We start from the raw sequence: 141404 nt of genomic DNA on the forward strand, positions 1-141404 counted from the left end.
TGGGACCATGGTTTGCAGCACATGCCTGACACACTGTGCAGCCTGGGCACCCCACAGCACATCTAACAGGCAAAACAAATAAGAAAAACATCAAACTGCATCTTCAATTTCAAGCAGTCTAACACTGCCAAATTCACCGCCTTTTTCTCTAGAGGTGAGCGTTGGCTTCATCATTCCTTTCTCCCCTCTATTTTGCAGCCAATTCTGCTTTTCTCCCCTCCTCTGCCCCATTCCTTTTTTACTTCCAGTGCTTCATGTGCTGGGAAATGCTGTGCACTCCTAAGCCCAGCTCCCCTTCCTGCAAAACAGAGAAATTAGAATAAACGAGTGTAAATTAGCAGACTTTGCTAGCACCTAAGTGTGTCTGAAGCTTGAAAACGGTACTACATACATACATGTTCAGTAAACCAGCTCCACAAAGTCGTTCATTACAGAAAGGCAGAGAGCTTGCAAGTTATGTCTTGAAACCAAAGCCCCAACACTCCTAGCATCCCAGTAAAAACAACTCACAGCCTGCCCTAAAATCAGTGGCCAGGAGGTTTGTGTTTCTCCAAGATGAATGAACAAACGACTGGAGAGCTGAGAAATAAAAATCAGTGCAAGGACTGAGGCATAACTCATGACACAGCACATCTGTCCACTTGCTACGGAAACTATGTTTGGCAAGTATCAGGTGTCTGAATTTCTGCTTATGTACATCTCCCAGGACAGCAGTATATTAATAACACAGGCAGCCTAAAAACAGAAACTATCACCAAGAAAAGCTACCCTTCTGCTCAGAGTTCCTTGCTGTAGCCTGGGTATTGTTGTTGCGCTTTACTCAAACAGCACAGGATTTTGTTTCCTTGCTTTTCAGATTTGCCATCTAAGCTGATCTCAATTGAAGGAAGACCAATAAACAAAAGGAAGGGAAAGGAAAATTACAGCAGGAAGCAAACCTTATTGTAAGCACAGCTTTCTTGAACATCTTCCCATCAAGGCTCGCACTGCCATGCAAATATGGAGAGCGAGCAGCAACCGGGGTGCTAGCTTAAAGGCACAAACCTTTTCAAGAGATCTGCAGAAGCCTAAGTCCCTGGAAGCTCATGCAGCTAGACAGGACAGCCCAGGCATGGCAAGCAGCATGAAAAGAAGCCACAGAGTCAAACACGGAAGAAAGCAGCAAGCAGACACAGGCTTCCAGGCAGGGGCAGAACACCAGGCACAGAGGAGCACGGTAACAGAAGCAAAGTAGGAAGAAAGCAATTCCACGTTCAAAATGCAGGCCAAGGGGTTGGAATGGGAAGCACAGGAAGGGAGCTGCTCAAGCTTCGGTGAAGACGGAACTGCACTGGATAAGTTACTCTAGATAAACTAGGTTTTCTTATGAGCAGCTTTAACTCAACAGCCTTGGAAGGAGTATTTGTAGCAGCACCAAGGAAATGGGCGTATTTGATTAAGATCCATACAGGGTTTCTCCTGTATTCTTAAATCACGTTAGAGATGCGTTAGTCACACCAATGCAGCCAGTTACTCCAAACTGCCTGGACTAGACAGGTTTCTTTACAAATCCGGGAGGTCATTTCCCAGGAAACCTCGTGCTGAGTTTGTCAGAGGGTGGCGTGTGTCCACAGAACTGAAGCCCACTGCCCCCCGGTGTCAGACAGCACCCAAGAGACCCAGCTCCAGAGAGGAGAAAGTGCAGCCACATTTCTAGTTCATCTTGACCCAGCCGCCATCTTTATTTGCACAACACACAGTTAGGAATACGGATTTTAAAAGAAAACCGACCATTCCGGGCAGATGCATTTTACTTCTCTTCTGCTGCTCTCTGCTGTACGAAGTAGAGGTAGAAAAGTTTTTTCAGAGCTGCATGTCAGGTACTAACAGATAAGCAATTTCTGCCAACCACTCTGATCACTTTTATCTCAAACCTTAGCTGAGGATGTATTTTCCATGGGTTTGAGGTGTAAACATTGCCTGTTTCACATTAAACAATGCATAGAGAAGAAAGCCTGCAGATGTACGCAGCAACTACTGCTTGCAACTAAAAGGCAAGGACTGTCAGTGGCCATCGGGCTGGTCAACAGACTTCCCTAGCATGCCTAAGATGACAAGCATTTGATATAGAGACGCACTCATCCAAGCGGCTTCCCCGACAGTTTAGAGCGACAAAGGAGAATGGTCTAATTTGAGCCACCGAGAGAATGTCATTACGATCACATGATTATTCAAGTGATCAGGCCAGATAGGACAGAACTAGCCAGGCCAATGGTTCAGATTTCTTCTCCTTCGCCAGGAGTCTGAGTCTTGAAATAGCCAAGGAATTAGTGTCAGCCACCTACCTGAGCAGCCGGTTATTATCACCTGGGCTTTCCTCGAAATCTTCTGCCAAGCCTGATGTACAGCCAACAGCAGTAGAGAGTGTTTCATCTCAGATAATAAAAGATCAAGGCTAAGTACGTGCCACAAAACCCAAACTGGAATTTCTGCAGGTCTCAGATTTGCAGTAAAATCCAAATTCTAATTGCACAGTCAAACTGCACCTTCAAACAGGACTGGATATCTGCAGTCAGCTATGACAGGTTATGTTGGAACAAGAATAAATCTTGATGCACAACAAAAAGCTACACTCAATTCTCTGAACTCGTACTACTGGTGACAAAACCCTGCCTTCCCATTCCCGGTTCACCCACCCAGAGACTTATTACAATATTGCGATGTGTTTATCATCCCCTGAAGCAGAAGATACCCTTTTTTCACGCAGGCAGTGAAACTAAAATACAGTGACAAGATGCTGCAGGGCCCAAAGGACAACAGAACTCCTAATACAACCCAGACTGCTCCTGATTACTGATGCATCTTCTCAAAGAGCCTTGCTCACTCTGAGAACAGCTGTATGTAAGCTAGTTGTCACCATTTGCTTCTCTCCACAGTTCAGCAAGAAGTCCCTCTAAAAGCAGCCACTTTGCAGGTCTTTGGAACATTTTCCCAACCAGGCAACAGCACATTTATAGCACACAAAACCCCAGAGAATTAGCAAGTCACCTCAGCCCAGAGGTAAAGCAGTACACCAGTATGTGCACGCCTGGGACCTCTGCAGCGTGAAATACCTTTTACACAACTGTGTGAGGAATGAAAGTGTAGCTGTGACTCTGGCTAAGCCACCAGCCAACAGAACAGTCACCCTACGTCCTCCACAGCAGGGTACACTCTCAAACACAAATCTTTTGCCTGCACAAGGAAAGGAATGGGAGTCTTGAATGCGAGTGACTTCAGCCATCTTCCTCTGTCTCTTACCACCTTCGTAATCCCAGTCCTTTCCAAGTCCTCCGCAACCACTCCACATCCTGGCAAAGGCTGAGTTTCCCAGGCACTGCTGAAAGCAGGGTTGAAAGGCACTGGCTTGCTCAGGCAGCGTGGTATTCTGCCTCTGCCCCGGACAGTACAGGCAGATCTTGACTGATCACAAACAGGAGATGAAATTCAAGATATTGAATTGAGGGAAAAAATCCCTCACCCTCTATTTGTGTAACTATGTGAGAACTCGCATGAAACACAGACATTCAGTTAAACGGAAGAACCATTACCAAGAGCCAACACAGTTGAAAAATTTTTTTTTTTTTTAATAACCCGTCATTAATTATAAATGTAAGATACAGCCCAGGTCAGCAAGTTCTGAATGGACAGTCTCACGTTTTCTTTCAAAACAGTGAGCGCTAGAGACAAGTTACAGAATTAACTGAAGGTTCTGGCACGACTGTAGGCGTGTCACAGCACGGGCACTTGTGAGCACAAAGTCAAGAATATCTGCAAAGGCAGAGAAGACTGTAGGTCCCCTGATGGCTAAAACAGGAGGGGGAGGATTTGTGGATAGATTCCTTGCCTAGGAAAGACTGAAACAGACTAGTCAAGACGAACCGAGCCAGGGCAGCAGAACCACTAGAAGCTCCACCTCGCCAGTTTCTGAGTTGAGGAAAAACATGGCTACAGCCATCAAAATTTTAAGTCTATTTCTGTTTCTTCAGGTTTGGTCTTTTTCTTGGCTGCTTCTTCGGTCTCTGCACAGCATTCTTAACACTGGCAGGGGGCAGTCTGAGAGTTATTTCATTGTCCTCTGTGTCATCATCCACCTGAGAAGCTTTCCGGCGCTCAAGCACTGCTGGAGTACAGACTGGAGTAGGATCCTGAAAAGATCAGAAAAACACGATTCATTGCAAAGCATCTGCCAGAGAAAGTTTGTCACTGCCTCTGTGGTACCACAAGGCACCTCAGTCCAGCTCTCCTTCAGCACTTCTATGTTAGGCAAAATTGTTTTCTTTTTATAACTAGCTATTTTTGTAGACAGTATTTCTTCAGACAAAAGTGTCATCTTCAGTATATGTGAAAGGCAAATGTAAATTAATTCACATTTTCTAACATGTCATCACACACATTTGCCTTCTAAACTTCGTATTTCCTGACTCAAAGCACTAAGAAAACCAAGAGGAAAAGAACTGGGGGGGAGGGAGGGGGGAAGTGTATTTGAGACTGGCATACAAAAATGCCACTTTCAAGCCCACAGCAGAGCTGAAACATCCCAGCTTCATTACCTCAGTAAGTTCTCAGAACTCAGTTGACTGAATGTATGAGCTATCCTGTCTTCCTCACAACCAGCCCTGTCCCAAGTATCACAAGTAAATCGAGCAACATTAAAAAAATAAACAAAATCCAACTCACAACAGTGATGAAACAGAACAGAAATGTTAATACCCGACAGACTTTTCAGACTGCCAGAGCCCCAAATCTCGGTCCCGATGGCCTGAGCTTTCCTTTCACCCTACTGCTGGTTTTAGCTGCCATTAGTTTTCAAAATACTGGAATACCATGCCTGGAGAGCACGAGGGAGGAGGGACCGCATAGTGTGTAAATGGGGACGCAGGCAGCACTAGACCGTATCAATGGTTCAACTTCCTATTTGTTAAAACAGGCCGGTATTACAGTGTAACGCAGACCAAGAGCAGGATGCCAGCAAGGAGATCCCTTTGTACCAGTGTAAAGGACAGACGTAGCTGGTGTATAGCTGACTGTCCCCAGCACCCTGCGTTTCTCCTGCCTCAAGTTAGCGCTGAATAGCAGAGGCTGACAGCAGACACGCCGCTGCCTGGATGCAGCTCGGGACAAGCACTGCTAGTTACAACATGCTGAGCAGAAGCCTTTGCTGCTCAATACTCCCACAGGAGAAAGAACGGAGAGGATCCAACCACCCTCCCCGGTTCAAGAGTGTTAATCCATCTCAAAGGAGCTACTTCCGGCACAAAAATCTCTCAAGCAAATACTATCCAGGTTTCCAGGTGTTGAAATTAATACGAAGAAACCAGTTGCAGACCTGAAACATCTGCCCCAGTGTGAATGGCGGAGCCTGGTGCTGGGTACCACCAGGACTGTTCGGTCTTACCTGGCTGCTCAAAGAAATGTTCAGTTTTGACTTCTTGGATGTTTTAACTTTTTTTCTCTTTATGGAAAGCTCCTGTGCAGCCTAGGAAGCAAGACAGGTCAGGTGGATCACTACAAACTTCCTTGTGTGAAGATGCAAACAGTCACTTAACAGTCTATAGGTTTCTTTGCTTCATAACTACAAAATCTTTGCTACAGCAATTAGGTTTGAATTAATAAAATGACTTACAGTGCCGCAGAGGCGATCTGGTTTAACAAAAACACCCAAAGCAACGTAAGAAAAGCTGCTACTGTGCATTTTAAAAAAATACCACGTTAAACAGTATTGCTTAAAATTCAAGTACTTCACCCAAGCACTCTGCAAATGAGCAACACGCTCGGTTAGCTTAGGGAAGGTCTAGGGATGGAAGCTCTAGTCTTGGGACCTTACCTACCCTGCCAAAGCGCCCCACAGGGCTTGGGACAAGCCCTGGCGCTCTTCTGTGATCTACGGACAAACACGAAAACCACAGGATATACAACTGTTTATAGTAACAGAAGAAAAGGAACGTCTTCACTTTGCTGTTACTTATTTTCTTCTCTAAAGGTAGAGAGGTATACTTATATATGAGGAGCGGCTGAGGGAACTGGGGTTGTTTAGCCTGGAGAAGAGGAGGCTGAGGGGAGACCTCATCGCTCTCTACAGCTACCTGAAAGGAGGTTGTAGCGAGGTGGGTGTCGGTCTCTTCTCCCAAGTAACAAGCGATAGGACGAGAGGAAATGGCCTCAAGTTGCGCCAGGGGAGGTTTAGATTGGACGTGAGGAAAAATTTCTTTACTGAAAGAGTGGTTAAACACTGGAACAGGCTGCCCAGGGAAGTGGTGGAGTCCCCATCCCTGGAGGTATTTAAAAGACGTGTAGATGAGGCACTTAGGGACATGGTTTAGTGGGCCTGGTGGTGTTGGGTTGACGGTTGGACTCGATGATCTTAGAGGTCTTTTCCAACCTCAATGATTCTATGATATATATATATAAGATGTATGTACACACACCCACCGGTATATATAGTACAACCCAGCAACTAACTAACAACACTAATTTTCAGGAGCTTCTATACAGTTCTTAATGCAAGTTAAGTCTCCCTGGTGCTCCAGCTCTTTTACCAGTTCCACACAAAACACATGATTTTCTTGTATTTAGCACAATTTTAGAAACATGTTTTGCATAAAACACTCGTCGAAATGATGCCAAACTTACAAATCCTGGGAAGTCATAATCGAGCCCCTTTTCAGCCAGCCTCTTCCGTAAAAGTTTCTCCTTTCGTAGCAGTCGCTTTGTCATCTTTGCCTTCTGAACGAGCGAACGTATCTTATTGTACCGCCTGACCGCTGGCTGAGAAGGCTTCAGAAATATTTTGTCACTGTTTTTGAAGAGGTTTTCATGGACCCTTTCAGGAGATATGAACTGACCTGTATCATAAACATATGACACCAAGTTATAGCAGAGCTACCCTTCTCACCAAATGTACTCACATAACGCTATTCAGTTCCCGTTATAACAACATTATCCACTGCTACGGCAGCGCAGTAGTACAGCATTTTATGAACAGAGAAAATGGAAAGTAACGAAATACTCATTAGTAAGAGAACTGATAATGGATGGATGGAAGAAAAGACCGCTTTTCCAGTTTCACCCAGAAAACAGTCAGAGAAACTTGTTTTTCACAAGTTGATGCATATATAGCTCATAATCCTTTACAAAGCAAGTGTTGCTATCACCATGTCTGAGAAACTTGCTAATTTCATTAATCTTTTCATCAAAAAAGCCCCTTACGTCTAACTACACAGATAGCAGCTGCAGCAGCTGCAACAGTTACAAATGACAAAGAATTTCCACATTAAAGAAACCGTCTCCACAGCAAACCCCACCGCTCCCTGAGATTTCATCTTACGCGATTACACGACGAGCATCATCAGCCTAGAGGTAAAAACAGCACTAGTGACCAAGAGGCTGCTGAGGATGTTCTTTACACATGAAGAAAAGGAAGAGAAGCTCAGCCCCACAGAAAAGCCTTTTGGGACATAACTTCATAAAAACCCCTAAGATTCTCCAAACAGTCAAAAAAAAAAAAAAGAATTTCCTTTGCACGATAGAGGACTTACCCTTCAGCTTATACTTACACTTTAGCAGTCTTTCAGAAAACAGGTAGTTGTTCATTGTGTCGGCAACAATCTTAGCCACGTCATCGGACTCAAACTCTATAAATCCGTAGCCTTTGCTGGCTCCAGTCTGCAAGCAACGACAGAAAGAAATCTGAAAGAACGCTTCGATACCTGAACAACTACGGTAAAACTATTTTATGCTTCCGAAGTCGTAGCCCATTCTCAGCTAAACACAAGTAATTTCATAAAGTTCAGTGAAATCGTGAAAAGCACCAGATTTAGTCCTCAATTGGTATGACGTTATTCGTAAATAATAATTTGCATATGAAATAATAATTTCATATTTGCATATGAAACAAACTGCTCACCAATACCTATTTGTTAAAAAAAAAGCTGCCCTGAATTGCTACTGTTCTGTTGTTGTTACCAAGCTTATATAGCAATATTACAATGCGATGATAAATCCAGAAATGAGAAGTTGTTAAATTTATTGAGCATGAAGCAACAAGAAAGCTAAAACGGAGTCTCTTCCACGACATTTCACGTTCCACCTTGAATTGGTGTATTCTGGCAACACTTCTCATGTAAGTGTATCTACTTATGGAAAAAAAGGGGCTACGTTAACTGTCGGTGAAACTGCCTACTTGCAGCCCAGAGACAACGCCTCATCTGCTGCCTGTCAGCCCGATACTCGTCTTGGAAGTATTAAGACAAGCAATTACGCACGGTGCCCCCCTCTGCCCACTCATGAGACTGCAACGAAGTTTTCCACGCGGTGCGCGCCGAAGGCAGCGCACCGGGCAGACGGGCAAGGCCGCACGGAGCTGCCAAACACGCCTCGGAAAGGAGTTAACCCCGTTCGTTCACCGGATCGGCAGCCTGTGCACGGAGGACGCCTCGGGGGCTCGAGGAGACCGTACGGCCCAGCCTGAGGCGGTCGGCCGCGAACGCACCGCCGTGCCTCGGGCGCTTCGCGAGCAGTAACAGCGGGAACCACGCTGGCAAGCTCAGCAGCCTCCAGGCCTCCCGGCGAGGGGCGAGGACCCGGCGGCCGGGGCCGGGCCGGCGCGGTGCTTTACCTTCTTACTCCTCGACAGCCGGAGCCGCCTCACCGTCCCGAACTGCTCGAAGTACTCGTGGATCTGCGGCTCGCAGAGCCCCCGCGGGAGGTGCCCCACGTACACCACGCCCGGCGTCAGCTCCTCCTGCGGGGCACAGAGCAGCCGCGTCAGGCCGGGCCGGGCCGGGCCGGGCCGCGCCGCCCCCGCCCCGCGACAGGGCCCCGCTCACCTTGGCCGCCCGGTTGCTGCGGACCCGCTGCACCTTCTGCTGGAACTCGCGCTGCAGCCGCGGCTCCAAGGCCAGGAACGACGACGCCGGTGCCAGTGCCGGTGCGGGCGCGACCGCGGCCACCCCCGCCGCCGCCGCGGCCTCCGCCGCCGCCATGCTGCGCTCCCCGCCGCCGCCGGAAGCGCGTCACTCTCCTCGCACGCGGTGTCGCGCGGCGGCAAGGGCGCGCAGGCGCAGAGCAGCGGGCCGCTGTCTCCTAGCAACAGGGCACGGCGCTGCCGACCGACACCCCTCTTCCCCGCCCCCGCCCGATGTCGCGCAGCAACGCGGCGCCGTCACCGGGCAGCGGGGCCCTCGCGCGGCCGGGCGGGGCGGCGGCCTCCCTGGGCCCAGCCCCGCCGCACCGGGAGGGGGGCCCCGAAACACGGACACGCACCCGCCCCCGGCGCGAGCAGCGCCCCACGGACACCCGCCCGCGCCGCCCCCGGGCTCCTCCGGCCGCTCAGGCACTGCGCGGGGCAGCCCGGCGCGGCGCGGTCAGGCACTGCGCGGGGCAGCCACCGCGCCGGCGGCACAGAAGGCCCTCGGTGGGCGCAGGAGGCCCCAGAGGCGGGAGGCGGCGGCGGGCACCATGTCGGTGAGCGACATGTTCACCGCGCTGCAGGGCGTCCTCACCGCCGACCAGGACATCCGCGAGGTGGGCGCGGGGCCGGGGCCGGGGCCGGGGCTGGGGGCGGGCCGGGCCGGGCCGGGCCGGGCCGGGGCCGGGCGCGGGGCCTGGCTTGACGGCGCCCTGTGTCCGCAGGAGATCCGGAAGGTGGTGCAGGCGCTGGAGCAGACGGCCCGGGAGATCCTCACGCTGCTGCAGGGCGTGCACCAGGGAGCCGGCTTCCAGGACAGTGAGTCCCGCACGGCCGCCCGCAGCCGGCGGTAGCGCCGCCCTCCGCCTTCCCCGGGGGAGCGGGGAAAAGCCGCCTGGGGGGGAAGGGGAAGGGGAAGTACCCCCGGGGTACGCGGGTCCCTCTGTCACGGGCGGCGCTTTTCCAGGTTTCAGTCGCACGTGGGCGCTCCTGGGGTGTCCTGCGTGGGCTTCTCAGAGGCTGCTGGGGGGGGTGGTGGGGTGCGGCTGGGAGGTGCCGAGCCAGGTGAGTAGAAAAGCTGCCGTTCGTCCTCAGGAAACGCCGTCCTTTCCCGTTCTCCCCTCCCCTCCCCAGCTGGGTGTTTCGCCGTCTCAGCGCAGAAAAGCGTCTTCTTTTTACAGCTGCTCGTTTTCTGGGTTGTCGAAGTGGCTCATAGGTTTCCCACTAAGTGACATGCAGGTAGATTTTTAGACTCTGTTAATTCTAACGTGACCTGTTGGGCCTTTGTATCTGTATCTCCTTCCTCGCCTCTTCACCCCACCCCCCAAAAAGCTGTGATGCTCTGGGGGGGGTTCAGGATGGTGTGGGAAAGGGGGGACTTTAGTCTGGTTCGTCTGAGAGCAACTACATGTGTGTGTGTGTATAAAATCTGCTTAGTGTTCCAAAATACAAAGGGCATTTGCAAAGGCTGATAGAGCAGGAGCTGTTCCCGATGTATATTTGAGTGACAGCTGGAACTGTTCTGCTGTTTCTGAGGTTTGGGTTGTAGCTAGCCTGGTTCCTTGCTTTCAGTCCGAATTTGTTTAACACGTTTGACACAATGTTTCTGGGCCAACCCGTTTCCTCCAGGGCATGAGGACAGTACTGCAGATCTAGATGCCAAATGTCCTCTTTCTGCTCCCCCATCTCCATTTTTAGACTTACTGGTGAAACTACTGGAATAAACAGTTTCTCCCATTAACTATTTGACTTAAAAGCTATTTTTTCAAGTCAATTAATATCTCCTGAGAGGAAGCAACCATTCTGACTTTCCTGGAAACCCTTGAGAGGAATTTGGGAAGGGGAGGAATCTGGCAGGCCACCCCCTGAAGGCGAATAGAAGAAGAAACCTCACAGGTGCTGTTTTATTCATGTGCAGAGCTGGCTGGCTGTTATTAGCCTGATGACGTTCACCAGCACACGCGTGCTGGAGCTGGAGGCCTGGGATTTCTCCGGCCTCTGAGAGGGTACGTGTTTAGCAACGCACGACGCCTGCGGTTTGACCTCTGCTGGCAAGTGCAACTTCCACCTATTTAGAAATCTGGCAGTGCTAAAAATTAGAACTGCTAATTGGTTAATTTACACAAGCATAGACTCATTTTTCTAAGCTGAGTAAACCCGTGGCTGTTGTGACAGTTGTTTTGTGTGGGTATCAACTTCAGGGGTTGCTTTCCAGCATTTATAGTAGAGACCTGCGCCTGGCTCAGTGTATTTTCCCTTGATTTTTAATTCCAGGAGAGAGCTGGTTCTGGAACTTGCAGAGTCTGAGCTTTGGAATAGTTAAAGTAAAAAAAAAAAAAAAAAAAAAAGAGAGAGAAAAAAGCTCAGCTTATAATTCTTGTAATACCAAAAATAATGAATACATGCTTAATAGGTTAGGAGTTAACTCATGATAATAGACCTGTCAGTTTGTCATCAATTACAAGCATAATAAAGAAAGTCAATAAAGGTTTAGATTAATAAAGGTTTACAGCAGAATAATATAATGCCAATTAACAGAAGGATTGTTAGGGGGATAAATAGCACTTGTCAGATGTCACACAGTTAGACTACAGTTTTATTTGATAATGGTTGTAGTTCTGCAGTGTGAGTGTGCTTAAATGGCTGTTTGGCTTACTACAGCATCTCGTCGTGTTTGAGTCGGTACCACATTTTTACGAAGAAACTAGAATGATTCTTCCCCAGCAGACTAAAAAGGGATAAACGATGACTCTTGCAACTATGGAAGAGAGGATTATTCATTGCGACAGAGTTCTGGCTAGACTTTGTAGCATCAAGATTTTTTAGCCTTATATTTATTTATTTATTCCAAGACGTAAGAAAAACTGTTAACACTATTAACAAACTATATTGAACTATAAAAATATTAAATGATAAATAAACTATATAAACTAATAACTAATAAAAAAGCAAAAATACTATTAATTACTACAAGTTCACAGGTGACAGAGTAACTAATGAGGCTTGGTGAGTGCAGCTGTATTGCCGTGGGTGGTTTAAGCTGGTGCTGCTGCCAACAGAAGCTGTATTGCTTGTTGTGCCTCCTCCCTCGTGCCAGCGGAAGTGAGAGACGACTTTTTCTCCCGCAGCCTGCTGGCTGATCCTTTGTAATTACTCTTGCATCGTCAGTTGAGGTAGAGTGATGAAAACAGAGAGCCAGTGAAAACAGGGAAAGGATTTGCACCAGGCTGAGCAATCCGTCCTACCAAAGAGAAGGGTAAGGGGTGGCCTGAGCTCCGTTAATGAAACTACGGGATAGCTGGAAGTTCGATGGAGGGCAGTTTCCTGTACCAGTCAGTGGTATTTAAAACTTATCTTGCACAGTGCCTTTCCTCTGTTTTCCGGTGACTTACAATACCTCTTGGCTAAACCTGTTTTCATGGAGGTTTTCATCTAACCTGTTTTACTGTGGGGCAGCCACCTGCCCACAGACAACAGCTGTTTCACGGTGCCGGCTTCTCTGTGGTCTCTCCCTGCGCTGAGCATGAGACTGTGTTTAGCTGCGGGATCAGCACTTTCAGTCGTAGCCTTTATTCAGCTGTGGGGAAGGGAAGGAAAACCAGCAGAGGCTCAGGCCGGCAGCCTCCAGAACAGGGTTAGAGGATCTCTCTCTTTTGGCTTCCTCTGCTCGCTGTCCAAAATGGAGTTTGAAAACTGCTCAGAAAGCTGTTCAGGGCAGCGTGTGCTGCAGCCTGCTGTTAGCTGACACGAGTCTGAGAGACAGGTAGGGTCTCCGGAGGCTGAAAGTCAACTTGGTGTGTCTTTGCTCGTGAAACACGTTGTGTCAAGTTTGGCAAAGCATCAGTGGTGATATCCAAGGATGCACGAGGACAGTTTGAAGTTGGGAGATTGTGTGTGTCGTTGGGCACTGTTGTCTGAAACTTTACAGTAAAGATTTTTTTTTTTTGTCACAGGTTCCTTTGGCAGAAGCCGAAATGCAAATTTATTCCTTACTCTGTCCCCAGCTGCCAGGTGACGGCTTACACGACTGAGGCAGAGACCGTAGTTTGAGGATGGTGTTCAAAGGGCAGCTGTCAGTGAGCTTTACACATTTCTTTCATTCTGGCTGCCACATGGAGCACTTTCACCTTCTGCTTCCTGAAGCTTTTATTTTTAAGTGCCCCCCCTTTTTTTTTTTTTTAACAGAAATGATGTTTTGTTAATTGAAAGAAGTTTTTTAAACACACTTAAGTGACTCCTGGTAGGGCTTGTTTGATAAAAATCATTCATCACAGCTTTCAGATTTAGCTTCTGTGGATCTTGTTTAAATAAGCTTCTGTACATCAAGATGCAGGAGAGCCTGTCAGGCTGATCTTCTGCCTTCCTTGGGTCATGACCAGAATTTCTGGGAAGGCTGCAGTTCAGAAGTACTGGTTTGATTAGTTCTGTCAGGCCCTGGTACTGCAGGTGCAGTGTGGCTGTAGCTCGTATCAATAAATGGGAGGTGGCAGTGGGTGGTACGTAGACAAGAGACCATTTCTCTGCAGAGGTATAACATATATTGGACAGGCTGAAACCCAGTTTCTTCAGATACATCACTTGAAAGCAGGAAATGCAGTTTCCTGAAGGGATGTTGCACTTCATCTAACCTAACTCTGATCGACAAGAAAAAAATATTGTAAGATTTTAAAATGGAGAAAGGAAAGCTGCTTTTCCTTTGAGTGTACGAGTCGTTTGGCAGCACTGCTTGGTGTGTGTGTGCTTTCTTTGGGGCCAGCTGCTGTGTGCAGTGCTGTTCTGTTCCTTGTGATCCGGTTGTTGCTTTTTCTTCTAATCCACCGCATTAGAGCACTCTCCAGAACATCTTGTTTCTCTCTTTATAACACCTGTACAGCCCAACTGGCTGCCCCTTTCTCTTACTCCGTCCACACAGCTGAAACTAAAAATGTCCTGTTATCAGCTCGTGCCTGCTCTCTGGTGCGTCCTTCCTCCTGCAGTGCCACCCCTAGCCCTGCCACTCCAGACTGCTGCTGCGTGGGTGGGCTTGTAGCATGGGGCTTTAACCGTGTTGCTGCTCCTGCTGGCTCTCTCCCCCAGGATCGGTTGCCGTAGCCTCAGCCCTTCTACATTTACAGACCCTCGAACGAAATTGCCCCTCAGCTACCTCAGATGACGTCTGTTTGCTCTTACGCTACGCCGTTTTCAGCCTTTCCCCATCTCCACTTGTCATCTCTCCTTCAGCACTGCTTGTTTGTCGCCCTGCTCGGCGCGTTGCCGGGCTCCTTTGCTCATAGGTTCATTCCATAGACAAACACCACGTTGACCCTTTTGTTCCTCCGTTCTTGCCTCCATCCGCTTGTATCCCCCGTTGCCTCTTGGTCTGTAGGTTGCGTGACCTTTCCAGTGTTCTCTTCTGTCAGTGCCCATTACAGAATGGGTTCTTCATCCATGACGTAAGTTTTATAGCAGCAGTTATTAGTCATGATTAGCAGTGATTCTTAAATAACGCTGGGGTGTCTTGTCCCAGGCTCAAACCTAAGGACTAGAGCAGATTAGACAGCCCAGAACTCGGGAGTATTTCTCATCTAGCGGTGTGACTCATGGTGTGACAATGAGTATTTCTTAGATTGATTCCGAATGTCAGTAGAGTATCGTGGACAACAAAGGAGCATAAATAGCGCTGTCTACACTAGAAAACTCTCTGTTTACAAAACCCTGTTCTCTGTCAAGTACTGAATGTTGCGCTGTTTCTTTTTCAGTACCAAAGAAATGTCAGAAGGCTCGTGAGCACTTTGGTACAGTGAGAACACAGCTGGAATCTCTGAAGACCAAGTTTCCTGCTGATCAGTATTACAGGTGTGCAGGATCACATGCAGCCAGACACGGATATGGGAATTCTCTGGGTGTATTTGGCATCATTACTTTGGAAGAATGATTTAAATGTTTACGGGCCCAATGCTTCTTTCTGTTTGAAAAGTAAATCATGGTAGAGAAGCGTGAGGTTTTTATCAGCATAGATAAAAAATGCTGTTGCTCAAACACTATTTCTAACTTTTCACTAAAAATATGCAGTATTTAATTCTTTTTCTAGAAACTTTTTTAAAAAAGAAGAAGGAAAGGTTAAGAAGTTGATGTTCTATTGGAGCTGCCCCGGTTTCTGGGAGCAGAGCATTTGTTGCTCCATTAATTTCAGTTAAGTTAGGTTTGGGGCATTTCTGAAAACAGAGCTCTAAATCTGTCGTGAAATGGCTGTTTGATACTGCAGGTACTAAATGAAGTTGTCACCTCTGTGTTTTGTTTGCTGCCAGAAGGGGACAGTGTCTAGCAAGAACATGTCAAAGAACAAGAATCTTGTCAGCTCAGGTCTGCTGAGGGAAGATGGGAGGGAAAGCCCTGGTTGTCTCGCGGGCACGACAACCTGAAAAACTCCGTGAACTGAGTAGGTGTGTGAGAGGTGCGAGCAAATGCCAGCGTCCAGCGTAGTATCCTGGGGGTGAAGTTCTGGAGTACCAAGGAGGTGACTTTGGCTTATTAAAACGACACCAGCTTAAAAATATTGCCAAGTGCTGTGTGTAAAGGTGGAAGACATAATGTATATGTAATGTATGCTTGTTGCCTAACTCTCCAGTAATAGATGTTACTTATTTATACCTTGACTTGGTGTTTTCTTCAACAGATTTCATGAGCACTGGAGGTTTGTGCTTCAGCGGTTGGTGTTTCTGGCAGCGTTTGTAGTCTACTTGGAGTCAGAAACGTTAGTGACCCGAGAAGCGGTTGCAGAAATACTTGGGAGTAAGTTAATGTTGTAACTGAAGAGAAAAAGCTTGTGACGTTTTTATATGTTGCAGCTTTCAGAGGTACAGGGAAACAGCAGAACTTCATTTCTTGCCAAGAAATAGGTTCCAAAATTTATCTGGTATTTGATTTTATTATATGAACAACAAATTCTTTTAGAAGGTGAAAATCGGCAAACCTGATGTGAACAAAAGTATTTATTCATTAATAAGTTCTTCATCAATGAAGATTATTCATTCAAATTGCGTAAATCTACCAAAAGAATAATACAAAGATGAGAGCTTATTTTTCTCACTTTTTGCTTTTGGTGTTTAAAAAGTGTGGAAAACAGATTAAATTCTTATGCTGTAAGAGAATTGTGTCCTCCCAGAGCAAAGGATTTGAAGGAAAAAAAAAAAAATCAGGGAAATATTTTTCTAAAAAAGGACTACAGACCCCTCTCCTGTATATTGATGTAAATTCAGTTATTCTGTTGGATCAGTTATAACCTGTTGCACGTCCAGCTGAGGATGTAGGAGATGCTAAATCAAAACGCTGAGAAGAGGCAGTAATTACATCATGTACAGGAAAAGGCTGACTTCTATTTTGTAATAATATTTCATAAATGTGATATTTCAAATTAGCTCCAGGGAACAAATGCAATTTCAACTCGCTGGTTTTGCTCATGTTCAGTACCGCCTGATTACCGCTCTGTTTTTCATCTTAGTTGAAGCTGATCGAGAGCGGGGCTTTCACCTCGACATTGAAGACTATCTTTCTGGTGTATTAATTCTCGCCAGTGAGCTGGTAAGGAAGATATTCATGCATATCTTGGATTGAAACTGACCTTAAAAAAAAAAAAAAGTCAATGTGTTTTCTAACTTTCCTAAGTTGTTCCTGGAAGTTATGATGCACAACACCTTGATCTGAAATTCTAGCAAACTGCCCCTCTGTATGCCAGAGTTGTTCCTCACAGATATTTTAAGATTTAAACTGGTGACTTGATTGAAAGTCCAGGATCATGGTCAACAAAAAGGTAGAACTAAGTACAAAGAATCTAACTGCCTGGAACAAAACTGCTTCATTTGGTAAAGTAACCGATGGAAACAGTGACATGATTTGGGTGGGTTCCTCTGCTGATGTTCTCCTGTGTGTCTTCCTCTCGTAGGCCAGACTGGCAGTGAACAGTGTCACGGCTGGTGACTATTCTCGCCCTCTCCGCATCTCAACTTTTATCAACGAGCTGGATTCCGGCTTCCGTCTCCTCAACCTGAAGAATGACTCCCTGAGGAAACGTTACGATGGCCTGAAATATGATGTCAAGAAAATTGAGGAAGTGGTTTATGACTTGTCGATCAGAGGACTCAATAAGGAGGCAGCAGTTGGTGCGGGTGGAGAGAAATGAAAGATGCTCATTTTAACAGCATCATTGATTACCTCAGATGGTTGCCAATTTAGGAAGCATGCTAGCGAAGCCTTCCTACAGTAGTTTAGAAGAACTGCAGCTGAAAGCTGCTCTCTATTTTCTTACAAAAGGCGTAGTACGGGTGTTAGATCTCAAAATGTTTTGTAGAATCATGTCTAGATTAGGGCAGGAGGCTCTCTGTTTCCAGCGGAATTCCTCTGTCAAAACACACGGTGCCGTTCTGTGCACAGCAGCGGTCGTAGTCAGTAACTCCCATGAGCTGAAATTCCCATTAGTTCTGTAGTGTTGCTTCGCTGCTCCGGCAGTGATGTGCTTCAGCTGCCTCTGCTCACACACCTCGCGAGACGTGTGCACAGCGCGCAGCTCAGTGCAGGTACATGTGACGTTTTAAAAACCACAGTGTGTAAATATCTATACATTTTTTTTAAGACACTGATTTTTTTTTTTGCCTTTTTGTTTCTTAAATTTTCACCTATGTCAGTAAGTTGAACAGACTTGCATAACTGTTTATTAACCAGACCTTTTAAAATGGCTTCTGTTAATGTATCCCCCTTAATTGAGAAATTAGTGAAAATATTCCTGAGAATTTCTCCATTGGAACTGGTGTATTGCACCCGGGCACATCTCTCTCTCTCTCTCTCTTTTGTTTTTTCCTTTCCTCCAAGATTTCTCTTACCAGGGAGAGCAAGGTTTTCTCAAACATCTGCTTTCACTGGCTGGTGTTTGTTTTACTGACATGAGTAAATGTTGAGTTTTAATACGATCATTTGCCTTGAGAACTCAGTGCAACCAATTTTTTTTTTTAACTACCAAGGTTTCCGAATAGAGAAGTGTTAACTGATAAACTGGAGGTAGCGTCTGAGTTCTAACAACCTCTATAGGCCACAACTGTACCTGCGTCCTGGGATTAAAAAAAAACCCACACCAAAACTATAGTTCATGCAGTAAAATGTTTGCATCTTCAGAAAAGGGGAAATTGCTAGTTTCAGATACTTTGCATGCAAGATGTTTGCAAACACCAACAGCCCCTCTCATTTGTGTAAATGGACAGACTCGTACCTCCCAGGGCGTGCGTTCTCCTGTCCTAAATGACTTTGAGTTTTGCCATTCTTCTCCTACTTCTGGTGGTGCAGTCAGGTTAAGGAGAAAAACAGACTTAGGAGGAGGAGTATTTCCAGAGGATGAACACGAGCAGTCAAGTTTATGTGGGGTTTGTTAGTGTTTCATTTTGTTAGCAAAGATTTGCCACTGTTTCAGTTAGGTTTTTGTTTATTGGAAGAAAATGGTTTCTGGGTTATTCTGGCCAATAAAAGCTGTTCTTTGATTTTGGCCATTTGGTAACTCTGCCTGTTGTCTGATTATCTGTTGTTAATTGCTTCCCTTCCTGGGAGCCTACTCTGAAATACCATCATTTAAGTTCAGCCTTCAGCTGTACTTGGACAATAATAGGGTTCCTCACTTTGGCTGTACGCTGTTCTCTTGGCGCACTCTTACGTGCTGGCGAGTGGAGCCCGAGTCAAGCTGCAAACAGATTTCACAGGCTTTTTTTTTTTTACTTTTAATTTTGACCTATTTCACCAAGTAAAACAGGAGAGGTATGGAGGAGTTTGTCATTACCAAATCCAAGATGTGGCAAGATTCATCTTCAGAGCATCTCATAATCTTTAATGTTTGTCCTCATCCTTTGTATCTTATGTCACATAATGTAGGGAGATGGTAATAGCCCTCTTTCACAGCTGAAGAAAGTGAGGGTGTCATGTCCTGAGCCCTGTGGCAATGAGACCAGCTTTCAAAGTAGTTCTTTGTTCTTGCCGTATGCCGCTGTTTGCTTCTTTCTCACTTTAACCTTGTGGAGGTGGGAGGAAGGAAGAAGCTTAAGCCAGTTCTACCGCCAAAACCAGAGACTCGTGAAACAACACCCTAAGGCTCCGAGACAGCCGTGCAGACCAAGGTCGCACAGAAAACGTGGGAGCAGAGAAATTAGAGAAAGGTTTCCTGAGCGTCAGTCTGATGTCTCTCGGGGTGGAGGAGCCCTGGCATGTGGGACTGGGCTGTGAGGCCACGTGGCAGGGCAGGTTTCTGGTTTGTTAAGGCTTTGTGCTGGCTTGTGTCCCAGGTGCTCCGGTTGCATTTGGTCACGCAAAAGGTCTGCTTCCTGACGTGGGATCCCATGTGCCTAACACAGCTTTTCACTAGATCCGAGATCTGCCAGCTCTTGCATCTTACATGGTTTCCGAGAGCTGGTGGAGATACAACAGCACCACGCCACAGGTGCAGATACTGTGGGAGGGACAACTGGAAGAGCAAGTCTCTTACTTAGGGTTTACAAAGTCTGCAAGGTGTGGGATACTTCGAAGTGCCTGAGAAAGAGACACTCCGGTGTTGTGTTCCTGGAGGGTGTTTAGCAAACACCTCGCTCTTTCCTGTTCCTAGGTTTTGGGAGAGCCTAGCATCTTCCTCTGGAAAAGCATCATTTGCAAGAGCCAGGCTGCATAGTGCATTCCCAAGCCAGGTCTGGGGAAGGGAAAAGAAAATGGCAGACTTTCTCCCTAGGCTGCAGCAGGGCAAGTTGGGGACGTGCTTTTTGTGGCTTCCTCTGCGCAGAGGTAGCCTGTAGGACCTTGTGGCCTTGATTGTGAATCTGCACATTACTGTGGTCCTACATGGTAAGTTGTGTTTCTGTCCCAGAGCTGGGAGCAGAGGGAAGAAGGGAAGACCCAGAAGGACTTGAGTAGGGGGGTCTCTCTTCTCTGAGCCTTTCCTTTCCCAGGTGTAACGGGAGCGGGTTAGCCAGCGGGGAATGGCAGTGAGAGACAGAGCTCTGAGGACTGCAGAAGCTTGATGGCTCATGATGAATCAGACGCACTTGAACACTGAACAAATAACTCCTGTTGGTACTGAATGGACTGCGGCAGCGTGTGCTGGCAGCTGGGAGGGGAGTGAGTCAGCGCAGGAGCGCTGGAGAGTCTGACTCAACAGCCAGCACTGCTGTTCTCTGAGCCTCTTCAGCCTGAAGTGTGTTCCAGGGAGCGCTCCCTTGGATCATCTTTGTATTCACTCACTGGTTTGGGTTTTTTCCCCCATCTTGATGTCATTTCTGCGGGTTTTCTTTATTGCAGTAAAAAGGGCACTTAAATGGTTGATTACCTGCTCTTTATTTATAGCACTGCCTGTTCCACCCCTGCAGATCAGTGAAAGTGCTGACCTGAAACCGTTTGGGAAATAGGGGTGAAGAGAGCTCCGTGGCACAGGATGCAGAGTAGACCTTGGGGCTGGCTGTTGGACTGAGCTCTGCTGGAATTGATTAACTGCAGCCTGGGACCAGCAACCTCTTTAAAGTGGCACTTGTTAAAGGACATGTTATCACCTCCAGACTGCCCTTTTCTAGTGCCAGCACACGTTTTTGTGCAGTGAACTGGATCAAGGAACTGATCTAGCTGAAACAATCCTTACTCTTCAGTGGTGTTTGCTCCCAGTCCAGTTCACTGCACAGTCCCACGCACACTGTACCAGTGCGTGGAGGGAGGCTTCTTCCTCTCCCCGTGGTGCCAGATTTAAGTGTTCACTGAGCTGTAACACTACGTGGTAAATTGTCTGATTTTCTTGCAGTAATTTAACTGCTTCCAGTTCCATTAGGATTGCCAAGGATTTTCTCTTTGGGAAAATAATTCGCCTTCGTTTCACTGCAAAGTGATGACTTCTGTGCTATAGAGCCTTACTCGCATTTTTCAGCTGACAAGGTCATTGCACACCAAGGCAATTAACGAGAGCAGAAAGTGAATATGGATGACTCCTGGGGTCTGTGCATGGATATTGACCCGTTGCTCATCAGCAGTCCATCTTCCCTCATTAAAGTACTGTCTGTTGCTGGATACTGTGGTGCAACTGTACTAAGGTGTGTGTAGGGGCTGTTCAGAGAGCCTCCTGCCTGCTGAATTCGTGGAGTGTCATTAAGCAAGCGTTTGATTTTGAAAGGAATAGTCCTTCACGGTAGGTATCTCCGGTATGCGTGTTGTGGGTCAGGCATGAATTACTTGAAGATGGGTGTCTCCTTGCAGGTTTCTCTGCCTCTCTGTCTATTGTCACTTCAAACTGTGGCACTTCTGGCTTGCACTGGTTAGCATCACTGGAGGATTGCCCTGCCCAAGGGGAAAATGGCTGTCCTAAAACCAGTCCTTTCTTGAAAGAAGGGGGAATACACTCCTTGTCTGAATGCTTGTTCACCTGCACGTTCACACTATGGGTGTACAAACATCTAACCTGCTTCTGCTGGGGAAAATGTAAGAGCCTGAGCACTGCAAGGGCGCTGTCTGCTCCCCGGGAAGCCTGCTGGCTCCCATCCCGGTAGGGAGAGCTGTCTGGTTGCCTCTGGGTCTGCACTGGGGCCCTGTGCAGCTCTCGCAGGCTTCTCTGAAGTCTGATGACCACCACAGCCTGTTGGAGACTTCAACAGGGACTGCAGAAAGCCTAAAGGGAAGAAAAAGCCTGAGATTTCAGCCCCTGTGAAACGGTCCAGGGCTATAAAGGCCTCGTGCTCTTTGCATGTTTTGGTTACCCCAGGCATCAGTCACAGGATCTGCTCTGTGACTTTCTTGTGACCTCTGGGCTTCCCACTCTCATCCGCCAGCCCTCCCCACAACACCCAGGGAGACATTTGATGCAGGTCCTCCCGAGGATGTGACTATGGCACTGCAAGGGAGGTTCCTGTGCTAGGAGGGAAGGGTTCAAAACCACCTGGGGCTCCACTGCTGCTGAAACAAAGGGTTCCTTTGCCTGCTCCTACGCAGAGCACCTTCCCTGGGAGGGCTGTTTGCAGTCTGGGTCTTTTCACCTGCAGCTGAGATCATTTCGCAGGGATGCAAAGCCTGCGCTGGTGGAGATTGCACTGGGGCAGGATTTGAGCTGGAGAGTTGCAAATTATCATTGCATTCATCCCTGCTAATGGACCTAGAGCCTAATGCCAGCTTTTCAACTTTCTCCAGCTGTGTAACTGCTCCCAGTCAAGCCTGGGCAGAGACCACTGCTGGAGAATTCTCTGCCTGTGTTCCGATTCCTTGTTAGGGTTCTTCACTCTCTGTTGAAGAGGACCCTCTATGTTCCTATCGCTCAACTTTTCCACCCATGTTGTAGAAAGGTTTCCCTTAGGGGGATCACCTTCAGCTTCCTGAGGGAGATGTCTTTTTTCCTAATGAGTGCCCTTGGGCCTTGCCTGGAGTTTTTGGACTGTGCAGTGTTATTGTCAAAACTTTGATTTTATTTCTTTTTAATTACTTGTACCTGTCTCTAGTCAATATGGATATTCTGCAGCAGCCTCTGTGAGAAATGAGGCAGTTCCTTTGTCTGCCTGATTGGTAAGACTTTTTGCTCTGTCATGTTCCACTGTAGTGACAGAAGGTCACTCAACAGTGACAGTGAGATCTTTGAACATTTATCTGATCTCCGTCAGGAGGACAGTTTCCTCCATTGCTTTTGGTTCCAGGTTTTTCCAATTTCAAGTCAGAGAATGTCAGCCTAATTCCAGCTTAATCTCACCTGGTTCCCCAGCATACATTTAAGAGGAGACACGGCTGATATCATGAAAAGAGAGTTACTACAGCTGCCTCATCCATGAGCCCTGAAGGGGTATCTTTGACGTGGTGCTAGAAGATTTGAATTATCTTCCCTTTGAGGATGTCAGGGACAAGCAAGAGAGTGTAAGATTCACCAGAATCTCCTGCTGGAGATCTGCCTTCCCGAGACTGTAGCTCCATAATAGATTCACGTGCATTGAATGACTGAAGTTCCCCAAGGCAGGAGATTTGAGATTATCTCGGAGCTTTTTTCCAGGATTTGGGATGTGCTGAGGTCTCAGTCTCCAATGGCAGCTACAATAGCTTCTTGCTGCCAGACCAAAGCTGGTGCTCCCTTTCAGATGTGTTCCTGATCACATAGTGGAGACCCATGCTGAACGCCCCTTCCCCATCCTCGCTTCTGTTAAGGACAACCAGGAATGTACAAGAACACCGTAAAAGAGAAGATCTCTGTTCACTAAAGCAGAAGTCTCTGCCCTCTAAAGTATTTGCTCTTCATCTCCCCGTGTTTTTTTCAGGCTTTCCCACCCAGGCTGCTGACTCTTAAAGTAGCTATTCCTTCTTTCCTTGGGACCTGATGGGGCTCTTTGTCCAGTGTCGTCTTGTGTGTCTGCCTTGAGCTCAAATCTACATGGACTCTGTGATGAAGACTGCCTGTTGTTTTCCTGGTAGATGACCGGCAAGGCTCATTCCAAATTCTTGTAACGGTCATCTATGAGTTCTGATAAACCAAGGGAGTAATCTGACTTTCTCTTTTTTTCCCCCAAACATAGTACTTCCAGAGGGGCCTGCTTGTACTAGCAGGGTAAGTTCAGCGGGCAGGAGTCTTGAAAAGTAATCTTCATATTGTCAGTCATGACTTCTGAGAGGCATAAAAATATTACAGAGCCCTAGGATGGCCAGTTTGGAACAAATAATTGCTGTCTTGGCTTATAGACAACCCTGTTCCCAAGTACCCTGGGTTATAATAGCATTTTGTCAGGTTTGTTAATCAGAAATGGAAAAATACAGCACAGCTAATCTCCAGGGCTGCCAAATAAGGTGTGTACATGTGATACTGAAAGACCTGGAACTTCCCAGGAGAGGGATCATCCAGTTCAGAAAGGTGCCTGGGGATTACAGAAACCTACTGCCTTGTCAGTGTGCTGACACTCCCTGCCCTTCCTGTGCAGGCTGACCCCACAGCACGAGCGCTCGTGGGGCCACGGAGGTTGTCCTGTACTTGTGCTCCCTTTCAACACCTGTAATTTAAAGGCAGGCAAGCAGCTGAGTACACACCGCATACATAAAAGATAAATAACATTGGAAGCACAACCTCTGTCTAGTTTGACAGGTTCAACAATCGGGCTGTCGCTTCCTGTAGCAGGCTGTCCCAGATCAAAGAGCTTGTACTGTTCCCTGGCCACAGGTTTTTTAGGACAGGGCTACAGCACCAAGTACACATCCTGCTCATAACTCAACACCCGGCGATTATTTATGGACCTTCTTTTGGGGAGAGTTTGCCTGGTTCAGAGGAAATAGGCCATGATTACTAGGAGCCTGGCACGCAGGTGTTTCCTGTGATACCTAGAAAAACCATGCATCTGACAAATTGAACAATCATCCAAACGCAAGATTGATGCTAAATATCAGAGCTTTTACATATACTTATTGTTCTCTAACCTTTTTGAACAGCCAGGGTGACTGACGGTATCTTGATTTAAAGATATGACTGTACAAACAGTCCACGGCTGGTTTTGAGCGTGAATTGGTGTGGAGAAAATCACTGTGCTGGAAAGTAATTGAAAACTTTCCAGAAAGCAGCAAATTTCTGTGGCTGTGAAAGCCACTTGCTGTTTGGATAAATTAAGCTATGAGGCTTACTGTACTTACGCCTTCCCTTATCAAAACTGCCACTGGCGGTAATGAAGAGAAGGTAGCTGCGCCATTTTGATGTTGGGAGAGAAAACGAAGGTGCTACAAGCTGTTGCTTTTTGTATGTTAGGTGAATGGGGCTTGAAGGCTGTTAGATGCAGATCTGTCATGACAGCGTCAGAGAAATCTTCGTCCAGCAGCTGCTCTGCTTAGGCATCCATCTATTTGAAAAACAGGCAACAAACTTATAAAAGCAATGCCTCGTGCTCGTCACTGGCCGTTCAGTGCGTATTTTGGGGGAACAAACAATTTATTGTCTAATGACTAGAAATAGCTGGAGGGAATTCCAACTCACTTGAGGGAGTCAGGCTGCTGCCCCAACAAGCATTTTGCCAGCTATCGCTTGCTACAGCACTCAGCTGTGTGCTGCCACCCTCACATCTTGGGTACGTGTTTGTAAAGCCTCCGATGATGCAACAACTCCCATTTCAAGGACAAAAATGCTGGACAGTGCAGATGAAGAGAAAATACAGCCAGTATGCACACGTCTCACTGCTGGTGTCTGCCTCAGTGCCTGGAGCAGTGTAACAAGCCCCGGCACCTGTGGCAGAAGGACAAAGCACTGGGCATGGTTTGGAGGCCTGCTCAGGCCTTGGGTCAGTGGTGACTTGACAAGACTAGGGGTACCTATGCGAAGGTAGCCTCTGTCCGCCTTCGTTTGTGCGCTCATTGATGCTGATTGATCTCTGGAGAAATGCACACATATGCTTCTTTGTGTGAATCCTCTTGTAAAATTAATGCTTGTAACAGCAGTATTTTGTTGGGAGTGAATAATACTGATTGATTGGCTTTGTCCTTACCCTGGGGGGCTGAAAGAACATTTACAGGCTGTCCTCTGAGACCCACCGACCAAAATTCAGGCTCCTTTAATTTAGCCTCTAGGGCTGTAATCTGGCCTTTGCTGTGTAAGTCAGAACGTGACATTTTGCTGATACTGTAATCACAAGGCTGCAGTCAGTGGTAATGTCAGGCTGAAAAGGTTAAACCCTGTTTGCCTTTTTACCATTGTTCAACTTCAAGTCATTTCCCTGCTGCGGAGCTGAGAGAGACTGGACCTTATGGGGGAGCGCTTTTGTGGCCTCAGTTTCGGCTCTCACGTCTGGTGTGCTGGGGCCTGACCTGCCCAGGTAGGACTGCAGCCAGAGCGTAAGATTTTTGTGCCAGTCTGTTGTTGTCTAGTGAGAATTAGGGTAGCAGACTTGTACTGTTCTCCCAGTCTCAGTAAGAGTAGCCCCTGAATTCTGTTCAGGGGATCCAAAGAACAGACATAGGCACGTTGTTCACCTGAATGCGACCCACGCTAAATGAAATATCTACTCCAGAAAACAAGTATTTAAAAAAATACCCACCTAAAGTCATTGAAATATAATTATTAAAACCTTTTATGTTACTCTACAGTACAATGTAAATTGTTCCTTTCAATTAAATTTTGAAATACACTAAATTACATCATTTAAATAATTGCAAACTTTTAAGTTCACTATTAGTGGTAGCAGAGCTATATTTACATACACTTCTGAGATATATCAGATGCAGCGTTATGTTCCAGTCCCTAAGTCAGTTAAATAACAGACTTTCAGTGGGGGTATACTGCTCTTCCACAGGTTCTACACATATTTGGGGTGTATGTGTCAGAGAGCAAGAACTCCTTTTATTCTTCTCTGTTTTTATTTTTTCTTTGCTGTGTGCATGCAGCTGAATGAGCAAATTGATACCTACTTGATTTGGATTAAAGATGAAAGACCTTTTTAAACAAGTATTTTGACTGAATATACAGAGGTGAATAATGAAATATAGTCCTTAGGAGTAGCAGTGGAAAACATAATTTCCTCCAACTTTCCTCCCCTCTTGCATAATACTGCACCTAATTTTGACCCTGACTTTACCTAATGCTGATGAAATACAGTCAATGGTGGAAACCTCTCTCATGTTGTCAAGACTGGCTTTCAACACAATCCATGCAATGGTAAGCATCATATATCATTCTCCCGCAGTGCAATATTAACAAGTTAAACTCAGTATTTTCCTCCACAGATCTGCTCCTCGAGGGAAGCCCATCTCTGTATGTACATCAGCCACAAACAGGTTGTGAGTCCTGAGGCTGGAGACCAGAATTAGGCTGTAATGCTTGCTTCCAGTGCTGCTAAGAGTCTTCATGGGCCAGGCTCCTCCCTGGGCTGTCCATGGAGCAGAGCAAGTTCAGGCCACCGAGGCTCTTGATGGTCCTTTGCATGTGGCACTGGTCAAGCCAAACCTCCCTGCGTGCTGCCCATGCAGGACTCAGGGCCTGGTGTGAGGGGTGCTGATCATGATGTTGGGCAGCGCGTTCCGCCGCTTCTTCCAGGAGCCCAGCTCCCTCGAGTACCGCCTGATCTGCCTGAACCAGTGGTGAGTCCGTGCCCGGTCGCTGTCCCGGAACACAAACGCCTCCCGCCTGATCTCAATGAGTTCAAAAGTGTCGTCGCAGTCAGGATCAGTGGAGACGATGCAATTACTCAGCCTCAAGGGCTCCCTGAGCAAATGGAACTTCCCGTTATTTTTGTCCCTGATGAGTACCAGCACAGCGTCCTTCACAGGCCCTGGCTCGGCTGACTCCAGGCTGGACTCGGACACGCGCTTCATGTTCACCAGGAGGAGGACCTGCATGTTCTGGAACTTCAGGGTCTTGCTGCCTTTCTTCACCCACTGGCCGTCGGGGGGCTGGGCCAGCTGCAGAGACCCCTCCATCACAAATCGCGTTTCCTCCCGCAGCCAACCTACAGTTTTGAGGGCGGTTTCTCTCATCTCAATGTTGATGACTTCCCTCTTCTTCTTGCTGTCCTGGCGAAAGGAGCGGAGGGTCCACGTGTTCCCCTCCTGCTTGGTTTTCATGTTGATGTGCTCCAGGTGGGACTCGATGCGGCTTTTGGCCTCCCGCAGGCTGCCATGATCTGGGTGGTACTCGGTGGTGGCCTTGATGATTCTGCTGAGCAGCAGTGGGTACTTGGTGACTCTTTGCAAAGGGGCCATCAGGAAGGACCTCAAGTTCATCCGCCGCAGTGCTGTGTTGTCATTCTGGGAGACATTGAGGAATATTCTGCCGGGATTTAAGAAGAGGGAATGAAATGGTGGCTGTTCTGCCAGCAGATGCTGCAATCCTAAATGCAAATGAACAGTGTGGTGCTGACAGCTGCTGGGCACTGCAGCCCCCTCTCTGGTTTTAACAGCCTTGTGAATTCTGTCTTCTCAAAAACTAACAACAAAAGCTGTGCTTAGCTGCAGAACAGCAATGAGGTGCCTGGACACTAGCACGTAACATCCTGGCAGTCTTCTATTAAATCGTAAAACAACGAGGGTGTGATCTTTCTCTGGTACACACTGACGTAGGCCCAAGGCAGATACATCAGTTTGTATCAGATTACATTAATTTGTAGCTCCTTTCATCATTAGATTACAAAGTACTCTAAACAAGGATTTGGTACCGTCATCATTTTAAGCTGTTGCAGTGGAAAGAGAGAAGTGACTCGCCTGACATTGCCCAATAGGCCAGGGCTAGGAATGGGAAACAAATTCAAGTCATGCATGCTTCACACAGTGGCGTTCCCCAGTGGAAATCCAAACTGTGCTCTGGCACAGGGACTGAGAGCTGTTCTCAGCTGGGTGTTATTTGGTGAAAGTTCAGCCCAGTGGTCAGTGGGCAAACACTGGTACCACAGAATACAGTATACAGCTGGGGACCAACTGGCTGCCTCAGTGGAGATATCAAGGGGTATTTGGAGAGTAAATTACTCTCCAAATATTTGGATATTTTGGAGAGTAAATTACTCTGCTCGCCCCAAGAGAGAGCAGCTCATCACTGAAGAACATTAGCATCAAAACTTTGATCTAGTTGAGTTGACAAAGGCTTCGCCCTCAGCCTGGTGCCTTCCATCCCCAAAGCCTGGAAGAATACACTCAGCCCTTTTCTCACCTGAGCAACTCTTTCTCCTTCTCCAGCGCATTGAGCATATTCACGGAGGAGGACTGCTGAAGACAGTAGGTCTGAAAGGCTGGCAGCATGTTGACGAACTCTAGAAATATTTCGCCGATGCACACGGTCATCAGGTCGTCATCACCCTGCAAGCATGCAATACAGCCCCTGCTGGGTTAGCTCGGAAGAGGCACAAGCATGGAGCCTGCGTTCAGTCCTATCAGCATGAATCTACTGCAGGATCTGGTGAACACCAGACCAAAGGTGGAACTAGGCTCACCCTTCCTGGTGGAAAGGCAGTCCCTGCAGGTCCAGGGGGAAGCAGTGTGTGGGGAAGGGAAGGAAAGCTGGCCTAACTGCTTGCTCTTCTACACGTAAAGAGACGTCTTCTCTGCTTCTGTGAGCTCAGCCAGCTAACCAGAGCAGAGGCTCAAAGGCCAGAGGCCAGAGTGAGCCTGCTAGTCAGGAGGGCGTACTGGGGCCCTTCTTGCCAGCAGGTCTGCCATAAGGCTAATGCAGCAGTGCATAAATTAACAGAGAGCATCTAGGAGCAAATGGGCAGAGGAGGCCTCTGGTAACAGAGGTTAACTCAGGTAACAGACACGGCACTTAACAACTTCTGCAGTTGTTCTCAGCAACTGGTCTGGCTGGCTATGCTCTTACTGGCTACTTCGATGCCTAAGTGAAAAATAAATTTCATGGTAAATTGTTCTCTGATTTCTGGATGTAACAAAATAAGGGAATAGTAAGAATCTGGTGCCACATAATGCTCTTAGCTTTGTCTAGGTGTACGCTGACATGCTCTGCAATCACTACTCATTTGAGCAGCAGGAGAGGGAGCAGCTTTCTGGCTCCTCGAGGCTTCTTGATGCAGTACTGAGCTCTGACTGAAAAGGGCAACATGGAGGAGGAGATAGGGAAACCCACAGCTGTTTGTAGAAGCCATTGTCTCAATAAACTATTCTGCAGTGCACATCTGTCTTCACTGTGCCAGGTGCATGAGAGTGGTTGTCAAAGTTGCCAGTTTTTGAGGCATGTGTCGCTCAGTCTGACATGCAGGGTTTTGGAGAGGGAAAGGAGGGATGTGTTTCCTAGAGAACAAAACATCCTGGTGAGACTGATACAGCAACAAGTGGGTTTTGGTTTCTTGAAGAAAGGAGGGTGTGGAGCTGTTTATGTGTTCTTTGCAGCGATTGTCTGCTGCTCTAGAGTCTTATTTCTATTTCTCTGCCCTCTGACCACCACGCTCATGGGGTAGGAAAGTCCCTTGTGCAAGGCAGGGTTCATCAGTAGAAGCAACTGGTACACAGAACTGTAAGGGCCAATTGTCACCAGAGCAGGGAGCAGCCTGTGCTGCCTGGCCCTGCAGCCAGCCTAGAGGCAAGCTGCAATAAACTGCAACCCAAGGCAAATACACCCAAGCCAGCCTGAAGCGAGCCAGCTCAGGGTTGGGTAAGAGCGTGGCCTGTGAGCTTGGTCCCCTCCATCCCTCTGGTGGCCAGACCAAGCTGAGCTCTGTGCCCCCATGGTCACACGCTTATCAGTGTCCAAGCTAACTGGCTTAAAGCTAACTTCGGTAATGGGACAGTTAGATCCTGTTAATGGGATAAATGAGCTAGACTGCTGATGGCCTGCTAATGTCAGTAGTGTTACCAGAGCAGAGAGTGAGGCCAGCAGCTGTGACCTGGCACAGGCCTATGGAAATCACAGGTTTATAATAGCTGAGGGAACAAGGGACTGGGCAGATGACCAGAACCCGAGAGTCCTACCTCCTGATCCCCTGCTCCATCTATGCTGCCTCACTAACGCAAAACCTATTCCTGTCTGCCTCGTTCGGCCCCTGTAGAGCACGCAGCATCATACCTGGTCAAAGGCCTGATCGATCTCTTCCTGGAGTACGTCCAGGAAGTTCTCGTTGAGGTCGATGAGCTCCTGGATGTTGCTGAAAATGCCCAGGAGCTGCTCCTGGCTCAGTAGCCCAGCCGCCTGCATGGGGAGGTAGAACTCTTCTTTGATGATGCGCAGGTCCTCTCCATAGCTGGCCTCCGTGTTGACGAACTCCAGCACAGACTCCTTGCGCTCTGTCCTGCGCTTGCGGCACTTCTCACAGAGGTCAGCCCGCCTCTGATTGCAGTTCTGCACATCCGTCTCCACTGGCAGGTCCCTTTCTCCACAGTCGGTGCAGGGACGGTGGGCTTCCCAGGCCTGCAGGGAGCTCAGCGTTTCAGATGCCCTGTTCCTCCACTTTCTGGCTGGCATCTGGCCAATGCCACTATCTGCCCTCTCCACATCCGCTGACTTGGTCCTGGTGGCCTCTCTGGGATCCAGGTCGTCCCGGACATCATTCACGCCAACAATCCCGCTGTCCGTGCTCAGGCTGCTGACATTGCTCCAATGATGTCTGGAGCGGAGGGAGCCACGTGGGGTGCGGCGGGTCTCATCAAAGCTGCCACCATGGCCAAGGTTGGCTTTTGCTACCACTGGACCTGAGAACAGACACAAATCATTACAGGCACTGCCAGCTGCACAGAGGTCACCTGAGGAGCTCAAGCTGGCACAGCCATGAATGGTAGGAACCTTGGGGGTGGCAGGCTAGATCTGGTGAAAGCTGTCTCCCCACCAGTTTTGCTGCGGAGACTGGTGAGAGTCAGAAGTAAATGGCTCCCAGGTGAAGCCTGGGGCCTGTCATCCCTGTACTGCCCATACCTGTGAACTCATATGGGCTCTCTCTTCCCCTGCCATCTGCCAGGCAGGGACAGAGACACCGCATAATAGATCCTGATTTCTTGCACACCTGGGTTAGGGTTAAACCCAGAATGCTTCCCTCCCCCAGGTCATTAGAGTCACTCCATATTTACACCAGCGTAGCAGGGCTCAGCATGTGGCCCATCAACCCCCTCTGAGTGTGCAGAATGTGGGTACCGTAGTCTCGCTCCTGCCGGCGCTTCTGTGCATGCTGCCGTGCTGCAGCTGCAATCTTCAGCTCCAGCTGCTTCCTCTTCACCGAGTCTGTCGGCATAGGGTCACTGAAGTGTGGCCGCAGCCGGCAATCCCGCTGGGCCTTGGCACCATCCGTGCTCTCATGGACGATGTCAGAGCTGGATCGGCGGCAGCCGGGACTGGGGGTCTGCAAGAAAGGCAAGTGGATTGGAGCAAGGCAGTGGTCAAAGCAGCACCTGGTTTGCAGCCACTGGACTTTAGTTGCCAAAGGAGAGAAAAGGAAACTCATCAGTGGTGGGATTGTAAATGCAGCTCTGCTACATGATCATTAGGAAATCTGTCCCCCCAGGTCCCTCTGTCTTGCCTAGTCCTAACAGCAAGGACCTCTCTCCCTTTGCTGTTGTGTAGCTCTGAGTACAGCGGCTCCATGGTGGCTGGATCACGGCTGTTGAATAACCATGAAGAAGTCAACAGCATAGTCCTGGCTAAGGGCCTAAAGTGGGGGCTGAGCCTGTCCTCCAGGGATCTGAGCTAGCTTGCCCCTGTTCTGTGAACGTTTCAGCGCTGCAGGGTCAGGAGCTCCAGCCTCTACGCCTTACCTACATTAGTGGTTTGACCAAGTGGGGACCAGGAGGGAGTCTGTCTGATCTCCCGGGCAGTCCAGCAATGAGGGGCTGGTGGCACACTGAAAGCCATGAAGGGGTTACTGCTGAACTCCCTGCAAGAGATGCAGCGACAGATAGGCAGGGGCACAAAACTGACTCCTGTTTCATTAATGGTAATAAAAAAGGCACTAGAAATGCTTCTAACAGAGCTTAATAGCTCATGGGAGTTGGTGTAATTTCAGATCCCAGGCTCCCAGCCTGCCCAGTTCCTACAATGAAGGGATCCTTTAGAGCTTCTGACAAAAGATCCTGAACACATGCCCAAGATGAGAGGGGAATTCCTCTCCCTTACATTCCCTGCAGGTGGAGTGTCGCTGGATGTCTCATTGCTTGGCTTGTCCTCCCAGGTCTCTGTTGCCATGGACATCGCTGTGGGCTGCTGGCTGTCCTCTGGAGGTGGGAGATCAGCTTCCCTCAGATCACACTGTCCCTTGGAAGGGGATTTGGCAGCAGTCTCAGCATTGCAGCTGCAGGGGAAGAAGCAGACTCTGATGAACATCACGTATGCAGTTCACCTGCTGTTCCTGACACAGATGAGACTGAGCAGCAAGGCCAGGTTCGAACAACCAGCCACAACAGTTCAGGGAAAGTGCAGGCAGGAATCTAGACTGGTTGGCATGGATGGCTGTGCGTGTGCTTCAGAGGCTCCAAACACAGCTCAATTGTAGCAGTGCAAATCGGGTAACTGCACTCATGCCAGCATCAGTCTGGGATATCAAGTCTCGGGTGTTCAACAGGGTATTTTTGTGTCCATAAAACATGAGGTTCTCCCATAGGGACCAGAAAAACCTCTTTCTAAGTAGGCCATATCCACATTTGCTGCTATTTAAAGAGATGTTGTCAACACAGAAACCATATTGCTCATCTGGAAGAAAATCACCTGCTAAAAACCGTAATACTTTGAAGAGATTAGAGGATTAAACGAGCTTTCCCTCTGTTTTTCATCTCATATGATCCCAAGCCTGCTGAAACCACTGGAAAGATTCCCTCTGCTTTCAGTAACTCAGGATCAGGCCTTTTGGTGCACTTAAGAGTCCTGAAAAGATTGGCAGAGTCTGTTGTTCTCACTTGGCAATTCTGGGATGCTCTTATTCATGGCTGTCTGGTGCTAACAAGGGCCTGGCCTGGCTGATACAGGCAGCCTGTTCCAACCCCACGTTCCCCTCTCTGTAGATAACACCACCTCTCCAGACAGACACAGTCTGGTGCAAAACCACTGACTTGACAGTGTAGTTGACAGGCTGTAGTTTGTGATACTACTTGTGATACATTTTTTTTTAACAGACTCTCTAAGACACCTTATTTCCATGCATAATGAAGCCTACTTGGAAGAATATTAATTTTTTCATTTTTGGTTTACTTAATTTTTATGGGCCTCGATTCCTTTAAAAAGAAAGGTTGTCAGGACTGGATATGGATGCTTGTACATAGAGGAAGCCCATGTCTGGAACATATTTCAGGTTATGCATATATTTTATGCTGAACAAAAGTCTCCCATGACAAAAATCTGCTTCTTCTTAAAGGTTTCACTTGTGAACTTACGCTGGTAGGTCATACTGCTAACGTGCAATTCCAACACTGTCAGCTACAAGAAAACACATGAGACAGATGGGCATTTTCCTTAAGATGAATGACAGTTGGCTCCAATAACAAACCATCAGCCAACACTGAAATTGCTGAAGAGGGAACAAATCTCCCAGAACACAAACTGGGTCTGTTGTCAGGCCAGAAAAGTTGGTTTGCAACTTTCCAGCTGATGCTTTTTCATTTTCCTCCATTTATGCTTCCAGGTCCCAGCTGACACTACCAGAGGATTTACCAACTTAAAAAGAGTTTAGCCGCGGCTGCACAGCAACAGCACAATGGTAACAGCAGGCTCCTGGCTTTTACTTTTTGCTGTGCTAACTCCCTGCCATGTGGATTTGGAAGTGTCAATTCACCCCTCCAGGCCTCTTCTCCCCAGCCTGTAGAAAGGGGATACCAACATCAGCGCTGTCACAGAGCAGTCTGTAGTACACACTGCATTATCCCCCTTACAGTTTTGCAGTAAGAGCAGCGCAGGCACACAGCAAGGCTGTGTTCCCACCATGGTACTGTCCTGGCCCGGTCCAGCTTAAGAGGTTCCTGTCTCCTTCCTCCCTCCCATCCCCAGCCACATTTGGGGTACCACTCCTTCAGCTGGTCCAGTGTAACTGTCTGTGTGGCCATGATCTAAAATCAGTCTTGAAATGACCTGGGTTTAAAAAAATATCCTCCCTCATGTATTCCCAGCCAGACCATTTCATCGATGTTTCATTGAGTTGGGTAAAGTATGAACAGTTCAGCTGGGCACACCTGTGGGAGTAAAGGCAGAGGTTAAGGAGCAAGAAACCTCTTGAAGAGGATCTGCCACTGCCAGAAAACCACCATTTCCAAAAGCTGCTCCTGCTCAAACAGCTTCTGGTTGAAACATGCAGAAAGAAGGGACCATGCTGAGGCACAGAGAGACAACGGGATGTGTCCAAGGTCAGTAGCAGAGCTCAGAACTGGAATATTATCTTCTCCTCTTGATCACACCACCTCCCACCATACAGACCATACTCTCAGAGAGAAGCTGAGTTTTCATTTGCCATTTTTACAGTGCTTCAAGATCATTCACTTAAACATGGAAAGTACTCCAGAGCATTACTGCTTCTCTAAGCGAAGCTGACAGCAGGTCTCTGCTGATAAGGTCTGCGGACCAGATGCCATTGCTTATTGTGGTTTCCATAACCCAATGGTTATTTTTATTATTAACCCAAGGGATATTTTTAAAAAAATCTCCAGACATGACCTGCAGTGGGAATAAGAGCCAATACTACCCAGAGAGCTGAGCTAAGGAAGTGTGACTGGAGACTGAGAAATTCAACCCACCCCATGGCTGGTCAGCTAGAGGTAAGAAAGGCAATGATGCAGCGCCCACATTGTGTGAAAGGACATTTCTTCATCCCTGGTCTGACTGCTCTACTTCTAGTTGTGATTAGATCCCTCCTGCATGACGGTACTGGCCATGCCGTGTGAGGGTAAGTGCTGCTCCACAGAGCAGTTGCTGTGCACCGCACCACCAGTCTGATCAGAGGGATGTAGACAAAACAGGGAGGATACAAGCAGTTTTGTAGAACCAAAACTTAGGGCTGCTCCTTTAACCTTTGTCCCTGGCTTAGGAGGAAGAGGGGACATCATTGCCAAGAAAAAGGGATACTGCCCCTTCCTCCAGTCCCCTCCCCCTGGCAGAGATCCAGGCTGCCAACAGGTCTACACCAATGCCTGCTCAAGCAGTCCCCTCTGCTCTTATGCAGAGCTGCAGAAGGGGGAACTCTGGCGTGTTTCCTTCTATGGGATCAAATCACTTATTGGAATAGGAGTTTCCTGCCTGGGGTTGGTGTCAGTTTTCCCTGTTCTCTCCAAGACAGATGACGCGCTTGGGCCAGCACAGGGAGGACAGGTTCTTTCTGAATGTCCTTTTAAACCTCTGGGCCATCATTTCATGGAAGCAGAGGCACTGGATGTGTGGTGTACAACTGGAAATGCACCTGCTTTCCTTCACAGTCTCTATGGGATTCTTCATGGTTGTATCATTGTCCAGGGCAGCAGTTCTCAGCCCTTTCCACATGTTCCTGACTCCTTCTGACTAATGGAAACATTTTTGTCCACTCCTTCCCTGCTGGCACCTGCCTTTCAGACTTGGAGTCCTCTGCTATAGGAAGCTGTTATTGTACCCACCATCCCAGTGTCATCCCAAATACACCCCATCATTCTTTTCAGGAAGCCTTCTTTCTTAGTCATGTCCTTTGCTTCCTTGTGCAGGTTTTTGTTGTCACCTTGTCCCCCATTTCATAGGCAGGAACCCCAGGTCCTTGCACGTCCTTATCCTGAACAATTCGCTGCTTAAACAAGTTCAGAAAGTAGACTATATATTAAAATGCGTACAGGATTTCCACCTAGATCTCAACACCCCTTCTGTGCCAGGACTACAACCTAAGTTAAAGGTATCCAGTGACCTATGAGGTGCCTAAAGCCGCCATAATTATGAAGCTGAAAATCAAATCTTCACTGATGAAATATTAAGCCATTTCAATGAGTCTTAAGTAATTAACTATGAATTACTAGGGAGGCAGTTAACCTACCAGACAAAACTGCTTTGTAAAACTGTAACACTTACACAGAAACACGACAAAGAGAAGACAATTTCAGCTATCTTATTCTGTGATGCTCCATCACAACATCTCTATCAAAGGCTTGCTGAGCTCAGTATCTGTGGAAATGGGACCACATCCCCAGCTTTCAGCTCATTTCATTTGAGACTTAGAAAAAATGTGGGCTGGATGTCAGCAATCATAATTTAGGACCCAAAACATCCAGACAAAGAGTCTCCCACCTCTGCAGTGAGAATCAGCTTGAGTTACAAATGAATATTCAGGCACTTTACAGTCTCGGGTGAAAATGATGGAAAATTGAGAAATTTCCAGATAAAGGAAACGGGAGTTTCCCACTAACCAGTACTTTGGCACTGCCAACAGATTTGTCTTTCTCCTGCTATCCTGAAGAAATGACAACCTTCACCATTAATTGTTATTACTATGGAAAATAAACAGGCCAGGGTGAGTCCTTCACATGAAACAACTTCTCTAATACTGGAACCACTGTCATTCTCATTTTTAGATCAATTACCATTTTGGTGTTAATAAAATCACCTCATATATTTTAACAAATCCAACTAGGGAGACTGAACACATTCACAGAAACAAAAACCACTGCGGATATTAAAAGCACAGAAACCACACTGAAACCATAAAGGCCCTGGGCAGAAAGTGTTTGGAGGCTGGGAGAGTAGTAGGAAGAAAGATCATATGCACTACCCAGTTCCTGTATACTTTGCTATGCATGCACCTCAGGCTCCAGATACTAGTCAAACCTTTGATCTGCCCGGAGACAGCTGTTCTTATGCTATTCTCACGGCTTGTGCCATTCTGTGTATTTCATTTCACATCAATGATAAAAATAGCCTACTCAGTGAAAATGGCTGCATACCATAACTTTCTCATCTGTTTCTTCATTGGGTTTTCATACTCTAGAACAAAGGCACAAAGGCTGGGCTGGACAGCTGAAGGAAGCATTTAGGGCTCTGACACCACCTACTTCCCTTTGGATTATAAAGTTGCAGAAGTATTTCTGCTTGTCACTCTGGCTCTGTCTACATGGGGAGCTTCAGCTCCACAGAAGTTCTTTCAGACAACTCTCATTCCTGTGCAGAAGTCACTATCATCTCCTCTAAAACCCGAGTCCAGTCTCAGAGTTCTAACATTCCAGAAATACCAAGCCAGTGTACGAGGTTGATGCCCTGGCATTTCACACACCGCATCTGCGGATGTCAGAAGCAGCCAGGAACCAAGTCAAATGTAATTCTTTGCGAAGCCAATCCTGAACACCAAGTGTATGGAAACAAACCACTCCACCAACACTTACTCCTCATTTTCCCATCAGCCTTATTTAGTGATAAGACAGGGATAACTGCCCCAAATTCCTAGCTTCCAGAACTTTGCTGATTCCTGTTGGGCCACCTGCTTGCATAGAAAGAGATCCCCATTTCTTTGGCAGGAGGGAGGTAACAGGACTGCAGTGTCCAAAACCAGGATAGAGAAAGCAGTCCTTGTGAACATCTTACCCAGAGAAGGGGAAAACCCTGGTTGGAGAAGAGGGAGGAAGGCTTTACACAAGTATTTTCTGTCACTGCTTATGCTGTCTGAGTAGGCAGAAGGACAGTATTTGCAAGTACTTTCACTTGCTGCCTGTACTGGTCTCCAGAGGGTGGTTAAAGGCTCGTAGCAGCAATCTTGCTCTCATTTGTTTACCAGTCCAGTACGTACAGGCAGCAAGTGAAAGCACTTGTTGCTGCATGTCACACTACCTAAATTCATGTTCTGCAGTGGTGGGACAGACTCTACATTTTTTTTCAAAGGAATCATCTTAGTACTTTGTATCCCTCTGCTGTCCTCTATTTTTAACAGGTGTTAAAAAAAAAAAAAAGACCTTTCAAGAATTTATTACAGAAATAAAATGGGTGCGAAATTGGGTGTCAGGACTATTAATGGCTGCTGTCTGGACAGGATTAAGGTGTACAAAAAGGCAAAGTCTAGATGAAAATGCTTTTTGATGTTTAATCCCATGCAAAGGTGGAGTTTAAGTTCAACAGCTTAAAGACACGTCCATGTGGCTATCAATCAGAGACCCTAAGACGAAAGGCTCTGCCGACAGCGTATTTATGCTACAGGAGTTAAATGTACATATCAGAAGAGAGACCAGATTGTTAACAAGGGAACTGCTTTCAGGTGACCCCACAGAGCATGTTACCTTTTCTTAATAAGTTCCAGGGCTGAACCTATGAATTCATCCTTCATTTTTTGTAGCTTAGCTCCATAGCTGGATAAGTCTGTGGCTTCTAACAGCAGCGATGAACAGCAAGAGGACTGGGCTTCAGAAGCCAGCGACTGCCCTGCAAGGTGGAGGACATCATTTAATTGTCTTGTCTCTCCTTTCTGCTGCTCATCACTGAAGATCTCCTGCCCAGCTCTGTGTATTGCTACTGCCTGCAAAGGTGATCGTGGAATAGGGCTAGAGCAAATGGGGACCAGGGTTCTATCCGGGCTGGAGATCTGGAAGGTTCTGTCCTTCACCTCAAGGCTGCTCATTCTGAAACCATCCCATGTGGCTGAATATTGGGAAAAGCCAGCAGAGGTGTGGTTTTCATGGAACACATCGTCGTCATCCTCCGCTGTGACAGCAGCTTCATTCACAGCTTTGGTCCCCAGAGCTTCTGGACAGACGTTCTTATTTTTCTCCTCCTCCAGGGTCTGGTTTGCCAGCAGACCCTTATTCAAGCACTCTGTTGGCCCACTGCTGCTGGCAGATGAATTTGCCTCCTTACTTCTCATTCGCTTGAATTCTTCAAAGGTGGGTATGTAGAGCCTCCCTTTGCAGCGGCCTTTCTTGCTCTGTCCCAATGTGGCTTTGACATCTGTTTCCCCATTATATTGTTCCAGGATTTCTGCTGTTCTGCATTTGGCCATCTCATGGCTTTCCCCGGCATGCTGAAGGGGCAAATTGGGGGAGCTATTCTGCCTTCGGAGCTGAAGCCTCCTCTGAGCCTCCTGCTTGATGTCTTCTGGACTGATGATCCTGTGTGCAAAACACAGCCTCTGCCTCCCTGTGAGGCTGTGCCTGAGAGCAGTGTGTTCCACCAAAACCATGCAGCAGTTGACAGCACAACCATTCTTGTACTGCCGGCACATCTGGCATTCAAAAAACTCCCGGGCCATCAGGTCAGGCAGGGCCGCCTGTGGACGCACTGGCTTGCAGGGCTCTGCCACTTTACTGCTGTGCAGCCTCAGCTTCTCCTTCAGCTCTTTTTTGGCATCCCCATGTAGGGCTTTTTCCTCTGCAGAAGGGAAAAGCCACTGAGGCACTTTGGCAAAGGGAGGGAGGAGCACATTCTGTGCTGATCGAGATGTCTGTTTAGCATGGAGAGAAAGGTTTCTCAGAGAGTCCGATGTGCTCTGTACTGGGGCCACATCCACACAGCCTTCTGTCCACTGACTGGTGCCTCTATAGCGAAAGATGATCTCGTTATCCAGGCTCCGGCAGTGAGAATACAGCCCAGAGTCAGCAGGTGTTGCCCAGTGAAGGTTCTCCACGCTCCGATACATCCGTTTTTCCACAGGACTGGCCAAAGGTGCCTTGCCTGTGTGGCAGGAGCCTGGAGTGTGGAAGTCCCCAGAAAAAATACGAGTGTCTACGTTCTTTAGTGGATGCATACTGCTAACCGAAAAATCCTTTAAGCCATGTTGTGCATAGAGCTGATTATTTTGGCAGCTCAAGATCACCCGGCAGTGTTCCTGTCTCTCATCAACACTGATGTATGTCATAGCAAATGCACATGGAGGCTCTAAGACAGTGGCGTCTAGGGGGAGAGGAGGGAGCTGGGGTGTCGCTTAGATGCCAGTCAATGTCCACAGACCACAGACAGCAAAGTGTGCTGCTGGGTACTCACATAAGAGACCTCTCACATGGGTTGAGTCGCCATGCGTAGAAGACCTGTGAATGGAAGGAAAGATGAGTTACTGAAGCAGCCTGGTGATGACTCGCAGGATGCAATAGCAGGCCTGCTTCCAGGGAATGCAGAAGCCAAACACCAACAGCTTGGGTAGAAACAGAGCAGCATAACTAGGAGATGAGCCATGGGGCTTGGGGCAGGGAATCTTTTCCATCTCTAGCCAAGCCAACAGTGGCCTTACACCACCCATCTGAATTTTGGAGAAGTTTATCCTACCTATCCTCAGCAATTCCCTCACAGTAACACAGCTCAACTCTAGTGACGAATACTCAGAAGTGCTTGCTGCCGGCCCAGCTTACTCACACAGCAGCGCTAAGGAGATGGGAGGTTTACAAGAGATAGTGAGGTTCTTTCCCTCAAATGGGGTGCAGACAAGAGTGTGGTGGTTAAGGAGGAGGCTGGGGGTGGGAAAGGATGACGTGACAGTGTGGTTTCCTGGAAGGCTCAAGTAGCAAGGAGGAAGAAGAAGGCTGAGTGGTGGTGGTTTTGTCCCTGAGAGTCACACTGCAGCCCCTTAGTGCTCTGATTTACCCTTCACAGGGAAGATGCACACGCTTTAGTGACTGGTAGCCAAGCATTTCCAAGGCCTTTCCAGTGCAGAGACAGAGGCACCCACAGACTTTCAAAAATGCACCCTCCTGACCCCTTAGCAACAGACCCAAATGATCATCCCCCCATAACAGCTCAGTGGAGGCCCAGAAAGAGAAGGTGTGGTCTCCAAGGCTGTTCCTGTGATCTTTGTTCGGCATTGTAAGGCCCAGGGAACCTAAGTGACTAAATCACATGTTCAGAGCAATGCGGAGAATTAAATCCCAGAACTTCAGTTTGGGCCAGCAGGATGTAGGCTAAGTGTCTAGGTCATCCTTGGAAGTGGAAGGAACCTCCTTACATTGAATAGAAAGACTCCAAATTTCTCTTAAGGATTTAGACCTCATGGACTTGCCAGCAGTCACACAAGACATCAGTGTCTGCTAGAGCCCTGTCCACTCCCTCCCTTGGCAACCAGAGGCAAAGGGAACGAGTGAGTGCCATATGTAAAGGAGAACAAGATTGGGCAGGGGATATGGGGTTAGCCTGAGATTCGTAAGGGCAACATAGAGCTGGGATGGTGGGGCATTGGTCTCTAAAAACAAGCCAGGCAAGAACCAACCAGGTTAAACACCCAGGAAGAGGTCTTGGTAAAGCAAGACAGAACATGCAAGTTACAGCCCAGACTGTTTGCTTTGTAGTGCAGCTAGGTTCTCCACACACTGCCAACCATTCAGGCAGCACAGCCACCTTGACCAGGAGGGGAATGAAAAGGCTTGTTACTCCCTGAAGGATAAGACACCTCAGGCATCTAACCATGTAAGGCACCAACAGACATCTTCCATTTGAGGAGAAGTCTGAGGCAGTATATTGTCTGGAAGCCAATCTTGGTAACTCGCTGGTAGCTTGATTCACCCCTTGCTTAGAGTAGTTCAAATTAGCATACTTTCCCTGCCTTAATGAAACTATCTCTAATCTAATCCCAGAGAGGGAAGGCAGAGCTGCTGCTGTGGATCACCGCTGAATGGAGAACATTATTTCCGTCCTTCATAATTGCTAAAAATAAAAATTAAAACTAGCTCTTAAGGTGTGGCTGCTCCCCAAGGTGTCACAGGCACTTCTCACCCAGTCTTCTCATGGTGGGGCTGGAGTTCCCCCTTCTTCTCGGCTCTGGAGGAGCCCACAGGTGACAGCAGAGAAACGTGAGGATCAGGACTTTCTGTGATCATAGGTTATAACATGATCTGTCAAGAAAGAGAGAATGAGATGAAGTGAGAGCCAGTCACTGAGTAGGGAACAGGGCTCCTGGTAGTGCTGAAGGGCTCCTGTGAGAAAGTGCTGTTAATGAGAGATGCCATGGCCTGTCAGGTTGGTCTGTGATCAGGTCACAGCCACAGGACTAAAAGCCACTGTGTACTTTCTGCACTCTGCTTTCAGACCAAGTAGAAAGAGAAAACCACCCTTGCTGTAGTGAGAGCTGAGAATAAAGTGGTCCTTGCCCAAGGCAAGGAGTTATACACAGTAAGGCCTGAAGAGAAACCAAGGCCCATGTGGGGCATGTTCCTGGGCTACATGCTTGCTTGGCAAGCTCTGCGTGTGTGCGTGTCAGAGTGAGGGAGCCGGAGAAGAAAGTGCACAGGCAAGGGGAGAAGCAGTCACGAGAAGAGCAAGGAAGCAGAGGCACAGAAATGATGGGGTGGGATCTGTCTGTGGCTGCTCCCTTCACCAACAGATGGGGCAGCACTGAAAATACAACTGGCTTGTGTCCTCATGGTCTCTCTTCAGGTGGAAGTTCACTGCTGGGGCCTGTAGTGCTGACCCCTCTTTGGGCTGCAGGACAGCTGCAGTGACACCAGGCGTGGGCGGCCACAGGCCCTGCCTGCTCAGGTGTGTGGCACAAACCACGGGGGGGGGGCGTTGTGTCCCTCTGTTACACGGGGGAATGCCTCAAACCCACCGGCAGGAGAGGGTACCCCTTTGCCCTGCAGGAGAGCAAGGCCGATTTCCCCAGCGGGTGTGGAAGGTGCCAGTGCTCATGAGCACCTCCAGGCAGCAGGGACCTGCTGCTGCTTTGCCAGGGCAGGATATTCCAGAAGATGTGCGTGGGGCGGCAAAAGTTGCTTTCAGGGAAGGAGCAGCTGGGAGAAACCTCCTGCAGGCAGAGTCGGGCAGGCAGAGAGTGAAGGACAGAGAGGGGAAGCCAGAGGCAGGTTTGCAGAGCGGAGGACCCAGAGAAGACAGAGAACAGCCAGAGCTGGCTGTGAGAGACAGCAGGAGACAGAGACTTTCCAGAGGAGGCTGTGCAGAGTTTGCTGACATGTAGGCAGGCACCAAGAATTACTGGATTAAGTGGAGGAAGAGGGGAATTTTGTTTCCAAATAATTTATTTTAATCTTTGTCACCCATCAGAGCTGAGTTTTCTTTCTCTAAAAAGCGACTTTTAGCTCTAAGAAAACACTTCAGACACAGGAAGTCCCTTTGATACTTTCAGGAGAGCTCAAAGCAGAGGTGCACGTGGATGTGGTGGGCGTGCAAGGGGATTCGGTGCCCCGGCTGGAGTGAGAGGGAGCCTCAGAAATCAGTGAGCTCCGTTTTGCCTCACGCCTGCAAGGCAGCTGTGGGGATCTCATAACAGCCAGCTTGGACAGGAGCACCTTTCTTCCCTGTCACTCCATCCTTGAAAGGACCATCTCTTTCCTACTGAACTCTTCTAATCTTGCCCAATACCCCCATGTCACTACCTTGAGGGCTGTGCACAGCGTGTCAGGTAGCTAAGCTTAATTTCACTGATCACCCAGGCCAACTGCTGCCCGAGTCATGACCTGTGAAGGGGGACCAGCCGTGCTGAGGCACAGCCTGCTTCCCCCGCTGCCCAGGGATGCTTGGAGCAGGAAGAAAGCAGAGGTCTCTCTAGAACACCAGATAATTCTGACCTGGCCTGTAACCAGGAAACACTGAGCCCTTCTCCCTCCTTCCCCTGTTCTTGTGCTCCATCCCTCACAGCACACAGCAACAGCATCACAGTTTCAGCTCAGATGCCCGCGTTTGTCGGGTCAGTGACACTGCTATAATATAAAGCATGTGTCTACACATTCAGCTTTAAAGTAACATGGCCACAAGCATGTTCTAGGCACTCTGCTGGAGGAGAGCATGAGATGGAGACAGAAAAAAAACATCTGAGTTAATATGCTTATGGTTGATATGCTAAAGATGATCTTACAGCACATCCTTGTAGGCTCACTGTACATACAGAATATTTAGCTGCAGTCTTACACGGTCACCATTGAAGAAACACTGGGAACTACAGCAACATGGAAGAGTTTGTCCTCCCACCACCTCAGAGCTATAACTGCAGTCTACAGCAGGTGATCCCAGGTATGGAAACTAGCAAATGCCACAGAAGTGTGAGGCAGTGGAGAGAAGTAAATGCCAATCTCTCACATGGTGACCCAACTCAGGGTCCTAACTCACCCTCTCCTAAAGGTACAAAGCAGTCCTAATGCACCCTGTGTTCTCTTCTAAACCAAGCAGTGACTTGCCAGTTCTTTGTTGCTCCCTGGCGTACGTGAGCACCATGGGTTGATGCTGCACTCCTTCAGTTACCTACCTGGGTACTTCCAGGCAGTCCTGTTCACACTTCCCCAAAGCTAGGGCTTTATTCTAGTCCAGCAATCCTCCAGGCCAATGCTGACTTATTCCAGGCCAAATAGCAAAAAGGAGCTTAGTGTTGGCTGCCGCTGTGGAAATGGTACATCATTTCTCTTTGATCATGTTGTCTCTGCAACATTTGCCTGTTCCCTGGCTCAGGGACTGAAAAGCTCCTTGTGGTTATGAGCCTCACGCCTTAAGTAAGCATAAGACTAAAGGCATCGTGTGCTCAGCTTATTTTCTACCATGTGATTCTGTTTAATCAACTTCTCCACTACTCTGATAAGTGCTTGCTTGGAGACTTGCCACTAACCTTCATCTTCCTGCAAAATCCCCCCAAAGAACTTATTTCTTAAGGATTAAAGCTTGAAGGATAAATTATTCCTTCCCATACACATAAGAACCGTTCTGCCTGGCTGACCTTCCCAGCAAAGCACCAGACAAAGCGTCAGGAGGATGAAGCAGGCAGGCACAGGATAAGTTGTTCAGTGCTGGTGAAAAGCACTGTGGAGAGGACCAGTCATGTCCAGGGACTCCAGGGACATCAGGACAGGGGACCATAGAGCCTCACAAGGCCTGAGGAAAAGAGGCTACCAAATCTGGCAGGGCTGAGTAGGTTTGCCAGTGCTGCTTTGCAGAGTTCACTGTAGCAAGATTTGCTCGATAGACTTGTCAAACAGGGAAGATTGTTCCATGAGATGGTGGAGAGCAGCTTGCTATTGTCTGGCCTCTCCTGCCTTGATCAGAGAGATAAGTGAGTCTGGTACACTCTCCACTCTCCACATTCACAACATCTCAGTCACAAGCAAATTAACTTCTGAGTCATGGTCATCACACCAAACTGTTTCCAGGGGAGGGGAGTAACCAGAGCCACCTTACTCCATCTTGAATTAACAGATTAAACTAACCTTCAGGTCTTATTCTAATTTCTCTGCATTGGGTTTTGCAAATTGCACCACAGTACAGAGGTTGGTTTATTATGGAGTACAGTCTTCCTTTTATTTCAGAGATCTAACCAAGTAGAGAGATGCGAAAGGCACATTTCAAAGAGCTGTACAAAGGATTTTAGCAAGCTATGATACTGCTGTGAGTTTTTTGCTATCTGATACAGCAAACCTCATGGACACAGCATGATCTGTCTACTGCCGTGTCATGCACATCACTTCAGGTGCTTAGCAGAACACCAGCAATCTCAAGGGAAAGAATGCCAGATACATCTATTTTTTCAAGTTAACAAGAAAAAATAAAGGTGCCTTGGCTGTATTTGCTTTCTTAGCTGTTCACTTAACCAGAGCTGTGCTGCAGGAACTAGTTGACGCAGTAGGATGATTAGGTGACTGCAGTTATATTTCTTGGGGTTTTTTTGTCTGTTCTAGCAGCTGAAACAGGAACAGGGCTTATATAGTGTCTGTTAATTGCAGCAGGAGAGGTACAGCCACAGTAGTTATCTAAACCAATACAATTTCCTGGGTTTCTTTTCCTTCCTAGGGTAAACAGCTGAGCGTAACTTTCCTTGAGTTTACAGAACTGTCACTGCTTTCATTGTCTGCTCCATGGCACAAATCAGGTTCACTAACAAGAGGAACAACTGCCATCTTGGTTTCAAAACTAGGTAATATAGAGAGAACCATAACCTCTATAGTCTGCTCACTGTATTTATAGTCCTTGTGTTCTCAGCTTAATCATAAGCATGGACCATGTTGTCTCAGAGACAACTTAGCATGGGGAACAAAGTCTCTCTTGAACCTCCGAAGATCCAGTGCAGCCCAGGTTCTAGAGGGTTGCTGAGAGCACAGGCAATGGCATTAAATTTCTGCTGTGCAATGAGCTGCTTGCCTTGTCACATGATATTGTCTAACCATTTTCCTCTGTTCACATCTCTTCTCCTCATTCTTTTCAGGTTTTTTTTCCTGCTTCCTGAACTCTTCCTCCATCCCACTGCATTCAACACAAGTTTACACAGCCCATCTGTGGCTGCTGCTTAACAGGTACCACTTCTGAAGCATCACCACCATTACCATTGCCTCTAGAAAAAGAACTGGTCTTGGCCATGGTCAGGGCTGGCTGAGCAGAGCAGCCCAAAGGTAGACACGTGCCAGCCAGATGTGCCAGAGAAGAATCTGTCCACATTATCTGTTGATCATCATGGGAACATCCTGCTATGGTACACTCAGTTCCACCAGGGAGAGTGTAGGAATCACCATAACTTCATGTGAACCTCTATTTCGGTCAGATTGGCTCCTAAATAGTCTCAAGGCAGTGGAAAAGCTAATCTCAAAATTTTATGGAATCACTTGAAGGTCTTAAGCATTCTTGGCTCCTTTTCTGTGAGGTTTTTAAGCTGTTTAGGAACTTTGCTTTATTGACATGAAAAGTTTCACCTAATAAGCCCTACTGCTCCACACATCTGTGCACTTGGCAGCAGTACCTTTGATGAATTTTTCTGGCTGCTCTCTAAGTCTGCTCTCTTCTCCTTCTTGTGTCACAGCATGGTTTTCTCCTTGTGTTCCTCCTTCAGAAAGGTTGTGATGACATGATGCTTCCAGCCTACCTCTAAGGGCAGGCATTCCAGCACACTGATTTCAGGCATACTGTCAACGTAACCTGCATTCCCTCTTGATTCCTTGCTTTGGGAAAGAGTAACCCCTTTTGTTTCACCAATACACCACTCAATCTCTTGGACAATATTGCTCCAACAGTCCTGCTGACAATGCAGCAGTGGGAATGGAGCTTGAGAGGATCAGCATTCACCTTGCAACAAAGGAAGGATGAGTATGTTAGTTACTCTAACAAATGCTTCTGGAGACACCAGTGTGACACCCCCATCATGTGTCCCAGCTGGAGTTGCTTGGCAGCATTGGCTATGAAGCGCCCCAGGAGATGGCATCACCCATCATCTGCCAAGCTTCCAGTGAGTCAACACCCTGATTGGCCACAAAGCTCCTTTGGATGACTCCTTCTCAGGAGGAAGAAAGTCCTATTTGCAATAAAGTCCTCTCCTGGGACAGATCACCCACAGCAACTATGAACCTGCAGGGTGCATCTGATTGATAGATCCTGCACTTCTCTGTAACACCATGAGCCACTCTGCTCCCCTCTTACAGCTGGAGAAAAAGCCCATGGGGGTTATAACCAAGCCGAGCCAGTGCTTAGGCTTGAGTTAACGGATGTTCAGGACCCAGGTGGTTTCCCCTGTCCCATGTACACACCATAAACCAAGCATTCCCATGGCTTTGGGTCATGCAGAGCAGATCTTGCCCACCACCCACCTTGGTCCTGGCATACACACACAGCAAGCACTATCAGCCTCGTGAGGAACAGACATGAGCCTCCGACTCTGCTCCATACCTGGCTCCAAGCTCCCTGGCTCAGACACATGCAGTTCTCAGAGGCAAACCTGAGCCAGGAAAACCTATCCAGCCCGCCATGAGATCTGGGAAGTACAAAGCCATATTGTGAGCCTACTTTACAACCTGGCACCTCCACTCCTCCTCCAAATTCCTACTCTGCATAGATATAACATCAGTGCTAACTGCAAAAAATGGTCGCAATATGGCTACAAGTGAATTTATTATTCCTGGGGGGGCAGGCAGAAAAGGTCAAGGCTGTCACTTGAAGCTCAGCCCCAGCAAAGGGTCCAACATCAGTTATAACTTCCCAGTGCCAGCTCCAGACCATTCTCCCCTGGCTTCCAGCTGACAGAGGTGCACCCCCAGCACAACCCCGCCAACGCTCAGTTGATTGCTAGACATGCCTTTGTGAGCCAGCCCAGTACTGCCAGCCTAGAGGCCTGTCTCCAGCAGTCATCAGCGGCAGATAATTTTGGAAAGAGCAGACACAGATAGAGCATGTCTGCAGCCGGTAGCTGATGAGGTGGGGAGCTACATCTCAGATCATCTAAAACCATCTTGATACTCTGTATATGTTTTATGAAGGCAGAGGGGACAGTGCAAAAAAATCAGGGGGCATGTTGGGTTAGGTGAACATGAGAACTGAGAGAAAGAAGTAAATCACGCCAGTAGCAGGAAAAAGCTGGCCACTCCCTTCCCCTTGCAGCATGGGATGAGGATCAACAGAGCCTTCACCTAAGCGCTCAGCTGAATGTTTTCTTCCAGCGTACACTGAAGACTGGCTTTTCAACTCACAGTTTTCACTCACTCTCTGGCAAGATAGAGGTAAAAACCAAGTCACACTAAATGAAAAAAAAATCAGGCTCTTTTTTAACATCATCATTTAACACATGATTTAATCTCATGATGTGCAGGGCCTGAGTCATGGCGCTGGATTTTTTCAAGGTGGAAATACTCCTGGCTGGACTAGCAATAAATGACCAACAGGGAACACAGAAACACAGCTTTTCCCATGTCCTGTTACGTTACCTCCACCTGTGCCAGGAAGACAACAGAAAACCAGATCTATACAGTTGGATCCATCAGGGTTGCTGACGGGATTCCTAATTCCTTGTTCTAACATTACCCCAAGAGTCCCAGCCCAATCCTTAAAATGCATAGGGCAGAGGAAAGAAATCACACATTAATTCTAAGAATAAGGTGTACATCAAAAGTTTCTGCTCCCTTCCTTTTACCAGGAAGTTGTATTTTGCAGCACAGCCATAAATCTCAAATTTTGAGTGCACTAGTGGTCTACTGCATGGGTCTTTCCAACAAGGCAGTATGAACCCTGACTCTCATCTCACTAGTGGGGAAAAAAATCCCTCAACCTCACTCTATTGATTTCAGTTCATTAACTTTGCACTGAGACCTAGTCCAGCACCCCCCAAAGCCGATGGAAGGTGAAGGAGCAGAGTCCTTCCAGGCCAGCAACACACGCCTCATCGGTGAGCTCAGAGAGAGGCCTGGGGGAGGAAGGAGGTGTTCAGGAGGGTGAGGGAGATGGATGATCTCATCCTCCGCCTCATTTGGTCACATCCCAAAGCTGTCAGGCACTTTGGCATATTGCTGGCGGAGGCAGGTTCACCGTGAGGAAATCTGGATGGCAGTAGTGTCAGCAGTCCTGGCCAGGGCGTGGATGGCCACGGGCAGTCACACTTCTCATTCCTCTGAGTGTGGAGGTATTTAGCAATGCTCCTACAGAAAATCTGGGAGGACTGTACGTGTCAGCTGTCTCAGTTGAGGGATTTGTCCTCAGAAGGTCCAGCGCTGCATGTTGCCTGCTACCAGGCAGTCACAGTCCCGACAGGTGCAGCTGGTCAGGCTCTGCCTCTGCGTCAGCCCTGGGGAACATCACAAGCTTTTCCCTACCTACCTAGGAGAATTTATTTTCTTCTTTTTTTGCACATTTTCAACTCCTCAATCCCCAACTCCTCCCACGGGCCTCTCTAAACAACCCCCTCCCTTTCAGATGCTGATGTTTTTCAGCTGATTAGACTGTGGGCCAGACCATAAGCTGGGTGTAAATCAGTATAGCTTGTCAATGCTAATTTACACTGGCTGAGAATTTCCCTTCCTTCACCGTTTAGCAGAATTATATGACGTCTTTTATCTCTCCTCGCAGTTTAACCTGCTGTTCCCCTTTCCTGGCCCCCGAGCCTCCTGCTTTGCTCTGAGCTCCCTGTAGGTTTGCAGGGTAAGTTGCTTATTTGCAATGTAAAGTGTCTCTCAGTGCCACAGCCCCATGCAAACAAACCCAGAGAGGCACATTTATCCTTACTTGTGCAGCAAATCCAGCCCCCTCTTTTCCTGGCAGCAGTTTCCTACAGCACACACTGCACATAACTTGCTAAGGGAAGAAATGTGTCCCTTACTGGCAATGCAGGACCTCTCTGGGGAGGTGTAGGGGAGGGAGAACGAGAGGAGTGATCCCAGAGAGACCCTGAGCACTCGCCTTTCTCCTTGAAGCTGATGGTGATAGCTCACCACCCAGCTCAGCGCTGTGTAGACTCTGACTGTCAATAAGCAGGATACCATTAATGACTTTTTGTTGCTATGGTGATATTGATGGATAGTCCCTGGGGTTGGTGGGAATTCAGGGAAAGCTAGCAAACAAACAAAAAAAAAAGTGGGTCAAAAAAATCCCCCAGGAAAATGTGATTTTGCCTACAAGTGGGCAGTTGTGTGACATCCTAGACGAATTCAGTGGCACTTCACACTTCCTGACTCATCCTCCCTCTTACAAGAACAACATGGTGTTCTTCTGAGCCAGTGCAAACACTCCTGCTCGCAGCAGGGCTCTGGCGCATAGGCGCACTGCTGCAAGCAGATTTCATTACCAGGCGTTATTTTTGCAGCTTCACCCTGGCAATTCATTTCACGTACAGAATAAAAATCTTGGCTCCAGTGAAATCACTTGGACCTGTGCCAGTGGGCACAGAGCCAGGATTTTCCCCAGCTCTCAGGATGCCTTATCACAAGTGACAATTTCATTCAGCTGCCACGATAGCCACTGGGAACCCCCTGCCTCTCCAGAGCTGTTTCAAGTGTGGAAAAGCTGCTGTTGCACAGAGTTTTTTGCTCCATTTTCCTGAGGCTCAGCACTGTGCACTCTCCAAAGGTGGTGTCATGGGCTCTCTCACAGCTTCCTACTCTGCAATATGCAGTTTAGCGTAATCTTTTACCCTTCATCCTAGCTGAGTAATGACCGCTGGCAAGGACAGGCTGCGCTTCAGTCACAATTGGGCCCTCTCACCTTGCACAAGTGTTCTAGGGATTTGGGACACAGGAACCATCTTCCTAAAATACCAGTTCTCTCTTTGGTCTTGCTTTCTCCGGGAAAAAAATTCCTAATTCAAGTTGGTGACATATTAATGAAGAAGTGATAAAGTCCCAGCGGAACTCCCTCTTCCTCTGCACATGCTATTTATCTGAGCCCACCAAGGGGTGTACAAACTGCAAGATGCCTTGTTTTGGGAAGGATTTTAGTACGATTAGTAAATTTCAGAGTATGCTTTTTGTCCTAGCAAAGACTCTCATCTTTTCTGCTGTGTTTTATGGCTAGGAGTTGCCTTACACACATACAAACTCACTAGAGAACTTTTTACTCCAAACAGCGGTACCACTCCAGCCACGTACCACTCCATCACCTGATGGGCACTCTTACTCCAGAAAGTTGTTATTGGTTTGGATCTGTTATTACAGAAGAAGTATATCCACAGGGAAGCAGTATCTATAGCACTATCATTACGCAGACAGTTTTGCCAGTAAATGCCCCAGTGTAAATCAGATCCAATTGATGTGTCAGCTTTTCCGTCTACTTGTGTGTGCAGATCCTTTGCCTCCATGTGAACTCAGGAACTGGAGACAAAATTACCCTGCCCCTCTCTTCTCCATCTTTTGATAAACGTAGTTATAATGGATTATGGGGTCTGAAAGCACTTTACATCAGGAACAGATCCCAAGAGCAAAATTCAGTCAGTTTCTCCTACATTACATGTAGCTGTTCATCAAATTTATTGGGCAAGGTTCCTAAGCACATGGAGGCCGGACCAGCACTGACAGAGGCTCTCTCTTGTATGGCAACCCTTTGATCAGACTGTCAGCATCATTTATTTGCTTGCGTTTCATATTCTTGAATGCTCCAGTACGTTATTTTTCCCAGCTGACTATCAGAGGCAAAGGCTGCTCTTTCAAGTTGGATTTGCACCTCTTCCCTTCCTCTCCATTTCAATTAGCTATGGAAATGATTTTTAATTTTTTTTCCCTAGCTCCTTTTGCCTGCCTGTCTGTATTAGAAGCTTTAGGCACACCAATGACTGGAGAAGACTCCAGTTCGTGTCTTCCCTGTAGGAAAGGTTGTAGCTTGCAATTAGCAAGCTTAATTGCTCTGCTTGACCTGCTGCTGGCCAGGGCAGAGAGTGCAGAACCAGCTGCAGCATTTGGCCTTTCCCCCAGCTAGAAGCAAGGGGATGTGGGGGCTGTGAGTGCTACGGGTGGAAGAAAGGAGGTATCACCACGAACAGGTGGGGCCAGATAGGGGCAGGAACTGGTTTATTGCACTGGGAGACAGAGAAGGCTATAGGAACATAATAGCTTCTTGAAATTGGATCTCTGCCTGTGGGGAACTGTTGTTCTACTGCGTATGCAGCTATTATTTTTCTGCTAACGACTCTGTGACTGCAGAGACATGGCAGCTGGTGAACTGCCCAGAGCAGCTCAGGGCTGAGCAGAAGTGGCCAGTTTGGACTGGGCAGGAGCTCTGGGTTCCTCCACTCGGAGACACCAGGGTAAATGCCTTTAGGCACAAATCCCATCACACTGTGAAGAACACATATTCCAGAGGGCAACTTTCCAAGTGTGGTGTGCCCTAAACAGCTGGTCACCAAAGGTTTCTCAGAGTAGATCCCTTCTATCAAGATATTTAACTTAAAACGATATCAGATACATTCAAGATAGGAGAATCTCTCTGGGCTGTCTTTGACCCCAGCTGGGCATTAACTCCCAGGTGACCCCACAGGAATGGGATTTGGAGAGATCAGACTGGAGGCAATACAGATCCATGGGATTTCTCACCACACTCAAACCTGGCCTCACCTGCCCCCACACGCATCACATCATGCATGCCTTACTGGCAATGTTTTTAAAGTTGCCATTAAGAAACAAATTCTAAGACTGATTAATACCAATGCATATGCTCTTGGGATGCTCCTAACCACATCTATATATTTTAACTTAACAACATTGCCAAGGGACTCTTTCTTTTTGGTGCTCCACCAGTTCCTACTCTATAGTGAAAGGTGATGGAGGAGGAGGCAGGATATGCCCCTTTGTTTAGAGCCAGCTGTAAGAAAATGGTTTTGTTTGCTCAAATGCACTGGATACTTTGTACAAGTAAGCTGCATCTTCTTGCAGTGCCCGTCAGCCATTGCGCATGCAAGATTGTGAAGAAAAGTAAGAATAAACGCAGCAGTTCTGCAGCTCTTTCTAAGTGAGTGAGGGAGAAGAGGAGGACAATAAATGAGATCCCTTCTCCCTGTGCTGTGGATCTCGGATATTAGCTACATCACATAGTCCCCATGACATTAAGTGTGAAGAAGACCCACCCTGGATCCAGAGTCACAAGATACCCCATGCCCCTTCCTAGGCTACTAACTTGCTGCAGGGCCTGAAGCTGGCTGCTCCCAACCAGCTCTGGGCTCTATATTACCCTCGCAATCAGAGTTAGGTATCATTACTTTCATTCCATTCTGCAAAACATTCCAAATGTCTCATGAATGTTGCTACATTCTTGTTAATCTTTAATTTTTTTTGTAACTGGGAAAAAATAAGACACCTATCATAGTAGCTGATGAGAGCCCTTGCATGCACGTTTATATTACCAAGGCACTGCTAAGAGCTGAACCAAGAGCATCACGGCTGAGCTGCAGGCAAACAACCAGCTTTCTTCTAGTAACTTGGCTCCTGCACAGCACTGAAAGTCTGCAGCCTCCGTGGTTGTCTCAGAGTACCCACACCTACCCAAAGCTGAACACTCTACAGCAAGGAGAGACAAAACCACTCTATAGATACAACTTGGTAATACCAATCAAAAGAGAGGAAATATTGTCTATGCAGACACCCAATCACTCATGGGAAACAGATAGGAATCCTTTGTAAACACCTTTTTTAAGGAGTACTCTGAGAAGATACAGTGGGGATGCTGCGGCCAACGTGATGGTAAGAGTCTCATGCAACACAGTATCTCAGAAAAGGATTTAACCTCGACTTCATAAATACTGCCCATCAACAATTTCTGCGTGTAGCTGTAACACCTCAGAAAGTTTAATTACCACTTAAGAAATGGAAGACAAAATGAGCTACGTGACCTTTCCCACCCCAGATCCTGTAGGTCAGCATTATTTAAGACAACTGGGAGCCTGAAAAGCTAAACATTAGTGTTGGCAGATGAACAGATGGATGGATCACTGCCAGCATAATCCATCTTCCCACTTGCCTTCGTAGGACTGGGTGACATTCAAAACTAACTATTTCCCTATGCAAAGAGAAATGCACACAATGCAATGAGCAGGCTTTAAAATGGACTCATCAGCTGGCAGGACCAGTGGCAAAATGCTTTATGGCTGCTATTTAATGTTGCAGGCGAGGCTGTAAACAACAGACATCAGGCTGTGACAGAAGTGGGAAATGTAGTGACCACAGTGGATTTGCTGTAAGCCAACCCCTGAGCAAGTTGTAAAAATCTGTCAGGATGCTGTCGTTTTTCCTTTGTGTATAAATGTTCTAAATCTAATTAACCTTTTAATCAGAGCAGATAAAATTATGGTATTATCATCAAAGGGGATGCTCTATCTACAGTTTCATGAAAAATTTCCATCTCTACTCAACTTGGATTTTTTTTTTCTGCTTGGGGCTCTACAAGTAAATCCCCCAAACACTGAAAAATAGAGAAGAGTAAAGTCCATTTTGTAGGAGATTTCTTAACACGGCCAGTTACTGTGCAGACATCAGCTTGCTTGGAGGTTGCCAGATGGGACTCAGTCCAGAGCCTTCAGACGCAGCTCAAATACCTGTTGCCTGAGCACAGAGAACGCTCCTGCTCCCTGACCGGGGCAGGCCCAACAGGAGCTGTGACGCACTGCACCAGAATGAATCACATTACCCTCCCCAACAGAGAGGGCACTGAAGCCCGCAGACTCACATATCCCAGGACTTTCTGATGCTCAGCAATGATTCAAAGCTAAAAGAATTTCCTTCATCTACTAGCTATAGCAGACTTTTCTGTCAGCTATTAGACTACAACATGACTTTTCTAAATTGACACAAATAACTCTAACATGTACCCCAAAGGACAGAGATCTCTGTCTGACCGGTCTACAATATCACCCAGATCAGACTGTATGTTGTGCGTTTTTTTACAATGGATGAAGTCTTCAGGATTTTCTACATCTGCCGGCAAACATCAGTACTGTTGACAAAGTCAGTGTGCTGGTTTTGGCTGGGGTAGGGTTAATTTTCTTCATAGTAGCTAGTATGGGGCTATGTTTTGGATTTGTGCTGGAAACAGTGTTGATAACACAGGGATGTTTTCATTACTGCTGAGCAGTGCTTACACAGAGTCAAGGCCTTTTCTGCTTCTCACCCCACCCCACCAGCGAGGAGGCTGGGGGGGCACAAGAAGTTGGGAGGGGACACGGCCGGGACAGCTGACCCCAGCTGACCAGAGGGATAGTCCACACCATATGACGTCATGCTCAGCACATAAAGCTGAGGAAGAAGGAGGAAGGGGGGGATGTTCGGAGTGATGGCGTTTGTCTTCCCAAGTAACCATTACGCATGATGGAGCCCTGCGTTCCTGGAGATGGCTGAACACCTGCCTGCCGATGGGAAGGAGTGAAAGAATTCCTTGTTTTGCTTTGCTTGTGTGTGAGGCTTTCACTTTACCTATTAAACTGTCTTTATCTCAACCCACGAGTTTTCTCACTTTTACTCTTCCGATTCTCTCCCCGATCTTGCTGGGGGGGAGTGAGCGAGCGGCTGTGTGGTGCTTAGTTGCCGGCTGGGGTTAAACCATGACAGTCAGCCAGCGCAGCCAAGTGCAGAAATAACTCCAGTCAAGATCCGAACCTGGGACTCCAGGTGAATGAAGCTTCCTGACTAACCCACTGCAGCATCTGGCTTCACTGAACTTGCCTGTGTAATCTGAACCAAAAAAGCACTCATTTCCATTTACTACTGCCCATATGCCACCTCGAAGTATACTTACATATTAGCATTTATGCAACGTTCAGTACAAAATCCATATGGCTCCTTTCAGCAAGCAGCAATAGCAAGAAGGGAAAGTTGCAAAGAGAGTCTGGAGATGGTGCTGTAAAGATTTCTTTCTAAGCACCATATAACATTTGTGGCAGATGGATAGTAATGGAAGAGTTGTTACGGCCTGTTCCAGATGGGACATGTTTTCTTTTTTGCATGAAGCTAAAATGGATTTCTTTTATATGAAGTGTCTACTAGTGATCCCTCTGGAACAGAAGTTGGGTAGCTGAGCAGATCCATGCCTAGGCTGAGGAGTGTCAGAGCCCCTGGTACAACAGCCTGTAATTACCTGGACCAGCCTCATCTGGGACCCCCACCCTTGTTCCTGCCACCCATTGGCCTGGGAGCTGCATTTAAGTCCTTGCCTGAGCTAGGCTGTATGTATACTGATTCTGGCCTGGCCATCTTGACTTCTTGGGTGACATCAGAGCTGTGTTGGGACTATGGCTTTCTCTGGTGCTTGTTGGACTGTTGGCTGAACCAAGATACAGTCATGGGGCCCACTCTGCTCTTCCCATTTGGGTGCAGTGGGACTGTACCCCTTGTCCAAGGTTGCTGTCTCAACCTGCCCTGCTGCCTGGCTTCCACCTCACCTTCCTTTCCAGAGACGTCCACCCTTACTTGCTCCCTCACAAGGAGTTTTCCAAGCCCTTGTGTTTGGCGAGTATTACTTCCCCAGGTTAAACAGAAGAAAGAATTGTTCACATGGAACAAGAGAGTAGAAAATCAGGAGTTTTCAAATGTCCCATGCAGCAGTCACTGCCAGGAGACCTTCCAGGATGTAGGAGCAAAGCAACTCAAGACTTTCACAAGTGGCCTTCTGAAAGGCAAACCACCCAAATGAGAGTCTTTGAATGCTAACGATTTGCTTTAACAGATAAAGGGTAAAAATGTGTTTGCTGTCACTGCCTAAATCACAGAAAAAAATGTGGCAGCCAATTAACTACTTCTGGATAATGCTTATCTTAACCATCAAGACTACAAGACCATTAAATATTCACATCCACTGAAAGAGAAAAAGGCTACATGCCTGGAAGAGACTGCAGTCAGAGTGGTAATTCAGGGGCCTCATGCTGCTATTACTCCCAATCTTATAGATGATGGGTTCTTAACTCCAGAAATTGTTGTTACCCTTGTGGACACATGCTGTGTTAGGCTTAATCTTGACAGATAGCAAGGAATTGATCACAGAATTAAAAACATAACTGGTTGCTTAGTTACCAATGATCACTACACAGTTACATTTGCTGTGTGCAAACAGAGCCCAGTGCAAACCAATTATCCATCATTACGACTCTAAAAACGTCAATTTCAGAGAGCTGAAAACAACTGTGAGCCAGGTAACAAAGGAAATTTGAGTAGAAAAATACAAATGATAATTGTGAGCCTATTTTTTTTTTGCTAAATGTTCAAATAGCCATATTCCTGTGGCTGAGGAAAGTAAATATATTGGTTTGGAAACAAATAGGATTCTTGTTTATTGGGAAAGTGAAAGCAAGCATGTTATGTGTATAAACACTGGGAAAATAGAAAGTAGTAAATAAAAATGACAAGCTAAGAATTGCACAAAACTGGTAAGGGAAAAAAGACACAGGGATAATTAAAGAGCTTCAGGATTAATGATGGCGTGAAGGAGCTGAAATACTCCTGGGTATAGGTTGGGTCCTAAAAACAGCATAGTGTCATTCCAAAAATGAAGTGGAACTACAGTCAGTAGCAGTGCCATGAATGTAGAGTAAGTAGAAAGCTACCTCTGTCAGCTGCTCAGCAATAACTGTCTCAGGAGCTCTGCAGCATTAATCTGAGATGATTTTTGTGTTTTTTTAAATACCAAAACATGAGATAAGAGTGGCCTTAGATTTAGGTCAGTTTGGAAAATACATTTCATAAGAGCTGCACATTCCTGTTGGTTGGGAACAGAAGCTAGAATAAAGCAGACTACAGAAAGGTGCATGATTTCATAGTGAAGATATTTAACCTCCAGAACAATTTTCTGGGGGCTGTGATGATTAGTGGGAATGGCTCGGGCATGGGAAACAGCCCTATGTCTGTGTGAGGCAGACCAGAAGAGCCAGCAGGTGCGATGGTTGCAGGGATCTGCGAATGTCCCTCCCACTTCTTGAAACACAAATACATGGATATTGCTATTTAATACACTGTGAGAAGCCACACTCTTCTTTCTCACAATTAGGTCCTATTCTTTCATGTTCCATCCCCAAAGATCAAATCATTAAATCTCCCATAACTGTGACCTTCCTTTAGCAACGTCTGTCTTTCATCTATCAATCAAACTGAGTCTTGGTGCCAGATCTGTGGATAAGCTGCTGTACTTGAATGCCTTACCAGCAGCACATTTATGAGACTATGCACCACATAGATGCTGGCAGGTTAGATACTCATGGGCTAACCCGCGCACTGAATTTATTACCACGGCTGTAAACAATTCATGCTCAGCATTGCTGGTTCCAGCCTCTTTTCCTCAGCAGTTCATCTTCCCTGTCCTAAAATACACGATAACAAAAGCAGCTACAGAGATTTCTGCCTTCCTTGTATGTGCGGTAAAGTGTAGCTATGCTATATTGTCCTCATGACAATTTAAGCTCTCTGAAGATAGGAATAGTCAGGGCTGGATGCAGCCACAGTAGAAATGGGTTTGGGCTGAACGCTCTGCTTCTCTCCAGTAAAAACTGCGTGTTCTGTGTACGGGAAAGATAAGGGCAATAAGCACTAAACCCTCTACAAGACCTGGGCTGGAGAAATCCCCTGCCCTGAGTAACCTGCAGTTTACAGAGGAGGAGAGAAAGGAGGAAATAGGTCAATCTTCTTTATGCAATGCAGCATAATATGGTAAAAATAAATTCTATAGGGGACATACAGCATCTTTTTGCCTTTGACTCCATTATGAGATTGGATCTTCTTTGGCCAGGAGAGCAGAAGCAAAGAACAGACTGAGCAATTTTGAGGTTGATAGCGAATGAACAGACAAGTGTGTTCCTGCCTACTCAAGAGATGTACAGAAAGTGCTAATAGTGCTTCAGCGCCAGAAAGTATTTTCTGCTGTTGAGTTTGAGCAGAAGCTGAGGGAAAGATAGGTTACAAGAGTCACCAGATCAACTTTGCGTTTGCTGTGACAGTTATTGCGCTGTGAAGAAGTTTATCAGCAGCCTGGACAGGATGTATGCAGTGTACCGAGAGATGCTGCTTGCATATGTATTAACAGGTGTGCATGGCAATGCGTGCATGTGTTACTTTAAGATTGATCCACGTAGATGCTTACTAAATAGGATTGGTTCATAAACACCACAATCTGCCTGCTCTGGAGAAATATTAGAGACCTAGAAACAACTTCATGAGAGTGAGTCTGTGTGAAAGATGGGAAGTGCCTCTCTCAGCTGCTGGGGCATCCAGGCCATCTGTCTGAAGGGTTACACTCAGCCCAGGAGGTCAGCATGTAGCAGCTGAGTCCATTTCTGTACATGCCAAGACATCTTCCCTGTGTAAAGACAGGGCTTTGCCACCTCCTGAGAGATGGGGGAGTTCTGTTGCCTCTTCTGCCCACTGTAAATCTACTCCAAATTAGCACTGTCTGCTACTAATCTCCTGTTAACTATAAGGCCCTCAGGTATGTAAACCTGGACCAAATGAAAAAGGCCCCAGGAAATAATGGGCTTACCTCATCATATCCCAGCCGGCAGCACTGCCTTGAACATGGTGGAAAACTTGATTTATTAAAATTAACGAAGGAACTGGCTAGTCTTGAATAATTCATTACATATCAGCTGCTGCTGAGGTAATAGGAGCTCAGCAAGATCCTCTTTAGCACTGCACAGTGCCTAAAATCTTTAAATAAAATGAAGTCAAAGATTGGCTAGTTAAAGATTGAAGGGCTTTCTCCATGTGAAGTGGGAGGCCCTGATTCCTGTCGCTGAGGCCATCCAGCTGCCATCTGTGAAAACTGACGAGGTCTCTCAAATGGAAGCCAGCTGGCTAAATTCACGGACTTTTGCCAGGGTACGAAGCATTCTGCCTCAGCCATCAACTTCTGCAGAATATAATGGCTCCATTTTTCATGATTCTTACTGAAATCAAGTTTAGATTTCAACATTTACTGTAAGCTAGGGATGTCTGAGGGTGTTCACTTGCTTTTCTGATCATTACATATGAAAATAAATCAGCCGGACATGCAAAGAAGTAGGCACTACCATCTGAGTATGCAGATCTTAAGGTGCAGTCTCTGCTGCTGCTCAGGGCTTTCATCAGCACTAGCAGAATCAAATTACCCACAGCTTGGGCAGTGTCAGGGCTGTATTTTGGAAGCATGTCAGAAGCCCTGGAACAGAATCCCGCTAACTTGGCTTCACCAAGGGCAAGTCCTGCCTGACCAACTTAGTGGCCTTCTATGATGGAGTGATTACATCAGTGGACACGGGAAGGGCTACAGATGTCGTCTATCTGGACCTCTGTAAGGCCTTTGACATGGTCCCCCACAACATCCTTCTCTCTAAATTGGAGAGATATGGATTTGATGGGTGGACTGTCCAGTGGATGAGGAATTGGTTAGATGGTCGCATCCAGAGGGTAGTGGTCAACGGCTCAATGTCCAGATGGAGATCGGTGACGAGTGGTGTCCCTCAGGGGTCCGTATTGGGACGGGTACTGTTTAATATCTTCATCAATGACATAAGACAGTGGGATCGAGTGCACCCTCAGCAAGTTTGCAGATGACACCAAGCTGAGTGGTGCAGTCGACACACCAGAGGGACGGGATGCCATCCAGAGGGACCTGGACAAGCTGGAGAAGTGGGCCTGTGTGAACCTCATGAGGTTTAACAAGGCCAAGTGCAAGGTCCTGCACCTGGGTTGGGACAACCCCTGGTATCAATACAGGCTGGGGGATGAAGGGATTGAGAGCAGCCCTGCCAAGAAGGACTTGGGGGTACTGGTGGATGAAAAGCTAGACATGAGGCAACAATGTGCGCTCGCAGTCCAGAAAGCCAACTGTATCCTGAGCTGCATCCAAAGAAGCATGGCCAGCAGGTCGAGGGAGGTGATTCTGCCCCTCTACTCTGCTCTGGGGAGACCCCACCTGGAGTACTGCGTCCAGCTCTGGAGCCCCCAGCATAAGAAAGACACAGACCTGTTGGAGCAGGTCCAGAGGAGGGCCATGAAAATGATCAGGGGGATGGAACACCTCTCCTATGAAGAAAGGCTGAGAGAGTTGGGGTTGTTCAGCCTAGAGAAGAGAAGGCTTTGGGGAGACCTTATTGCAGCCTCTCAGTACTTAAAGGGGACTTATAAAAAAGATGGGGACAAACTTTTTAGCAGGGCCTGTTGTGACAGGACAAGGGGGAATGGCTTTAAACTAAAAGAGGGTAGATTCAGACTAGATATAAGGAAGACATTTTTTACAGTGAGGGTGGTGAAGCACTGGCACAGGTTGCGCAGAGAGGTGGTGGATGCCCCATCCTGGAAACATTCAAGGTCAGGTTGGACGGGGATCTGAGCAACCTGATCTAGTGGAAGATGTCCCTGCCCATGACAGGGGGGTTGGACTAGATGACCTTTAGAGGTCCCTTCCAACCCAAACTATTCTATGATTCTATAACTTAATCTGGTACCACTTGATGAAAAAAGGGCTCTTTTTCAACTCTGCTGAAGTCAATGGTAAAATCTTTGATAAATGTGTAAAAGTAGCAGCAAAATCAGACACTGTAATTAGATGGCTGATAGTTCTCTTCCTGTATGTCCTCCTTTTGCAGAGGTGAGAGGAATTGTAGTTAATAAAGAGGAAAAATAGATAAATGCAATGAATACCCCCCTGCTTCCCAGCTGCTGGTACGGGGTCTCCTAATACAATCACAAAAGTCTCCACTAGCCACAGCTAAAGACCCTCCCTGAAGTCCATCACTTTCTCTCTTTCCAACTGGTGATGATGGGAACTGGCCCCACAGGCCAGCGCTGTGTCCAGTGATGGTACTGTTCTCAGCTCCAGCTCTGGTTTGCATTGCATTCCTTTGTCCCCCACCGGGCACCTAGGAATTTGTGATGCCCTGATGGTACAGCAGCTCTGGATTGTATTAAGACAGTTGGACAAGACAGCCTTTGGCTCAAGATCCTGATAAACAGGGAGAGATCCTGATGCCTTGTTGATTGCCTCAAGCCAGATTTTATTTCCAGATGCCATTCCTGCTTCAGCCAGGGCAGATTATTTTGGCCAGGCCTCACTGTCTGAAGTATTTTGGTAGAAGTACTCTGATGTTGGCAATTGGCATCATGAGACATTTGACCTAGCCCTGGGACACTGCCAGTTTCCTCTCCTCTCCAAAAATACTGCTTCATCAATCACTTGTGAGAGTGTTTTAAAAATTAAAGCCAACGCCCCTTGCCTTGAAATAGAGGCAGCACTTTCTCCTCTTGCTGTCTGTTAATAGCCTCTCTGCAGGAGGTCACAGGACATTGATTTACACTCCTGAGCTTTTTGTGGACATAGGTTAAGATCATTTGGAGAAGCCACAAACTTACTTTGTGACTTCTCACCCTGAAGTGTGTGAATGAAGCAAATGTTGTAACTCTCACAGCTGCAGAGAGGGAGATACTGTGAACAGGTTGTAACCTGGTAACATGTGAGACTGACGTCTGTTCCCTGATCTCCTGGGGTCCTCCCAGATAAGACACTCCAATTCCTGTGTTTCACCTCTGATATCTGTAAAAGGAGATAATAAAACTACCTTCTAGCATCTGCGAGAACTAGACCCTTCCACTCCTTGCAGTCTTTGAGCACCAAGGAAAGTCAGGTAAGGTTTCCTAAAACTGAAGTGTAATTATTTGGAACTAACTGAACTCTGGGACCTGTGTTCAAGTGTAACAGCTCCAAGCCACTGTCTGAGCACAATCTGGCATGGCTCTAGCTACCTCGAAGGACATGGGTGCCTTCCCCTCTCAAGCTGTAAGGAAATGCAGGTATGCGGGCAAGGACAGGACTGTGGTATCAAAGGACCAGTCCATGAAGCATACATGTCTCTCTTTACACAGCATCAGGGTAACTGTGTGTGTGGTTGTGTCTTTGCAGCTGCTTTTGGCCTTTCATCATTGTTTTCTTCTCCTTTTCTTTCTTTCTTTCTTTCTCCCTCTTTTTTTTTTTTTTAAACAGTTATCTGTTATCTTCTGGAAAGGGCACCTGACTAGTGATGATGTACAATCGCTCTGGGAGCTTGTTTAGGAGGCATGGTGCCCCTCTGACTTGCCAGACAACAGCAGTTACTATGTGGCTTCCTTTGCTTTGTTCCTTCAGGAGTCCAGTTGGTATTTACAGCATTTTCTCTAAGCAAGGCATCATCCCTGAGATATGCTCACGTGAGAGTGCTTCAGGGAATTCCAGCTGGGAGGTGAGAGTGAAGGATTTTATCATTAAAAAACCCCACAAAACACCATACCACAAAAAAACCCACAAAATGCCCCAAAAATCCTGGAGGAGATGCTATATCCTTCCAAGTGATTCTGTAAGGTAGGGACTGTAACAGAAGTAGGGAAGCAAGAGTTTTACCAGTTCCAATACAATCCCGTTTTTTTCAGGAAGATATTAAAAGTCAATTTCAATGCAAACCATTTTGGGGAAGGGTGGAGGCTGAAGCCTGTTCAAACATTCACCTGATTTCCACTTTCCCAGCCTAAACAGGGAAAACAAAGTTAGAGAAGGGCACAAAGCAGCCTAATTCTTATTCCAGCAGGCAGAAAGGAAGGCAAACTTAGTGTAACTCAAGAGTAGCACAATGTTAAGTTTGTTTGTTGGGTTTTTTTTAACCTAAAAGATATAAAACGGATGTAATTGAGCTGGCTAGGACTTTGGGGACACTGGTGTGGCTGGGCTGGGATCACAAAACAGTCTGTAAGTTGCTTGAAGAGACACATTTGTTTCCCTGGGGTACAACAGTGAGGAAACAGAAGGGCACTTCTCCCGGTTCTCCCAGTTCTGCCCTCAGTGGTGTTGTGCTGAAGGCACACTCAGTGCCGCTAACAAGTGAGCCCAGCTAAGTGTTAAACTTGGCTTAGTCTAAGCAGGATGGGGGGGAAATGTTAAATGCTTTTTTATTTTCTCTAAGGATATGGTGGAACTAAGCCAAAACTGTGTATTTGTACTGCTTTGCCCAAGGCAGCATAAACACCTTCTCTGGTGAATCACTAGGTCCCCAAAGCTTTTGCTCCTCCTAATTGAATGCCAAGTATCCTGGGGAAATGCTGCCAGGTACAAGGACACTGTTACACCACTGGGCTAATGCATGATGGGTGTCCGTGGCTGAGGGTCTGCAGGATTCTGCCCCAAGCTCCCTAGGATGATGACATTTGGGATCCAATCCCCAGTATCTGACTTTTCACTGTGCCCCAATTTACCTCAGTTTTTCTGCCTAGTGCTATTTTCTAATCTTCCAAAAAGCATTTTCCCAATCCGTTGCCCAATATCTCTCAGGAAGCTGGTGACAGCAGTTCCTCACTGTTCAGGGGCCAGCATGAGGAGGATGTTGACAGGTAGATGCACAGGACAGCTTTGGAGGTGAAGAAAGACAGAGATAGAAGATTGCTGCCACCATGATGCTATGGACAAGTCACACACGGCAAGATTTGGAAACAAAACTTCTGCGAGATGGAGATAAGGGGGGCAGAGGAAAACCTACTCAGAAAAATCTGAGGCTTCCTTGCAGCTACAGCAGCCGTGTTAACATGCACTAGATGAAGACCAGGCTCAACTGTTTTGATGTTAATTGCCTGTCTGCTTTAACTGGATATAGGCTTCTAAGTCCTAAAGTCAGCTGTGTGACAAGACAAACTGAATTTACCTCTTATTTCCTTTATCTTGGCTTGTCCAGTGCTGCATCGTCAGTACATATGTTCCCATGCATTAGAATTGTCCACAGAGCTGATGGATTTTTTTGCAAGAGGAACAAGTAACATTTGACATCTGAAGCGACTGTTCGGACTCTGAGTTGAGGCAAAGCTACTCTGGGGCCTGAGTTCAGTTTCTGCTCCAGGGAATGCCTCCAAGGCGCTGATAACCATCATCAGCAACCAGATAATAATCACTGAGCTGCAGGGCTACTCATGGGCAGTGCAATGACTGCACTTGGATACCCGATGGCCTCTGACGATGTGACACTTGCATCACTCATGCAATGCAGTCAGCGTCCCTCTGGACTCACTGAGGGATACAGTGGTCTCACGCTGTAATGACACACAGAGCTAGAGTATCAGTTACCACAAAGCAGTGTTTTGAGCTGGGAGGTTATGAGCATGGCTGAGGACGAGGTAGCTTTCTGAGATAGGTCTTGGCACACCGGGCTTCCTGCTGCAGTCTGTGCCAAGGGGCTGGCAGGCAGAGGGATGCAGGGCTGCTGAGTCCAACTTCTGCCTTTCTCCTCCCTTTCTCCTTTGGTTCTTTGCTATCGAAGATGACATAGGATAGGAACACCATGGGGGACAGAAAACACCCCACTGCTTCTGAGCACTGCACTGCCCCCTGAGCTAATTTGACTAGGTGGAGCACCAGGTTTGCAGCCAGGCCCAGCAAGCCACCAGCAGCCAGGAGCAGCAGGCTGTGTGGTGCAGAGCCAGTGTGTGGTTCCAGGCTGGGGCTGGCGGTGCACCTGCACCAACATACTGACACACCCAGCCTGGCTCCACTGGGGGTGTCTCTGAGCCTGTGGAGCAAACTCCTGCTAATGTGGCTGCAGGTTATCTTGCAGTCACCCCTGTTACAACCAGCAAGACATTGTCTCAGCCTCGTTACCTCAACCTCTGGTAGGGCTTTGTATTGAGAGAACTCTGGCTCTCTCCCTACCCCCATTACAGCTTCAATGATGTAAAAGCAGAGGAAGACAGACATGAATTACTCTGCATTAAGAACTGCAGGGTCTTTCTCTAAAGAAAGTGGGGGAGGATCCCTCAGTACGGTGTAGTCTCATACCACAAGCTTTGCTGTCAGGTTCCCTCACTGGGAGGGAGGCCCTGAGGCTAAGAGTCTCCCTGCTGCCCCATGACCCCATGGACAAGTGGTGCAGTCTACCATGTGCCCATCAGCCAAGCCCGGCACATGGAGACAGGGGCAAGAGGCTGGCTACTGCCTTGCAAAGGGGCTTCCCAGACAGGTGTGTGCTTGGAGGAGTGCCGCTGGAAGACACCTCTGACTACAGCTCTCCTCCCTCCTTGCAAGATGGTTCCCCTCAGTGAGGACTACCCCTGTGTGCTGGGCCTAGAAGCAGGTTCATCTCCATCAAATGGCCACAAACCTGCTGAGTACATTGAACAGAAAGGAAGCTGGGAGACCTGGACTATTGCATATAAAGAGGCACTACCACAGGCCTGAGTTTATCCTCAGTTACATGGATGTAAATAACCTGATCAGATGCAAGCAAAGGTACCTGATTTTGGCTACTGACAGAGTGAGGAGGACACTGCATGCGGTACAGAGCTACCAAGGGAAGCTACAGTGAAATCAGCCACCTCTTCGAGCCATTTACCACATCACGAGGCAAGATGAATCAATAATATGTATCGAGCTGGGAAAGTTAATCTGCATCCAGAGCATCATAACAAATTAAAAGGAAATAAAATCATTACAATTCCACTGGCTCTCATTACTATCACAATGGAGAGTAATTAAAATCCATGGGCCAAATTCAACGCTGGAAGAACTCTCCTGAAGCTGCAGGCACTGTACAAGGGCATTGCTTTTTCCAGATGCTGTGTGTTTCAAACAGCAGCAGGAATGACAAAATGGGCGAGAGGATAGGGCCGGGTACGAGGGGAACCTATTTAGGAGCCAGGCATTCTGCTTCTTGCTCTTCCTCACTTGGAGTCATGCTGCCCGCCTGCTGCTTTGCTGTTTGATGGGGCTGAATCTCAAAAGCTCCAGGCATTTGCATGTGGGACTCCTACCCCGATTACAAGGCCTTCCCAAGCCAATACACAACTGCCATTCATCAGCCCTGGCTAACACCCCTGCCCTGCCTCTTCCCTGCTCTGCTGCCCTACCCGGCTCCCTCTGAGCTCCTCTCTCCTCAGCACAGCCACCCCTGCTACACCCTCTCTTCCTTGCTACAGAAACTCCTTTCCCTACCACAGAGCACTCTCTGCTATCCTGTTGCCTGATGAGGTTCTCAACCCATCCTTCTGTGCTTTGCTATAAACTCCTCGTCCTTTGGCCCTCCCATATCCCTGAAGAAAAAGAAGCTGAAGGAGGACTACCACCTGCCCTCAAAGCCATAGCCACTTCCACTCCCATTACAGCTTTGGTCCAGCGCGCATGAATTATGAGCTGGAGCTGTGCTATGAAACAGGGATTCAACTTGAAGCAGCATCCACTGCCCACACCTTGGTACCCTGCCCCTCTGTGAGGCCCCACTGCCCCACGTGGCTCTGTCTCAGCTCAGTCCAGCAGCTGATTCCCATTGAGTGAAAGGATAATGTGTGATACACAGAAAGCACATCCCTTGTCACCGCACACAGCACTGTGTCCAACTAATCAGCACTGCAGCACGAGGTGAGAGCACAGCTACCGCATAGGCACCCAGAGAGGCAGCTGATGGTGAGACCAGGTGCTGACAGCCAGCAAGACTGGGGATGTGAATGCCAAAGTTTGGTTCACAGGGCTCAGGGGCTGGAAACAGCCACTGAAGGAGAGAGGCATTGAACAGAAGAAATCAGTTTGGGGAAGTCCTATAGCCCGCGTCTAGCAAAAGATTACATCTCAGCGTTCTTGTCCAGCCTTCAAGTTTATGAACCTCTTATCTCCTGTTACCACACCCTGTGCATGGCTTCCACCTATGGAAGCTATGCTGACATCAGCAGGATTATGCAGCTGCTAAATACCACGTGTGGCGAACTCCAGCCTGCACACCTATGTTACTGTTGAGGACTTTTACACACGGACACATTTACTATGCAATAATTATGATAATCTACAGAGATAATCCAAAGTGAATTGTTAATGCTATTTTACAGATTGATGTAGCGTGGTCCTGCAGGTGGAACCATGGACTGAGAGTTGCATTTCCAAACATACCATGATCTTGTTCACTGTCTGGAAAGGTGGACATCTCGCTTGACCTAGCTTTGCCTCAGTATGTGTTTCAAAAGTTCAGTCATTCTGCTAACACATATCCACCTCTAACCACGTTCAGATCCACCAATGAACCAATAAAAGTGTTCAGCACCTATATTCACAGCCATATTATCACAGAATGTGCTACATCATTTCACCAAAAATAAGTGCTCGCATCTTTCAAAACAATTCAGCAGGGACTGCAGAGACCCTCTGGAAATCTGCCCCTTAAATAAGTACCTGTCTAGGGGCCAACCTCCCTCATTTCTCCAATTTCCGTCTGAAAATAGCAGACCATCTCTCCTGGTCCAGAATGCCAGGACTTCTCTGCTAGGACACCTCTTTAGCTAGCCCACTGAAAATGAGCAGCATGAGCTTCTGCTGTGTCATGCAAGCAGGTGCATTCACCTTGGTTACTGTGGGAGGGAAAGGCTGGGTCTTGTTCTGGGAGGAAAGCAAAAGGCATGACCAGGTAAGGGGAAGTGTTTCTTCCACAGGTCCTAAGAAGGGAAAGTATGTCTAAATTTTTCCCTTTATGGTGGGCTAGGAACATTGTTTTTAATGATGTATTACTTAGCATATATATATATATATCATCTGCCTTTCCTATTACAACTTTAAGTTGATTTGTATAACATTTAGACATTCTCAAAGGAATTACTCTTTATGGTAGTGTTAGCTTGAGGCATAACTGGAGTTTGACTGAATATGACTTTACTCAAAAAGGACTGGGTTTTGACACAGTCTTTATATGAGGTGAGATACAGGTAAAATCATAGCTCCTAATGCAACGAGGAAATAAAGTTGCTGACTCCCATCCCTCTGGCCTGTCCAGAGGGAGTAGGGAGCTTCTTCCCATGGAGGTCAAAAGTCATCCTGTACAAAAAAAATCCAAGCTATGCACCGATGCGTATTGCACTGTCGTAAGCATGGAGAGGATGGCTGACGTGACTGGGGGCTATGCTAGTGCCTGCAGTTGCTTCTGGACTGGGCTAGCTCTGTTTTATGGATTTATTTCATGCTACTGTTATAATGAAGAAAAGCCTGAGGAGCGTGCTGAGAGCCAGAATAAAAAGTGTTGCAGAGTTATTGCTCTACTGTTTGCATGTGACCAGAAATAACGCAGTGCTGTGTAGACGAGCAATGACTGTGTCCCTCGGGGACGTGGCTATATGGCAACCAGGTAGGACAGAACTTGGAATGAAGGGCAGAAGATCTTCCCTGAAAGATGTGACTGGCTGTGTATTAGCAGACCTGGTTCTCAGAGCCAGGAATGGGATGTCAGCTCTTCCCGTACCTGCTGGAAGGTGTCCTGAGACTCAAGTGGCAGATCAAACAAGCAAGCTATGCACCTTAATCTTAAAAAGCTGATCAGCTCAGGGGCTGCTTATCAGTAAGGAAGGCTTCCATGGCCTACTCCTTCCTCTTTCAAAAACAGATTTTCGTTTTCTTTTTTTCTCCTGTGACTTTGGCTGATGTTTGTTCTCAATAATACTGAGCTTTCAGAGAAGCTGAACTAATGACTTGTGAGGTCTCCCCACTGCAGGTATGGCTTGCGCAAGCATAAAGCACCAATTTCCAAAACCATGTCTAGCCCTTAAACTAGGAAGAGGACTGCCACATTGGGGCTCACAGACAGGTTATCCAACCTGAACCCTGACTGTCCACAGAGAACAGAGCTGTGCAACAGCTGTTGGAAAAAATGGGGCAAGTCAGTGCAAAACAGTTAAGTACCGCAAACCAGGACTCCTGAGGGAGTGCTCTCATACCTTCTCGTAATTGAGAGGTCTCAGTTCAGTTCAGGCCTGAGGTTTTTCCAGGTTAACCTACCACAGCACAGATTAGCAGTGAAACTGTATTGATCCTTTATGAGAAGCAGTTAGCCCCCTGGCTCTTGAAAGGCACTTTCTTGAAAGGGGTCTTTCAAAAGGGACCTCCTCTTGAAAGGGGTTGCTTCTGTCTACTCCTAGAAGCAGGCTGGAAGGATCAGCCACACCACCATGAGTGACAGGTGTACTTCAGCACAGAGCTGATCAATATCCCCAGGCACCAATGCCCTGTTAGTCCAGAGGGCTCAGCTTCAATCCAGTACCAGCCATGGCTGATGTTAATTCTGCTCCAGTCAAACTCTGAACCACCGCTTTGCCTCTAGACCTCTCTGCAGGGTGTGTTTATTGAGTGAGGAGTCTGAGATGCAAAGATCCTTAAGATGAGCAAGGACTTCATTAGAGGCAATAGTAGGCGAGTTGTCCTTGAGACAAGCTACGAAGTCTGCAGATAAATCTCTCACAGCAGCTCTGACTGGCTGTGACACTAGGAACGAAAGTGTATCACTTCTGTGCTAGGTCTGAATGGAGCTGTCTCTCCTCAGTGTCTGAGGGTCTTTAATTCCCAACTTCCTGGGGGAAGAACCTTGCATGAAAAGTTCAGCTGTGTGTATGCTGACTCTTGTGAATCACTCGCTTGTGGACAAAGCCACTGTCATCTTTCAGTCGCTAACTGGCTTCCTAAACATGCCTGCAGAAACAGTCAGATTGCTGTGTTGCAAACAAATGAGTTTTGACAGGACACTGCCAGCACTGCTCCCAGACGCTGGGGAACCCACAAGATGGGCTGCATAGTGTCTGACTGGAGCAGCTCTAGCACTGCATCCACAGCTAGCGCAGTGTCTGGCTGCTTCTGCAAGCACTGACAAAGAACCAAGCCTGTAAACTCCCACTACCATCTGCTGAAGCTTCATATCCCAAAGGAAAAATTGATTTTTGCTTACACGTATCTTTAAGCATTTCAGAAGCAGAGAAGGCAAGGATGTAGACATTCTCTCTAGCTAAAAACACAAAGCCATGTTTTTTCTTTATAAGAAAAAATTTACAGCTGCTCCTTGACTTCCTGTCTAGAACAGGAGATGGAGAAGGATTTCAGAAACCTTTAGTTTCTTTAGTTCCTTCCTGGAAAGAAGTCTTTAGGACAGGTACTGTTTAATTCCTGATCAGGTGATTTCTAGAAGGTGAGGGGACTGTCTCAAACCCAGGTTCCAAAAGGTCTGCAGAGGGCCCCAGTTGTTCCAGGCCCTGAGTTGTTACATGGCAAAATGAGTATCAGCAGACAGTGGAGAATTTTTTTTTTTTTCCTTTTTCCCCTTGTGCTTCACCTTGAAGCAGCTGTTAGCAAAGCCAGAAAACTCCTCTGCCCCTCAGTGTATTTAATACAGCCTTGGCAAAGGGACTGCAGTCTGTCATCTCATGAATATGGGAATTGCCTAATTCTCCAGCTATTCTTATTACCTCAGCCTGAGGGTCCCAGCTTTCCATAACTAATTCCTGAAATCACAGTCTTTCCACTGTCCTTGCTGTCCTTGAGCAGCAAATCACTGCTCCTCATATAACTGATGCTGGTGTCTGCTGTGGTGACACAGGTTTTCCCAGGGCCCTCCCTGAGCAGGGATGGCACTGTGGACAAGGCTACTGACCCCAGCACTCCTGTGCAGTTCCTGGAGCTACTCACCCTTTGTTGCTGTAACTTACAGCAAGGTGTTTTGAAAATAACAAATGCTGCATGGCACTGTGCAGTGGCTCAGGGATGGCTGAACAGCTCTGAAGCCTGGGCAGCGGGCTGGCAGCAGTAACGCAATCCATCCCTGGCAGCTGAGGAGATCCCTCACCCCATTCCTACAAGCCACAGAGCTCCCTGCCTCCTTCTGCATCCTACCTCATCTGCGACTCCCACAAAGTCTAGGGATTTGCAGTGCCTCCCACCTGTCGCTTCATTTTCCCCTCCTCGTCACGTATGTTCTCAGTCTACCTTCCCTCCCTGTGCCCATGCACTTGTTTTCTGCTCCTTCATTATTTTTCCTAATATCACTGATCCTGCCAGCCCTGTCCATCCTCCCAAGACTCAGAGCTAAAGCTGTTCCTGTGCTGGAAGGTGATAATGGCTGCCAGGAACCAGCTGTTAGAGCTGCTGCGAACTGCAAAGCAGCTGGAAGCTGAGGCTGAGCTAATTATGAAGCAGGGACTGCGAAACTTGTGGAGATTCTGGCCAGAGGTGCCTGGTTTATTCTCAGAGACAAATGGGCGCATACTTTGAATGTCGGCAGGTGACACGTGAGCAGGAAAGTCACCAAGCTGTGGACAGCTTTACAATCCTGGCTACAGAGTGATGCACGTGATGCCTCCTCATCTCGCAAACACCCATGACTGCTGCTGCCAAGCTCCTCTGGACAAGGAGAACGTGCTCACGCGCTGCAGTGGCAGCTGAGGAAATCTTAATGCTGGTTTCAAGGGCTAGATTCCTGCAGAGCATAGGCAGGTAAGAGCTTTTCTCAGAGGCCAAGAAGTAGCTACAGTAGCACAGGCCACTGAGTCAGGATCATAGCAAAGTGGAAAAAATCCGTAAGTTCTTCCTGTTTCTTTTGTGATATGGGATTTTTTTCGCCTAGAGTTTGCCAAAAGGGTAACCGCATCAATGGTAAATAAAAATTGGATTATGTCTTCTAGTAGCTCATTTCTTCTTCATGGTTCAAAACTGGCCCATACAGAAGCCACAGAAGGAATGACCTTGGAAGTCCATGGTTTTGTAACCAGAACCTCCCTTTCAATTAGTCATATTATAGGGCTGTAACTACAATAATTCCATCAATACTATAGAACAGTTGTGCTGCATTTGTATTAACATAAACGAGTGCTAATGTGCCATAGAGCTAATCGGATATGACAGTAATTGGCTGATGCCCAGCCATGGAGGCCCTGGAGCTACACTTGCTCTCTCTTCTCTAAAGGAACTGTCCTCTGAAACACTGGAAAGGAAATAAACTGTGATACCATATCTTGCCTGCCAGCGATGAACGATGCTTCTTGCAACTGCAGCACCGAGGTGTTGGGGGTGTGTGTGTTTGTTTGGGGGGGGGAGTGTATTTAAAGTAGAACTGTATTCTCCTACAAACTTAAATTTTAAGAAATCAGGATTTCCAGAACACCTTGTAAGACTAGATCAGACTCAGCAAGCACCCAATGGATATTAAACCCAGAAAAGCCATAAAAGCACTCAATCTGCTCCTTTCCCTTCCCTCTGTGACTACTGGGAGCTGTACATCATCACCTAGTCTGCAGTAGGCTTTTCTTACACAGATGAAGCTTAAGAAGCTTAAAACTTTGTAAATGCTTTGGAGCTACCGTTGTTGTCTTGTGCAGTGCTCTACAGACAGGGCAGCAAGACTTAAATCTGTGACTGCAGCTGGGGTTCTCTGGTTAAAGGCCTTAAAGGAGATCAACATAAGCAATGCCTAAGGATGGGAACAAGATCTCAAACAAAGCCCATCTCCTTGTCTGGGCCATGAAAGCAAGTGGACAGACTCAAAAACAGGCTAGCATCAGGAGTCTTCTGGGTTACAGTCACAATAAGAACCACTTATTTTGCTTTTGGAAATATGCCCTTCAGAGAGAGTCTTAGTGAGGAGAGAGCCTCTCTCTTTGTGAGGGAGGCTGTCAAAGAAGTCATAGCAGTTATCTAGGCTTTCTGTATTTGGCTCATCAGCTCTGTACATGCTTTGCTGTCTGGCTGTACAATGCCTTGCCTAATGCACCCTCATCCATGATGGAGCTCTTGAGTTCTACCCCAGTATAAACCAAAGAACAATCAGAGACTTGTTTTAATCAGAAACCATTCTTCTCAACAGTATGGCAGTAAAGGCACATAATTTTTGGCAATATGCAAGAGCAGTATCTCAAAATCCCAAAGCATACACGGCCTGTCAGTGCCCAAAACAGCTCCTGGAGCAGCCAGTGAAATTAAGAGAGAATTTTGTTAGAGGAGGTAGGGAAGAGCACCCTAAACAGAGGATTTAGGATCTGTGAGATGATGGCTTCGGTTCTGGATTTGACTTAAATCTTTCTAGGTCTCTGATCTGCTCCTCCATCTGTAAAATAGGATCAATAAAACCTCCCCGACTTGCAGCAGGGCTCCCAGTCTTAATTGACGTCTGTGAAGCATTTTGAGAGCCATGAATGAAAGAAACCATTACCAAGCCCTCAGGCCTTACTATAATACCAACAAACAATGCAGAGTTGTTTATAATGCTTTTCAGTGCCACAATGACTAGGAAATGAGGGAAGGCAAAAGTGTAGATGCACCCAGCGCTGCTTTGCTGCAGTGTAAGTAAAAATGGTAGGAGCAGATTTTATAGATTTCCCTCTTGGGAATTCTGTCGTAGCTACTATTTTCAATAATGCAGTAAAACTTCTACCTCTGTGGATTCAAACAGATGCCCTTGCTAATAGCTCAGGTATCAAAACCTATTATGAATTTGGGGAAATGCATCCTGGAGTTGAAAACGCTATGAATCACATGGAAACGAATTAAGAAATGACTTGCTTGCACCCCGCAGATTTGAAGAGCTAGGTGCTGCTCAGCCACCCCTTACAACAATTAAACTCAGGCTAATACCGTACAAGCACACAATATTCCACCTTGCACAGGACAAAAGCCCCTAGGCATCTAAAAGGCTCTAACCTGCCAATTTACAAAGTTGCCTCTGCGGCTGCTGTTTTAGGACCCGGAGAGAAAAAGCCGGGGGGCTCATCCGAAGCCCTGCGCAGCGAGGGCAGCAGCCCGGGCGAACAATTTGCCCGGAGCAGAGCGCTTCAGCCCGCTCTTCTGCGCCAACAGGAGCCATCGCTAAGCGCTGCGAGTGAGGAGCTAGCAAATGCAGGGGGTGGGGGGGCATGCGGGTCCCCCAGCAACGAGCAGGTGTCAGCTGCGGAAGGTGTGGAAGGGTTTGGGAAGCGTGTGTATCCCCCCCCGCTTCCCGCTCCCGCAGCAGTCCCCGGGCTGGGCGCGGAGCTAGCGGTTGTACCCGAAGGGCCCCGCCGGGGCAGGCAGAAGGACCTGGGGAACGAGACCTAACGAGCAAATAAATACATAAAAGGCTGCGCCCGGTTCCGCTCCGTCTGCCGCCCCGAGAGAGGGGCAGAAGCCAGGCAGAGGCAGGGAGGCCACCGCAGCCCTCCCCGGCGCGCAGCCATTTGCCTTTGTTGAAGCCCCGCGCCCGCAAGGTGCGGCGCCGGGCCGGGGCCGAGGCCGGAGCCCGCGGCCCGGGTCACCCTCCCCTGAGGAGAACGGCCCTCGCAGGGCGGCGGAGGGGAGACGTCCTGCAGGAGCGGCTGCCGAGAGGGACCTGCCCGCGCCCAGCCCGCCGCCCGCACCTACCTACCTGCGGAGCCCGCCCGGGACGCGTCGCCTCCCGCCTTTGTTGTGCATGCCCCGGCAGCGCCGAGCCGCCCGCCCGCCCCCTCTGCGCCCGCCGAGCCGCTGCCAGGCCCCAGCTTAGCCCGTCGCCACGGTAACGGCGGGCGCGCGGCGGCGCGTGCGGCGCGGGTAGGGTAACGGCCACCGCGCAACGGCCGCGGGGCCCCGCCCGCCGCGCGCCCGGGGCGGGGGTGGTGAGGGGAGGCGGGCGGCGGCTGAGGGGACAGGGCTGGGTGTCCCCGCGGGGCGTGAGGCGGGTGCCGGGAGGAGCCGGCCCCTCAGCCTCGGCTTTATGGGCGCTTGACTTTGGTGAGCGCTTGCGCCGCTGGAAGGGGAGAGGGTGGCAGCCCTGCCAGCCCCTCGCCGGAGCCGACGGCACCGCCGCGGCCAGGACGGAGAGCAGGAGGGGGCGGGCGGCGGCTCGGCTCGGCAGCCACCCGCCCGCCCCTCTCCCCAGCCCTGCTCCCCTCCTTGTCTAGCGTGCCTGGCAGCTTCCGAGACACCAGCGGGGAAGCTGGGGTTTGGGTTAGCTCTCGGCTTCCTCTTACGGTGCTTGGGATCCCTCATTTTCCATATCCATATCCTTTAGATTGACCACCTCAGAAGGTCACAGATTGCACGTTCTTTTGTCCTGAAGCAAGCATGGCTCTGGTGACTTCTGTGACTATCTTCCTGTTATCAACCTTCAGAGGCTATTAGACATGACGGGCAATCTTGCTCGAACCAGCAGAGCTGCTCAGAGAATAAAGCCAAGGCAATGGTAACACCTCTGTTTTATCCTGTTTCTGAGCATAGAACAGAGTTGTATCCTGCATTTGCAACTATTTTATTTTAATTCACCATTCATTTTAGGGGTAGCAGTGCCAGCTTGAATGCCTCTTCCCTTTCAGAGGGTAAGGACTTGGCAAACTTAATGGTTGCTTTGATTGTTTCTAGGATTAAGTTTCACAGTTCACTGGCTCTTACCATGTAATGCTAGATTGAGCTGGGTCTTACTATCCGTCTTGTATGCGTATACGTTCATTTTGTTCCAAACAGGCAGGTTGTGGATTGGTGAGATGTGTTAAATGAAGTTTCCCTGATCAGAATTGCTTGCTTTCGTGGGTTTTATTAAGTGATCAAGTATAGGTAAAGCCAGTTTCTGTTTGAGGACATAATTAAATAGAGAAGAACTGAATTCTGCAGAGAGAAGCTGAATTCAGAGAGACATAAATAGCATGGCAGCCCTGAGCTCCTTCTGGGTGTTCATCTGATTATACAAATGTTTTTTCTTTCTGGGGCCTGTCAAACTCCCATTTCACCTTAGATAGAAAGGGATTTCAGTGGCACTGGGCTCACACAGCATCCTCCACTGAAGGAGGAATTACAAATTACAAATGCAACATACAAAACCTCCTCATTAAGCCTCATCTGAGAGAGGAAAAGACAGAGGCAGAGACAGAATGTGCTCAAGGTCACAGAGGAGTTCTCCAGCACAGCTGGGAAAAATTGCTAGAGCCGCGGTGTCCTGACCTTGGTCCTCACCTGCCAGGCTTTCCCCTTCTGTCCTAAGAAGGCAGCCAGAGTGAACCCAGCCCTGCCTGCAGGGAAGGCAGGAAAAAGGGGAGGGGAGGCACACGTCCCTTAGTTCCCCTTGGTAAATCTGGGCCCATGTATCGCTCATTTAGTAAGCAATCTCTTTAATAGAGTTTTTCACTGTACGCAAGGATGCCTGGAGGATGACCCAGTGTTACTGTGCTGTAAAGAAGGATGATAAGGAGAACTTGGAGACCAATTGTGATGATCTTTACAGCTCTCCCTGCAAAGAGCTGCCTCCTTTTCTGATGCATGCTAATTTATCAATAGCCCCGATGCTGCTACTTAGAGAAAGCTTTCATTTCTCCTTGTACTTGATGTATGTGACACTCTGCAGTGGAGAGCAGATGTTTGTACCAGATTCTGCTCCCATGGAAATTGGCAGTAGAAGACTCAGAGGCAAGAGGTGAAATCGCATTGGGGTTATCTCCTGTCCTCAGCTCAGAGCTCCTGTTACAGCCAGTCTGAAAGGCCAGGAGACGCCCTTGGACTTTGCAGCGTAGTCTCAAGCGCATGCCTGTGTCTCTGCTGGAGATGAGCATCCTGTTGTGTGCCGAATCCAGTTACAGCTAAAGCTGGGGGGAAAAAAAAAAAAAAAAGTATCTGTCTGCATAAACAGAAGTTTTCGTCAATTGCAGGAGCCAGCAGAGGACACTGCTTTGTCTCTGGCTCTGAAAGGGCTGAGTGATTTTTTTGTTGTTGTTGTTCCTTTTGCTGCCTTCTTCCTGCTCCATGCCTCTGGTGGCACCTTCGGCAGAACAGTCACTGTCCCTTCTTTTTTATCCATATCCGTCAGAGGATTTTGTTTTCCAGATTGTTTGCTGCTGCTGAAGCTGTAGCACTAACGCTCCTGTATAGCTTTACTTAAGGGAGGGAAGAAACAAAACCACATGACAAATTGGTCCAATTTATCACAGCAACAGAAACCTGCAATTCAGCTAAATCGCCCCCACAGGCCAGCTTAGATGGCATCAATACTTAATGACCCGAGCACCGCTGCCTTTGCAGCTCCAGCTTCACCTCTGCCCCTCCTCACGTCACAGCGTGCCCCCCCAGGTTTGTCACTCCACCAGTGGGGGAGGGCACCCCCACGCTTCCTCCGCTGCGAGCAGGGTCTGTCTTCAGGCTGCCGGAGCAGGCCTGCTTGCTATCCAAAGTGGCAGGATCTGCTGGGCATGACCAAATTCTGCCCCTTTTCCTACCTCGCTGGACCACCTGTGCGGCGCATTCATGCCTGAGTAACAGCTCCCAGCTTTCTGGGCATGCCTGTGGTCTGTGGCAAGCAGGAGCAGAACTGGACCCATCTCAGCTCACGGCCTCTCCTACAGTCTTTTTTTGGGCGATGGTATAACCCAGACAGGACTGTTCACCTGGTAGCAGACTGGAGGTGGCTTCTGTTTAGCTGTCTACGTCTGTTCCCATTATTCAGGCAGGAGTATTTTATCCCAGAAGGAGCTGCAGTGAAATAAATCGCCAGCAACATGTCCTGCGCATGGCGCAGGACGACCTGAAAAGAGGATGAGCCAAGCTATGCCAAATCTCTCCCACCTGTGAGCAAAGGGGGGGCAGCAGGGGAGCTCGGGGATCTCTTTTGCCGGGCCCAGGCTCCAAGCTGGCCACAGCAACTTGGCATCTGAGAGCATCTCCCAGCTCCGCCCCAGCATGCTGCAGTAGCTCCTTTCTGGCTTGCTCTGCCTGGGACAGTAACGGGAACAAGTGACAGGTTATACAGTTATATATGGCCATAGGCATGTTCCCTCATGGCGCTCTCACCTCGGTTTCCCTGGTCTGTAAAATGGAGATGACCGAGATCTCCTGGTGACAAGCACAAAGTAAGAAGAGGCATTTTTCTTTATTGGGGCAGTGGTGGGGCGGGGGAATTTGCGCTGCTGGGCTAGTAATAAACAACCCAGCAACTTGAATTCCTCCAGCAAGACTGCACCTTCCATCAGGCTCTCTGTTCACTTAAAAAAGCATTATCCAGCAAAGTGCATATTCCAAAGGGGGAGTTCATTATCCACTCCAATGGCAGTGAGTGGCAGAGGCCATCACCATTACAATAAATGGCTTTTTGGTAAGATGACTCTATAATTTACTTGGTATTTAACACTGGCCAGGGGGGCTCATCTCTTTACATAAAATACATTAAGCAAAGCACCTTTGTGAACATCCCCCTGCGCTAAAGAGCTGTTACAACGAGGATGATTAGGAATAAACGTAACAGCAGAGGCTGCTGTCTCAAAATAGTTTGAGTCAGTGGCTGCACAGCAGAGGGGACTATGATGTGCACAGACGACCCATGTATTTGCAAGGGAACAGCTGGCTTGCTGCAGTTCACCCAGAGACGCTGGGCCTTTTCCAGCGCCAGAGCTTGGCAGCTGCTGGGGGGTAGCTTCCATCCCCTGGAGCACTTGGTGACTGCCCCTCACAGCCCCTCCACTCTGGTGGTTGTAGGGCACCTGTCTTGTTATGGGCACAGCCTAAAACTAATAGCAGGGCTGCGCAGAACAATATGTAACTCAGACACATGCAAGTGCCCTGGCAAATACTTAATGGATTGTTCCACCAGTTAACTCTCCAAGAAAGGAACTGAGAGCCAATTCAGTGCCTCCCAAATCACAGCTCTGTTAAAAAAAAAAATAAAATAACAGAGCACAGCTCTTCCTCTTGGCAGCTGTCCAGTTATTAATTTCAATGTATCAGCTGCATCTGAATGGGCTTGGGCTTCTGCCCACTACTTCTATTTATTTGTTTTCCATCCATCTCCACTAAAATTAAAACTCAAAACCGTCTAGAGAGAATGGAAAACAAACATGCTGAACCAGTATTGCTGCCCACATACAACTGGCAGAAATCACTGCACTTCTTCCTCCTCTGCAGTGAGGTAAGATCTACTTCTTAAGACTCTCTGGGCCTCTTGCCTAAAAAACAGCGCAGGCAGCTACAGCACTAGCTGCAGCCTTGAGTTCTCCTTGCTTTCTGGGCACATCAGTAGCAGCAGCCTTCAGCCCTTGACTGTAGGTTTTTATTGTGTACCGGGTCACAGTGACTGCAGAGGCCCTGTGCTGGAGATCTTTCTGGATTAAACAGCATCTGCATGGTTTAAGACAACAGAGCTGATGGTCCAGATGGTCACACTGAGGCCACAATCCCAGTTTGGACTGCACCCATGTTACAATGCACTGCATTGGCTGTGGAAAGAACAGCATGCTTTTAAAGGAAAACACATATAATCCAAGAATATTGGCATTTTTTTCCTCCCCATGTTTTTTTCCTTGTTGCTATCAAGAGGCTGGTGGAGGTTCCTCAGGCCAAGCTTTGCCTGTGCTAACTGGAGTTAGCTGTTCTACACTGCCGTAAGCACCCAGCCTGCCACCAGCACCACCTTGCTTGACTGCTTATTGGTGTCTTGGTTTGTTCTGAACCCATCTTTATCTCAAAGCACATCACCTGATAAAATGTTTTGCTATAAAAGCCCAGGCTTTTACAATGGTGTGATTCTTTACACATCCGAGTGTGAATAAGAACTGAAAAGCCAAAGGTTATGAACTTACTTTTAAAGTGATACAAATTACAAAATACCAATACTACAGTATTTAAATTCTATTTGCAACAGCACAATCAATGGGATCTAACTGTTGATGTACAGGAAGAGATTCTTAATAAGTAAAATGCACTAAAATAAGGCTTTGGTCTTTTTCAGTGCTTTGTCTTACAATTCAAGTGTTTTCCTTCCTTAAAAACACACGCAAGTGAATGCATAGTGCAAGGTATGGGTCTGGTTGAGTAAGAAATTCTTCTGCCTGTTACCTAAAAGGATTTCTTTCCACCAATAAACAGAGTTACCAGTTCTGCATTTAGGGCATCATCAGGAATGACATCGTCCTCCACAAACTCATCTCCAAGCTTCTTCCACCATGGCCAGTGAGTGTATTTCAGCATAGTGTTGTGGGATTGTCTTGCCTTGGTAGCTACTGGGATTGATCGACTCATAAAGACATCAAGATCTTTTTCTGTGGTCTCTGCTAACCCTGGAGCATCTGTAAGAACAAGGAGAACAGTTTTCTGTATTTTGTTTTTTATGCTGCGGTTTTATGAGTATTTCAAACAAAAAAAGAAGGAGCACTACCCTCCCACTTCCCACTGTCCTAGGTCACTCCTTTCCCCATGCTGGCATTACAATTTTATGGCTGCACGATAAACCTGATTGGAGAAGCAATCCAAATTAAGGCTAATCTGAAAAAAATAAATACATAATGGGGGAGTGAGAAGAAGGGGGGAAAGCAGGACTACCTCATTCAGGTGCAGCGGTGGCATCCACCAAAATGACTTCTTGTGAAACTATGACCTAACAGAAAGAGGATCTCCTGGTCGCTACTGCTGGATCAGCACTCCTGGCACAGGGTGACATCAGTGTAGTGTTTCCACCACTCTGGCACAGCAGCACTGCGTATTCCCTGCCTGGGGGACCCAGCACATTGTAAGAGCATGTTGCTGATTTGCCTGGTCAGGGAGCAATGAGCTACAGTGACACAGCACCTGACAGACAAAGTAATGGAATTCAGTAACTTGCTGAATTTTGTCCTGCTTGGGTGCTCTCTGGTGGCTGCAATTTGCTATTCTCGCTCTTTCACTCCAGGCTATTTGTCGGGAATTAAGATAGCACAATAGTGAATTCCATTTCAAATAAAGCCAGGCCAGAAAAAATGAAAACACGACTCGGAATTCATAGCTCAAAGATTTCCCTCTATCTGGAGGAGGTGAGAGTGCTTCAACCAGCAGCTTACTTACAACACAAGAAAACAGAACAGAGCAAAACAAATGTAGAGGAAGAGGTTGTATGACATCCCCTTCTTAGAAACTTTAATGCCTTTTACAGGGCCATTGCTCTTCCTGTGGACATATCAGACAGAGACTTCTAGCAGAGGAATAAGCTGCTCCTTGAAAAGCAGGTGTATATCCTTACCTATAACCTATAGCAACACCTGGATAATCTCTAACAAAGCCTGAATCTCAAGATAAGGCATATGGCAAAGGAAGAAAGGTATGTCAGTTTTGAAATGAGGCTTTACCACTGTTCCCTCTAATTTTCTCTCTAAATTAGTTTAATCCAAACAGTAATCAAAGCTATGACCAGAGCAGTCACATACTCATTAGCAGCTCCACATTGGTGTTGACCTGAGCCAGTAATGTCTCTCTCCGCTGTGCTGCTCTCTGATCCAGTCTGCTCCTCAACAGGAACTGTGCCAGCTTTTCCTGGGCCTGCATATGTAATTCTTTACTCATTTCTTCTGACATTTGGGAAGCCTGGAGGAAAATAACAGTTTTATTACCATTAGGAGCTGGTTATTTTAAATCTTTTGGGGGCAGAATAATGTCTAAACAAGGAACGCAAATGCTGTTCTTAATTGTTAACTTAATAATTTTGCTTCCTCTGCAGGTCTCTCCAAAACTATCCGTCATCAAGTATATAAATTTTCCAATTACAGTTTGCTTTGACCTTTTTTATTAGATTAATGGTCAAAATCCCCAATATCCTAGTACCTTGCTCTCAAACAAGCGGGTTAACACATGCATACCTCACATGGATTATCTTGATCAGAATTTATGAAGCTGAATATATTTTATCCCTACAGTATTTTATGTTGCATCATTAATGTGAATTATGAAATGACTAAGAAACAGACCGGATGCAATTTGATGTAGTCATCCACCTTCTGCTGCAAAGCTAGTCTCTGCTCATCAGTCAGTCCCTTGGGATCTTTCCAAGGAGAGAGAGGTCTCCTCCTTCTTTGTTTTTCCAAGAATTTACAAGCCTTTGTAAAGAACACGAGAATATGACAATCACAGACAGGCAGTCTGTCTTCTCGCTTTGTTTGTAATCAATCAGTGAAAGAAAAATGTTTCAGTACTGCATCTGTTAAAGCATAAATTTAGATATGATGCTAAAAAACAACATACAATGGTCAGCGGGAATACGAAATAGTAAGTAAGAACGCTCATAATAAATTAGTGACTCATCTGTAGTGTGGTGAAATTCCAACCTTAAGTTTCAAAGCAGCAGCTCTTACATTTTAGTTACAAGACTGTATCAGACTTTGTAACCTATGCAAGGTTTAACCCCTCTAACCAACTTGTGGCTCTAGACTATCATCCTCTGAATAATTTTTAATAAATTATGGTTACATTGACAATAAGAGAATAAACAGAGCTTTTTGAGGCAACGCAGTAATCCACTCAGTCCTACCTAATGTGAGAACAAAGTATATATACTTACTGCTCTCTGAATGACAACAGCTGCTTTATACTCCTTAAGAAATTGTCTCTGTTGATGAAAATTTCTTCTTGCTCTATAACCTCGCCAGAATCTCTGAATAGTTAATGCTGATTTCCCTTCCACTTCCTCCATGTACTTATTTACCTGACCTACAAATGTAACAAAAATCCAGTTATAAGACTGTGGGTTGGGATCTCTTAACAATTTGCATTTTTAATCCTCAAACTAGACAGTACCAAACAAAGCTTGGGTGCTATCAGTTAAAAACCCCTCTTCATCCAAGGTCCGCTAGCTGTGGGCCATGTCTCAGAGACTTGTAGCTGAAATGGGGCTTTGTAATACAAGAAAACTGGGTCTCCCTTTCTCCTGCACCATTTTGAAAGCAGCAGAGCTTGACCAGTAGTTACTGAGCCCTTGCAGAATTAGCATGTTCTCTGTCAGATAATTGGGCCAGGAGAAGAGACAGTAAGACTACAGTGCAAACAGACATGCAAGATTAGGAAATATTTGGGGAAACTGTTCTTAAGGAGACCCAGACAGCTTAATCTTCTGATATAGTTTAATATAAATCATACTGGCATGGATTATTTCCAGTAAGGCCAGCTGTCGTTCATGGAAGAGTCTCATGGCCCTCTGTCTCTGAAGTTGCATTTGCAGTTTTAGAGCCTCATCTTCCTTCTGTTTTTTTAAATGCTGCAGCTCCTGTTCCCGTTTAGCTCTGCAATACACAAATACATTAACAATTAGCTTAAGTCGTACATTTCTTAAAAGCATCTCTCTCTCTTTGTGTTAAATGGTCCCGCATCGAGGGAGGAAATCCACAAAATAATCTGCTGTTGGCCCAGCTGTTGGCTGCAGAACCACACCAAGCAACAAGAAATCACCTGCAAGCTAGCAAATTACCACACTATCTATAGCCATGAAAAATTCTGAGCCAGTCACTCAATCTGACATCAAATCAAAGGATATATTTTTACTTAGGATAAAGTTCTAAGGACCCTGAAGGGAACAATGCTCCATGTGGAACATTCACAGCCAGCATGAACTAGAACAACAGTTTTGATTCCATCATCTGGGGAAGAGGTAAAGCAACATTAGCCATCTACTCCAGTATGCACCTTTTCCAGCGCATCCATCAGCAGGCATGGCACCTGCTTCCCATAATACATACTATTATTTCTGTACCAACTGCAAGAGCAGATCAGGATGTTGGCTGTTAAGGCTCACTTTTTAAAATTTGAAGGGTTTTTTTTCTCCAGGAAATACAGAGTGACAGATTTTCTCCATCAATTTTTTTAACAGAATACTAGGGAAGAATTTTCTTGCAAATTCTTCTTGATCTGTACTAGTTGTTGTAATTTGATGTCAGGATGTTGCCCCGCTGTGCTTGGCATTGGAAAAGCCCCAGCAGACGTTTCACAGATAAGACAACTGAAAATTCTGTAACTGGCCCTGGAGTGTTTAAGCTAATAACAGGCTGTATATCGATTATATACACTAACATTAATATAGAAACTAATATATTAATACTAAATATACTGATGTATTGATAATAATAATTACTGAGACCACTTCGACATGGTCTCAGTGAAGCATGAGGAGCTGTGAGCTAGGACTCCCCCCCCCTTCACTACCCCTTCTCGTCCCAATGGACCTGACCTCATTAGCAGCTTAATGCTTGAGACTTTACGAGTTTACCCCACAATGAGGTAATGATGTGACTCCTTCTCTTCTATTGCAGCAAAATCACTTGCCCGCTCAGGACCTGAGTACACCCACTGGGCCTACAGCCGTGAGTTCTGCTCTCCTCTAGCACTTTTCCAGGGACAATGAAAGGAGCACCTTAAGCACCAGGAAAGAGAACAAATAGACAGAGCACAGGCATAAGGGGTGCCAGAAAGGGGAAAAAAAGGCCGTAGACTAGAACTAATGTCCAGCAATTTTGCTGCATGTCACATACCTTTAGACTCACAGTACTATTGAGTTATTTGTGTGTTTCCCATCGCTAGTATAGATTGAGTTGTAATTTTTCCACCAACCATACTTTCTCCTCAGTCTCCGCAGCTGGGTGGGAAAGATGGGATGGAAGCTGTTGCGTAAAAGAGATGCTCTGGATTTAAAGATCTGGCCCTAACTGATAAAACAGCCTCCACCATGATCTGAGAGACCATAATCCTTTTATGACAGTAATGCAGACTTGAAGCGTGCCCACACAACTGCCTACAGAGACAGATCATGATATATGTGATTACATCAGAATAGTCTCAAGGAAACTAGAGGTTTTTAGCCCACAGATTTCTGCAAATTAGAGCTGTAAATCTTTGCATTTTTAATCCAGGCAGGCACATATTATACTTCTAAGTGGAATGATGTCACAGGATCAAACAGAACTTTTGATGACATTTTCTTGATAATTCTCCCTAGAAATTTTTATCAGCTCCACTAGGTGGAAAACTACAAGAATGTTTCATGAACTTCTCAGATGTGCATCTGTGAAACTACCAATAGCGTCCGTCAAGTATTTAAATGTTTCTTTGATACTGATTCTTTCCCATGTAGTCTGCAAAACACATGTTCTTCTTCATTCTCTGTTCCTCCTAATGATAACACATATTTGTTTGCACAAGACCACACTGTGACAGGGAAATGCCTCTGAACAGTAGCAAAATACACACAGAATAAGATCCAAGCTTCCTTCAACAACAGTTCATGGCACAGATCAGCCTCCCTCTGATCATCTCTTTATATATATAATGGTTTGATTTTTGATACGATTAATACAAATTATTGCCGTTTTAACAGTTCTACAATTAGCTATGTAACAGTGAACTAACTTCAAGGAGAGATTACAGGCTTTAATATGCACCGAGGAGACATTTCTGAAACCACAGAGTTTCAGAAGTTTATAACTTGCAGAGTTTAAGATCTTCCGCTGCAGCTGCAGGTGAGCCAAGTTTGGAGTTTCAACCTCAGCAGTATTTAACCACACTTGTAAAATAAATCTGTGAATATAACCAAACCCTGACTGTTAAAAATTCAGAAGTCCTCTTTAAAGTTTTTCTGAAGTCATGCTTACAGTATTCCAAACACTTCTTTTCAGCATAACACTAACTGCAGCTTTGACCTACGCAGAAAAAAAAAACAACACTGGAGCTGTACAGTTACGATATTGTACTCAGTACATTAGCACTGACTGAGCCATGAACACACAACTGTAAGAATACATTTCCATTCCTCTCAATATTAAACAAACACATTCAAAAGTCCATTTAAATGACTCAAGGACTACTTAAGAGGCATGCACTAACGCTTACAATACTGAAAATATGACACAAGAAAGTCAAGTAGCTTGTTGATTGCCGATAGCTTCACCACCCTTTCCCTTCTGACTTCTGCTTTACCATGTTGTGTCTTAGCCCGTCATCCAAGTTTTCTGGGCTATGATTTTGGCTTGCAGGCTTGCAAGGTGCCTGATAAGGGCAGGAATATTGGCTCAAAGGGTATGGTGGAGTAAAAAGGAGTGACAAGGATGTCATTCTTGGTGTTTCAGCCAAGTTGGCCGTCAATAGACACACTGCTTCTCCCTGCAAATCTTCCAGAATTTAAAGATTACACCCTAGATAGTCTAATATCTTCTTAATACCAGTCTAGATGACAAATCATAACTGTCTGCTTTCTAACACCTTGATCATAATGCAACATGATTTGACTAATTGATTTCTAAGATCTAGTGTTGACATGGTAGGTCTCAACATGTGCAAAAAAAGGTTGAAAAAATCTGCTGTGGAGTCTGAACTTGATTTAGATCCCTTAACCTATGTTAAATTCACACTAAATTTCTCAAAAGAGTTAGCCTAACATGCTACCATTACTGCTGAAATCCTACTTCAAGTAAGACAAGCATTATTTACGTAGCTTCATTCTTCTGTGGTGCTCCAAGTCAGAGGATACTATTTCTAGGTCATTGAAGTGACTCCACTTCTGAGAGTCAATGATTTTAAATATTAATCATAGAATCATAAAATAGTTTGGGTTGGAAGGGACCTTTAAAGGTCATCTAGTCCAACCCCCCTGCCGTGGGCAGGGACATCTTCCACTAGATCAGGTTGCTCAGAGCCCCATCCAACCTGACCTTGAATGTTTCCAGGGATGGGGCATCCACCACCTCTCTGGGCAACCAGTTCCAGTGTGCAAGCACTACACTGAGCAAGCACTATGGTCCTTGGCTTCTGTAGCACTCTGGCATGGCAGATTAGAAACTCCAGGACAGCTCCACATTCAATTTATGGTGGAATTTTGTGTCAAGTTAACTGAACCAGTTAACTGTTCTACCACCAGTACATCATCTTCTACTGCTATTTAGTGCAATCCCATGCTACAGTGTGCCACACTTTTAGTTTTCCATATGCCATAAATTTTTACACTGAAAACATATAAAAGCATTATAGAAGTAAGTTTTTTCATGGAAAAGTTTGGCAGCTGGGAAAGGGACAGTTGGAGCTTTTGGCACGAGAAGTGGCAGTTTTGTACTGCTGTAAAAGCATATTGTTTGGATGTTTCTGCTAAAAGAATCTGTAGTGAAACAGCTCATATTGGCATTACATTACCTTTATGTTTCAGAAATAACAGCTGACTGGAAAAAGGCATCTTCAAGATGAAGGAGCTCTTGGTCAGCCCAAACTTATGCCCTTGGACCTGGAAACAAATTCTCAGGGAAGCTATTTCCAGGAAGGACAGGAAGCGAATGGGAATAGCCAGCATAGATTTATCACAAGCAAATCATGTTTGACCAGCCTGATTGCCTTCTGTGATGAGATGACTGGCTCTGTGGATGAGGGGAGAACAGTGGATGTCATTTTCCTTGACTTTATCAAGGCTGTCATCACAGTCTCCCATGCAGGGCAGGGCTGACACTCAGAGGAACCTCCACAAACACAGAAAATGCGTCAATAGAAAGCACATGAAGTTCAAATGGGAAGTTCTACATCTGGTACAAAATAACCTCATGAACCAGGACAGGTTGGGCACTGACTACCTGGACAGCAGCTCCAATGAAAAGGTTCCTGGTGGGTGACAAGTTGAACACAAGCCAGTAGCGTGCCCTTGCAGTAACAAAGGCTAGTTGCTTTGTGAGCTGCACTAGCAAAAGCAGAGGCAGCAGGTAAGGAAGATTATTATTTCGCTTTGCTCGGCACTTTTGAGGACACACCTGGAATATTGGCCACACTCTACTGGGCCCCCAGTAGAAGATAGATATTGACAAACTGAAGGGATAGAGACTGTTCAGATGGGGACAATTAGGGCTTGTCCCCATACAATGGAATGTATGATATACAAAGACAGGTGAAGAGATGGGTTTGCTTAGGCTAAAGGAAGGGTAATCTATTTTCTGTCTTCCGCTACCTAAAGGAAGGGAAGACAGAGTCAGACTCTTAGAGGTGCACAGAAGAAGGACAAGAGGCAGTGGTAAAGAGCTGCAACAAGGAAATTCCCACTGGCTGTAGTGGAAGAATTCTTCACAAGGCAAGTCATGCAGCACCGGGACAGGGACTAAGTGAGATGGTGGGATCTCCATCCGTGGAGACCTCCAGAACCGGATACAGCCCCGAGCAGCTGGATCCCATTTTGAGGCTGGCTCTACTTCAAGCAGGAGATTGGATTAGATGACCTAAATTTTTCCTGTGACTCTGTGACCTGAGAAAAACCAAACCAAACCAAACCTTATTAGATTCTTCTCTTTAGTGCTTTTTACAAAGCCATACTGTTTACCTGAAGCTTCTCTGTAAAGTGGTCACTGCTTGGGGTAGTTTTTTCAGCCTTTTCCTTGTCTGAAATCCCCTCCACATAGCCTGGATTATACAAGCTGCTTGATGCTGCCTCTGAAATTAATAAAGCAGTTGGTAGAATATTTTCCCTGCATATAAACCCACTTTATTACTGCTTGCATATTTGGAACAATCTCAACATTTGGCCAAAAAACATCAGTTTTCAGATGCATCAAAATTCAGTATTTGTAACAGCATGGGGAATTTAAGGTCCTATAAGACAGTTATTATCATGACACTTGTACTTGCTCCAAAGGCAGCTAATCTGATCATCTGGATTGATGCTCTCTGTGGTAAACAAATGAATCTACAGCACAAATATAAAATATATATATTAGCTGCATTAATCGATGTTAGAAATTTGTATTTAAAACACCTGAAGCACTTGGTATTTCAAATGGTGATTCAATCAAAATACCTACACTAGAGAGGACAGAGAGACAAGTTTGGAGAATTAGCAGCAGGAGAAATGTTACATTTGCAGTATGATCAGAAGTCACTGAAATGCAACAAACATGAAAAAAAAATCAATTCTATTCTTAAATGGATTTAAAAAAAAAAACAAAACAAAAAACAACACAAAACACCCTGCGCTGTTGAAGATGAAAGCAGGTCTCTACAAACATAACTCTGATTTCCTTTAAAGTATTGTCTCTGAGAAACCTGCATGTAGAATTTTGCTAAGTTCATAAAACACACATTGTCTCTTTTATTGGGAACACAGCCCAGAAGGTGTTCTTACTGAACATTTTCTCTATATGACTTAATTCTAATGTGAATGCTGCCTAGAATTCAGAGATCTAAATTTGTAACACTGATGTGAGAAAAGCAGATACAGTTATTTTTGTTTTGTAGTTAGCAAAACTAGTATTCCCCCCCCCCACGGTTGTATAGAAATCTATGGTGAATCTGCAACATAAAGTCAATCTCTTGAGTCACAGTCCCATACCTTAATCACTGGACAATTTCTTGTTGTCTTCAAAAATGATGGAGGGGAAAAAAGTTTAGTAAATAGGAAATTTAAAAATCCATTAATATAGTGAAAAAATAACACAGGCTTTGAAAAGCATCAACAAAGTGACAGAGTAAATCCATTTTAAACATATATAAATCACGTGTAACTAGAATTTCACATACAAAAGTCTCATTAAACTTCAGCACCTGCACTTCTCCTTTTCCATTGGATTGTTCCAAGTACAGCAGGTCCAAGAGTTGACTGAGATCCCTGTCAAATCCTTTGCCAGTCCACTGTTTACTTAAAAGCCCTTTTAATCCTAAGAGAGAGAGAAGCAGCATGTGATACCGCTAAGGTGGATTTTTCTTTTCAGTATTTCAAAATAACAATTTTCAAGTCAAAAAATCAAATCTGATTTGGAACACTAGAGCTGAACACCATCAATCATCTTTGAGTTTCAGTGTAGAATATTATCAATGAATATCTGGTGCTCCAACCATCACAGAAAAGTATTACACGGCAATTGTAATTTTGTATGTCCAAGTCACTATCTATGATGTCTACGTAACTGGCAGTTAAATCATCAATGTACTTTCACTGTCTTATCAGTAAGTCATTGTAAGGTATTAAAGGATGTAAAGCACCATGCAAGTGCTAGGTTTTATTAGCACCGCTTTCATATTTTTCATAATAAAATTTATTTATTTATAACTGGAATTCTTTGATGTCTTATCTGTATAGCATAATCTAACTGTGAGTACATGTGCATCCGATCCCTGAGACAAAATAGCTTTTTAGATTCGCAGCAGCTAAAAAGCACACTTGTGCTACCCCCACAACACACATACACACTCCCTGTGCTGCGCACGGGACACAAGTAGACAGCCACACATGCTTTTTAGCTTTGTATCAAAAAAATCCCAGAGCTTGAGAGTTCTGCAGAGAGTTGGAGGGAAAAGGAAGGAGGGCAGGAAGTAGGCGTGTTTGGATAGCCTCCTGAAGAACTGCAGATTCAAGTAACTTTTCCATCTTCAAATCATTGTCCATAAGCATATTCATACACTGGGCAACTCCAACACTCGTATATACTTACAGGATCTGGATACGGAGCCCAAAGTTCTTCATGCAAACAGAAACGGCACCTCTGTTCTATCACGCACCATTTTGGACAGACGATGATGGTTAAACACTTAAGGAGAGAGACAGGCAAGATTCCAAATGGAGTCAGTGGGTGCCCTAAGGCTGCCTGAGCTCTGCAAAAGCACGTAGTCTGGCTACAAAAGGCAGTTCCCTCACAGAAGTCCTGTGGGTCTGACGCAACCATCTACCAGTTTCTGTACAGACTACACAGCCATATGCACCTTTCAGCTACTGACAGGGAGTACCTCAAGTATGTCTCTCAGATGTGCCAACCCATGCAGACAAAAGGACCATGCCCTCCTGGAAACCTGATGTAAACACTGTGCTAGTCTTGGAGATGTGAGGTTCAGGTGATGTCCTCACCTCCGTCAGCCTGCCTTTACTGACAGAAAGCTTACACTGAAGTACCTCATACTGGCAACGACTCTGAGCCATTGTGAAGCCAAGTTAATTCAATGAGATGGCCAGATGGTGGAAATGCTGTAATACTTTCTTTGTTGCTGCTGTTCCTCAAACTATCTAAAGGATTCCAAAGCCTGAGTGAAAATTAACATAAGGACTCTAACTTAAAAAAAAAAAAAAAAAAAAAAAGAGGAAAAAAGGTATTTTTTTTCTTAGTGGAAACAGGAAACGTGTACAGAAAAGAGATGAAGAGTCTCTAAATGACTGTGGCATATTGTGATTCTAGAGCAAAATAAAACATAATCCTTTGATGGAGACTTGCACCTCTTCAGACAAGCCAGCATTCTACAGCTGGGATAATCAGACCATCACAGCAGCTTCACAAGAATCCGCAATGTGATACCAGCCTCAGGCATGTTATACTTAATTTCATACCAAAAGGAAGTCCTCCTCTCTCAGTTCTGCAGGCAAAAGGGTGGCAAAGCTGCCCCTCTGGTCCAGAAATTTATCTGGCTGGTACCGCCTAATAAGTGGTCAGTGTAAGTGTAAAAAAAGGGAATTGGACCTTTTTGTCTAGCATACCCACTTCTCACTGTCCTTGTCCCCAAAGGACTGAGGCTGCTCAGAAGTAGTTCTGACCATCAGTAACATCCAGAATATAAGAGACCTGGCAAACACCAAAGCCTCTTTCTTAGTCTCCATGGGCATGACAGAGGACAAAGGGGTTTCCTGGAGCTCCCTGCTAGGCTAGAGACAGAAACATTAGATGGGACACCTCATTAAATAATGAATAACATAGAGCAAACTATATGCATATTCAGCCTCCTCATCTAAAGGCATCAAGACAAAACGATAAACTCATTTCATCAATTCTTGGAAAGAGTTCATTCCAACCACTTGGATATCAAAAGACAGTCAGCTCCTCAGTTACAGAACAGCACCTATCAGATAAGCAGACCTGTAACACCCAGGGTCAGAAGTCGGCTTTAAGTAAAACTTTCATGCTTCTGGATTAGTGAGCCTTAGCAGACTGGCAGATGTCTGACACACGGCTCTTACTGTGGCAGTACAGGCACCCTGCTACTAGGATCTCTCAATATCCAACCTGCACAGGAAAAAAGATGCAGAACATCACATAGAAAGAAGTAAAGCCCATCAGGTTGGAAGCGACAAACAGCAGCTTTAAGTGACAAGTTGCCACATGCAGAGTCCTCAATACACAGAAGAAAATAAATCTAGGAAACAGAAAGAGGCGCGGCACCTTAAACTACAATGAAAATGAACAGAAGAGAATGAAAAAAACAACCAACACAGCACTGCAGTTTCCATCTGTATTGGACAGTTATTGAACCGAGATGGGAAACCTCCATCTTTGTATTTTTACAGTGAATGCAAGAGGAGGCCGAGTGATTGGTCCCATGCATGTTTACAAACCTTTGTAGCGAGCTGGGAGTAACTTCACAAGCTGCTTGCAAAATTTTGCCACCAACAGTAGCAGTTTTGTAGCAGCATTTCCTATGACAGGATTGGTGGTAGATGAAAGCTTATAAACAAGTTCATCCAAAACAGAATGAAGGGTCTCTTCATCAACCTGAAGCAAGACAGAACTTTAAAAAGAAGAAGGAAAAAAAAAAAGGCAGAGGGGAACAGAATTGAAGTGTTAATTACAAACTACGAGCTTTTTAACAGTGACTTATTTTTAGATGTCAGGTATTCAGCAAGCCAACATACCCAGACAGCTGGACCAGCAACCTAATCCAGGCAGTACTACTGTTTCAATCAACTGATTCCCATTCCCTCAATTTAACATGATAAAGAAAATAGCTATTTTTTCTATTTCTACAACAAAGACTAGGAAAAAAAAAACCCACAACAATTCTTGTATATGAAGAAGTTCTATTTTACCAAGCAGTAATGAACTGAGTTTTAAATTTAAAATTCAGAAAAATCAATGATATAAAAACAACTAACCTATTGACCCTCAAAATATTGTGTAAAACAGACATCATCATAACTGCTGTTTCAACATCATCTGTTATTAACAACTGCAGGAAGTGATCATTTTGCAGTACTGCAAAAAAACCAAAAACAAGCAAACAAGAAATCACACAATCAGAACCAGACTTGAAAATAATATAAAACAAATAAACTTCATTATGAAACATAAGCCATAGCAAATAAAACCAGATACTGTTTCTGGAACAAACTCCCTCTTTTATAATTTTTATACTTAAACTTACTGGAGTAAGTAAACTACTTCAACATCCAAAAAACATGTTGAGCCCTGTTTTTCTGCCTTTGGAAATCCCTCAGGCACTGGTGGTGCAATGGAATAAAAGCTTTAAAACCTTTTATGTTATACTAGTATCAGTTTCTTATCACAACAGTGGAATTATCACTGGGGCAACAATATCCGGAAAAGATAAGGACTTCAACCTTGACAGTTTGTTACACCAGGTTTATTTAATGCAAGTCCACTGATGTCATTAAAGCACCATCTTTTTTATTCCAGTATATCACTGTCTACATATTTAGTAATTTTTCTGGCCGTGTGTGTTTTTAGTTACATATCTTACGATCCTTAGGTTTTTGTTCTATATTAGAAACAAACCAAATTCTGCTTTTTAAAATCAGTGTGATTTAACATTGGTTTACTTGAAAGCTTATTTTGGTCCGAAGTGTATAGTGAAGTTTGTTAGATATTTGTAAAATTTCCTGGCATGGCAACAACTTCAGAAATCTGTTTTTAAGTCTATCCACTTTTCAGGGCTGGCAATGTATTCTGGTCAAATTTCTGCATATGTTATAAAATCATATCATAGAATCATAGAATGGTTTGGGTTGGAAGGGACCTTAAAGATCATCTAGTTCCAACCCCCCTGCCATGGGCAGGGACACCTTCCACTAGACCAGGTTGCTCAAAGCCCCGTCCAACCTGGCCTTGAACACTTCCAGGGATGGGGCATCCACAACTTCTCCGGGCAACCTGATCCAGTGCCTCACCACCCTCATAGTGAAGAATTTCTTCCTTGTATCTAATCTAAATCTATCCTCTTTCAGTTTAAAGCCATTCTCCCTTGTCCTATCACTACATGCCCTTGCTTTGTAAAAAGCTCCAGCTTTCTTGTCGGTCCCCTTCAGGTACTGGAAGGCTGCAACAAGGTCTCCCCGGAGCTTTCTCTTCTCCAGGCTGAACAACCCCAACTCTCTCAGCCTGTCTTCATAGGAGAGGTGCTCCAGCCCTCTGGTCATCTTCATGGCCCTCCTCTGGACTCACTCACTTACAGGTAAAAAGATCAACTGTATCTTATCAGAAAAAAAGTCTGATTTTTGTAAGCTGTAGTACTACAAAGGGAAACTACAGGAAAACACTTTCAGAGTTTGTCTCTGAAAGACTAGAAGGGGAACTCTTTAGTATTTCCCTTTAGTGGATCTTTTCCATTTTAGATATTGCTGTTTCTGTTGAGTGGACTACTTTAAGAGATTGATTTAACATCTACCCTGATTTAGAAAACTAGGTGGAGATTAGCTTAAGAGTGATTCTTGATACCTGTAGTTGCCATAAATAAATTATCAGCTGTTTTACGGGTTTACTTTTCCCTTACCGCACGCTGCTAGTTGAATATGCCCACCAAACAGCCAGCAGATGGCATCAGTTACTGTTTGGAACCAGTGTAAAAAATCTTGTTTTTCTTCATCCTAAACAAAAGAGAAGTAGGTAAAAGCATGTGTACGTATCTCCACTGAGGACTTCAGCTTGAGGTAGTGGGAAGGTTTGTATGCTTCAGGGATTTGGAGACCAAAACTCCATCAAATTCCCAAATGAGGCTGGTGAAACTGTAGGAACCAGTCAAAAAAAAAAACTTGATAGTCCTTCAAGGCCAGAGATCAATCAAGAAAATCTAAACATACTAAAAAAAAGCATCCATTCCTGAAAACATCGTAACAGGGAGAGAGAAGTCTTGTTTACTCCTTAAAAAATATTTGATAGCATAGGAGGGCCAAGAAGACAAATAGTAGCTCAGTACAAATGCATCATAGATTTAATCCACAAAGCGGGAAAGATATTATTTAAGCTTAGAGCACAGGAAAAAAAGGGTACAAAGTGGCCAAGGACACAGTTAAAATGGTTTCTAAAAACTGGCATGGTGAGGCTTCAGAAGCATCTCTTAGTTGCAGGTCTGGGAGCAAACACGAAACCACTATTAAGCTGAAGTTGGATCAGTTTGCCAAACAGACTATGTTATGTGCTTCCCTGTGATAACACTGGACTGGAAAAAAATCACCAGGAAGAATCCAGGTTTTAATATGTGAACGCACATACACACATGGTCTAGAGTCTGTATTCCAGGTGTGAGCCACAGGCCACTGGAAATCTAAAATCTTGGTGTGTGAACAGCAAAGGGGCTTTAGATAGTGCTGCACTGCTGACAAATGTTGTTATAAAGCACTTGGCCTGGTATCTCCCACATTAATTGAGCTTCCAGAAATGAAACTCTGGAAGGTCTTATTCCTAGATCTGTGCTGTAAGTCCTAGCCATCAGTCATGGTTTAACTTTGTATTTTGTACTTACTGACAATGAGAGATACAAAATCACAGTAATAAGTTAAGCTGTAATATCATCTGTTCTGTGTTTTGGCAATAGGTCAGTTTCTGAAAGCTATTTCAGTGCTTCCCTTGACTTCAAAGACTTGTGCAAAAAGCAAACGAGGGCATAATAAACTACTAATCTCCACTGGTAGAATGGGATTTCCAAAGTTCCACTGAGCAAGCACCAAGTCTGGGTGCCCAGTCACCTCCGAGACCACAAGTTTTAAAAGCCAAAGTACTAATTATAATGTAGACTGCATTTGCATTCAAAAGAAATCTCTGCCCACAAGCATGACTCAAGTAGCATGTAGGCTGAGACATAATAAGAAAGTGTGGGGGAAATTACATATTGCGGATAAGACCTGAGTCTCCTGGGATGTCATTCAGGAAGCTTCCCTCTTAAGCACTAAATGCACTTCTAAAGCAGTGAACTAAGAGAAAATACATTACTCTACTAATACTTTCTGAGAATTGATTGTGTTTGTGGTGTCCAGCAAAATACTCCGTAGGAAAACTTTGACTAAGTGCAAGAAGCCAGTGAGCCAAGAAATGAGATACTAAGGGGAAACGGGGATATTAAAAGAAACTATCAGAATCCATGAGGTTGGTTATTTAAATTATTCATGGGTTTCATTTGTTGAGTTTTTTTCTTTTGATTCTGGAACTCAGAAATCATGCATTCAAAAGCATGAGGGAACCTAGCTGGGCAAAACCCTTCTTCTCTGCAAAGAGGGAGAGAAATGTGAGAAAGTGTTCAAATCTGAAAATTCTACAAAGTCTGCCTTCAGGGTTCCCAACGTGCAGGTTCAGAAGCAGTGAGCATTTTTGGAATTTTTTGCCAATTTTGCGGCAGAAATTGTATGGCAAAACAAACTTCAACAAATCTGATTTAAAGTCTTAAGACTTCCTAAACCTTTTTTGTAAAGCTGAATAAAGCAGTGGGAACAGAGCCATTACAAAGACTGAACTAATTATATGCAAAGTTAAAAAGACACTACCGTGACTGGGATGCTGCCTTTTGTAAGGCTTTTTTTTCTATCATACTGCTCTAATTCTTCTATCCTACTTAGAATCGCGTTCCTTTCCCCTGTCTTTAAGACTTGCGAAAAGTAGTAGCCAAACTCTCTAAACAAACCTATGGTAACAAACTAGCTTTGCACACATAATGGACCAAATGCTCCACAATGACAGATTCCAGTTTCAAAGCTCCAAGGCATGAGAAAAAAGACTGTAATTTCTGGAAAATAAATTTTTGTAATACAGTGCCCCTAGAATAATATCCTACTTACACAATACGTAACCTTGGAAAGTTTACAGAGGTTCTCTGCTCTTTTAACTATGAAATTTAAATACCTTGATTGTTCGGATAAATCGTGCTTGCAAGCGTCTTCCCAAAAACAGCAGGTTGTCTATAGCTGAAGGAAGAAATTTCTTGTAAAATTCCTCAGGATCTTCTTTCACCTCTAGTCCTACACAACAATGACTCCAATGGGAAAAAAAAAAAAAAAGAAAAAAAAAATCAACCTGAATAGTTGAGGGCCTGTTTGAACAGCTTTGAATGAATGTCACGTCATCGGAGAAGAAATGCTTCACTGGCATGGGACAATTCAACACTGAACCACAGTTAACTGCTGTGACTGGCTCCAAGGTAGCTGCCTCAAAAGGAAGAGGAATCACTGGCAGGCTGGAGACAGCAAGTATATTGCTACTTCTTATAGCATGTCTCAGTTTAAAGCATTTCTCCTTTAGCTTCATAGGATCTATTCAGGCTCGTTCCACATGCTAGGGAAGGGCTCTGATGGTCAGAAAGATAAAAAAAAAAAAAAAAAGGCAAAACAGAAAGGTAGACAAAAACCTGATAAAGGAAACCTGATGAAGGGGGTGCAGATCAGGCAACAAAAATATGTATTAAAAAAAAAAATCACTTACCACAAAATCTTCAGCGAGTCTGTCTACAACTTTCCACTGAGGAATACATGTGGGCTAGAAATCAGTTCTTCAGATCTCAGTTTTATTATTTTACCCACCACAAACATGTCGGTCATTTCTGGAAGACTTTTTACAAGAAACTGCACGTTTTACAACTGGGAAGTTTTTCAGTTCTGTACTCTGCACTGATACTAGTGCAACAAAAGTCTTCCTAACCTTTTATGAATTTTGCTTTCTGACATCCTATCTAGGCTTTGTTAGCTTTTTGTGAATGCACACACCTAAAGCTTTGCTTACCAAAGCCCTTAGAAAGTAAATTCTAGGCATGAAGCTGAAATTCATCTAGTTACAAAAGGACATTTTCACAGCTAAAATAAATTTCAGTTTTCTCTGCAAACTGAAATAGCTTATAGGGGATGATTTAAGTATCACACAACTCTGGTGATAAATCTTGCATCTCTTAGTGAAATTCCTGGCATTAAAAATTCATACCGCAGATATGGCATAAATAAGAGATGGTTGCCTAATTGCTTCATGCCTTAGAATTTTGCTCCCTAGTTAAGCCAAAATCAAGTACAACGTGGGGAAAATTTAAAACTTATTATTTTTCCTGACACTGAAGATTGAGATTGGATCACTGGGGATTTTAGTTTAAAGTTGTCTCATTTACGAGCCATGAATTAAACTTAATTATGCCATTCTCACAATATCTCTACATCGAGCTATCTAGTCTGTATGAACTGTGTCCTCTATTATGTTTAAAATGTAAATAGATATTTAAAATAGGTATATTAAATAGATATTTAAACAGAGTCAAGCCAAGTTGTGAGTCAATCAGGCTGAAGATTTTTGCAAGATGAAATCTAAGTAAACAAACTTTTTAAAATAACTGCAATTCAAAATTAGCAATTACTGGGTAAGAACCGTGACACTGATGAGTGCTGTTCACAAAAAAAGGTAAAGCCAACACAAAAACTTTTCCCACTAAACAGTTTACCCAGCTCAGTGAAACACAATGCGAATGAATTAAACAGGACCGATTAGGCTATGCCTGACCCCTCTGCTCTTGACTGCTCCCTGCACTTTAACCCTGGCCTTTCCTGAACAACAAGCCTTGTTCTGGATGGGAGCCAACGTATTACAGCTTGAAAAGAAAAAGAGCAAGATGAAAGGCCAGAAAGAAAACAAGAAGAAAACTTCTTCGCAATTTTTTTTACCTTAGTATCTCTGCTAGCTGGGCAGCAGTAGCCCAGCCTCCACGCAGTTGAGAGTGGTCTTGTCTGAGGACCAGCATGCAGTACTGAGTAAGATCATAATCGTATATATCTTGCTTAATTTTTTTGGATTCTTCAGATCCCAAGGAAGCACTATTTAAAATTCCTGTGGGAAGAAAGCAGGAGAGAGACAAAGAGGAGCATAAGATTCTGATATGCAAGATTTTTTTTTCTTTTTCCAAAACATAAGAGGAATATGTGTGCACAGAGCCAGGATTAAGGTAATTCTAAAAGTGCTAACAACAGCATAAAATATTTTGTCAGCATTTTTCCCTCCTACAACTACAATCCATTTGTTAGATTATATGACAACTGGGAAGGATAGCTAAACTTAGGTTTCCATTTTTTCATTACACATTTAGTAGTAAAACATACATTACCTGGGATATAGCTCATTTGTATGATTTCCTAGGCCAGATAAAACCACAACCACTGTGAAACATATAGCTTCCTTATAATTACATCCCAATTTAGAACAGGACCTAACTTGTTTCTACTGTTTCCATGAGCAGTGGCTATGTGGCAAAAGAAAAGATGGGGAGTCACGCAGGAGCTCGTGATTGCATTTCTATGTTAAGACTTAAAAATTGAACACTGATGGCCACTCCGGCTCTCTACCCAAAAGCACTGGGAGAAATCATTTGACCAAGTGTAAGATCCTTGCCCACATCAGCAGGGGTCTTACAAACATGGTGACAGCTGAGAGGGAGAAAAGACTTCCTCTCCATTTGCTCCCCAGCTCCTCCTCCTTATTGTTGCCAAGCCAAATGCCACTCAATACCACTCTCAGGAAAAGCCATATAATCAACCTTACAGTTTCCAGCCCTGCCAGAAATATTCAGAAAAACCTTCTGTATTTAAGGAAGCAGAAGGACGAAGGGCTGCCCATACTTCACTACCTCATCCTTTTATTTTAGAAACGGTATTAATTACCCTTTAACTTCAGAAGTAGCAGAGGGATGTCCTGTTCTCTGCTCTCAGTGACCTGAGCAGCTAAGGCCAGTACCCGGGGGTCCACAGCTGCCAGGCCCGCACTGGGTGCGTTGGCCATAGGAAACAGAGAGAGGCCCGCAATACCATCGATTCAGGCCTCTTTCCCTTTTTAATTGTTTCGGTGTAGGCGTGGGGTCCTTACGCCACTACTTCCATCAAACCTCCAGCTCCTGCACCATCAGCTGGAAGCTCACGCTCTGCTCTGCGCCTCGGGCTGCAAGTCTCCCCCTAAGGAAGGAAACAAACATGGAGGAAGCCCCATCCACGCTCCCTCACGTCGCCTCTCGAGGCCGCGGGCAGCGGGACTGGCTCTGCCGGCAGCGCGGGGCTCCAGCAGGGCAGCCCGAAAGAGGCCCTACGGGGCGGGCAGCGTGAGAGGCCTCTCTGAGGGCCGCCAGCAGCACCTCAGCCGCGGGCGGGGGGGGAAGGGGCCGCGGAAGGGCGCTGCCCGCCGGCAGGGAGGCGAGGGGTAGGTGCCCTCTCCCACCAGAGTCACCTCAGTGCCCCCACGGCCTCCGCCAGTGGCGGTCCCGATGCCACGGAAGCCCCGGGACCGGGAACCCCACCTCAGGGACGCTCTGAGGGAAGCCCCTTCACCCCCCGCCCCAACCCCTCTCACCGCCGCGCGGGGGCTCCCCCACTTCGGGGCGGGGGGGGAAGTCGGAGACCGACCCCGCCGACTGCTAACCCGACCGCTCCCCCACACACCCCTCCCCATCACAGCTGTGTGGTCGCGGCCGCTCTTCACCAACCAGAGCTCTCCCCTGAAGGAGGAGGACGTCATTTGCATATCCGCGTGCGGGCTGGCGCTGCCGACAGTTCCACTCGTGGAAATCTACAGAGGGCCGCCTCGCCGCCCAATCCAAGCCCACGCTGCCCGTGACGCGCCGCCTGAAGGGGAGGGGCTCCGCCAGCAGCAACCTGTGGGAGCCCGGGTGGGCAGGGCCTACCCCGGCACGGGGGGCGCGTCCACCGTCCGTGGGGGCGCGTGGGCGTGTCCGGGCGGTGCGAGGGATGTTCGGCGACGACGGCGGCAGCGGCGGGGGCCGCCCGGGCTCGCCATGGTCTGAGGCGCGGTCTGAGGCGCCGCGATGAACGGAGCGGTCCCGTCGCTTTTCGACCCCAAGGAGCGGGTGTTGAAGCTGGGCGAGAGCTTCGAGAAGCAGCCGCGCTGCGCCTTCCACACCGTCCGCTGTGAGCGTGGGGCAGGGGCAGTCCCTCAGCTCCCCCCCCCGGGGGGGCCCGGGTGCTGCCGGGGCGGGAACGCTGGCCGGGCAGGTGCCGCGGCCCGGCTTGGCCTTGCTCGCAGGCCCGGCGGGCGGGAGCGGAGGATGGGTCGGAGCAGGCCCGGGCGGGCATCGGTGTGAGGGAGAGCGTGGCGTGGCAGGCGGCCGGGCGCTGGGGGAGGAGAAGGGCAGCGTGGCAAAACTGCCGCGGGGTTGGCTTGTGCTGCGGCCGGGCTCGGGGCCCCTCGCTTGGGCAGGCACCGAAGCGCTGTCTCCGGAGGAGCTTATCTGTTCGGTAAGGCAGGTCGTACCGGTAGCCTGATGGGAGCCGAAATACCAGTCGGCTGCACAGGCAGGGCCCGGGAAGCCGGAATGAGTTGCCTGCCTTCGTCCCGGGATCCTGGGGCACACCTGGGAACCGAGTCCCTGTGGCTGGGGTGCCGGTCCGGGACCTCGGGAGCGGTGCAGATCAGGTTGCAGTTGCTCCCGAGAGCGTGTTGCTGGTGAGGTGTACGGCCGTTGTACCCCAGTACTGCCCCTCGCTACTTTCTGGGCACTAACTTCACTTTTTAGGCCTTCTGCATCCAGAATAGTGTCTCGATGCAGTTCTGCTGGAAACAGAATTGGGCTGAAGCTCTGGCTTTGCCCTCTTTCCTTGTGCTTAGTTTTTAGAAGTTAAGTACAATTCAGCAATCAAAGGTTAAAGGCAGTATTAATCACAAAGCTAGTATACCCTCCCTGAGTACATAATTACTATCTAGAGAGGTGTGTGCTCAAAGATTCTGAGGGTAGCTAGGAAACAAATGCTCTCAGGATTATAGTTTGGTAATTTAGGACTGCTGCTTCTGGTTTTGACGTCTCATTATTTATAGACTGATCCCCAAGATTCAGTCTCGCGTACGTTCTCTGGAGAATGTCCCGTATGCTTTCATGCAGTGCAGCGAGATGGGTAACGTGCTTTCTGTGAGCAAATGGAATGGCACTTAGTAGGATTGTCTGCAACTGTGGGAGGGGGGGAGAGGGGAGGGAGCGGGCAAAAGCTATAAATGGATTTAAACAAATGCTGTAACTTGAAATTTACCCTAATTTTGAAGAGGACTAAAAACCACGTCTGGTACCTCCTGCCCTTACGATTTCTTGCTGACTCCTGTAATTTGATGATTTGTTCTGAAATCTGTTTTGAAATCTCTCTCCCTTTCCAACAAATGAGACATAGAAACTGGCATGTTCATCAGTTCTATCAAATGTCAGAAATTATTCTTCTCTGACAGCTGAAGTTTTTGTTAACAAATGAGTAAAGGGAAAGGCATCTGCTGGTTAAAAGTTAAGATCAGAAGTCCGTTTATGGACACTGGAATCAGTATCTTAATTTTCTAAAGTATTAACCACCCAGTGGCTGTATATTAAAGCAAACATTCTCTAATTCGATGAGAAACTTTGGAACTATTTCACGCTTATCCCTGTAAGATGACGTGTGGGGGTTTGCCGCAAACAAGGCTGGCAGGGGCTGTTACCTGTGTCTTAGCTCAAAGCCCTCTGCTGTGTGCATAGTCCTGCCCACCAGCTCTTGAAGCTTGGTCTTCTTGCCCGGTTGGTGTGCAAGCTGGAGCCAGGGCTCCCAGCTGTGGTCTGTGCCGCCTGGCCAGTGGGGTACAGGCAGTGTTGTTGAACTGCGAAGCTCCCCAGCTGTAACAGAGTGCTGCTGCCTGTGACCAGCAGCGGGTGACGTGAGAGGTGGAGAGGCAAGGAGCGCGTGCCGTGCTGTGGCCGGGGAGCATGCCGTCTAATGGGTCCCCTTTACGTGCCTGGTCCCTCCGTGCCTCTTTTCAGCTGCAACAGGGTGCCTCTCCCCAGCGTGCGAGGCAGGGCACCGGACGTCCCCGGGGTGCGAGACTGGCCCCGCGCCTGCATTTGCTGGAACCACGGGTTCAAACCCACATCTGTTACCACGTGCCTCGCAGAGCCTCTTGATGTCGTCCTATCTCTCTAGATCTGTGCAGGCAGGCCTTTTAGCTGTAGCCCTTCCCAATTCGTTTGTGGTGGAAATAATACTTTATAGCTAATGGTTTGCTACATAGCAGCAGCGCTGATGCCTGAACACATGCTTATTTTCAATGTCTCAGATTTTTGAGAAGGACCGGAAATTGATATCTTCTTTTGTTTAAAACCTATTTTAATCAATACTTTAGATGTTGAAAAAGACAAAAAGAAAATTAATATTTAATTGGGAAGTAATTTCACTTTTGACAAAAATAAATATACTGAAACCCAAGTTTTGGTCAGCTTCTGACATGCGTGTTACAGTAAAATCGGAAATGGATACAGAAATGGATTTGAGCATTGATGTTGTTTTTTGCATTTTTAGTCACTTGTCTACATCTCCCACACTTGGGATCGACATTTTCAAGAACTATTTATTGATTTTTCTGACAGTAATTATGCGATGATTTATCTTTTGAAATATAGCACAGCTCATTCAGCCTCTTTAACCATTAAAACCTAAAAGCGTTTTTCTAATTTTAACTGAAAGGTGTTAACACTTACACTGAATCTTGAGAAAACCATTTTGACTTTGAATAATGCTGACTTATGGAATGATCTGCTCGGGGGAATGGTAGATGATACACTAGCAAAAAAGGCTTTAACTTAATAGCTTCCAACTGCAATTAAAAGGTGTCTACATTCATAAGATTCCTGAAAAGCCTGTAAATAATCCACTTTGGTTTTATATTTAGATGACTTTAAGCCTGCATCTATTGATATGTCCTGTGAAGGAGACCTTGAAGTTGGTAAAGGTGAACAGGTGACGATAACACTGCCAAATATTGAGGTGAGTGGGGTGGCTGAAGAGTGGCGGGCCTAAGGGAATGATTTATTTTGTTGTCATAAGTACATACTGAATATAGAAGGATATGAAGTTTCAGTGCTGTTTCAGAGCTGCTTGTGTGATTTTTAGAGTAGAAAAACAATTGCTCTAAGAATGTAAAATTACAGAAGACCTAAAGGTTAAACAGCTGTGCTGTAACTTTAAGCGTATTCACCGCATTGGAAATATGCTGTAGGATGACCCAGAAGTGTTGCGTACACAGAAAAGCTTCATGTCGATGTTGGCAGTGCAAGTTACCCCTTGGTATTTACTGCTCTAGTGCAGTTCTAAAGCAGGAAAGACTGGAAAGGGAAAATTTACTACCTGCCATGCTTTACTGCTCTGCTGATATGGTAACTGAAACCCATTTTGGTAAAAGGAGTCCTACAGTGAGCATGCTCTCATTGGGAAATAAGCATTTAATCAGTTTCAAACTAAGCTAAGCTGGGTGAAATCCTGTTCCGGTCAGTCACCAGCTGCTTTTGGTCATGGCTATTGTGAATCTAATTTGAATTAACTGATAACACTTTTAAAGACTAGAAATGATTGCTTATAGTGAACTTGTCATCACTGTGATGGATTGCTGTTTCTAAGAAAAAAAAAAAAAGACTATGGTAGTAACACTTGCTGGACTTCTGATTTAATAGGGCTCAACTCCACCAGTGACTGTGTTCAAGGGCTCAAAGAAGCCTTACCTAAAAGAATGTATCTTAATTATCAACCATGACACTGGAGAATGTCGCCTAGAGAAACTTAGTAGCAACATCACTGTGAAAAAAACCAGGTGGGTGATTTACAGGAGAAACAACTGTGCTTTACTCATTGTGAAAATCGATTTGTTAATGAGTCTAAATTGAGATACATAACTACCCATTACTATTTTTAGCAAAACATAATTTTTAGAAAGTATGTGGCCTTGTTCAATAGAGTGAAAAGCCTGCTTTCTGAGCATACTGACTTCACAGCTTTCGAGTCTTGACTGGTGGAAGAAATGAGATTTTTTTTTTTTTTTTTTTAACTAAAAACTGTCACATTGTTGAAAGAGATGGTAACTATTTTCTGATGAGTTTAGAGGGAGGCAAAAATATCTGTTTGGAAGGTAGCTTGCCTACTGCCTTCTGACTTCTAAATGAGAAAATAAAAAAAGATGAATTCTGTGACATGTTTCAGTAATATTAATGGCTTGTTTTTCTCATACCAAGTTTTTGAATTTTTTTTTTTTCTGCTGCTGAGTCCATATAAGTAATTTCCAGCAGAATTATTATTAAGTGATCCTGGGTAGCCAGGTATAAAAACAAATCAACTGACAAAGGCTTAAAAAGTTATTGGCACTGTATTAAAAAACAATTTTTAATACATCTATATAAAATTATATGCCAGTATAATAACGTACCTAGAAATCTAATGATGCTATTTGGAAAGGCATGACAGATGATTCCATAACTTAAGGTACTGTATCCCCTGTATTCTTGCCATTTTCCTTGCATCTTGTCTTCTAGAGTAATTAAAAATCTTTTGCTTTTACACACAGAGCTGAAGGAAGCAGTAAAGTCCAGTCTCGCATAGAGCAGCAACAGCAGCAAATGCGAAATGCAACTAAGGTTCCAAACAATGTTAAAAATTCTCCACCAAAAGAAAAGATGTTCCCGTCTTCTCCTATGGATGATATTGAACGAGGTAAGTTCCACTGTCACATAAGTTTCAGAAACTTTGCTCTTCACTAGCAACTAGTTTTTAAGAGCCAAGGTTTTTTGTTTGTGTGGTTTTTGGTTTGGGTTTTGTTTTTTTGTTTGTTTGAGATTCACACTAGAAGCTGATTATGTAAGCACTTTACCCTCATATGGAAATGACCACTCTGGCTCAAGTGGTAACAAAGCAGTATTTGAAACTTGCTAAGGTAAAAAAATCAGATGAACCATTAGGCTTAGTAATGCCAAGGATCTCACTGCTCTCTCTTCTCGATTCTGTCTTCCACTGCTACTTGAGTCGCTTCCATTTTGACATCGCTCCTCATTCTTTCTCTGCACCCAGAAAACATATAGGTTACAGTGCTTTACAACTCAAAATACATTTTAAATTACTGGATAAGACCTGTGAAAGATGAGGTTCCAATGAAAAAGACAGCTAAAAACCTGCATAAATCAACCCTTGAACAGTGCTATGTACTGTATTCTTGAGAGACTCTGGTGTGACACTCATATTTCACTTAATAGGAGGCCTTACTTCCTTCTGGAGGACAAGGAAGATGGCAGGTGGTAATTACTTGCTACAAAAATGCTGACAGGTGGCAGTTTCATTGACTGGAGTTGACATCTGCCTCCCAAGATGTTCTGAATTCCTTTAAACAGATTTTTTTAGATGTGTCATTATGAAGGTGGTTTTTTTTCCCATTGGTTTTAAACTCTGACCAGAAATCTATACTACAGAACAGTACTAGAATACATCTAAGGTTGCAAAGAGGAAGGAGTACTTGAGCTCATGGAATAAAATGATGCTTTTTCTTGGTGGTCTGTTGTTTTGGGGGGAATTGGTGGTGTCAAACATATTGTAAGTCACCAAAGTGGCTGCCAACATGTATCAAACTCTCGTGTAGTGCCAGTCCAATTTTGAGTACTACTAAAGAACGCGGAATAATTGACAAATAGGGATGGTAGGGATCTTTTAAAGTGATCTAGTCCATCCTTCTGTCCTAAGGTCAGATTTCTGACATAATTTTTTTAACCTGTTCTTAAAGCCTTTCAGTGACAGATCCTGTGTTCTCTCTGGCAGTCCATTCCAGGGCTTTGCTCTCCTTACTGTTCAGGTTCCTCCTAATAAATCATGACAGTAAGCCCATTACTACTTTCATATTTATCATGCAAGTATACACCAGATTACACTGCTGCTTGTGAGCTGTCCTTCACGTACTCAGAAGCTGCTATGTCTTTCCCATTCTTTATGCAAAATGATGCCAGCTGGTTCAATCTTTCATTAGAAGTTAAGTTTTCTAGATCCCTGATTCATCGTCACTCTTCTTGCACTGTCTTATGACGAGTCCAAAAACTTCCTGAAGTATAGTGCCTAAATACATTTACTGTTTCAGCTAAGGTTTTAGCAGTGCTGAGTTGAGCAAGAAGACTGTCTTACAGGTACTATTCATCTTTACACACAAAGACCAAATAGTATCACGTCCCAGTGTAATGCTTGTCATTTCCGCAGCAGCATGGTGCGGTAGAACTGTGCGTAGTGATCCACTGTAACTCACAGGCTCTTCAGAAGTGTTGCCTACTTAATCATTCTTCATCCATGGTTGTGTAACTGCCTATTCCTGCTTAAGTACACTACCTTGAACTTGTTACTAACTTTGTTTTCTTGGGTGGGGGAAAGATCACTCTACCTTTGTCCTCTAGTATACATACAGCCCTTCCTTCACTGTTTGAAAATACTTAATTTAAATTCTGTCAGATTAAATTACGTCAAAATTCAAGGCAGAGATCTTATTCCTCAGTTTTTGGTATTAACTGTTAGCCTTTCACTTAAAATTTTTCTCTTATTAGACATTGGTGAGAGCAGGGAGGAAGTGGAATTAAGTGCGTAGGACTTGAGTGGTATCTTTCAGTTAGCTTACAGCTCCAGATGTGTGGTAGATCAGTTGTTTCTTTGGCCTTTCTTCTCTAGAATTAATTTTGAAATGAATTCTTGATCGTTCTGCTAGCTGCATCCTAATTTTTGCCTTAGCTTTTCTGTCCTCTTTTCTGTCCTTAAGCTGTTCTTTTATACATGACCTTAGTAACAGGAGGGTGCTTCCTCCCCCCCTGCCCCTTCTCTTTCCTTATTTTTGAGTCAGCCGGTATGGTCTTTTATTGTACTTTCTGTTCTTCCTTGGCATTGGGTTAGTTTGTCCTTGTAGCCATAGCTGCACTATTTCAGGTGCCATTTTTCCTGAACACCATTTCCCCTTAGACTGGCCTTTGATAAGGTACTGGCCTAAGTACCTTTCCTTTAGAGTAGCCTTTGATAACTCAGAATTGGAAGGCTTCATGGAAGTTTGTGTTGAAGCTTATTCTTTTGTTCTCCCTTCTTCTCTTGATTAAGCTCTGAGCCATCCTTGCATCTTGGTGACTTTCATCTTCAACCTGTTCTTCTGTATTGGGTGAAGTGAGATGAGCCAATCTCCTACTTGCTTTTTACGTCTGCTATATCAAAGCTGTTCCTGAAGTACTCCAAGTGCTTGTAAGACCATCTTAACAAATGTCTGGGTAGTTACAATCTTGTATAATGATGAACTTCTGCGCTCTGGGTAACTCCTCAAGATTCAGTGGTCTGTTTCAGACTTCTCACTTCAGCAGCACCCCTATTTTGCACAATTATTATGTGTACCCTTTCTGCAAAACTTAACTTCCTCTGTATGTTGGACTTCAGCTGGTATATATCAAAAATGCATAGTGTGCAGCATGATCTATCCAGTTATACTCTCCTAAATATTGTAGTCAGGTGAGTTATTTCATCAAGAATGCAAGTTGGTTGAGTCAGTTTGATCTGTTAATTTCCAGTATTTCTTGTCTACCTCATGTTGGTCTAGCTTTTTTCCCCACCCCCAAATCTATAAAGAGAACGAGGATTTGGTGAAATCTTCCTAATAGTAAACCGTGGATGGTTCCTTTGGATGTTCTTCATGCTTAACCTGGTTTTGAGCAAAATGTCACATAGTCCAAACAAGTGTATTGATTGTAATGCTGAACTGCTGGGAGGCATTTTGAGTGCAGCTGCAGACATCTTACAGCTAACTTATCTGTGTGATTTGTAACTGCAGTTTTTAGTCAGTGAAAGGCGTCTTTGGGGGTGCTAAGGAAAATACAGAAGACTTGCTAGTTGCAGAAATTAAAGGCTATGTGGGATGCACTACCCTGTGGAATGTGGGGTTAGCATTTGGGTTCACAGTCACCCTTGTTCTAATGCTTGGCTTGAAAGGGAGAAAGTGCCCCAGCTACGATAGAAGAAAACCACATGACAGGCTGGATGCTTGCTTGTGCCCTTTTCTTTGTTTTGGAGAGTTCTGGCGTTTTTTGGTTTGGTTTTGTTTGGGTTTTTTTAGTTACTGTAATGCATGTACCTGACTTCTGTTGCTGATTTTTCTTTTTTATAATTTTTTTTTTCCCTCCTTATTTTCAATTATGATGAATGTTAACTAAGAAACAAATCATATTGTTTGCAGAGCTAAAAGCAGAAGCCAGTATCATGGACCAGCTGAGTAGCTCTGACAGTTCATCTGACTCTAAAAGTTCTTCGTCCTCTTCATCAAGTAGTGAAAATAGTTCTAGTGATTCTGAAGACGAGGAAACGAAGCCCTCTCTTCCTATATCAATGCCATATTTGCAGCCACAGCCTACTGTGTCTGCCATACCACAACAGGCTGTCCCTGACAAAGATGCCAGTCATAACAGATCCCAAGAGAGCAGTGGTCATATGATGAATACACTACGTAAGTACAAAGGCTGTTCTTTTCTTAGTGCACAATTCCAGACATCAAGATTCTGAAAGGAAACCATATTGTTTTTAAGTATGTCTCTGTTATAATTAAAACTGTGGGAAGTGATGCTAGGGTTTGATTGTTCAGCAGCAGTCTGAATTAGACACTGGGCTAGAAGGTTCTTGGTCCCCAGAGATATTAAATTAAAGCTGATGCAGTTGAAAATATTTCCTAAGCTCTTCTGGCTTCCTCCCAGTTATATACATTGGGACTGGAGAACAGTAATTTTATATTGAAAATACTTGAACTAACAGGGCACTCCCAGAACATATGCTTATAATTTCTTGGGTAGAACTATGGGAAAGATACTATACTGGCAACACTCTCAATTACAGAAGAGATGGTGTATTCTTAGCTACTTCAGTTACAATTATTCATGGCACTGTTCCACTGGACAGCATGGCAAAACTGTCCTTTGTGTATAAGGAAGGAGGCGATTTGCTTTCAGGTGATATTAACTTATTCCACCCGTTCAGGCAACTAAAAATGTAATTTGAAGAGTAGTTGTGATATTCTTCAAGAAGTGGTTGCTGCTCAGCCTGGAGTTGAATGCTCAGTGTATTCAAAAAAGGAGAGTTTGGACAGAAAAAGAACCCACTAGGTAGAGAATCTTAAGCTTGCTACCTAAATAGCAGGAGTATTCAGACATAGAAGTGAGTATTCAGCTATGGTGACTCTTCGAAAATGAGTACATTTTTAATTAGGTGCTTAGCTGCAGGCTCTTGGTTTGAAGAGATTCCCATCAACCCTGGTTTGCAGCCTAAGATCTTTAAGGTTTATCATTTATATGCAAACTTCTTACACTGAAATTTTAGACTCTGGCAGATCTACTTTTATTTCAGTACTTAATGGATAACATGAACAGGTTTTTTTTTGTAGCTAGTATTTAAATACTTTAATTAAGTATCTGTGCTGGTTATTTATGTACTGCATTAACAGATAAGATCAGACTGAAAAGTCCTGTGACTTCTTGTGCAAAGGACTAAATGCTGCTTTCATTTTACTGTCACTGTAGAGAACAATGTCTTCATGTTTATAATTTGCATAACTTTAGAGTGTGCCATTTATTTCAACCCTTATTCACAAATGGGATTTCCCATTCTTCATGCTTTAGATACAACTGTTATGAAAATGAGATTAAGCTCTATCCCCAGTGACAGAATCCCAGCTGGCAAAGCTTCCACTGAGAAATACAAGTACAGGTGGCCAAGTCCACCAGTTCCAACAGTCATAGTGAGAAAACGCTGCTTAAAACATGATGACATCAAAACTATTACAGGGGAAGTTGGTGGCTTGATGGTGCTCGAGAACCACATTGATAGGTAGAACCTCTGTCTGTAGCATCAAGCCTTGGGCTTGACTATCTGAGCTTGCCTAGATCTTTAGCTTAATCCCATTTACTTCTGTTACGGTTTTCAGATCTCTTTACTGCTTAAAACGATTCTGTCCCCAACTTCCACTATGGTTAACGCTTAAAATACTCTTCAACTAGACAGAGATCAACAAAGTTACTTTCAAGGAGAATGTTTCTCTAGCTCCCTTGCTGAGGGTATTTGGCAGGAGAGTGAAACCTGGAGAAACTAAATGGATAGCACATGGTTCTAGCTTGAATGGCAAGAGTTCTCAGTCGGGATCCTGTACAGTCATTTCTTCCATCTCAAATAATGTTTTACAAAAATAAAACATTGAATCAACAAATGTCAGCACAAGCTGTTTGCTTGTCTAATCCTGTTTTGAGGTTTGACTGCTTATGTGCATGACTAGTTTTGTGCACCTCTGTAAAATCAGGGCTGTACTGGGTAATTAGTGAAGTTTTCCTTTGGCTTGCTGTGTGCAGGCAGAAGGCTGGGGGAAGGCTTAGAGAGCAGCGTTTCATCTTGCATATAGCAATCATACAGTTGAGGATTTGTGGAACTTGGAAAACGCAGGAGGTGGTGTCTAGAGCATGGTAACCAAATACTTCTGCCAGATATACATAATCTACCCCTTCAGGAATCCGGGGCTCAAGACTGCCCCTCACCCCCAAAATACTGCTTCTTCCCCTTTCTACCTTCAGAAGCTGATTATATAGGCTCACAACTTGCCTTATAACAAAGTTTGTAAATGGTGGCACTAATGAATCTGTTCTTCATAAATATTTGATCATATGTTGCTTTATGTCTACTTTTTGTTTAAACGAGAGTTATGTTAAATAAAGTAACTTTCCAAAGAAAAAGCAGCATAGATTGGCTATTCTGGGGCCTTGTGTTATGTACATGGTATTCAGCACAACTTCACTTCTCTTTTGATACTCAGTGCTGGTACAAGCAGCTAGTCATTAAATAATATTCCCTTGTATTAGTTTGGTGTTGGTGTGATCACTAAGATCTGTGAAACACAGGTCACTCCTATGAGTTTCCACATCCCCTATAACTCACAAGAATTCAATTGAACGTATTGTAGTCACTGATTTAAAAGTTTAGGAAATGTCGTAATTTGCAGTGCAATCTGTTTCCCCAATTAATATTGCTAATAAGCAATTGGCACTGTGACAACTGAATTCAACAGTTTTCCCCACTTTATTGCTGCCTCCGAAGTGCAATAGAGTCTAGATGCTTCTTCAGAGTCCTAGTCCTTAAATGAACTTTCCATTCTTGCACCAAACCCATCTGAAAACTACCAACTCTAGTCTGTGTTATTTTGCCATCTCTCTGAAGGTGTTTTTTGGAGGTGGGGTTATAAAAATGGGGCAGAAAGTTTTCCCTGAAGTAAATCCTAATGCATTATTTCTGACTCTGGAACTTGGAGTTCTTGCTTTTCCCATCTACTGGTTTTCACAAGCACTGGCATTTTTGGCTGGTGTTATAGGGTTTGTGTAATTTCTATTAACTATGTTGAAATAACTTTTGAAGGCTGCAGAATCACTATTTGGAAGGCTATCTTCTTGTTCGTACTCCTAGTCCTCTCGTAAAGTAGGTAGTGCATAACAGGGCTGGGATTTCTAAGAATTCACTGTAAGTTTTCCTTTGAGTGATAAATGCATGAGTTTAATTTACTAATGCCACTCTCTGCCTTGAAATATTATTTCTCAGGATAATATACTGTCCTGAATATTTATTGACAAATTACTTGATTTTGTTCTTTCAAAATTGCTTTTTAAATTTATATTAAAATAATACGGCTGTACATGTCTCTATATAGACGATTGGAAAAAACTTGTCTACAGTAGTACTTTAAAGATTGCTGGAAACAGCCATCTTCACTATTCTTGTCTTATATAAAGTGTTTTCTGTTTTGTTGCAGAGAACCATGTACCACTTTCTAAGCTTTAGTGATGACATAGTGGAAAACAAAAGAAGGCTAAATGCAGCCATCTTAAAGACTTCAGTGTTCTGGCAGAAATGATATGCCTGATAACAAAAGATCCAGTCTGAGTGTCTTGTTGGGTTTACCCTCTCGAGGTTACTTTTTTATCCATCTGCAAAAGTGATCTGTGAAGGATGCTGCAGCTGAGGAAAGGGCATGTGAAAATAGTGTGCCTACTCAGTTTCAGTGACTTTTCTTTGCTTTTTAGGCCATTTCCATGACCTGAGATGCATTCCTTTTTTTTTTTTTTTCTTTTAATGGTCGTTTGGCAATGGAGGTGTGAATAAAAGCATACTAGTTGGAACAAATTCTTAAAAATGCATGGGAAGTTGCTAGATATGATGTAGATTCTGTATAGTATGCAGCTGTATTTTTTGTTAGTTATCTGTCATCCTGGAATGATTCCCACCGCCTAAGCTTATGGACATCCATTGCAAGCATAACGTAGTCTTTCTTCTTACTTCCCCATTTTGAAACACATGTAGCCACCACCAAATTAAAGTGCTGTGTAAAATTTCTTTTTACGTTTTGTTTGTTCACTTGTTCCAAAACCTGTTTGAAATAGTAGGTTGCTGATACATCTTTAAATGGTACATCAAAGAGCTGCTCTTCTTGATTGAGACACCACTTTGTTTTCAAGCACAGCTGAGTAGCATTCAGATGTGTTTAAAAAAAAAAAAAACAACAACAACAACTTGTTTTTCACAAAACTGCATTCACCAGCAGTTTTCCCACTTATGAAGCATGAAAATGTGGGTGGCAAAGATAGCTAGGTGTTGTCTTTTGTGATCTGGTGATATTAAATAAATGCATTTGTGGCTAATAAGCTAATGGCTTCCTTGCCAAGATTTTAAAATTGTAGGAAAGCGATCTCTCTAAGGTTCTGTCACTGCGGAGTTTGGTTCTACACCTCTTCGTTTTCCTATCATAGAATAGTCTGGGTTAGAACGGACCTTTAAAGATATCTAGTCCAACCCCCCTGACCTGTTTGGTTTTAGTTTTTGTAAACCTTTAATTGGGAAAGGGAATCTCTTGAAAGAAGAAAAGTATTTCCTTGAAAATGACTAATATGATGACTCTCTTTCTTCTAGGAAATGACTTGCAGCTGAGTGAATCTGGAAGCGATAGTGATGACTGAACAAATTTTTGGCCTTAAATGTATCACCTTTTTTGCTAAATACGTCTTAGCATCTGTTTTGCACTAAGATTAGATTACCAGAGACTGGAATGAATGTCCTCGATTTTGATAATAGACATCCTAATTTTCTACTGACACATCATGTCTATAATACAGCAGCATTGATATCCTGTCAGTGCTATGGTTATGTGTTTATCTTTCAAATTACTGTATTTACAGTAAAATTGTGTATGATCTGATTTTGATTATTTTTGCCTCAGCCACCTGTTTTACTTGAAACTGATTTGTAACAGCTAGTTACTTTATATAAATAGTTATGGAATGGAGAAATTTCTGATATTTATGGAGGCAAGTTTCCTTCCTATCATGTAAATGCTGAATGCTGATCTCACAACTTTTACTTGGAGGGAGTGAAAGGGAGAACAACTAAATGAGGTCTGCTGTGTCAGCTACACTTTTTGTTCAGTTCACAGTTCATACCTTTAAGGAAACTGCTGAATAATGTGGTCCACTAGTGCAGTTACAGTTTACAATTGTTCAACACATTGCTGAATTCTTAATTTCATTGTATTATAGGACTTTATATTTCTGAGCCTCAAGATTCCTGAGGGAACTTGTCTATTCTCTGCCTTTTTTATGTAACTTGAATAGGCTGGTCTTTTTACAACCTTTTGTATCTAAATTTAGATAACTGCAGAGACAGCAATGAATTTCCTTCATTTAATTCTGTAACGGAAATCAGAAAATTTCTTTGTAGGAGTACAAAAGTAATTTAATAAAGCAATATTTATCATTTTCATGCGTCTGATTCTGTTTTTACTGGTTAAGAATTCCACTTTCTACCTACATGAGTCATGCCAGTGAAAGGGTCATGCAAAGAAATAGAAAGCAGTGAAATGGTAGCTAATACAGACTCCCCACCCCATCCTCTTATTTTGCCAAAAGTTTATGGCGGTGCTAGTGTACTGATGACTGTTTATTACAGATTATATCCAAATGCCATTGGTAAGTGATGTCATGTTAGACAAGAAAAGGTGTTTGCCTAGTCTTATTTTTTCCTCATTTGAAATTATATTTCAAGACCTGAAGAACTGCAGGTAGGAGTCCAAATTTCATCCCGTAGTTTACTACTGAAGAGTCTTGTAACTAACAGTAGCAAATGTCTGTAGGATGAATTCTGATGAGATAAATCTGCTCAGTCTTGCACAGAAGTCTCCTTTGCTAGATTGCAGTGATTGAATCGCAGCTCTGTGTTTAAACTGAGAATTTAATTCTATATGTAAGCCTGAATGTGCAGACATGAAAAAATGCACACTCAGTAAATGTATCCAATAGATGGTACTAGACAAGCTTATTCTCCCAACTGCACTGCGAGTATCAGCCCGTGCTTATCTCTAGACAGATTAAGAGGCCAAAACCATGTCTACCCCTCACAAAGGAACCTTTATTGGTACCACCAGGCAGAAATGAAATGCTGGAAAGTCTCTTTCTGATGCTTCCCCACCTTGCACTCTGTACCCCAAACTATGGCATTGTTACCTAGTGCAGAGCATGGACCAACTTTCTAGTCTTCCAGCTTCCTAAAGTTGGTATCATAAGAAGCAAAACATTTTCTTGTTTATACTCAAAGGAAAAAACTCAAGTTAATAACCATGGGCGAACAGGTCTTTGAGAAGAAAAGGGCTAATGTGCAACCTTGAGGAAGGATGCTATGTAATAACCATCATAAGATACTTGGAACTTTCTCAAGGGAAAGGGTATTGAGTTCTCTGATGGTTCATTGCTGTTGGTATGGGAATTCTAGCAGAGTATGTGGTTCTTGGCACCTGCTGCTAATAAAGTCTGCTAGGGCAATGTGAGGAGCTGAGATGTTACAGTCCTTAGGACTAAGGAGCAGCCCTGTGTGCTAAACAGAAAGGGGTGCATGATAAAGCAGTGTCCTGAGCTGAAATGTCCTCTTTTTGCCTGCTCCCAGTGGCTTATTTGCATCAAAGCCTTCCTTTAGGCCAATGCTAAATTCTAATTGTAGCTAGAATGCTGCTGTTTTTTTCTGAATAACAGTGAATTCAGGGTGTATGGGAGTGAGCAGATGTGTGGAAGCACTGACCAGGCCAGGGTCTAAATCATGGAGAGTATGTGTACTCATGGATTACAATCAATCCTTCACCGATAAAACTGGTGAGTACAACCTACCTGTATCTGTACATAATTGCACTCGCATGTATACAGGTGCTTAAATATACCCCTGGGAGTAAAGCAGGTTTCCAAGTTCCTGAGTCTCAGGACTAATGAAGCCCGTGCTATCTTTAGGATTTGATCTTTGGGTTGAAAGCTTTCTAGGATGGGAAGAGTCTCAGTTAAGCTTTTGTATAGCACGTAGTACAAAGTGATTAGTGGCCAGTGAGGCACTACCCAGTATAAATAAGTTTGTGACCTAGATGGATATGTTCTGTCAAATGCACAGTTGTGATAATTCAGGAAAGGCTCCTTTTAAATATCAAGACAGGAGATAAAATTCTGAAACAGAGTTCCTATAGAGATAAGGGAAGAAAGATAACAGACCTTAAATGTGTAAAGAAAAAAGCGCTGTATGCTAGTTCCAGCCCAAATGTATGTGACAGGACTCCCCTTCTCCATGTAAGTGTCAAACATAGGCAAGTGAGCTAAAGAGCTTGCTTGGGCCTGTCGTCATACAGAGGGGATTGGCTTGGACCTCATTTGTGACTTGCTGAGGGTATTCCCTCCCCTAAGGCTTGGTTTGTTGCCCTGAGCAGTGCTGAGCCCCCGTATCTCCTACTGCAGTGTGTTCTCAAATGGCAGGAGTGTGAAGGTGGTTGGTTGCATTGAGATTTAGAAGCGTGAATAAGGGAGGTATTCTAGCAATAGAAAAACAGATCAGGTTGTCTTTTTAGTCTTGGAATGTTTTTTTGGACCCTGATTTGAAAATTCTTTTCCTCTCCTTTAAAAACAGTTTTATTCCTGTCATGTCAACTTAACTAGCAATGAATAAAATCAGCAACTGCTATAGGTTCCTATGACCACTGTTCTTACAACCTCTGAGTGCCTCTTTCAGAATAATCTTCTGAAATATATCTGGTTCTATCTTGTTGCTTTCAGCTGTTTTGTCTTTAGATCCAGAGATTTAAAGCATATGTGTGTGTATGTATCTCTAAGCAGTAGATACATTCGAAGATTATTTTATTGTGACATTATAATTAAGCTATTGTGTATGTTTTGGATTTGAGGGACATCTGCGTATCACTTACATTGATAAATCAAAAATATCTTCCAAATGCAGCTGGAAACTTCAAAGTTTTTTTGTCTTCTGATTACTGCAGTGCTAAGGACCACTGCAGCCACAGCTCACCTGAGCCCTTCTCTCTGCATGGCATCTGGTACATGCACAATTTGTCTAGTAACTACATCTTCAGGGTTGTAGTATTCAACCCCTGTTGAGTCCTGAAATGGTGATTATGTATGCTTACCAGCTGTAACTACCTTGCCTGGCAGCTTTCAATTTTTCTAAGATCTCTGTCCTACTCTTGTTTTTCATGAACCCTGCCTTGGGGCAGGTGGGCAGGCTGAGGTGATCTCTTCAGGGCAGCCCTGGCACCACTGTATTCCAGGACTAACACTGGGATTGCCATTTACTTGGGGGTTTCTGTCTATCTGTAATTCCCTCTTGAGATCCTTGCCCCTAATGCTGTAACAAGCCTTTAGGAAGTTCTAATTTATAAGCATCAAACTCGATATAACGTCCATACATTTTGTAATTGTTTGGTAAGTTATAATCTTATTTCCCGCATAATCTCTGAAAACTATTTTGATGCCTAGCTGAAAACAGCTGCTCATCAAAACTATGGTATCAGCATCAACTGGAGCACAGCTCATTGTGGAGTTTATTGTCAAGGCACCTGATACGATCAGCTTTATTGCACGAACTTTGTTTTTTATTTTGGAGGAAGGCAGGAGATAACCATTTTTCAGATTAAAGGCCTTTAGTAAGTCACTTCTGTGCTAACACAGTGAATCATCTTGAGAACAGAGCAACAGTATTTCTAAGAAGAATTATTTGTAGGGTCTTTCTTGACTGATTTCTGGGGAACCAAACATGAACAGATCATCTCAGATAATAATTTGCTTTGGTTCTCAAGATTTTGGCCCACAAAAATTGTATCACTTTTGGCCAACACTTTATTTCCTGTAGAATTTCTACAGGAAGGTTTCTGAGAATAGCCAAGCAGACTGTTGAATCCTTCTTATTAAACTGAAGAGATGAGGATGCCTAGGCTGGACAGAAATGAAGAAGCCCAGAGGAGGAAAGATGACTTGGCTTATGATGGTTCCTAGGCTGAATGCTTGCAGTACATGTGAATTCCTCCTCTTGCCACTTTTTGAGGTCATTCAGCTAACCACATAAAGTTCTAAGGACACCCTAAGTAGATACAGAGTTCAGACCAGCTTTTTGAGGAGATGTAAAAAGAAGAATGAGGAAAAGAGAAGTTTTGAATAAGGGTGTTTGCATTTTGTTAAAATATTATGTTCCTGCTGCTTTGGGGGAGGTAGGGGAAATGCGAAAAGAAGGTGAAGATGTACTGAAATGAGGAAAAAAAAGTGTGAAATGACAATTTCTTTCACAGTTTAGACCTAAAACTTGATATAGGTAGTCATCCACATCTGAGGGGAGGATTGAAAGACCTATGTGTCTCAGCTACTACTCTGCCCAGTTCAATGAAACTGTGGTGACAGCTTCTCCTGGTTGTTAACTGGTTAGCAGTTCTGCCCCAAGTGATCTTGGTCCCCCTGCATAAGAATAACTCACGATGGCTTGGGTATTTGCAGGCAGCAGCTCCTTGCTTACCAGCTATATGCACAGGAATAGGCTGAATTAGTGGAAAGCTCTAAAGACTCTGTAAGTGTGGCTTTTATTTCACCGCTTGCAGATTCTGGTGTTGGAGAAAAGCTCCTGAAGGGCAGACTCAGAGCTCAGGGTTTGTGTCAGCAGGAAGAACTATTCAGCTCCTAAGCAGAGATACCAACTTCATACAGGGTTTTCATAAAACCCATGCTACGTCTGCTGTAGTGAAGGGTCTGGCCTGCTGGGAGCAGCGAGGGCTTGGGCTCTAGTTGTTTCTGTGGTTTTCTGAATCCATAGAAGAAATGAGTGTGTTCTCAGATTTTCCTTCTCTGAAAAGCAAATCCCTCTGCTGTGGTGAGAAAGGAATGGAGGTTAGAGGCGAAGATGAAGGAGCCTTTCATTCAACAGAGAAGGCTTTGTTGATGTACAACACATACCTGGTGAGTTAGCTGCTGAGACCTCTCCTGACTTGCTTTGAACAGGGGCCCTTGTTACAGAACCTGTTCTCCATCTCTCATCTCCCATATGCTGTCTTTTCTGTGCAGCTTGGTTTGTCTCCTGAAAATTCATACATGGCTTTTTCTCATAAGTGTGCTTACGCATGACAGAGGATTATTTGCTCCCTCTAAGAGATGAGGCCTTCTTCATGCTGTTATTTAAAGAAAAGTGGAGTGTCTTAAAAAGGTAATTAAAGAAGACCCAATAACAACCCAAACTGTTCTTTAATCTTAGTTTCACTTCCACATGCTGTGTATCTTGTTCTACCAGTTTCAATGCTCTTGCAAAACAGTTGTACAATGACTTCCTCTTAGCAACCAGCAGAATTAAACTTGAGCTCACCTAATTGGCTGTACCTTTTCTAAGACCCTCAATGTATTGAGTTTCCAGTAAACTCTGCAACCCCCCCTTTTTCCTGCACCTTTTCATTGCCACAACTTTTGGAATAAATACTTGTGGACATCCTCATATACAGCTCTCAGAGAGACATGGGAGCTGATTGCAGCCTGAAATGTTAACTCATCCCTTAACCAATTTCCTTTTTATACCTGACTTGCTGCACATTTACAATTTATGAAAAGATCTAGGCTTTTACTAGAGTTTTGATCCAACTGTTTACAGTAGTTTTAAAAAGTCTCCCACCACAAGTGTTCCTAAAAGCTAAGGCCATTTTAAAGGCCAATGTCCAATTGAGATTCCCCCTTCAAATAAAAACAGGTTTTGTGCCAGTTTCTGACTTTGCTGGAATAAAGAGGGCACAATAGAGGCAGCACAAGGTAATGGGCCACTCAGAGCATTAGGGTCAGACAAACTATTTTGGAATTAGCTGTCCTTCAGCAACTCTTCTGGAAAGGCTTGTGTGCTCTACAATCCTCTCCCACCACAGCGTGGAACAACTTCCACTCCCATACTGCATGATAACCCAGGGTTGTTTTTTTTTTGCCCTGTGTGAAAGTTACCAATAGAAACATTTAGCTAACATTTCATAAATGCTTTTTTTATAAATACTGGTCATCAAAAACGTTTGCCAAATGTGACCTGAACGTAGGTGGGGAAAACTCCATGCAGATTAGCAGCTACACTTGTGTTACTCCCTTATTTGAGCTACTTTCCCCCTTACAAGCCAGACTTCGCCTCTTTGCCTAGTAACCTTCACCAGGATATGGTATTTGTCAAGGATACTGGTGATCAGTGGCTGTGGCTATGTTTAACTGAGGATGCAAGACCGTTAAGTTATTTAAGAAGTTCTTGCCACAATGAGTACATTTTAGAAAGTACCACCTGGAAGGAGTGTACTGAGCCTAGTGGGGACTTTTTATCCCCATTAATTTGTAAAACAAAATGACTGCTAAAAGCTTAGAACCCATCCCTGCTTCTGTATTTTCCATTTGACTCCCTTCTGGTGATGAAACAGCTACTCACAGGTGAATAATTGACGTCCCCAAGAGAGAAACTTGTTAAAATTTTAATAATGTCTCAGCTATATTTATAATTCTGTAGAGAGACTCTGAGCTGAGCAAGCCAAAAAAGCTGCCATGTTACATCAGAGCCTTTGATCCAAATGACCTCTGTTCTGGAAACGAGAGGTGCTTATGCTGCACAAATCTCTCTAAACCTAACAAAAATATGTGTGAGATTGTCTGTGCTGTACTGGAGAACGATCACTGTCAGGTAACTTCAGCCGCTGTTAAATGGGAGCAGCTCTGTGACGGGAGGCTGGCAAACAGCCAGTGTCCGTGGGATGTGTATGAAGGTGCTGGTGGATCGATCTGATGCTTCCTGGGACCTTGAGAGCAACCCCCAGGCAGGTGCATTGGTTGCTGGAAGCAAAGAGACTGAAAACCGCTCCCTACTGCCACGGTAGCTTGTGAACCTCCTGGGTCTTATCAGCAGCTCACACCACACAGAGACCTCTTGCCTGATATAGATGCTCAGCTGCAAGAGCCTGCCTTGCAGCTGTGTTTTCTTCACCTTGTACTTCTTTGGCAAGGAAGAGGGGCTGTACAAGTGGTAAATTTGTTTTCCAAGCTAAATTAAAACTGTAATTTCAAGCTTGCTTGCCTTGGCACCCCTCACACCTTTCCAGTTTACAGGGATAGTGGCAGGGTGCTCGGCAGGGAGGGAAATATTTTGGTCATCCCACAATAAGGTGAGGTCACTGTTCAAGGTTGCGCAGTGGCTCAGCAGCAGGAATCCTCTCTGCCAGACTCTGTTCAGGTGACAAAACCATACAATTTAACACCCAGCCAGCTTGCTGCGCTACTACAGCCCTTCCAGACTGGCAGATGACATGGTTCCAGTGAAATCAGGCCACTTGGTCTCGCAGGCTTCTTTCCCCCCATGCTTGCATGAGCTTCCCTCCTCTCTTCTCATGAGAGAGGGTATTTAGGATTATGCTAACTGCACCTGGTATGGGGAAGTGATAATATGTCCCTGCTCCTTCCTGGCTTTGCTGAGGCCTTTTTAGCCCGGTCTCATGGAGTAAACCACTGAAGTTCCTTCCCATGGCATCAGGGGAGGAAATTAAAAGCACCTTTGCAACGCATACAGCTGCTTCACTCCCTCTGACTGGGGAGGTGGAGACAACTCTTCTGTCTGTCAGCCTCAGTGGCAAGGACCACATCAGGTACCTTCTCTGAAGGCTGAAGTGTGACTATGCTGAAGTCAAGCTGGAGCCACAAGGGGACATCCAAGTAACCTTGCATGGTGGTGTGTGGTTGGGCGGCCCATGAGGTGAAAAGAAAAATGGGGCATCTGTGTGCCCTCTCCTGGTCTCCCCTGTCTCCTTGACTTGGCCTGGGGCGGATCTGTAGCAGTGCTGCATTGCTTCCTTGCAGACATGCAGCTGCGATGGGTGGCAGGTTCTGTGTCCATAACCAGTGGGCATGACTCTCTTACCCTACTCTTCATGCAGCTACTCTATATTGGTCCAGTTGATGCAATAGTATTTTACATCATTGCTGTGTCCCTTCTGACAAAAGGGAATGAGACCCAGTCTTCCTAAAGGGGTCACTTCAGAAGCACAAAGAAGCATCTCAGAAGGGAGACAAGCCCTGGGAACCACACCAGGTAGTCCTTTTCCCTCTGGGCCTGAGTTAGTCACATATCCAAACTCACAGTCCTGTCAGGGCATAACCCACCCAGATGCATGGTCTCCCAGCCTCCGGCACTACCGTCCATGAGGAAAGAAAAAGCATAAAATGCAAATGTTTGAGTCACAAACAAAGGGTGGGTGAGTAGGATTAGGCGAGGCTGTGCTGACTAACCCACCCCAGCAACAGGCAAGTATTGCTCCCAATTTTGTCCTGGAGAGGCATCTGGCTGTGCTGAAGCTCAAGGTGGTGTTGGAAGGTGCTGCTGGTGCAGAAACGTCTGAACTCTGACCCTGGGCCACCCTGCCAAAATGGGATCCCAGGATTGGGTCTGGCTGGTTTTACATGGAAACATCACAAAATCAATGATAAAAAGCAAACCAGGGATATATTGTTGCTACTGTTGCATCTGACAAAGGAGAGTCAAATCCCTTGAGGCAGAAACAATTTATCTGTGGCCCAAAATGACTTATTAGGAGCTGTTTCAAACAATCAGCGTCTTTGTATTGAAAAGGCATGTCATGATGAGTTTGGCAAGGACACAATTTCAGAATATTTTATAGCTGCTTTGTAAAGCTGTACGCAGGGTTAATGACAGTTTAATATTAATTGTGTATCTATCTCTGGCAATTTGCAGAGACAGACTTTTGTCTGACTAGAATCTTGTTCCTGCTTTTAACATTTCTAGTTCTTGAACAACAAAATGACTGGAAATTATAGCACTGCTTTCTCAAATGGCTTTATCTGAGGCTTTCAGGGTGTAATACAATTAAGCGTTTTATTGTGAGGCCCTGTATGGACAGCATAAAATTTACTCACCTCCAGCCACAGTGTAGCCTCCCCCAGACTAGAGTGTGATGGCTGTTTGTTAGCAACCAGCAGTGCCAAAATAACTCTTCAGAGAGGCAGGCTTACAGCTGGCTGACACTGGGCTGGGAGGAAACTAGACGGTCAGGACATATTTAGCAGTAAACCAGCTTACCTGTTCAGACACACTGACAAACAGATGCATAAATACAAAAGTGTGGCTTCTTATCACGAGCAACACGTGTGAGTGGGGTCCGAGACCTGGCTGCTTTGAATTTCCAGGAATTAGCTGGTAATATATTAGCTGTGTTAAGATAAAACCATGCGTCTGCAAGGCCTGCTGTTAACTCTCTTTTGTGTGTGTGTGCTGAGATACAGACAGCATACAGAAGAAAGAGCATTTGGTGCTGTAGATTCTGGTCTTGACTTCAATAGGATGAAGACAACTGTTACGCAGCAATTGTTCGGTGAAGGGCACTTGTTCAGTGCGAGGGAGAAATGGTTGATAAATTTCATTTTTCATTTACAACGGCTTTAAATGCCTCAGGGTAGTAACATGGATTTTAAATTCTGACCATCATTTAAATTAATTGCAAAATTCTAACTGACTTCAATGTGACCAAAATGACAACTTGAATTTACAAATATCCAAGTGGCATCTTCAGGGCATGGGAAAGTAATTTCCACAGGGATTAGGTACATGCACGATGACTTCCAGAGTCACCTTCCCCAGCTTATTTTGAACGACTGGTGTGTTCTTCCTGCACTTCACTCTTCTAATGATTGCCAGCAGGACTGTTCATCCCTATGCACTAGTGTAGCTGGGCTGTCAGTGGGAATAGTGTAAAGGTCCTGAAAGCATCTCCTCCCCTGGGGTTTTTGGTACCTGGGCTTGGGCCAAGCTAGAGCTGGTGGAGCTGAGGGCAGCCCCCTTCCTTTGGTGACCGTGGGGAGAGGCTCCCAGACAGCGCTGCAGAAACTCGCTGACAAGGCCACCATCTCTGCTGGCTGCATTATCATGCTCGGCTCCTGGCTCCCCATCCCTTGAGGAGCAGCCAGCCTGTGCTGCTCCCCAACAAAGAGGAAGTTTAAATCCAAAGAGGGTTTTTTTAAAAAAACCCTGCAATTAAAAGACACCCCAGCTGATGAAAGTCCTTGCATTTCATGTGCTTGCAGGTTTCCAAAAGCCTAAATTTGGCATCCCAAATAGTTCAATTGATTTGACCAGACTGACCCCAAGTATAGTTTGTACCCTCTCTGGACAAACCTTTACTTAAGTTTCAGTTCCTGCAGATACACACCTTTTTCCAGGAGCTTGTCCTATCCCAGAGACTTACATTTGCATGCTGGTGAAGCACATAAATAACATTATCTAAAACTGTTGTTTCAGCACATGGCACTGGGGGATTTGTGTACAAGACAGGAGATGGTGCTGTGTTCAGGAATAGTTTGATTCCCTGGACTCTTGCTTTGCAAGGAAATCTGAAGCAATTTGGTTTGGGGCCTCTTCCCACAGTGTTCTAGTCTTAAATCTGTTATTTTTGCATGCTGCGTGCTTTCCTTCTTGTGCAACCACAGTTTGCCAAGGAAGGCAGACAATTTTTCCACGACCGCAGATTGAGAGTGGAGAGATCTCTGAGGCTTGGGACAGGAACCAGCCCCATGAGAGCTGGTGTCGGTATCGATTAGGACTCACAGAGCTCAGAGGGCTTCCCAAGGTTATTCCACGGAGCAGTCCAGAGCAGGACCTTTTACTAACGGATTTCTTAATGATTCCTTGGGTGCCACCAGATCCTCTAACCAAGATACTGGGAATTGGGCACCTAGAAGATGAAGCTGATTACTAACAGGAATAGAAAAAAGAAAAGAGAAGAAAGACAAATTGAGTGGAGCTTTTTGAAACATCTCCCACAGAAGGTGTTTCCCCTGAGGGAACTCTGACAACAGTTGTACAAACACCCAGATGGCAGCTGCATGTGCCCTGTATCCAGTGGGCTCGGTTCCCTGTCAGGTCCCACATGGGCATGCCTGTGAGCTTTGCTATCCTGCTTCTCTCCAGCTCCCACTCGGGGACCTTCCCCTGCCTCACTCCTCCAGTGGGGACAATGTGCCTTGGCACTCAGGCCAGGTGCCAGGCTGGGCAGTTGCCAAGAGTTTTGCTGTCTTTGAAGAATGCTGGTGTTTGGGATCTCCAACTCCCTTTTTAAAAGCACTCTTGATGTTTCAGTTTGTCTTGTGAGGCTGTTTGCCACTGCTGAGAAATCAGGCTTCGCTATTGATTTATATATGTACGTCTACATATCAGTGAGATGAGAATAACTCCTGAAGAGAACTATTTCCTTCCTCAGTTCCACCAGAGACCACCATGTGTCCCAAGGACTGCCTTCCCGACAGCAGCTGTGAAAAAAAAAATTTCCAAAGAACCAGCCATTTAAAACAACAAACCCAACTTTATGCTGCATTTTTGTTGCTTGTAAGTGGATATTTTCTCCTGCGTTTCCTGAGGTCTGTCGCAAGCACCTAGTCCCAGCTGTCACGTCAAACCTCCCCTGACAAAATTCCTGCCGCAGCCTGAAAGCACCAAGCTGGCACCGAAACTGTTTGGCAATCACTCAGCAGCGATTTAAAGATTGTGACGACTGAGGAGAGTGCCAGGGAGAGCACGTTACTCCTCTGCAGCCCGATCTAGAGGAAAGTTAAATATCCTCCTGGCTGCAGGTCCAGGCCTAGGTGTTCACATGCCGCCTCACCCACTGGTTCCCTCGACTGCTCCGTCTGGTGCCGGAAAATTTGTTCTGTAGGCAGCAAATGTCCTGGTCTCCACAGGTCATGGTTTAATCCTGCCTGCTGAAGGCTGCCATAACAAAACCTGGTGTTTTCCCTCCCAGGGGTGACCTCGTACGTTCCTGTTTCCCCTAACACTGTGTCACTGGGGCCGGGGAGCTCTGCCCAGGCCAGGCTGGGCTGGAGGCAGCCGCCCCGGGGAGGGGTCGGCAGTGGCCCGAAGCGCTCCTCGGGGCTCTCCAGCTCTCGCCGGGGCTCTGGAGGCGGGAGAGGAAAGGCGGGAAGGGGCCACAGCAGCGCCCCGAGTGCCAGCCAGCATCGGTGGGGTCATGTCCCGCTAGCGGCTGTTGCTTGCAGGCGCCTTTCACACCGCGACATGCAGTCAAAGCCGCGTGGGCGATGGCTCCTGTTCACTTGCGGGCACGGCAAGGGGCTGTTTTATTTTAATCGCTGCCCCGGGAGACAGGGAGGTTTCCTCCTTCGTATTTTATCTCAGCGCCCCGCAGGTGCCGCCCTCCCAGCCCCGCGGCTTCGCCGGCACGGAAGGCGACGATGGTTGAGGGGCCGGCGCCATCTTCTGGGCTCCGCCGCACGGCAGAGGGGGCAGAAGGCCGGGCTGGGGAGCGACGGGGAAATGCCGCTGAGGGAGCAGTGAGGATGGGGAGCTCAGAGGGGCATGGAAAGGTGCAGGCCCCAGGGACTGGGGGCACAGTGAGCGCTGATGAGGAGCTGCGAGAGCTGTCGGGGCTCTCACGCCTCTTCCCGCCCTACGGCTGCTGCCTCTGTGAGGAGAGCCCCGTCCCTCCAGCTGCCCCGGAGTGCTCCCAGGCCTGGCCTCAGCATTGGGATGAAACACCTGCCCCAGGGCTGGGAGGGAAAATTCAAAGTACAGTACGTGGTATGGGTAGAGCCCAGGTGAAAATGGGGCTCAGGAGCAGCCGGAGCAACAAGGTCTTCTCTGCCTGGGAACTCCTCCTCACTGCCAGCAGGCAGCTGCTGTCAGAAGTAAGGTGGACAGCCAAAAAAGCACTCAGTATGTTGTGGTTTGGATTTGTTCTCCCCTCCTGTTCCTCACTTGGTAACGTGGGCTTTTGTCCTCGTGTTTCTCAAACATCTCAGTTCAGGGGCAGAGAAACCAGTGTGGTACCAGGTGCTCACCAGCTTCTGAAACATGTGCCACCGGCTGATTGCCAAGTGCTTGTGTGGCAAGGCTTCGCGCTGTGCAGTACGTGCCACATGGTCCCCGTGTCCTTGGGACTCCTCGGGCTTGCGTCATCCAGCAGAATGCTAATTATAAGAAAGCAGGAAAGAAAATGTACAAATCTTACTTGTGGCAAGAAGCCACAGGAAGGGCGCTTTGCCTGGGGGAAGGTGGTGGGACACGTGCTGCGCTCGTGTACCGCCCCTGTCAGAGACACATTCTGAGGGCTGGGTAGGTACCTCGCCACTGCCATGAGCATGAGCAAGAGTGGGCAGTGCTGCACTAACTGTGCCACGTATTTCCAGGTGAGATTTGGCTTGCACCAGGCAGGTCAGAGCTTGGGACTGGTGGACCTGTGCCTGTCTCTGCAGGCATGCCCACGGAGTCTGGGGAGGTGTTAAATACAGGTCTTCTTATTTGCACTTAAAAGTCTCCTCAATTCGGTGCCCCCCGAGGAGGAGGGCATAACACTCAGTCATTGCTAAGCATTGGCTGAAGCTGGGATTCTGGGGAACAGAATTTAGCTATCATGCTGAGATTTCACAGAGCTGTAAGAGTTAGAAATAGGCAAGGTGCACTGCATCCTTGTTCCCTCAGTTCATGCAGGGTCAGCCTCCTGAGCTTTCCATGGTTTTTATCCGATGGATCAAAAAGGAATCTCATCCGCACATCCTCGCCCTGATCGCTGCCACTCTGCATGGAAGGAGACAGTCAGCATTGAGTGAGGCAACGAAGAAAGTCTCAGTAGTAACTAGTGAGAAATGTGAGATTTGCACAAATGAATTGTGGTTTCTTGGCTAATACACATTAAGGAAGAAAGTCTGCCCTAGATAAGCTGCAGGTCTGCTGCTGTGGGAATGCAGAATGAATGCTGTGGAGTGACTGCCTCTCTCTGCGTTTGAAAGGGACTAACAGTTCCCATCGCACCCTTCAGCTGTCTTCACAGACTGCAAGCCTTACGCTCCAAGGCCTGTCTCTCACTAGGTGTGGGGATGACGTCTTGCACAATGCAATTGTTGTATCTGGTGCTTTTAGGAACGACTCTGATATTTCTGCTAATGATTATTCCTCGCAATAACCCCTGTGGTGGTGCTTCTGTTGCAAATCAGGAAACTGTAGAAATAAATCTCTTCCTCTCAAGGGTGTTTTGTGGTTCAAGCAGAGAGTTGCAACGCAGGAGATCTCTTTTGCCTTGCCATTGGCTAGGTGTGACTGTAGGCAAGTCATTTCCTGTCTCTGGAGGACCTTCATGTGTCTGAAAGTCTGAGGAGCCTATAGCTAACATGAAAAAGTGGTCGGGTGTGGAATTGCTTGTGTAGTGGTAAAGTAAAGGAGTGTTTTGTTCTCGCTTAGTCGTCTTTTATTACTTACCACATCAAAGAAGAAAATGGTAGAGGTCGTCAGCATAGGGGGAAATGCCCTTTGAGGAATACTTAATTCACTGAAAAATACAGTTTTGTGGAATGAAATTATTTGGGAATCTGGGCTGAGTTCAGTGAATTGTTTGGGCCAAAAATGAAGAAGGAGAACTTTTCCAAGGAAGGTTTTGTTCTGACAGCCTCAGAATAAAATGTGACACATTTTGTCGAAAGTGATGTTTATTTAAAACACTACAATTTCTAGGGAGGAAAATGAGACATTTAGTGTGACCTGGAGGAAGGGCGGGCTCAGAGTTGACTGAAAAACCCTGAAAAAAGCCTCAAACTATCTGAGGTCAGCCTGTTTCATGGGTTATGATTATTTTTTTGCTCAGCCATCATCCAAAGCTCCAGGTCCTCATCATGATAAACCTGGGCTGATGAGAGGACTCCCTGACACTTTTCTTATCTCAGAGTTAGAGTTTGCTGCTGCTCTCACCTGCAGGAAGAATTTGGCTTGCACCTCAGTGAGAAACACAGAGGAGTGGTAGCAATTTCCAGCCAAAGAACTACTTGAAACTGGTGACTGTATCCTACAGCTCCTCAGCTGGATGGGCTGTAAGATACTGCGTGATCCCCCAGAAGGGCTGCCTGCCTTGCTTTCCCCCTAGAGTGGCAAGTGCTCAGTATTATCCTCTACATACATATTGTGACACAGAGCTTTGGGTAACTCGAATGACCCTGAGAGGGAGACCCGCTTTCTAAGACAAACAGTGCCAGATTGAAGCTGTTTTCAGTTAAGATAAATTGTGTTGCGTTCATGCTGTGTTCTAAACTGTTTGAATTGCAGATAGATTGTCTTACGAAAAAGCTCCTAACAGGCAAACCTTGCCTCTCTCTTAGTTTGGTAATGAGCCCTAAAGCCCTGGAGGAAAAGGGAGAAACTGCTGCAGCTCTTTCCCAATATCTGGTGGTGACTGTGAGGTCTTTATCTTGGGAAATGCTGCTTTTTTTTTCCTTGGAACTGAGGGAGAGTGCTTGGTGACTATAGTTATTTATGTTTGAGTGTGCTGATGGGGAAATTGAGCTATTCTTCTGTAAGGACTTGATTAGTAAGGGTCAAGAGTGATAAAATGTTTGGAAAACATGTATAACATTATCTTCAAAGCCTGGCTTATCCATCAAATTGTGGATGTCCACGAAGAAGGAGCCTCTCCTGCGTGCTGGATTGCACTCCTGTATGTCCCTGATGCAGCAGTGACTCACGATGAGCTGTGCAAGTCGGACAGCACATCTGTAACACCACTGCTGTAGTGGGTAGATGCGAGGTTAGTGGAGCACATGCCAGTCCCTGGACTGGCCATGCAGTGGCACTGAAAGCAAAGCTAAATCCCAGACGTCAGCTCTAGCAAGGTGTGTGCTGGCTGCAAGGGAGGTGCTGGGCAGGCTCTCTTGTGCTGGGAGGATGGAGGGGGGATGTGGAACGAATTATCAGTTGCAGTTTGCAGAGCACAGGGGGACATGCTCAGTCCTGTGCCATTTGGGAGTTTGCTCTTTAAGCCCAGTTGCTCACAATATGCTTCTGTGCTCCTGGCTGGCTTTCTGGGGCTGGATTTCACCGAGGCTGTTACCAAAGGAAAGTGAGGGTCTTTGCTGCTTGCTCGGTTTGCCCTGCAGAATGACAGAAACTTCAGCTTTCCCTTCTGCAAGAGAGATGTATTTTCAGCCCTCTTTTTGTTCTGCGTCGTCTGTCCCATGAATGAGATGCTGACTTTGCTCACGAGTGTATCTGCAAAGTGCATGGAAGCAAAGAGAAGCTGGAGGCAGAAGTTGTTGTTAAAAGCACGTGGAAAGAAGGGAGTGTCCGCAGTAGCAAAGCTTCTTGCTGTAGCTAGCGACAAAGGCAAAGATTGCCTATTGATCCTCTAAATTGCAGAGTATGCACAATCCAACAAATGGGTTTGAGTTGCACAAGTATAACAAATGTTGTACTTGAAATGGCTGAAGATATTTTGATGAAATAGTTTTGCTCAGAAAATACTTCTCAAAAGAGAGGTGGTTTTGATTAAACTCTGCTTGGATCAAGGGCGTACAGAGAAACGATTGCATGCTTTATTACAGTGCATAGCATGGGAGTTGCAGTACTCATCTGGGTGGCAGGAGCTGTGAGAGACTGCTGAATGTGAGCTTGGATGAATGTATCCCAACTTCACGTACCAGGTTCATGGGTATTTTGGGGCAGGTTTTTATCAACTTGTCCTATTGAAACTGTTCTACTTTGTAGGAAAGAAATACTCATTAGCCCTGAGAAAGCTGGGTTCAAGTCACTGTTTGGTTGAAGCTGTGATATTTATGGAGTGCAAAGAAGCTCCAGCAGCAGAGATGGTGGCATGCCCAGTAGCCTGCTTGCAGGAGACCTACTGAGAAGTCAACCTGGACTTGAAGAGTCTGACCCTGTCCCAGTTGATAGCCCCTAGCCGCTGGGGTACACATGCATTTCTTTTCAGAAAGGATTTGAGATGCTTTGGTTTTATTCTAAAACGGGATTTTTCAAAGTTGCAAAAATCTCTGTGGGTTGGGAACCCATTTCCTACACAGTATTTGTTTCAGTAAAGCAGCCACAGGAGCGAAACGCAGGATTTACTGTACAGTGTGTTCACATGCATGCAGTAGCTAATGGAATAGGTCAATTAAACTCCAGCCTAATAGGTTTCTCTATTTTCCAGATAAGTTCCAAATTGGAAGCATTGCCCAGAAGACTTGCTGGAAATCTTTGAAAATACATGAGCATAAATTTCCTTTCAAACTGTATTCGGTATTATCTGTTCAATAACTAGGTGAGCACGGAGCAAGCTGAACCCCTGACCTGCTCAAATTAAACAGTTCTTTCTGGGTGAATCTGAATTAAAATAATCCCACTGGATGGGAAGGCTCCCTTTCTGCTTTGGCTCTGCAGATCAAACACCGTGAAAACAAACAATCTCTCCAACCTTGTGCCCCTTTTCAGAGCATCACCTGCCTTGTTCTTGTACAATATCTCCTGCCCTGGTATTACAGCTATTCCCCTCCCATGTGTAGGGACAAAAAGGGGTGGAGGACCAGCACAGATGTACTGTGGATTGTCAGTTGACTCCACTGGCAGATAACCTAGTGCCCCAGACTGTCTGAGTTCATATGCAACATTGTTCAGGATGTGTGTACTGCAACACGGGATTATCATCTGCCCACCTATCTGTGGTTGCCTCAAAGTACTGTTCTTTCCTCAAGGTGTCTTTAAAGAATGCAGCTACTGCAACTCAACTCCCTCTGTTTCTCCAACCTCTGAACAAGAAAATAGATTGATTTTGCCTGGTGTGTTTGGCCTTTAAATTGGTGGAGGAATCATAGGGCTTTCGGTTAGCAATGATCTGCACTCTGCATCTACCACCTCTGCAGCAGCGAGGGGCTGCGGGGTGCAAACAGACCTGAAAGAAGCCTCTTCTTTGGCCTGTGAGGTCCTGTGGTTTTATGTAAGCAGCAGGTAGAGACTCCCCGCGACAGGAAGGGATGGAACCAAAGGGGCTTAGTCTGTCCTTAAATACAAGCCAAAGATGCTTGGGATACAGAATGCAGTTTTTCTTTCATATTTACTGCTAGCTACCACACCTCTTGCCAGGCAGGAAGGTACAGCCACAAACCTCAGCTCCTGCCAGCCACAGTCACAAGCACTGCCTGTGCCTTACATCAGCATTCCCCTCACCTAGCAGGTATATTGCTTTCCTCCTTTGCTGTCTGGCTCTGATTGATGCTGTCATTTGTGTATTGAGACAACCAGAGCCTATAAATCCTTCCAAATACCCTATTATTAAAAAGGGATCTCACCTTCAACTTTGGGGTGGTGAGAAGGGCTCATTATGCTTCTGTTTGTTAGCTGTGCTTATGCAGGGAGTATCTCTTGGGGCCAGAGATAATGCTCGGATGTGTGGTGTAATGCGGTCAGTGAGTAGGCTGCAAGCATCAAAAGGTATCTCGAGGGCAGGCGGAGATTTCAAAGGCAGCAGCTTGCAGAAATTGAGATTTTTACAGCTGCACTGTGAGGGCTGGCGACGTGGGGACGGGCATTTGTGACTTCCAGGTGGCAGCTCTCTCCAGAGCGGTTCAGAGTGGTGGCACCAGCCCAAGGACCCTTTGTTGCTTCCTTACCTATGGCTGAGGGTGAAGGTGGGTATGAAACTAGAGGCCCTGCTTAGCGAGTGCTAAGCCTGACTCACGGACCCTGTTGCAGTGCTGTTTTGGGGGGACAGACACAGCCAGTATGAGCAAGGCAGGCTCTGTCTTGAACTGATGAGAAGCTTCTCAGCCTGCTCCCTCCTGTGTCCCAGGGGCCCCACTTCTGTAGGGGAGGGCAGGCATGGACCGGCCGTGCACCAAGCCTCACCTACAGGCCAGACTACAAAGACATCTATAAGAAGGGTCACCCATGTACAGATTTGGCAGTATTGACTGTCTACTCCATGTCACCTCTGAAAAAAATAATGCTGAGGTAAATGTCTATCTCTGTGCCCAACTCGATTGAGTTTTCCTGCGTTCTGGAGATTTCTTCCCCATTTTTTATTATTTTGCCTCAGGCTGAAGGATCTGTTTTAGGGCCAGTGTAATAACTATCATAACTTTGTCAGGCTGACACATCAGTATGGTGCCAATCACAGTTATAGAGACCCTGGGACCACTTCATCACAGCAGCTTCACTCCAAGGCTCCTTTTAATCTTTCCTAATAAAATTTAAATGACAGTAGCTGTTCCAGTCATGAACCAAGAAAAGCCTCTCATATTACTTCCTCCCTTTTTTTTTTCCAGTGTTGGGTTCTCCATTTTATAGTGACTAATTTATATGAGAGCTGACATCTTCCAGAGCCGGCTATGTGTGTCTGAAACAAGTGGCACTTCTGTTTAGTGACTCTCTTCTCAGCAGATAGGGTGTTTCCAGAGTGATGTGGAAAATTGTATAGTTGGGCCGTTGCCACCCTGATCAGAATCCAGGCTGCATTTCCTGATGCTTATGGGTGGTTTTGACCAGGAGCTATTACTGAGCTCGGATAGAGATTTGCTGCAGGTTCTTCTAACCAGCCATTAGAGATCTGGCCTACTGATGGTGCTGAGGTGTCTCTCTGCCTTTCAGTCCCACGTTAAATGAGGAGAGCCAACAGCTCCTCACATGCTTCCACTTTTCTCCTCTCCCCAGCAGAAGACAGTAGAAGGAGAACTTTAAAAAAACTGCACAACCTTCTCACTTTAAGCATGAGTGGCATGAAATGGCCTGCCTCACTGGAAACGGGCCTCACACTTGGAAGGAGAGTTAGGGCGGTTTGTAGCGGATTTTAGAGCCTGCAGGCTGCACAGTCCACAGACTTGGACCAGCCCCTGAGAAAAACGTCTTTGGCAGTAAGAGTCAAGCCACAAAAGCCAGTCTCAGCCTTCCTGAATTGTAAGGGGTCAAGGAGCTGTTTGGAAATCCTGTGGCTTGAACCTCAGTCTGAGCTATTTCTAGCACTGAACACACTGGAACTGGAGCAATAATTTGGATTATGCCCATGTCTTCTGCTTATTTTTCATTTAACCTGCTGATGGCTGCTGTCTTCTATTGCTTTTCAGATCTACTGAGAGCAACTGCTCATGACTGCATTAGTGGAAATGGATTTTTTTTTCTTTTTCTTTCTTTTTTTTTTTTTTTTTGCAATTTCTCTGTTCAAACTGAACTGCATGTAATAAAATCACAGGCAATACATCTCTATTCCTAATACTTCTAAAGAGTGAATGTTACAGACTACTTGAGGTCAGAAATGCTAATTTCTTCTAGTTTGGAAGTCTCCAAATAGCTATCACTCGGGTAACTATCACCTCTCTTTAGTGTAGACAGTAAAGCACTAACAGCCAAGGAGATAATCTGCAGCAAAACCAATTTTCTTTCTACTAGCTCCAGAAATAATCCAAACTTTACAAGAAAGGTTAATCATGAATTAAAAGTTCATCTGTGCAGAGGGAGTATGTAGATGATTTCACCAACAAAATAAGCTAGTCAGCTGCTCTGAATTCTGGGCACTCCTTACATCACCCTCTGTTGCCTGAGCACCTTCTAGATTTGAGACAGACAATGCAAAGAAGCAGGGAGTTTACAGCTCCCAGAGGCTCAGGCTTATGGTGCTCAGCCAGCTGGGAGAGTGAGTAAGAAGGAATAGCTCCGTGAGATCCATGTCCATAGTTCAGATAAAGTTTGTCATCACCTGAGTTGGATGGGTAATACTGGAAAATCCTAACTAGATCTACTGCTGAGATCCAGAGCAGTGGCCCTATGAAACTCCAATAGAATTACATTCTGAACAACACTATCTCACACTGCACCGTGCCTGCAATGATATAATGAATAGGTACGTTCATTCTTACTTAGCGCACCGGCTGGTTCCACAAAATACAGTCATCTCTGCTACTTTTTCCTCCTCACACTGTTTCCACTGCTTCGCAGTGGGGTCACTCCCACAGGCTGCAGTTCTTCACCAACTGCTCCAGCATCGGTCCTCTCCACTGGGTAGAATCATAGAATCATTAAGGTTGGAAAAGACCTCCAAGATCATCGAGTCCAATGATGATGATGGACTCGATGATCTTAGAGGTTTTTCCCAACCTTAATGATTCTATGATGTTTATGACTGATCCCTTGGTAGCTGCAAAACCCATCATGCTCCATCAAAACATCACACTCAGCTTGGTTCAAACAGGTATTTTTTTCTGGGCTGTTCCTCAATCTACTTCTAGCAGAAAGCTGGAGAATGACCAGAATCACTGAGGCTCTCAGAGTCTTGATGGGAAAGAGGAAGGATGCTGGCATGGGGAGGGTGTCAGTCTGGTGGGGTGGATGCTGCCCCAGTCTGAACACCCTGTGGGCGATAAGCTCGTGCGTTGGGGTTGTGTGCTATGGGTGGGTAAGTGCAGGACTGCTGACCCAGACTCCAGGCATTGCTAGGTTCCCTTCATGTCATTCATAGGTCGTGAAGCTGGAGGGAAGGCAGGAGACTGTGCTGGTAACGTGAGAAATCCAAGTGCTGTGGCAAGGAGGTGGGAGATGGGGACTGATGTCCTTTCTCGTCTCGGGTAACCTCTTCATCCAGTGAATTTGCACTGACCTAGTATGGGGAAGACCTGTTCCAGCTACTGCACCAGCACAGACCTCCCCTTTTGACCTCAGGACTTTTTCTTCCTTTCTTTTAGCAATTGGCCAAGTCACACATGTAAGGAAAAGGGCAGTGAATTATAATCAAGGTATCATCCGTCTCCTTTCAGAATGCATGTCAGGGAAGGTGATATCTGGGGCCTTATTAATACCACAGTGGTGAAATGTCACCGACCCTGTGGCACAAGCAGGCCTTGATTTACATTAGTATAATAGAGATCAGACTGAGATCCTCAGACTTCAGTGTCAAAGGCCTGCAGGGTTGTATTACCTTTTCTTCCCTGCTGATGAAAATGAAGTCCTGGGGGAAATGAGTGGTCTCATCTGAATTCTTTCTGGAGTAGTGTTGCCTTCAGAAACTAACTGGCAGTCAGTGCCTCTCTTCTTGGCAGTGTCAGCTGGAAAAACAAGGAATGAGTGGTCTGGGAACAACATTTTTGGCATCTCTCAGCCATCTGTGTTACCTCATTTAGCTACAAGAGTGGTTGTTACCAGGAACACCTGTTTGTCATGTCTAGGAGGAGAATAAGATAATATTTAGAAGACACACTATGCATCTGAATGTCGCTTTCTAGAGCCAATCCCAAACAGACCATCTTTGAAGGAGATGACATCTTTGGTTACATTTCCTGTTTTTACTCAATATCCAGTGTCCTTCCATCAGCCTACATCTTTCTGCATGACTGTTTGGTCCATACCCACTGGCATCAGTGCCCTCTTGTGCTGATACCTTTCCAGCATGCCTTGCTGGAGATCTGGCCCTTTAGCAAGACTGCATGTTCTTGGGTGACTTGACCTTGGAAGACTTCTGGCCAAAATGTACCTATCTCAAGAGCTTGGATGTAACAGGTCATCATCAGCTCTTTCTATCCTGAGTTACTTGTAGTTGGCTCATTCAGAAAACACTGCCTTGATTGGCATTTGCTTTGCTGACTGTTTTCAGTACTTAGTACTTCAAGTTTTAGAAGGTGTGGAGGAAAGTGAACTAAGCTCAGATCTGTAAGGGATCCTAACATGAAGTTAGGTATCCTGATCCTTTGGCCTGTGAAAGTTGTTTTTGTTTTGATAGGAAGATAAGAGTTCTGGCTGCTGCTGCTGCAGATGAGTGGGAAGACCCTGTATGTGGTTGCCTGGTGGCTGGACAAGGCCTGGGCTGCTTGTTTCCCTGTGTATCAATGGTTCTCACCTATTTCTTATTACAGTGGTCTTCTTGGGTCCCATTTATCCCCACCTCCATTCCGTAAGACTTTGTTATAAATTACAGCAGAAACTAAGAAGTTATGGGAAAGTTGGGGCTGTTTCTATTTTTCCTCTTTCCAGGTATATGTCCTCCCAGGGTATATATACTTGCCCCTTTCTAAATTGCAAATACCTCCTAAAGGTTGTCTCCCCAAGGGCAACCTAGTTACCACTGAGGCAGAAACAAAGCCACACATGTCATATTGATTTCTGGCAGCAGTCTCCGTAGTTTTCAGGGTGGATGAGGACCTTGCTTCTCATTTTCAAGGGACCAAACCCTTTTCAGCTCTATCTAACCCATGTAAAGATTTTACAAGATGCCTAGAGCTTGCTATAGGCTAATACCATCCAGAGACACTTTCTCCAGTCCATTGCTTTTTGGTAGATCTCTGAAGAACATCATAAACGATCAGTTTTGAAGCCTAACAGACCCCTAGGGGGTAACTGAGGCTCAAAGAGTTACAGTAACTCCAGTGACATCTTTTTAAACCCCTTTCTTTTCTCTTACATTTTAAATCCTGTGCCTCTGTGCCATTTTTTAGCATGTACCAATTTGTGCAGTTTCTAGCAGAGAGCACCCAAAGTTCTGTTTATGGGGGACTTGCATATGAATTATTACCTGTGAAGCTTGCAGTCAAGTAGTGGGTTATAGTACTAATTAAGGCAAATGTCATAGCAAGAGCATGCTGACATTGTTGGAATTAATGGCCCAGAGCATTACTACTTAGCACACCTTTTGAAGTTAATGGAATCGTATTAATTGGGATCTTGGAGGGACTGAGGGACACAGAGTACATCACTCCTGAGCAGCACCTCTGTTATTACATTAGGGCTGAAATAGCATCCAAGTTCCTCCTGCCTTTTGTGCCCCTTTTGCTCAGCCGTTTCACAAATGCTCTGACAAGGCCCGGGGGAAGGTTGTTTGGTCCTAGGGTAAAAGGTGAAAAAGTCTGGTCCAGCTGTGGTTGCAGAGAATCACTCTGCCTCCAGAAACCAGTGCTGAGAACTGCTGAACTGCCTCTGGCACAACCCTGAAGGAACAAGGAGGTGTGTTCAAAAAGACTGTGTACCCTTGTCCCTGGGTCTGATTCTGCAAATTCATCTCACCTCCACGGAGCTTGTTCTGATGAGCACAACCCAGGGTATTCGTGCAAGGCACAGTGTCAGAGCATTAAAAAATAGTGTCTGTCAGCAATACTGAGTCCTTTTGGATATTAGCCAGCTGCGGTAGCAGTGAGACCGGTGCAATGGGTGGATAGACCTAATGCCAAGAAAATTTTAGTTTTGACATAGCAAAAAGCAACTCATGGGGGGCATCTGCTTTCTTTGAAAAAAACTGAGGGAGCTGATACTTTTCCATAGAAAACCAAAACTCAAAACTTTTAATACAGTGCTTTGTTCAGTTGAGGAAAAAGAAAAAAAACCCAACAGTTTGCTACTGAGAATTTTGATTCCAAACCAGAATGTTCTCATTTTCATCCAAGTTTTCCACAAGGGGGAAATAATTTTCAAGCCTCTCTCATATAAAGTAATTAACCATAGACGAGGAATGGATGATTTCAGAAGAATAGGAACACATACTATCTCTAGATAATGATATTAAATCCATTGTGCACTGGGAATGGAAGTTTTTATGATACTGTAGATTTGCTGTGCCATTTTATCCTTGTTGAGTTCAGATTTAAAAAAAATACTTAGCTATGATATAGCATTTTCTCTGTATTAAGAGGAGTACAATTATTAATTGTCCTTTGCAACATTACTAGGATGTAGGTTCATGACTACCATTGACTAAATTTGTAGACTTTCACATTATCTCCTGGATTAGCATAGGGAGACATTCAAACATTCATATTTGCTTGAAACGATGATTTGATGTCAACTCTGTCTCCCACTGCATGGAAGTTGAAACAACAGCATGGTTGAGCGGTGCTGCCTGCATGGGAAGTTCCCTCTCAGCTCCATGCTAGCCTCTCCTCCCACCTCGAACACCTTGGAGGCCTGACTGCAATATCCAAAGCTCATCACGTATGGCACTGCTCAGCTGGGCAGGAGCTGGAGCATGTGAGCCCTAATCCTGCTACAGACTTACTGTATGATGTTGGACACATCTTGGCCTTGCTGCTGGGTCTGCTCTGCAGCCACCTGTAACTGGCTGCAAGGGATGGGCAGGGTTTGCCAGCAGAAGGTCCTTCTGTTCAGGGCAGTTTCTCTCAGGGCTTGTTACCCTGACCTTAGCCTGCAGAACCGCTTTGCTCCCAAGCAAGCGCGAAGCACTCCTGGCTGTTTAAGACTATCGCGGTTCTGTTTGAATGGAAAGATTCCTCTGTTCCTCGGCGGAGTGTGTTGTAAAACAATCAGTGACATTTGTTAAATGGAGAACACGTAGGGCAAGGACTCCATCAGCTCCGAGGAGACAGTGAGTAATGGTCTCTTAATGTCTGAGAGCTTTAAAGCTGCTATAATATTCTCCAAAGTCAAGATAGTGCGGTGGGGCTCCACATTGCTATCCCGTGTTCAGGGGCAGGCCGTCGCTGAGCATGTAGCCAGCCACCATACTTCAGCAGCATCTATGTGGAGGGGAAGGAATTAGTTGCTGTGCAACATGCATCACAGATGAGACAGATTTATTATTTACTTGTGAGCATTCCTGTAGCACCCATCACTCAGCTGGTTACCTGCGCCTGCTAGATGCTGCTTTGCACTTCTAGCAGTGTCTGCTCTGCCCTCTTCCTGACACAAATCAATACTCTAAGCCTCAGCACATTTGAGATGGAGGTAATAGTTGCACAGCCATCACCACAAAAGGGGGAGCGGAGGGGAAGTGCATGTCTGTGATCGGATGGAAACTTGCCGTACAGCTGGATGCGGGTCCCTTTGTTTTGGATCCCTCTGACCTGTGGTGCCAGTGATCTCTGTCCAAGGGCTTCGTCTTACCCCTCGGCAAGGTCCTGTCTCTGGACGGCCCAGAAGAAAAGGCAGGACAATAACTTCATTCTGAGTCCCGTACTGGGTTTGGTTTAAACTCAGTGTCTCTTCCCCTCATGTGCAGAGCTTTTGAGCTAAGGGGAGCAGCTTAGCGGAGGAGGCTGTCCTAAGCACATGCAGGACCTGCGAAGGCTCTTTACCAGCCAGCATTACTGCTTCTGCCATGTGCAGCACAGGGCTGAACTGATCGACCTCGTCTGTCACCGATACATGAAGATGCGTATTAATGCTATTTGAAACTTGGCTGAGTAAGAACTATGTGGTAATGAACTGTGTATTTTTAGCTTCAGAGTCTCTGGGACAGATGGATGGAAGCAGAGGGATGATTTATATCCCCAAACCTGTTATTTACAAGCAGTCATGTTCCTCATCTTCCTGTAGACAAATTGAAAGAGTTGTAAATTTGCCATATACAGTCCCTTGAGCTAATGCTTATGGGAGATGTAATTTAAAACATTCATTTGTCCTGGAGAACTGAGCCTGAACAGCATTGCCATGGAAATAGGTACAAAACCTGAAAATAGGTGAACGCACTCCACACAGTCCTTACTATAAATAATTTACTGTCCATATAGGTGCAACAGAAGAAGCAGGAGGGAAATTAGGTCTCCTGAGTGGCAATTCACCTTATTAATCACTGCCACTAGTGACTAGTTAAGGAATTATTAAGGGCTAACTGAGGGACACGAGAAGTGAACCAGCTACCGAATAGGCATGACAGCATTGGGCATTTATTCCCTAACTGATCATATAGACCTGAAAGTGCACCCCCTGCTTTTAGTAAGCATGGGACTACTGACATTTTAGAATTGATCTGGAAAACAATTCTGCCTTGTTTCTAAGGA

The 141404-nt window shown here is 45.7% G+C and overlaps 5 protein-coding genes across 9 annotated transcripts; 2 read left to right on the forward strand and 3 right to left on the reverse strand.

Annotated features, from left to right (window-relative positions):
- Positions 1–3587: 3587 nt before the first annotated feature.
- On the reverse strand, positions 3588–9002 carry NIFK (nucleolar protein interacting with the FHA domain of MKI67). The gene is made up of 6 exons (XM_076342954.1): positions 8847–9002; positions 8636–8761; positions 7575–7683; positions 6652–6863; positions 5417–5497; positions 3588–4166 (listed from the first exon to the last, which is right to left on the reverse strand). The coding sequence occupies exons 1-6, from the start codon at positions 9000–9002 to the stop codon at positions 3990–3992; spliced, it is 861 nt and encodes a 286-aa protein (XP_076199069.1). The 3' UTR covers positions 3588–3989.
- A 430-nt stretch (positions 9003–9432) lies between these two features.
- TSN (translin) lies at positions 9433–18446 on the forward strand. The gene is made up of 6 exons (XM_076342956.1): positions 9433–9543; positions 9652–9745; positions 14665–14761; positions 15582–15697; positions 16407–16486; positions 16848–18446. Exons 1-6 carry the CDS (start codon positions 9478–9480, stop codon positions 17082–17084), a joined length of 690 nt encoding a protein of 229 aa, XP_076199071.1. The 5' UTR covers positions 9433–9477; the 3' UTR covers positions 17085–18446.
- A 7517-nt stretch (positions 18447–25963) lies between these two features.
- Positions 25964–75520, reverse strand: LOC143162479 (uncharacterized). Of its 2 annotated transcripts, XM_076342957.1 has the most exons (8): positions 75451–75520; positions 41925–42043; positions 38513–40252; positions 32436–32610; positions 31461–31665; positions 30402–31024; positions 28539–28684; positions 25964–27665 (listed from the first exon to the last, which is right to left on the reverse strand). In XM_076342957.1, the coding sequence occupies exons 3-8, from the start codon at positions 40081–40083 to the stop codon at positions 26870–26872; spliced, it is 3516 nt and encodes a 1171-aa protein (XP_076199072.1). In that variant the 5' UTR covers positions 40084–40252; positions 41925–42043; positions 75451–75520; the 3' UTR covers positions 25964–26869. The 2 variants fall into 2 exon arrangements, with proteins under 2 accessions (XP_076199072.1, XP_076199073.1); XM_076342958.1 differs by lacking the exon at positions 41925–42043 and having other exon boundaries at positions 75451–75484.
- A 5074-nt stretch (positions 75521–80594) lies between these two features.
- IQCB1 (IQ motif containing B1) lies at positions 80595–101291 on the reverse strand. Of its 4 annotated transcripts, none has more exons than XM_076342960.1 (14): positions 101199–101291; positions 100387–100674; positions 99397–99559; positions 97604–97733; positions 95265–95358; positions 93631–93730; positions 93094–93266; positions 90324–90436; positions 89107–89216; positions 83913–84055; positions 83338–83486; positions 82748–82876; positions 82211–82367; positions 80595–81100 (listed from the first exon to the last, which is right to left on the reverse strand). In XM_076342960.1, the coding sequence occupies exons 2-14, from the start codon at positions 100502–100504 to the stop codon at positions 80871–80873; spliced, it is 1809 nt and encodes a 602-aa protein (XP_076199075.1). In that variant the 5' UTR covers positions 100505–100674; positions 101199–101291; the 3' UTR covers positions 80595–80870. The 4 variants fall into 4 exon arrangements, with proteins under 4 accessions (XP_076199075.1, XP_076199076.1, XP_076199074.1 ...); XM_076342961.1 differs by lacking the exon at positions 101199–101291 and adding an exon at positions 101168–101188; XM_076342959.1 differs by lacking the exon at positions 101199–101291 and adding an exon at positions 101066–101117.
- Positions 101292–101487: 196 nt separating this feature from the next.
- On the forward strand, positions 101488–115322 carry EAF2 (ELL associated factor 2). The gene is made up of 6 exons (XM_076342963.1): positions 101488–101640; positions 104408–104502; positions 105186–105322; positions 106070–106215; positions 109733–109999; positions 114484–115322. Exons 1-6 carry the CDS (start codon positions 101538–101540, stop codon positions 114528–114530), a joined length of 795 nt encoding a protein of 264 aa, XP_076199078.1. The 5' UTR covers positions 101488–101537; the 3' UTR covers positions 114531–115322.
- The last annotated feature ends 26082 nt before the right edge of the window (positions 115323–141404 follow it).

Source organism: Aptenodytes patagonicus, chromosome 6, assembly GCF_965638725.1.
Source record: "Aptenodytes patagonicus chromosome 6, bAptPat1.pri.cur, whole genome shotgun sequence".
Lineage (NCBI taxonomy): Eukaryota > Metazoa > Chordata > Aves > Sphenisciformes > Spheniscidae > Aptenodytes > Aptenodytes patagonicus.

What these genes read in the sequence shown, in the direction of transcription:
- NIFK (XM_076342954.1), bottom strand. Translation starts at nt 9,002, where the DNA reads ATGGCGGCGGCGGAGGCCGCGGCGGCGGCGGGGGTGGCCGCGGTCGCG. An exon ending in GCAGCAACCGGGCGGCCAAG is followed by an intron (nt 8,762 to 8,846) that starts GTGAGCGGGGCC and finishes TGTGCCCCGCAG; the next exon opens with GAGGAGCTGACGCCGGGCGT. An exon ending in ATTATGACTTCCCAGGATTT is followed by an intron (nt 5,498 to 6,651) that starts GTAAGTTTGGCA and finishes CTTGCTTCCTAG; the next exon opens with GCTGCACAGGAGCTTTCCAT.
- TSN (XM_076342956.1), top strand. Translation starts at nt 9,478, where the DNA reads ATGTCGGTGAGCGACATGTTCACCGCGCTGCAGGGCGTCCTCACCGCC. An exon ending in CCGACCAGGACATCCGCGAG is followed by an intron (nt 9,544 to 9,651) that starts GTGGGCGCGGGG and finishes CTGTGTCCGCAG; the next exon opens with GAGATCCGGAAGGTGGTGCA. An exon ending in CCTGCTGATCAGTATTACAG is followed by an intron (nt 14,762 to 15,581) that starts GTGTGCAGGATC and finishes TTTCTTCAACAG; the next exon opens with ATTTCATGAGCACTGGAGGT.
- LOC143162479 (XM_076342957.1), bottom strand. Translation starts at nt 40,083, where the DNA reads ATGACATACATCAGTGTTGATGAGAGACAGGAACACTGCCGGGTGATC. An exon ending in TCGATCAGGCCTTTGACCAG is followed by an intron (nt 28,685 to 30,401) that starts GTATGATGCTGC and finishes GCATGCTTGCAG; the next exon opens with GGTGATGACGACCTGATGAC. An exon ending in AAGGAGAAAGAGTTGCTCAG is followed by an intron (nt 27,666 to 28,538) that starts GTGAGAAAAGGG and finishes AAATCCCGGCAG; the next exon opens with AATATTCCTCAATGTCTCCC.
- IQCB1 (XM_076342960.1), bottom strand. Translation starts at nt 100,504, where the DNA reads ATGGCCAACGCACCCAGTGCGGGCCTGGCAGCTGTGGACCCCCGGGTA. An exon ending in GATTTATCCGAACAATCAAG is followed by an intron (nt 95,359 to 97,603) that starts GTATTTAAATTT and finishes TCTTTTGTTTAG; the next exon opens with GATGAAGAAAAACAAGATTT. An exon ending in CTGTTGTCATTCAGAGAGCA is followed by an intron (nt 82,877 to 83,337) that starts GTAAGTATATAT and finishes TTCTTTACAAAG; the next exon opens with GCTTGTAAATTCTTGGAAAA.
- EAF2 (XM_076342963.1), top strand. Translation starts at nt 101,538, where the DNA reads ATGAACGGAGCGGTCCCGTCGCTTTTCGACCCCAAGGAGCGGGTGTTG. An exon ending in TAACACTGCCAAATATTGAG is followed by an intron (nt 104,503 to 105,185) that starts GTGAGTGGGGTG and finishes CTGATTTAATAG; the next exon opens with GGCTCAACTCCACCAGTGAC. An exon ending in TCATATGATGAATACACTAC is followed by an intron (nt 110,000 to 114,483) that starts GTAAGTACAAAG and finishes TCTTTCTTCTAG; the next exon opens with GAAATGACTTGCAGCTGAGT.